Source organism: Perognathus longimembris, chromosome 1, assembly GCF_023159225.1.
Source record: "Perognathus longimembris pacificus isolate PPM17 chromosome 1, ASM2315922v1, whole genome shotgun sequence".
Taxonomy (NCBI): domain Eukaryota; kingdom Metazoa; phylum Chordata; class Mammalia; order Rodentia; family Heteromyidae; genus Perognathus; species Perognathus longimembris.
In genome coordinates, this window is record NC_063161.1 from 130,861,894 (window position 1) to 130,981,934 (window position 120,041).

The following is a 120,041-nucleotide window of genomic DNA, read 5'->3' on the forward strand; positions in this document are numbered from 1 at the left end:
CATTTCTGTCCAGACTGTGCTAGCACTGTAAATCTCTCAATTTCAGCTTTCCATGTAGTTATGACAGCAGGTACATGGTAATACATCCAGCTGTTGTTGAGAAGGGTTCTTACATATATCCCTGGGCTGGCCTTGAACTGTGACTCTTTCAATCTTAGTGCCTCACATTAGCTAAGATTACAGGTGTGAGCCTCAAAGCCACCAAGTTCTTATACTTTTTTTTTTTTTTTTTTTTTTTGGCCAGTCCTGGGCCTTGGACTCAGGGCCTGAGCACTGTCCCTGGCTTCTTCCCGCTCAAGGCTAGCACTCCGTCACTTGAGCCACAGCGCCGCTTCTGGCCGTTTTCTGTATATGTGGTGCTGGGGAATCGAACCTAGGGCCTCGTGTATCCGAGGCAGGCACTCTTGCCACTAGGCTATATCCCCAGCCCCAAGTTCTTATACTTTTGAAATGAGTATCTGCATTTGGATTTGCAAAATTACTTGTAGAAATAAGTTAGAGACCGGGGTGATGCTACCCTTTGTGGACTTTTGCTCACTTTTATTAGGTTACTGCGAATCCTGAGAAGCTAGGACTATCTCAATCTAGTTTTGGGGCTTGAGAAGGTGTGAAGCTGAGCAAAACACTTGCAAAGGACTCTTTCTTTCTGATTTGTTCTTCTTCCTGTGGAGCTGCTCTTGGGGTGTCCCATCCCAATGGGAGGAAATTAAGGTAGGTGCCCTGCACACTGGGCCTCCCGTTGCCCCCCTCCCCAATTCCATGAGGCTGTTAATGTTTTCTCAGTGGCTTCCCTCAGAAGCTTCCAGTGTCCCAGGTACAAGACAGGTTCTGGTGCTTTAAATGACTTCTTTAGTCCCTTGTTTTTCCAGAAGAGTCACAACACCTGTGATTCCCCTTTTTTGTAATCTCTTCAGTGCTTTACATGGATGTTTTTTGTCCATTGTGGGGCTTGAACTCAGAGCTTGGGTACTATTCCTAAACTCTTTCGCTCAATGCTAGCACTCTACCACTTAGAGGCACAAGCACCACCTCGGGGTTTTTGAGTGGTTAATTGGAGATTAGAGTCTTCATGGGGACTTTTCTCCCCAGGCTGGTTTCAAACTGTGGTCCTCAGATCTCAGCCTCCTGAATAGCTAGGATTACAGGTATGAGCCACTGACGCCTGGCTGGATTTGTTTTCTATTGTTGTGTTTTGCCAATCCCGAGGCTTGAGCTCTGGGTCTGGGATCTGTCTCTGAGCTTTTGTGCTCAAGGCTAGCATTCTGCCACTTAAACCACAGTTCCACTTCTATCTGGTCTAGTGTGTGTGTGTGCGTGTGTGTGCGTGTGTGTGTGTGTGTGTTTAATCAGAGTTGAATCTCAGGGACATTCTTGTGGAGGCTGGCTTCAAATCTCAATCCTCAGATCTCAGCCTTCTGAGTAGCTAGGATTACAGTCATGAGCCACCAGTGCCTGACAGATTTTTAAAGTATATTTAGCCTCATTTTTCTAGTTGTTACCTCCAGGAGGCTTAGCCCAAATTCACTGGTTAGTTCTTACTGGAAGTTAAATATTGATCTCTACTTATTGCTCCTAGAAACCCAAAGAGATATACAAATAGTCACGATTCTTTTCCAGTGACTCAGCAGTCAAGGATTTTTTGCCTGGCCGCACTCTAGTAGTATTATAAGAATGTTGATGCTGACTCTTTGAGTTCCTGTAAGTTTCTGATCCATTGCACCATAGAGAGACCCAAGGAGACCTCCCCGGTGACGGGGGTTCATTCTCCTGGGCCTCTCAGCCCACCCGAAGCTGGAGAAAACGTTCTTCGTGCTCATCCTGTCCATGTACCTGGTGATCCTGTTGGGCAACAGGGTCCTCATCCTGGTCACCATCTTTGACTCCCACCTGCACACACCCATGTACTTCTTCCTGGGGAACCTCTCCTTCCTGGACATCTGCTACACCACCTCCTCTGTCCCCCCCCCCCCATTCTTGACAGCTTCCTAACCCCCAGGAAAACCATCTCCTTCTCAGCCTGTGCCATCCAGATGTTTCTCTCCTTTGCCATGGGAGCCACGGAGTGTGTGCTGTTGAGCATGATGGTGTTTGATCGCCATATGGCCATCTGCAACCCCCTGCGGTACCCCGTGGTCATGCGCAAGGCTGTCTATGTGCCCATGGCTGTCAGCTCCTGGGCAGCTGGGAGTGCTGCCTCCATGGTTCAGACATCCCTTGCAATGAGGCTGCATTTCTGTGGGGACAATGTCATCAACCACTTTGCCTGTGAGATCCTGGCTGTCCTAAAGCTGTCCTGTGCTGACATCTCCATCAATGTCATCAGCATGGGGGTGGCCAATGTGATCTTCTTGGGGGTCCCGATTCTGTTCATCTTTGTCTCCTACATCTTCATCCTCACCACCATCCTGAGGATCCCCTCGGCAGAGGGGAGGAAGAAGGCCTTCTCCACCTGCTCTGCCCACCTCACTGTGGTGGTCATCTTCTATGGGACCATTCTGTTCATGTATGGGAAGCCAAAGTCGAAGGACCCACTGGGAGTGGACAAGCAGGACCTTGCAGACAAGCTCATCTCCCTCTTCTATGAGGGTAGTGATGCCCAGGTTGAACCCCATCATTTATAGCTTGAGGAACAAGGATGTGAAGGCCGCTGTGAGAAGCCTAGTAGCTCAAAAACACTTAGCTGATTATCATTGAATTCAAGACTGCCAGATTTCATGACCTCCAAACTCCTTGTGTTTATGGGAAAATAGTGAACCAAAATAGAGAATAGACTTGTTCAAGGTCCATGTTGTGGATATTTGGACTAGGAATGAAAGCTAAACTATTTTTCTCCAGCTCTATCATAAGCAATGAGAACATTTGTCTGAGAAACTATAGAGAAAGAACATTTAGCTCTCTAGAGATTTTGGCTATGAGATTGTGGCTAAGTCCTTTGCCATCCCAAGCTAACAAATGCCTATGGAGTCGTTGACATATGCAGAATTAAGAGACAAGTACAGCCAGGCACTGGTGGCTCACGCCTGTAATCTCAGCTACTCAAGAGGCTGAGATCTCTGTATTGTGGTTTGAAGCCAACCCTGGGCATTAGAGTCAAGGAGACTCTAATTAATTTCCAAAAAAGCCTGAAGTGGAGCTGTGGCTCAAGTGGCAGAGCACTAGACTTGAGCAGAAAAGCTCAGTGGCAGTGCTCAGGTCCTGAATTTAAACCCCAGGACTGCCATGAGGAGAGAGAGAGAGAGAGAGAGAGAGAGACAGACCGATTGACAGAGACAGAGAGAAGAGAGACAAGTACAGAAGTTGGATTTAATGGCACTGGGTTCTTGGTGTGCAAGTATTGTTTATACTCTAGGCTTTATACTATATGCTATCTCTTAGAGGCCTACACTTGGTTAGGAAATATGGGAAATATCCACTCTGTCACAGTATGGGGGCCAATAACACCATGACAGGAATACTTCTTGAGTTTTAGCACCAGGAACAGAGGGATGTTACTTTGTATCATGGGACTTGGCTGTGAGGGAACATGGAGAATTATTTGCCAGCTTCTCTCCCCACCCCAGCTTCTGTCACACAGTGGCACAGGCCTACATGTTTAGGAGACAGCAGCAATTCATATTTCCGCCCCATGTGACCCACACCACTAAAAACTCCCAGTGTTTCGATGGCTAATTTGAGGGTATAAAGAAATCAATAGATACTTTAGGGGAAGAAAATGGGCTAAAGGAATCCCCAGTTCCACATCTGTCGGTGGTCATTATTCAGACCTGCTCCCCTCTGGCTCCTGTGTGGTTTTAGGGCTGTGGGTCTATAGGTTTGGACGCTTGGCATGATCAGCAGTGGAGAGCATTGATAGCACTGGAGATTAGATGCTTTCACGGGAGGGAGAACTTCGGTAGCCAAAAAGGGACAACCCCCTGGGCACTGGGGACACACACCTGTAATTCTCATTACTTAGGAGGCTGAGATCTGAGGATCGTGGTTTGAAGCCAGCCTGGGCAGAAAAGTTTTTGAGATTGTTATCTCCAATTAACCACCAAAAATCTAGAAGTGTGGCTGTGGCTCAAGGGGTAGAGCACTAGCATTGAGCAAAAACAAAAAACAACAAAGAACCTCAGAGACAGTACCCAGGCCCTGAATTCAAGCCCCAGAACTGGCACAAAAGAAAAAAAAAGGAGAACACCCAAATCCATTTAGAAACACTCAAAAACCATTTAGATTTATTCAAAAGCTGGGTGATCAGGCCCAGCTCCTTGCCTCTGAGATTCCCTGTACTCTCCACTCTTCTGTGAGTCAGCTCTGTTCTCAGGCTGACCTTTCATGGTCAGCTGCTACAAGCCATGGGCTGAAGTTTCCCAATTCACTAATGGTTTAGAAACCTTTGGTTCCAATAAGGAGAGAATAAATATCCTGAGATTTGCTCTGATTGAACTGCTACAAACCACAAACCAAGCACGTGGCAGTGACATCAGGCGATGAAGATTAATAAAAGGTCATCAAATAGATGAAAAGGAGAAGCTCTTCTCTGAAACTGAACACTGGGACTGTTTCACCTAAGCCTTATGGCTGGTGTTGGTGAGAGAGCAATGGATGCTGAAAGAGCAACCAACAAATGGCTACCATCTGAAGGATAGGGTAGTAGCTTTGGGAAATTCCTAGGAAGTCAGAATTGGTTAAGATTAAAGAGTCCCCTCAGGGGCTGGGAATACGGCCTAGTGGCAAGAGAGCTTGCCTTGTATACATGAAGCCCTGGCTTCGATTCCCCAGCACCACATATATAGAAAATGGCCAGAAGTGGCACTGTGGCTCAAGTGGCAGAGTGCTAGCCTTGAGCGAAAGGAAGCCAAGGACAGTGCTCAGGCCCTGAGTTCAAGGCCCAGGACTGGCAAAAAAAAAAAAAAAAAGAGAGTCCCCTCAGCCTGGTCAGATAGGAGCTTGATGTCATCACACTTAATTCGATTAAAGAAATAAATGGATCTTTCTTTCTTTTTCACTGGTCCTTGGGGCTTGAACTTGAGGCCTGGGTGCTGGTTCTGAGCCTCTTTGTGCTCCAGGCCAGTGCTCTACCACTTGAGCCACAGCACCACTTCCAGCTTTTTCTGAGTAGTTTATTGGAGATATGAGTTTCATGGACTTTCCTGCCTAGGCTGGCTTTGAACCATGGTCCTTAGATGTCAGCCTCTGGAGTAGTTAGGATTACAGGCATGAACCACTAGTGCCTGGCTTAAATGGGTATTTCTTGTGCAAGTATGTTTCTATCTTGAAATACAAGCCTGCTCCTAGTGTGTCATATCACATTTAAACTCTGAAGCTGTCAATGGTCTCTTCGTGATGTGTTTTGTGGAAAATCATACCCCTCTTTGGTTTTGAAATCTTATTATACATTCATCTTTTACTTTTGATTTCTCTTTGCCCCATTTTCTCACCAACCCATGTTTTATTTGGGGGGCTTCAGATGTGTTTTTGGCTATTACCGGAAACCTTTTGTGGGATAAAGTTAGGCATAAATTGGAAGAAGCAAAGAAAGCCATAAATAAGCAAAGAAACAAATGAAAGAAAGGCAAAATATGGGGAGGGGAAGTGCAGTGGGCCAGAAGTTGGAGCTGGTTCTCTGTGCCTCCATGGTCCCTCTCCCCTCCTGTAAGTAGTTTCAGAATAGTAAAACTGAGGTCCTTCCAGCACTGACCTTCCACAGAAATGATTCTAAACCCAGTCCTGTGCCTAGTGCTATGGTTTGGGAATTATTTGTGTCTGTTACCCAAGGGTAATGTGGAGATGTGATGAAACGTAGAAAAGGTAGGGCCTAGTGGGAGTTAATTATGTCCTAGAAGAGTATCACCTCTGGAAGAGATTAATGTAGTTCTCCTGGGGACCCTAGTTAGAATTAGCAGTTATAAAAAGAACAAGCCTGAGGCAGGCACAGGTGGTCCACATCTGTAATCCTAGCTATTCAGGAGGCTGAGATCTGAGCATCACAGTTCCAAACAAGCCCAGGTAGAAAAGCCTGTGAAATTCTTATCTCCAATTAACCAGCAAAAAAAAAAAAACCAAACCAGAAATGGAAGTGTGGCTCACCTGGTACACTGTCAGCCTTGAGTGAAAAAGCTAAGTGAGAATGCAAGGTCATGAGTTCAAGCCCCAGTACCTGCTCAAAAACAAATAAGAGAGAAAAGAAAAGCCGTTCTGGACCCCGAGTCTCTTCAGCTAGAGAACACTACGCAATCTCTTTCATTACCTGAATATAAACTCTGGGTACAGATCTTGGGTCCTGTGTTAGGGATACCCCCCCCCCAACACCCCGCACAAAAAAGGTGTGTCTATTCTATGCTGTCTAACAAGTGAGCTTTCAAGAACCTGCAAACGTCCACATTCTGGATGATGGCAGATATTCCTTTCACATAGAATTTCTCATAAAATATAAAGGATGAAGATTTTTGTGTGGACTTTTTAGGAGAAGAGAGAAAAAGTAAGTTTGGTTTTGGCACAAAAATAGTATGAGGAGATCGGTTAGAACTCCCTTCTCTGGAAATCTTTAAGAATTTTGTTCTTAGCGTTCATTGACCTAGCCACAATCCTGACCCCTTACCACTGAAAGGTGGGTGGGACCACGGCTTAAGAACAGGAGCATGGTTTCGACACAAAATGAGAGCAAAAGGAAACAGGAAGGCCTATGGCTCTTTGTTAGTGTCCCTGTGTGTCTTTGGTGCTATCTGTCTCTGCTTTTAATCTTTGTGTTGAAGGCTCAGCTGGTAGATGTGCTGTGTTACAAGAAAATTCTTACTAATGGTTTTTATATTTTGTTTTGTCTCTTTGCTGGTCCTGAGGCTTGAACTCAGGGCCTGGGCAATGTCACTGAGATTTTTTTTGCTCAAGGTTAGTGCTTCTTCCACTTGAGCCCCAGCTCTACTTCTGGCTTCTTGGTGCTTAATTGGTAATAAGAGTCTCTCACGTACTTTCCTGCCCCAGCTGGCTCTACCCTTAGATCTTAGCCTACTGAGTAGCTAGGATCACAGGCCTGAGCCAGTGCCTGGCCCCTAATCTTTCCTCTTTGTTTTACTGAGGTACAATTGACAGATAGAAATAGTATACATTTAAGGTATAAAAGGTAATTTTTTATCCATTTACATGGTGAAAATGTTACCTGTTGAACGGCAACTCCTTTGTACACTTTACTTAAAGATAATTTTTATGAAGATAGAAATTATTATTATGTAGGAACTCTTGGCTGCCTCTGCCTCACTCTATCAACATTTTAAAATTTTCTTGTAGTTTGGACATTCATTTTCAGGTTCAAATACCCTCAATTCTACCAAGAACTCTTCTGTTGATTCTGTGTGGTTTCCTTAATCAATCCAAATGTACTCTTACTTAGAAAAAAATTGGAAAAAATTTTACTTCATCTTGCTCAAGTGGACCTTTGTTCTCATAGCCAAAAGAGCAAAACTAAACAGATGGGGAAAAAGATCCTTGAAGAGCCAGAAATTCTCAGTGGCGCTGACCATAGATCCAGGATTCCCAAGGGCACTTTGGGACCAGAGCTGGTCCTGTTTGCTCTCCATTAAGGCTGCTGTTTCATCCCCTTAGGGGTTAAATCCAGGACTCAGAGAACTGTGGGAACCATTAACAATCCAAATTGAATTAGCAAACTGCTGCTTCTAGCATTTTCAGAGGAAACAAGAGAACCATTCAAGGATCAAGTAGGATAGGAAGCTGCTGGGATCAGCATGCACTAGACTGGCTGACCTACCCTGCCCTGCCCCTGTAAAGGTGCTCACAGTCCAGGCCTGGCAGCCAGACACCAGCTCTCCAATTCTGGCTCCAACATACTTGCCATTACTGAGCACTGGGCTGAATCATTCCCTTTCTGGGCCTCAATTTCTTTGTAAAATGAGAGCATAAAGGCATCCCGTTTACTAGACAGTGCATGTGAAAATAGCTGGAGAATGCCCACATAGGAAGAATTTATATTCATGCATCACAATGGAACCTCTTCGATTGGGACGGGGGTTCTATGGGCTCTCCCCCTTATTCAATGACTCCAGCGTTTGTGAGCAACTACCTCAAGCTTCTAATACTAGTTATAGGATGATTATGAATCATCTTGGTGGCTGATGGTGGGTTGCGCTAGCGTATCTGTTGGCTGCTGCAAACCTGCCATCTGGTGGGCATTTCTGAAGCTGCCAGCTGGAAAATCGACCAGCTCTTCAAAACAGTGTTTGTAGAGCTTTAGGGATCTTGTTAGAAATAAAAGGCAGACTTCGTTTTAGAGGGTCTGAAGTAGGGTCTCAGCTTCTGTATCTCTGACAAGTACCCAGTTGATGCCTATGCTATTCTTCATGCCACAGACAGCTGAGGGGGTTGGCATTTCTGGGACAAATAGATATTCCTAAGACAAGGAAGAAATGAGTCATGGTCCTTACTTTATATCTGACACAAAACTTCACCTGAAAAGAATCGTTGACCTAATGAATGCTTAAGGCAGAGCTATAAAAAAAATCCAGAAGAAAATGTGAGAAAATCTTTGTGATCCCCACAGAGGCATTTTTTCTTTTTTAAATTAGCATGCATTAATTATAACATTCCATAGATACATATAACGTACCCCAGTCAAACTCACCTCCTCTGTCACTCTCCCTTATTTCCTCGACCCCTTCTAAAACAATTTTATCGTGTGTGTTTTATTTTCAACCATATTCATCCTCTCCGCTCACAGGTCCTGCTCCTGGTAGTATCTCCACCCACTGAATAGAGCCAAACCAACCAATTTCTTAAGATAAAAAAGGAACCCTAAGATAAATGATGTTAATTTGGACTTCATCAACATTTAAATCTTTGTCATCCAGGCACCAATGGCTAATGCCTGTAATCCTAGATATTCAGGAGGCTGAGAACTAACGGTCACAGTTTGAAGCCAGCTGGGACAGAAAATTGTGAGACATCTCAAATTAACCAGCTAAAAATCTATAAGTGGAGCTGTGGCTCAAGTGGTAGAGCACTAGCCTTGAACACAAAAGCTTAGAGACAGTGCCTAGGCATTGAGTTCAAGCCCCAGGACTGGGTCTGTCAGGGTCTTTAGCCTCTCTCGCTCTCCTGACCTGCAGGACAGACAGGGAAACATGCCCTGACCCGGTGAGCCCTCCTTTACCGGAGGACAAACAGACTGCCTGGGAGCTTAAGTCAGTGCAAAGGCTTGTTTATTGAGGTAGATCCTTCTATTAAATAAGGCACAGGAGCCAATCAGGTCAAAGATCGGCAGGAAGGGGAGGGATGTATATGCACCTATCTAGGGACTGTGAGGAGGCCTGAGCTGTCCGTCAAGGGTGGAGGGCCGAGGGACCAATCCTAAGAGGTGGCCTTATTTTATGTCACAGCCCACAGGACCACCTCCGGGTTCACCATCAGGCGCCATCTTGGCCACACGTGGTCCCAAGGCTGGGAGGCGGGGCCAGCTAGAACCTCCTTTGGGGCATAATAGCCACACATGACCCTGAGGCTGGGAAACAGGTGGGCCAGCTAGGGCTGCCTCTGAGGCAAGGCATCCGGGCATACCCTACATGGTCCAAGAAGGAAAAACCCTTTGACCTTCATAAGAAAATGAGTGGGCAAGCAGCAATACTTATAATGTATTTATCTGATGAAGGATTTTCATCTATAATATACAATGAGCTCTTGTAATGCAGTAAGAAGAAAACTGCTCAAATGAGGAAGAGATTCAACAGATATTTCACAAAAGATTTATGGGTGACCAATAATCATACAAAAATGGTCATCAGTTGTTATGGTATATCAAATAAGGACTTCAATGACCTTCTACTATGTACCCATTAGAATGTCTAAAATGCAAAAGTCTAGGAATACTGAGGTCTGAGGAGAGTGTAGCAACAATTGTCCAACAATGTTCATGGGAATGCAAAATGACAAAAACCCTTTGGGAAATAGATACTAGTTTCGTACAAAGTTAACATTGTGCATTCTTATGACTCAGTCATTCCAATCCTTACTTGTTATGTTTCTTAGATTCTATCTATTTTATCTGTTCAGCACCTATTAACTGCAGAACCAAACCAACAGTTCTTTACATCTATTGAGATCCAAAGCCTGTACTCAGGGCTACGTCTTATCTAATTCTCACACATCATGTCAAGATTTCCCCTGCACAAAATCACCCAGGGCCAAGCTATAGAGACCACTCCCACGGCCCAAAGCCCACCAACATTCACCCCCGGCTTTCTAAATGCATCCTATGCTACCATACCCAATTCAGTTTTGATTGCTTGTTTTTATGGTCCTGTGGTGGAGCACAGAGCCTTGCATGTTCTAGTCAGGCACTCTAATACTGAGCTGTATCTCCAGCCTATATACCTTAAGGTCCATTAGACTAAGTCCTAAAATAGGTATACTATTGCTCTGTATTTGACAAGTTGATTTAAAAATTAAAAACAAAATAAGCAACTTCTTTCTTCAGTTTTACTTTCTTATCTGAGTTGTTATACATAATCTTTTTATTGAACGAAACTGTGAATTGTCTTTAAAAACTACCTTTTATCCTGTCCCCAATCTAATCCTCATCTCAAATAGTTCTAAAATACAGTCAAGTATAAATGAATGTAATGATATAGTCATGTGTAAAATAAGAGGGATAAAAATACCAGAGGAAAAATATCATTTTTTGTGTGAAACACGAACCTGTTATTTCTAAAACTTATTCAGAGAACTAATATGAATTCAGAATAGTTAGGAGATGGAAGTAACTTCTCCCAATTAACTGTATTGTAACATAAATAAAAAAAAAACTTTTTTTTTTTTTTTTTGCTAGTCCTAGGCCTTGAACTCTGGGTCTGGGCAGTGTCCCTGAGCCCCTTTGAGCTCAAGACTAGCACTCTATCACTTGAGCCACAGCACCATTTCTGGGTCTTTTGGAGTAATTTATTGGAGATTAGGACTTTTCCGTCTGGGCTGGCTTTGAACTGCAATCCTAAATCTCAGTCTCCTGAGTAGCTAGGATTACAGGAGGGAGCCACCAGTGCCTAGCAAAGACTTTTATGGGACTATAAAGGAAGACCAGGATTTGAGGAGTAGAAATTCAGTAACAATAAGCCTAAATGCTAAGATGGAAATTCTCAAACTGTAACAAACAAGAGAACTTCTTAACTATAAATTCCTGGGTTCAACCCATCAAAGACTCATTCTCCACTGTCTTAAATAGAGCTGATAGGAAATCTAGCTGGATAAACCCAGTTACTGGGTTATTCATTCATTCATTTATTTATTCATTCACTCATTTTTCACTGTGCTGAGAATGGAACCCAGGGCTTTCCTCATGTTAAGCAAGCACTCTACCAATCATATATAGATATATATATAGATATAGATATAGATATAGATATAGATATATAGAGATATATAGAGATAGATAGATAGATAGACAGATAGATAGATAGATATCTTCAGCTCTTGTTATTTGGTATTTCAAGTCCTCCCCTATAAACAAATAGACTATTGAGTTACATACATTGTTAGTAAAGAATAGTTGAATGATACAGAAAGTTTCTATGCTAGTGCTATTATTCTTCCTACCAGATTTGAATTTATTTACAAAAGTTACAATTGCTGAAACAGTGGTATTTAAAAGTTGTGTTAAATTAGTATTATCAGTGATGTCAGAAAGTTAATTCAAACTATAATAATTTAATACATATATGGTTGGTCAAATTAATAGTACAAATAAACAGTAGAACAACACATTCAATTGGATGGTTTGCCTTTGAACCACACATTATACCATACGCTGCTATAAACTTCAAATAGATTAAAGCTTCACATAAAACACCATCATGATTACAAAAAGCTTAGAAAGAACAGAGTGACATATTTATACCAGCTGTGGAAGACAATGTGATTCACTAGTTTGGAAGACAAAATTGGAATTAAAATAGATGTGTTCAAGCATGTATTGTACAAAAGCCTTGAACAATTTAGATAACAAAAAGCAAACTTCCCCCAAAAGGAGATCTGTCAGGTTCTAATAATATTTGATTTTATTCACAAATAACTAGATCCATATGATTACACATACTGTCACACACATACACATATACTTTAAGTAGTTTTAATATATATTGAGACAATGAACACATTTAAATTTGTCACCATCGCCTAGGCAGATGTGCTGTCAAATTGACTTTTGTAGGAACCTAGTAATAAATCTTTTTCTGTCATCTCTTGGTGTTTTTTTTCTTTCATCTTAGTTACGTCTTTATTAGAAAATCCAAGTTATGCACATCACGCATGCACAGGTATGCAAGACATTGCATGTGTGCATGTTCTCAACTAAGTTCTCCAGTGACACAATCATCTGCTTTGAGCAGAGTCTCACTGTGGTATCAGAGCCAATTGCAGAATAACAAGGGAGCGTGTAATTGCCCATAGAGAAATAAAGTCATATTACAAACAGTATCAGTATGAATCATAAGTTTGGGTTTCTGATTTTGCACTGATGATTTTTTTTAAAGTTGAGCACTTATCAAATCTGCTAAGTGAATCAGGACTATTTTTTGCTGGCTGTTAATATTTTGCTGTTTTTAATTAATAGCATTTGTTTTAGGGTAATAAAATTGCAAATATGACAGCAGAATTGAGCAAAATGTGCATGCAGAGCTTCCCTATATGTCTCTTATCTATAAGCTTTCCCACTTCAGCATCTGACACCAGAATAGCACATTCATTCCAACTGATAGATTACATTGACACATCATTAAACCTAGTCTACAGTTCAATCTTGATATTGTATGTTCTGTGGGCATTGTAGCTACTTTAAAACTATGTCTCTGGGGGCTGGGGATATAGCCTAGTGGCAAGAGTGCCTGCCTCAGATACACGAGGCCCTAGGTTCGATTCCCCAGCACCACATATACAGAAAATGGCCAGAAGCGGCGCTGTGGCTCAAGTGGCAGAGTGCTAGCCTTGAGCGGGAAGAAGCTAGGGCCAGTGCTCAGGCCCTGAGTCCAAGGCCCAGGACTGGCAAAAAAAAAAAACAAAAAACAAAAAACAAAAAAAAACTATGTCTCTGAATAGCCTAGACTGGGGCTTACCAAGTAAACCTCACTTCTTCTCTAATAGGTAAAACTTTCCTAAGAGTTACTAACAAGAAAATTTCACTTGAAAAATAAGAAAATGTTCAATGTTCAAATGATGTTCAAATGTTCAAAGAAATTTAAATGGCAAATAAACATAAAATGTTAAGTATCCTGTTACTAAGACAATGAAGTGCTGAGTGTGTTAACACTGTGTAATAAAAATTACACACATTTAAAAGTATAAATTTATCCCATTATGGTTGGGCATCAAAAGCAAGGATTATTTTTCTGGGTTGTGAGAATATAAATTGTAACATTTTAAGGGGGGAAATGTATCTTATAATTTTATGTATATGGAGACTGAGATCTGAGGATTGGCAGTTCAAAGCCTGCCAGGACACAAAAGTTCATGAGACTCTTATCTCCAATTAATTACCAAAAAGCCAGAATTGCAGCTATGGCTCAAGTGGTAGAGCATTAGCCTTAAGTGAAAATAGCTGAGTTCAAAGCTTAGTACTGGCACCACCACCACTACCCCCAACAACAACAAGAAGAACTTTCACTACAGTAGGCCGAAACAAAACTGGAAGCTGAAGTTGTATGATTGCACTTATTACTCATAATTCCAAATGCTGAGTTTTTGAGTTCTTTAAAATCATACTCATTGTTTTTGAATCAAGAAATTGTTAAAAAAAAAAAAAAAGAAATTGTTATACATTTGAACTTACTGCTTGGATTTATTGTTAATTTGAATTTATTGTTGTAAACTTGAACTTATGGCAGTAAAGCACAGATTTATTTATTTATTTATTGTTAGTCATGGGGCTTGAACTCAGGGCCTGGGTACTTTTACTCAAGACCAGTGCTCTACCACTTTGAGCCACAGCTCCATTTCTGGTTCTCTGGTGGTTTATTGAAGAGTCTCACAGACTTTCCTACCTGGGCTGGTTTTGAACTGCCATCCTCAGATCTCAGTCCCCTGAATAGCTAGAATTGCAGGAGTGAGCCACCAGTGCATGGCCAGATTTTTGTTTTATATAGCAAATCTCTATAAATGATGTGTGTGTGTGTGTGTGTGTGTGTTGTGCTAAGCATTGAATATAGGGCTTTGTGTATGCTAGGCAAGCACTTTACATTGACCCATATCCCCAGCCCTAAAAATAAATTTTAAGTTTAATATTAATGATTAATATAATGAAATAAATAGATCAGAGAATAGAGAACAGTTTTATATGAACAAGTTTATGTCTTTGCAGGGCTTACTGGAGGCTGGTAGATATTATAAAATCACTTCCAGTTAAGAGAATCTCAGAGTGAAGGTTGCACACTAAGTTTCCTAGCACATTGGTGTTGAATGCCTTTCTCCCCTGAGAGCTCACTATTAGGAGCAGCGAGGATGTCAGGGATGCCAATTCTGCTCCAAGGCATACAGACTCTTTGTTCTCCAAGTTATTCACAATTATTTATTGTGAATGGCACACGACATACAACTGAGAAAGAGTTCTTTGAGCCGTTGCTTCCAAGCAACAGCTTCTAGATGATATGCTCAAGTCTTTAATGGATAATAAATTGACTCTGCATATCCTCTTGCTACTAGCTGATTAAAATGTACTCTAAGTTCAATGAGCTTAGTTCAGTTGTGACTGCTATCAAATACCCTCCCTAGTTTTGAAAGGAATGTGTAGGGTCAAAGTCAGCAATGGGGCCTGAGGAAGAAGGCAGGACATCTGCTTCTCTGTTGTCATCATAAGTTCCTGATGACACCTGTACTGCCATCTGGTATCCAGCTGTACAGGCTATGCACACAACAGCTACAAGCTCCATGTTCTGATCTTGGGCCTCTTCAGCTTCTCAGCTCCCTTTTTTCCCTTGTGGGACATAGAAAACATTTAGCTACTCTTCTGTGGGAAGCCATTTTTTATTTTCCAGCCACATCATGTTGAGTGCAGAGGAATTTTGTAAGACGTGTTACTTCCCTGAACTTCATGTGGGAAGAGCCCCCTTGACTCATTCTCAAGCCTTTTGTAGGGGTTCTGTGTCCCACTCCACTGCATCCTTCACAAGCAATCCCTTCTCCCTTTTTGTTTCCCTCTCTGCATCAGAGTGACTCATATTGCTTGGGATTGATGAGGGTGAGAGAGAATATACGTGAATGATCACAGTATTTATTCTTCCATGTCTGTTGTTCATACATATTTTATGTCCTCAGCTTTTCAGGCCTGATTCGGATATTTTAAAACATATTTCTCTGGACACTACTGTGCCTAGAATTTCAAATATCTACATTTAGAAAATTTCCCTTTTTGCCTACTTTTTAACTCCAATGATCATCCTGAAGAAATGAATGGTCTTGAGCCTGTGGTCCTCTTGCTTCAGCATTTTGAGTGCTGGAATTACAGGTTTGAATCATGATTCCTGACCTAGAAAATAGCTTCTCAAAAGGTAAAATATGAAGGAAAGAAACAGTACATTGAGGGACATTAAACTCCAATCTTAAGATGGATAATGAAGGGAGACCAATTGAGTTAGGAGCTAAAAAAGAAGAGGGAGAACTCTGCAACTAGCTGGGAGAAATGGATTTGAAGCAGAAGGCACTACAAATGCAAGTGTTCTTGCAGAATACATGGAGGAATTAAGCAATGGCACAGAGCAGGATTGTCTGGAATAGATGAACAAATAAGAGACAAAGATGATGAGAAACAAGGCAAAAGAAGTAAGAGGAGGCAAGAATACAGAACCTTGAGAACCATTGTGACAAATCTGACTTTTTCTCTGAATGAGATGGGAAGTGTTTGGAGAGTTCTGAAGAGAAAAAAAAAACAACATAAGCAGAACACTACAGTTGCTTTATGGTAGAGTATAAAAGGGGAAAGAAAGGAGATCAGTCTGGAAGGTATTGCAATATTCCAAGAAAGATATAATGGTGGTTGGGTTACGGAGGTAGCTATGGAGATGGCTGAAAGTGGCCTCCATTATTTCTAGTGAAATTTCTATTTCCTCTTTTTTATTATTTGCTATACATAACCAGTCATTAATCTCTGGCTAATTTGAAGAATTTCTCTTTAGTTTCCAGCAGGTTGACTATGGGTGATGTTACTTTTTTTTTTAATGAAAGACTATTATACTAGCCTTGTAGAACAGAAATATAACACAAACACACATGAAATTCTTAGTTTTTTTAAAAAAGCTACATTTAAAAAATTAAGAGGAATAATGATAGATACACAATTGTCAAAGCCCATCAAGTAGGAAATCCTTGTGTGAAATAGGGGCTTTGGCGGATGATTGTCAATGTGGGATCTGGGTTTCTAGCAGATGTACCCACTACTGTGCAGGATGTAGATTAGCAGGGGACTATGTGCATGAAGGCTATGGGATATAGATCTCCACCCAATCTTACTGGGAACCTAGATTTTTGCCTAGACTGTAGTCTATTTTTTTAAGGGAAAAGAGTGAGGCACTAGGATTGATCAGCTACACACACACACACACACACACACACACACACACACACACACACACAGAGCAAGCGTGAGAGCAAAAGAGGAAAATGAAACCGGTGAATTGGTTGTTTTTTGTTTTGTTTTGTTTTTTCAGTCATGGGGCTTGAACTCAGGGCCTGGGTGCTGTCTCTGAGTTCTTTTGCTCAAGGATGGCACTCTACCACGTTGATCCACAGCACCACTTGCAGTTTTCTGGGGGCAAACTGGAGTCTCACAGACTTTCCTCCCTGGGCTGGCTTTGAACTGTAACCCTCAGATCTCAAACTTCTGAGTAGCTAGGATTATAGTCATGAGCCACTGGCACCTGGCTTGGGAACTGATTTTTTTAATATAATTTTATTATTATTAAGGTGTTGTACAAAGGGGTTACTATTTCCTAAGTCAGGTAATGAGTAATTTCTTTTAGGTGAGTTGATTTTAATATATTTAACATTATTGCTCTCATACTTGGTTTTTACTGCACTTCTGTTTAGATTGGTTTGGTTCAGCCACATTTAAGTACCCAGGAGCCACACATAGTTGCTGATTAACATATTGGATAATCTAGACTGACCATTGCTCCCTCCCTCACTTCTTTCCCCCTCATCCTTTTCCTCTCTCTCTCTCTCTGGGTCTCCTTTCTTTTTTCTCTTTCTTGAGGAGTAGGGAGCAGGGAGGGAAATGAGACCAGCCACTCAGTCCCCCAGCCCAAGGCGGACTCTCCATCTCTCCATCTCTCGACACATTATGTGCACTGTCAAATACGTCAAAACTGTGTAGCCATTTTAAATACAGTATATCCTTTAATTTTCTCAAATAGGCAAAGAATAACTGAGACTGAAATTAAATGTCTGCCCCAAATCACGGGGCCCAGTGGGAGGTGGTGTGCAGCGTGAATCCAATGTCAAACCCTTGCGCTTTCCATGGACTCTGGCACTGCTCCCTGTCCTAAGGAAAAGCAGCAGCTTCTAGTGATCTCAATAGACGGAAACTGGAAATAAAGCACTAGCTTCATCACCGAACAGCAAAGTAGTTCAAAAATGGATGTGCTATTTGTTCATAAGGGAGGGCGGGGAGGCACACCCAAAACAATGAGTTAGTGGACCCTCTAGAACATTCCCCACAGTAGCATTAACATCTGGGAAGGCTTGAGAGACCCACGTTTAAACTTACTTCTCTCTCTTTTTCTTTCTTTCTTTCTTTTTTTTTTTGTCGGTTGTGGGGCTGGAACTCGGGGCCTGGGCACTGTCCCTGAGCTCTTTTGCTCAAGGCTAGCAGCAGTCCACTACTTTGAGCCACAGCGCCCCTTCTGGTTTTGTGATGATTAATTGGTGATAAGAGTCTCATGGACTTTTCTGCCCGGACTGGCCTGGGCTTTGAACCACGATCCTCAGATCTCAGCCTCCTGAGTAGCTAGGGATTACAGGCATGAGCCACTAGCAGCCCGCTAAACTGACTCACCAACCCTGACCTCCTCAGTCTGACCTTGAGGGCCCTCCGTGCCTAGTCACACAAGCACCCACCTGGCCTCAGGCTCTCCTCCCCTGGGAGAACGAAGAATTAATTAATAGTACAAAAGGCCCTCCAGGGTTACCTGTGACCCTGTGGCTCTGGCCTCCGTCTCAGATGATGCCAAGAGCAGAGCCCTTCAGCTTTTGCGCGAGGCCGGGCGCCTCGCCTCTCACGGTTAAAGGGTATTGAGAGCCTCCCCGGGAGAGCGATGGGGAGCACCCCCGGGGCTTAGCCTTGACTTAGTCCTTGGCCCTCCGAGAATTTGGGAATAGGATCTTGGCAGTTCAGTCCCCATCTGGGCCCCAGTGGCCCCAAGGGCAAACCCCCGGAGAACGGCGGAGGCGTTCCTAGGGCGCCTGGGACCACCCCACCCCGCCTCAGCGAAGCTGACGCCGACCCACAGCTGGCCCATAACAAAGAGCTGGGGTCTCGGGCGCGAGGCCGCCCCCAGGAGGTTTTGGAAACTTCGTGCGGCCGAGGGCGGGGCTGAGAGCTCCCTGCAGCCAATCATCAGAGTCTCCTGGCGGCAGGGGCGGGGCCTGGCGCCAGCGGCTGTGGCGGCCCGGCTGGGTCCGAGCATCCCGCTGCTTCGGACCCGCCCGGCCCGGACATGGCGGCTGTCCGGGCTTCCCCGAAAAGCATGCTGCTGTTGCTGCTGCTGCTGCTGCTGCTACTGGCCGTGACGGAGGTCGCCGAGGTGGCCGGGGGCCTGGCCCCGGGCAGTGCGGGTGAGTAACCGCTGGAGCAGCGACGTGGGCAGTCCGGAGTGGCCGCCTCCGCGCTCCAAGATGGCGCGGGGCAGGGGGGCGGCTGGGCGCGCGACCCCAGACCCGACCCTGGTCTCCAGTGACCCGCGGTCCGGAGCTCTCGGCCGTCAAAAGTGGGGTGCGGGGCGCGGGGCGCGGGGCGTGAGGCCTCTCTCCTCACACGCTCCCCTCTTCGCCCCGAAGAACTTCTGAACCGCGCGGACCCGTGACCCAGGTTCGAGGCCTTGCTCTGTCATCTTCCAGACAAGGGGCCGCTGCTCGGCCCCGAACCCCTGATCCGGCCCTGGTTCCTCTCAGAAAGCGATGGCATGTCCGCGCTTCTGGGTCGTCGCGAGGGTCGGGCGGGATCAGGATGTGCAGCCGGTTACCTTCGCCCCAGCTGTGTACTGCTACTAGAGTGGAGTTCACTTTGCTGGTGGCCAGTGGGCTGGTGGCCCAGGCAGTGATCGGTGCTAGGTGCGCTGTATGCTGAGCCACCTCTGGGCTCTGACTTCATTAAAAGTGATTAAGAATCGTATACCTGTGTGAGTGGGGTTAGGGAACACGGGGGGAGGACGATGGAAAGGGTGACATGGACCAAGATGCATTGTACTTAAGAACTGATTCCTTCGATTGAAACTCGTTTGCACAACTGTTTAAAGATTTTTTTTTTTTTAAAATCAGTAAATCGGGGCTGGGAATGTGGCTTAGTGGTAGTGTGCTTGCCTAGCAGGCATGAAGCCCTGGGTTCGATTCCTTAGCTAGCATATAAACAAAAGGCTAGGAGTGGTGCTGTGGCTCAAGTGGCAGAATGTTAGCCTTGAGCAAAAGGAAGCCAGAGACAGTGCTCAGGCCCTGAGTTCAAGCCCCAGGACTGGCAAGAAAAAAAAAATCTTTTATGAGAGACTGACAGGCTTGATTTGTTGTATTCTTGTGCCAAAGCAATGAAAACCAGGCGTGGATAGGAAACTGTGCCCAGCTTGCTTGTGTCTTACAGTTGCTGGGTTTTTTGGACTAACCCCAACTTCTGCCCTACAGGAGATTTTAGGATTGAGGGTGGGATAGGATCAGAGTTCCTAGTAGCTCCTACTTTTAGGTGGATACATGTAGAGAGGAAATGCTGGGTCAGGATGCACCCTGTGGGGAGAAAGATGATAACCACTTAGGAGGGGAGGAAGGTTGACAGGTACCTCCCGACTTTATTAGCCGTTAAAAGATGGCTGGGATTTGTACTGCCAAGGTGGAGGAGGAGAGCATTGCTTCCCAGGACCAGAGGTGGGGGGGGGGGGCGGGAAGGAGGAAATACTAGAAAAGGCAAAGTCAGTCCAGGAGATGCGTGCGTGTGTGTACACATGCTTGTGCACATGCTAGTACTGGGGCTTAAATTTCAGGTTCATGGTGGGGTCCCTGAGCTTTATTCCTCAAGGCTAGTGCTCTGCCACTTGAGCCACAATTTCACTTCTGGCTTTTTGGTGGCTAATTAGAGTTAGGAGTCTCATGGACTTTACTGCCTGAGCTTTCTTTGAACTTTGATCTTCAGATCTCAGCCTCTGGAGTAGTTAAGATTACAGGTGTGAGTCACTGGCACCCAGCTCCAACAAGGTTATAAGATAACATACAGTGTTAAAAACCAAGACTTAATAAACAGGAAGGCATTTAAAGTAGGGAAAGAATCGTATCAGGAACCCAAAATTATATAATTATGTAATCAGATTCTAAATTTAGCAATTAGTTCAGAAACCAAAGGAGGGGAAAAAATTGTTTTCATGGCTAACTCATTCTAGGCCCTGCGTTTCTCACAAAGTTAAAAGAGATTGAACTAAATAAAGCTCTTACAAAGATATAGCCCATAGAATACTGTTATCATGATTGTTGCACAAGTGAATTTTGTGCTTGATCATTAAGTCCATCTTTTCTCGATGTTTAACACACAGGCCTCTTTCTTTTCTTTCTTTCTTTCTTTCTTTCTTTCTTTCTTTCTTTCTTTCTTTCTTTCTTTCTTTCTTTCTTTCTTTTTTTCTTTCTCCTGTTCTAGGGCATGAATTTAGGGCCTGGGTGCTGTCCTAGAGCTAGTTTTGCTCAAGGCTAGCACTCTACCACTTCAATCACTGCTCACTTCCAGCTTCTGGGTGGTTAATTGGAAATAACAATCTCATAGACTTTTCTGCCCTAGCTGACTTTAAAAGGCAATCCTCAGATCTCAGTCTCCTAAGTAGCTAGGATTATAGGCATGGGCCACCAGCACCTAGCTATCCTCAATCTTTTATGCTTTAAAATTCACACTTATTATATTGTATGTCTTGGATGTTATTGTGAGAATTGAGCTAGCACATGTGCAGTATTTAGTATGATACACACTACAATGTTAGCTATTAAAGATGCTAGCAGATCTTCATATTCACAAAACACTTTAGATTAACACTAAAAGTTCCAAGGGTTTCTGTGACAAAGACACTTGTTTGCTGAGGGAACAGGGAATGACTGCTGTGGGTTTTCTTTTTAGAGTGATGAAAATGGCCTAAAATTAATAATGGTGATGGGTTGCTTTTCCAAGTATACAGAAAACAATTGAATTATACTTTAAAAGAATGAATTTCATTGTATGTCAATGATAGCTCAAGAAAATTGTTATTGAAACCAAAAACCATGTTTGATCATTAAACTCATCTTTTTTCCATAATGTCTAAAGTTCACTTTATCCAGACACTGGTGACTCATGCCTATAATCTTAGCTACTCAGGAGGCTGAGAACTGAGGATTCGAGTTCAAAGCCAGCCCCAGTAGAAAAGTCCATGAAAGGGCTGGGGATATGGCCTAGTGGCAAGAGTGCCTGCCTCATATACATGAGGCCCTGGGTTCGATTCCCCAGCACCACATATACAGAAAATGGCCAGAAGTGGCGGTGTGGCTCAAGTGGCAGAGTGCTAGCCTTGAGCAAAAAAGAAGCCAGGGACAGTGCTCAGCCCCAGGACTGGCCAAAAAAAAAAAAAAAAAAAAGAAAAGTCCATGAAACTCTTATCTCCATTAACCACCAAAAAGCTGGAAGTGAAGCTGTGTGGCACAGTTTAGAGTGCTAGCCTTAAGCAAAATTCAAGCCCTGAACTCAAAACCCAGGACCAACACAGAAAAAAAATTTTAAAAGAAAGAAAATGTTGGGCTAGTTAATTTCCAACAGTCCTTCCTGCTCTAGAAAAAGTCCATGACCTCATATAGTTTGTATTGTTTGATTTAAAAAAAAATTCATGGCTTGATCTTAAAGTGAGTCTCAGTTCTAGAAAGCATATTGCCTAGTTCCTTACATAAAAGATAGTGAGTAATATAATAGACAAAGGCTTCCACTGTGGACTTGTAGAAAGTGTAGAAAATGTTCTTCAGTCCTAAACAGAAATTGAGAACACAATTATTAAATTGTATTTCATGAAGGCCTGGCTTGTATTACTGTTCAGTCTTCTTTCTCATCTCATTATCCTCATCCAAGATTGGGTACCTCTGTCTTCTCTAGTATAAAGCTTTCCAGGTCACTGACTCCCTTTGCTATATCTGCCCTGCTTATTCACTTACTTGGAGATAAGTGAGTGATGTGACTTGCTCAATGATGATTTCTTTGCAGGATATGTTAAGGCCTAGTGTTGCAGTCTTAGGGTCTCTGTCTCCTGGCACCTAGTATTAGCTCTGTTTCTATTTAAGATGTTTTGTAATAGTACAAAAGAAAGAAAGATGTAACATCAAGGGCTAAGTTTCAACAAGTTGACATTTAAGAAGTTATGTAATAGCCTACGATCCTGAAAAAGAATGTAATGAATTTTAAATTAGAAAAAGAAAGTGCCTATCTGGAGGAAAGTAATAAAAAGCAGATTCTCTTCCCATTGAAGTCTCAGCCCACACTGTAGAAGAAACAAGGACTATTGATAGACCAGAGAGGGCAGTTTTTTTTTTTTTTTCTGGTATACTGCTAGAAGTTCCTATCTTGTGTCCATAGATTTAAGCAATTTTTTGTTAATCAAACTTTACAACTCCTAGAAGAAAGTGAGAACTCAAACACATGGCTTTTATGTATTACAAATATTGCTTTTAAAAGAGCAAAATGGATATTAAAAGGTTTGTTTATTCAAAAAGCATTGTGATTCCTTTATGTCAGATCCTGTTTCCATTAAGAGCTGCTGCTATACAAGAGCTTACCTCTAGAGAAGCAGAGATATTAAGTGCTGTGGAGAAATAAAATGACTTAGTGGTGTGATAAGTATGCTGTGGAAATGCCAAACTAGATGGTAGCAGAATTATGCGAGTAATGGGGGAATGGTTTGTTATATAGAATTGGCAAGAAGGGTCTTTTTGACAAGGTAAAGTTTAGAGTGAAGCTCTAAAGGCTGAGAAGTTGCTATCCTTAACAAGACAAGGGCAGGGGTTAGGAAAAGCATGCAGCTCAAAAGGGCTGTTTGGTTGGAATAGCCAAGAGAATAAGCTAGGGCTAGGGAGTGCTGTGCTTTGCAAGAAGCCACGAGAGGATTATGGACCTTATCCTGAGTACAGACAGAAACCAAGAGGGTTTTAAATAAAAGATAGAGCTGGGAAGTGATGGCTCATGCCTGTAATCCTAGCTACTCAGGAGGCTGAGATCTAAGGATCTCAGTTTGAAGCCAGTCCAGGCAGGAAGGTGTGTGAGAGTCTTATTTCCAATTAACCACCAAAAAGCTGGAAGTGGAGCTGTGGCTCAAGTGATAGAGTGCTAGCCTTGAGCACAAAAGCTCAGAGACAGTGCCTATGTCCAGAGTTCAAGACCCAGTACTGGCAAAAAATTAAAACAATAATAAATAAGAGATATGATTTGATACATATTTTAGCTCATTGTGTGTGTGTGTGTGTGTGTGTGTGTGTCTATGCATGCATGTGCATGTGCATGTCAGTCCTAAGACTTGAACTCAGGACCTGGGCGCTGTCAATGAGCTTTGGTGCTCAAGGCTTACACTCTACCATTTGAGCCACAGCTCCACTTCCAGCTTTTTGGTTGTTAATTGGAAATAAGAGTGTCACAGACTTTCCTGCCCAGACTGGCTTTGAATCATGATCCTCATCCTAAGTAGCTAGGATTACAAGCAGGATCCACCAACACCTGGCTACTAATTTTTGTTGTAAAAATAGCAACATTTGAGACCCTTCTGAAAAAATATTAAAAACAAGAAAGGTATCAGTGGCTCATATCTGTAATCCTCGCTACTTGGGAGGCTGAAAATAGAAGAAGAAGAGGGGAGATGAAAAGAGAGGAGAAAGGTATAGATTTTAGGTAATCAGGAAGGGAATATCAAACATTTCAGGTAGAAAACTGTGTTCCGGGTAATCTACATTCTTCTTCTTTTTTTTTTTTTTTTTTTGGCCAGTCCTGGGCCTTGGACTCAGGGCCTGAGCACTGTCCCTGGCTTCTTCCCGCTCAAGGCTAGCACTCTGCACTTGAGCCACAGCGCCGCTTCTAGCCGTTTTCTGTATATGTGGTGCTGGGGAATCGAACCTAGGGCCTCGTGTATCGGAGGCAGGCACGCTTGCCACTAGGCTATATCCCCAGCCCCTACATTCTTCTTCTTAAAAGTAATTGTGGGGGCTGGGAATATGGCCTAGTGGTAAAGTGCTTGCCTCATATGCATGAGGCCCTGGGTTCGATTCCCCAGCACCACATATGTAGAAAAAAGCCAGAATTGGTGCTGTGGCTCAAGAGGTAGAGTGCTAGCCTTGAGCAAAAAGAAGCCAGGGACAGTGCTCAGGCCCTGAGTCCATGGCCCCAGGACTGGCAACAAAAACAAAACAAATAAACAAAAGTAATTGTGGGCTGTGAGTGGCAAAGTGCTTGTCTAGAAAGTTCAGTATTCTGAGTTTGATCCTCAGTGCCAAAAAAGAAAAGACAAAAAAGTAGTTTTTTTTAAAAAAACAACAACCAACCCAACAAACAAAAAACAAAACCTTTTTTTTAAAAGAGAGAGAAAGAAGGAACAGATGATACTAAACAAAAGGAAAGAAATATAAATATCACCTGATCTGGAAGAAATAGTTGTATTGTTAAAGTTCATAGAGTTAATAAGCTTTGTAGCAGGAACCATGCCTTAAGTTCAAACCACAGAACTGACAAAAACAAAACAGGGGCTGGGGATATGGCCTAGTGGCAAGAATGCTGGCCTCATATACATGAAGCCCTGGGTTCGATTCCCCAGCACCACATATACAGAAAATGGCCAGAAGTGGCGCTGTGGCTCAAGTGGCAGAGTGCTAGCCTTGAGCAAGAAGAAGCCAGGGACAGTGCTCAGGCCCTGAGTCCAAGGCCCAGGACTGGCCAAAAAAAAAAAAGACAAAAACAAAACAAAAAGGAATTTGAAGCCAGCCTAGACTATATGAAGACTGTGTCAGTAAACAAACAAATGAAATTGAAGTTTAGTGAAGGCTAGAATGCCAGACTTGGAAATTTTGGAGGTGGGCTAGCAGGAAGCTATGGTAGGCTCTTGATTATAATAGATCTGCTTGAAAAATTAACTTGGTAGTTGGATTGGTAGTACTACCAATTAGTATTACAACTGCAACAGTGCAGTTTGAGACCAGCAATGGAGGTTATCTGTAACTTGGAAATTACTCTGAAAACAATATGTGTCTATTTAAAAGTGTATATAAGAGCCAGGCGCTGAGGCTAACACTTGTAATCATAGCTACTCAGGAGGCTGAAATCTGAAGATTGTGGTTCGAAGCCAGCCCAGACAGGAAAGTCCATGGCACTCTTATCTCCAATTAAATACCAAAAAAGTCAGAAGTGGCACAGTGGCTAAAGTGGTAGAGTGCTAGCCCAAATCTTGAGTTCCAGCCCAGAACCAGCCTGGAAGGGGGACAGGGGAGCGGGGGTGGGGGGGGGGAAGGTATATAAAAGTAGGCTGGGTGTCTATGGCTCATATCTATAATCCTAGCTCCTTAAGAAGCCGAGACCTGGAAGATTTTGTTTCAGAGCCAGCCCAGACAGAAAAATTTCTATGTTCAGTTACTCAGCAAAAGGCTGGGTAGGAGGCATGGCTCAAGTGGTAGGGCATCATCTATGAATAAGAAAGCTAAATGAAATCAGCAACTGAGGTCAAGCTCCACCAGTACTGGCACCAAAAAAGTAAGAATACACATAAACAGACATGCAGATAAATGAAGCAAGACGAAAAAATGTTAACAGTTTTTATTTTTGAGGTAGGGTCTCACTATTTAGTCCACACTGTTATTTGTAATTACCCTGCCTCGAGCTCCCAAATTGATAATAAAATATCATCAGTATTAAATATGTGGTGGGTATAAAGGTAACCATTTTACTGTTTGGCTACTCCTTGGCTGATAATATATTTCATATAAATATATACACACATATGCTTTGTAAGAGACAAGTGTGACAGTTGCATGAATATATACATTAAGTTACAGTTGTCATCTAAACATTTCTTCTTTTTAATAAAGTTTTAAAAATTTTTTGTGTACTAGGACTAGGACTTGAACTCAGGGCCTCTCACTTTCATTTGGCTTTTTTACTTACAGCTGGCATACCACTTCTTGAACCATACCTCCAGTCCAGCCTTTTGCTAGTTAATTGGAGATAAAAAAAAAAATCTATTGGATTTGTCTGCCCTAACTAGCTTCAAACTGCAGTCCTCGGGTCACAGCCTCCTGAGTACCTAGGATTATAGGCTTGAGCCACTGGCACCTGGCTTAAATATTTTTCCAGTGATTATCATTGTCCAAGTTGTATTGAAAAATAACAATTTAATCAAAAATCATATTTCATATAAATAGTGAAACACATGACTTGATTTTAATATTTTTATTTAGGTTTACCTTCTTCCAGTATCAGCTCATATTTCCTTTTAGTGGTGTGGGATGAATATAGATTTGTTTATTTATACACATTTTCTGTTCTAATAATTCTTTAAGAAACATTAATTAGAGGGGCTGGGGATATGGCAGAGTGGCAAGAGTGCTTGCCTTGTATACATGAAGCCCTGGGTTCAATTCCCCAGTACCATATATACAGAAAACGGCCAGAAGTGGCACTGTGGTTCAAGTGGCAGAGTGCTAGCCTTGAGCAAAAAGAAGCCAGAGACAGTGCTCAGGCCCTGAGTCCAAGCCCCAGGACTGTCAAAAAAAGAAAAAAAAGAAACATTAATTAGAAAGAATCTTTATTTTCTCAAGAAAGAAAACAAAGAATGGCTTTGTACTAACCAAGTTGAATCTTAGCTCTTCAGAGGATTCTCTGGTAAAATTTCTTTAACTTCAAAAATTCTATAATTTGGGGGCTGGGAATATGGCCCAGTGGCAAGAGAGCTCGCCTCGTATACATGAAGCCCTGGGTTCGATTCTCCAGCACCACATATCTAGAAAACGGCCAGAAGAGGCGCTGTGGCTCAAGTGTCAGAGTGCTAGCCTTGAACAAAAAGGAAGCCAGGGACAGTGCTCAGGCCCTGAGTCCACACCCAAGGACTGGCCAAAAAAAAATTCTATAGTTTTGTGGGTGTGGGGAGAGGGCCTAGGTGCTCTCCTGGAGCTTTTTTTGCTCAAGACTAACATTCTACTATTTGAGCCATAGCTCCACTTCCAGCTTTTTGGTGATTAATTTGAGATGGGTGTCATGGACTTTCCTGCCCAGGCTGGCTTTGAACTGCAATTTTCAGATCTCAGCCTCCTGAGTAGCTAGGATCACAGGCCTGAGCCACTGTCCCCTGGTAGGTATTTCTTATTTTTACGATAGGGTACATATTTGTTTTTTTAAAATGTTAATTGGGCTTAGAAGTTGCATTTTTCTGCATGTGGCTGGAGTATGTGCTTCCTGTATACTTGCCCATCGTTAGCATATTCGTGGCCTAAACCTGCTGCCAACCTTAATGTTTCAATTGGATAATTTTGCTTGCATATTTCTAGATTTCACCAATTCCTACTTAAAACCAACACACATGTCCATTAGTTGCCATTTTTTTTTATTTATAATCACAGGCTCTTGGAATAAGACTTCAAGATATGACATCTCTGTCTTTAATGAGGATAAAACTTTTCATTTTTATCATGTCATTATCAACTTTTGTTTTGAACTATTTTACTTTTATTCAATCCCATTTTATAAGAATAAGCAGAATTTTAAACTTTTTCTTGAAAAACAAATTAAAATCAAATTATAAAAACAAAACATTTCTAGCATTCTAGCCTTGTTAAAAACATTAAACAGTAGAGTTTGGGCTGGGGATATGGCCTAGTGGCAAGAGGGCTTGTCTCACGTACATGAAGACCTGGGTTCAATTCCCCAGCACCACATATACAGGAAATGGCCAGAAGTGGCGCTGTGGCTCAAGTGGCAGAGTGTTATCCTTGAGCAAAAAAATGCCTGGGACAGTGCTCAGGCCCTGAGTCCAAGGCCCAGGACTGGCAAAAAAAAAAAAAAAGAAAGTAAACAGTAGAGTTTTTTTTTTCTCTTCTGTGATAGTTGAATGACCCAGTTAATCCATTTTAATTGCTCTAGAAAGATAAAGACTTTTAATTGCATTTGAGTTTCTCCTTCATCCTTAATGAAGGCACATGAATTGATGTCTATTTGTAGACTTGCTTCTTCAAAAATAGGCTGTGTTTAATATTGTAACAAGTTTTTGTTTTAAAGGCAGAATGTGGGGGGCTGGGAATATGGCCTAGTGGTTCAAGAGTGCTTGCCTTGTATACATGAAGCCCTGGGTTCAATTCCCCAGCACCACATATACAGAAAACTGCCAGAAGTGGCGCTGTGGCTCAAGTGGTAGGGTGCTAGCCTTGAGCAAAAACAAGCCAGGGACAGTGCTCAGGCCCTGAGTCCAAGCCCCAGGACTGGCAAAAAAAATTGATATTGGTAAAGGCAAAATGTGTACTAATGCAGTAAAAGGTCAAGTGTGGAGTTTGATCAAATACATTGTATGCATTTATGGCCATACCAAAATGAAAACCCCTTGTGCAACTAATTGGTGATGATTTTTAAAAAAATTGTGTAGAGAAGGTAGTAGAAGAATCAATGTAGAAAATGTAATGGAGCAGAGAGGCTCCCCATCTTGTTTATGGGGGTTGGCAGTCCTCACAAAGGAAGAAGTGTACTATTACAGTGATAGGGAAAGGACTTATTACCATCTTTCGTGTGTGTGTGTGTGTGTGTGTGTGTGTAAGGCTTTTGGAAACACTAGAAGGAAACATTTGAGAATGTCAACAGAAGTTGTGGCAGGACAGGGGGAGTTAACAGGTCAGTATTCTTTTGCTCCTTATTTCCCAATTTTGTGGGGATTTTTTTAAGCAAAAAAAGAATTATTTTAATTTCTTTTTCTTTTTTGCCAGTCCTGAGTCTTGAACTCTGAGTCTGGGTTGTGTCCATGAGCTCCTTTTTCTACTCAAGGCTAGCACTCTACCACTTGAACCATAATACTACTTCTGGCTTTTTCTGTGATTTAATTGGAAATAAGAGTCTCACAGACTTTCCTGCCTGGGTTGGCTTTGAACTGCAGTCCTTAGATCTCAGCTTCCTGAGTATCTAGGATTACAGGCATGAGCTACTGGTGCCTGGCTTATTAAAAATTTTAACTTTGAAAGTTACTTGTAGGAATTTGGCCTTCACCATTAAATAGGAAAAAGAGGCCTTTATAATAAAACTGCTGGCTGTTATCAGAGTTTTAAGTATAACACATCATGTGTTTCTGTTTTAGATAGACCTTTGCTCCAACAAACTGTTTTTCAAAAGTCCCTAGGCCCAAATCAGACTCCTGTCTGCTTGATTGTTTACTTTTTGCTTAGCCTGTGTTTATTGAGACCATATGTTACTGTGAGCTATCTTTGCTGAAAATCAGCTGGATTTTCTGCTCTGATATGACCTCTGTTAGGGGATAGTAGAAAGTGCCAACTTCCAGAGCACTTCAAAAGAGCCCATCAGTGTCACACAAGGGAGCCTCTTTTATTATTATTATTTATTATTTTTTTATTTTTATTTTTTGCTTCCCTGCAGTTCTCATGAGGCTGGGGACAGGTTTAGTTGTAGGAAATGGTAGAGTGGCATATGGCTTGCAGGGAAGGTAGGGTTGCTGAGAGAATTTCGCATGAGTGCCTGGCTCCTCCCTTAAATTAGAGCTTCTTAAGAATAATGCAATGATGTGTGTGTGTGTATGTGTGTGTATACATGCAATATATATGTGTGCTATATGTGTGTATACATTAAGATATGTTTTATACTCCCCCCCCATGCTGGGGTTTGTTGAACTCTGCCATGAAGCATGCTCAGCTTGCTTGTTCCACTGGATCTCTACTGCTTGAGCCATAGACTCAGCACAAGTCACTTTTTTTTTTTTAATGTAGGGAAATTTATAAACATTCTTTAAAATTTTGTAAGTTAAATATGTAGACCTTTAGAAAACCTTTCCCCATAAAATGAATGTTAAAAATCAGCCCTATAGGGGCTGGGGATATGGCCTAGTGGCGAGAGAGCTTGCCTCGTATACATGAGGCCCTGGGTTCGATTCTCCAGCACCATATATACAGAAAAAGGCCAGAAGTGGTGCTGTGGCTCTAGTGTCAGAGTGCTAGCCTTGAACAAAAAGGAAGCCAGGGACAGTGCTCAGGCCGAGTCCAAGGCCCAGGACTGGCGCAAAAAAAAAAAAAAAAATCAGCCCTATAGCTCTTTCCCTTGCTCTCTTACTCTCTCTTGCTCTCTTTCTGCCTTTCTCTCCTTCCTTTTCTCTTCTTCGTTCCTCTCTGTCTCCCCGCACCTCCATCTTGTGTGGGCTGGCAGTTTGCTCTTCCCTCACCCCCCAATAAACTCTTCTCTGCCTGAACTACATGACAGGAGGGAAAAAAAATCAGCCCCATAAGTCTTATGAGACCAGACAAATATGTCAGTAATACATAGACCTTGAAATTGTTTCATAAAGAACCAATTGACAGTTTCAAACTCAAAGCCTTATTTGTTTTTTTGTTTTGTTTTGTTTTGTTTTTGGCCCGGGCACTGTCCCTGAGCTCTTTTGCTTAAGGCTAACACTCTACCACTTTGAGCCACAGCACCACTTCCACTCAAAGCCTTATTTGTAAGATTTAAAGAGTATTTCTTTTATTCATTTGTTATTTCTTCCCAATATCAACCTGAGTTTAGATTTTACTTGGATGGAGGACTATGTCACATATATTGGTAAATGCACATGCATGTTTACATATAATATAATGTAATATACATACTTATCTCCACATATTTTATGCCAATCCTGGGGCTTGAACTCAGGGCCTGAGCACTGTCCTTGGCTTCTATTTTTTTTTTTTTTTTAGTTACCATCAGTTTATTATAAAAGGGAGATACGGAAATTATTTACATGATGAAAGATCTCAGAACTTCCATGGAATGTGCAGCTTCACATGATGCCATTTCAGTGATGTACTTCCCAAGAATGTCACCATCCCTAAAAAAGAAATAATCCTTGTCATCTAGAACTACTTTGGTGCCTCCATATTCTGGAAGAAGAGCTTTATCACCCACTTTCACACTAACTGGCTGAATCTCTCCACCCTTCCTTTAGAGCCTAATCCCACAGCCACTTGCAATTGCAATCCCACAGTGGCTTGCAATACTTTTCCTTGAGACTTTTCTGGAAGCATAATGCCTCCTTTGGTTACTGTTTCAGCTGTACTCCTTTTGACCAACACTCGGTCAAACAGAAGGAGAAACTTCCTAAATGCTTGTCTAGCCATGACTCTCGCGGTCGCTACTTGGACTCTGCTCCCACACCTTGGCTTCTATTTGCTCAAGGCTAGCACTCCACCACTTGTATCACAGCACCACTTCTGGCTTTTTCTATGTATGTGGTGCTGAGGAATCAAACCCAGGGCTTCATGTGTGTGAGGCAAGCACTCTACCACTAGGCCATATTCCCAGCCCTAATTTTTTTTTTTTTTTTTTTTTTTTGGCCAGTCCTGGGCCTTGGACTCAGGGCCTGAGCACTGTCCCTGGCTTCCTTTTTGCTCGAGGCTAGCACTCTGCCACTTGAGCCACAGTGCCACTTCTGGCCATTTTCTGTATATGTGGTGCTGGGGAATTGAACCCAGGGCCTCATGTATACGAGGCAAGCTCTCTCACCACTAGGCCACATCCCCAGCCCCTCCCAGCCCTAATTTTATATTTTATTAGTGTATATTAATTGGACAATAGAGTTTCCGCATGCTATTTTGTGTATGTATATACACATTGGTCAGACTAAGCTTCTTTATTACTTTGCCTTGTACTCATCCCTTTTCCCCTTTATTTTCATCTTGCACGTGTTGGTATTAGAGCTTGAATTCAGGACCTGCATTCTTACTTGGGTTTTTCACTAAAGGCTGACACTACCACCTGGGCCACATCTCCATTCTGGCTTTTTGCTGGTTAATTGGAGATAAAGAGTTTCACAAATTTGTCTGCCAGGGCTGGCTTTGAACCATGATTCTCAGATCTCAGCTTCCCAAGTAGCTAGGATTACAAGCATAAGCCCCTGGTGCCTGGGTTTGACTTGGATCTTTAGACTTTTTCTTTGATTTTTGACTTTTTTGGAACTTCCACTCAAATTCAGTGTTCCCTAAACAAAATTCAGTATTTCTTAGTCATGTGATTTTGTATTGTAGGTATGATAATAGACTGTAATTTATAAGGCAGCTGTCAGGATTGAACAAGGTAGTGCTAAAACAAGTTTGATGTAAAATTCTGGCTCATTGAAAGCACATAGTAACTAATGTTATTACATTATAGTTTTCCCTATTAGACTGCAAGCTCCTGTAGGGCAAGGACTATATCCTCAAACTTAATACTGCCTTTGGGTGTAATAGATGCTCATTGAAGGTTAAGTTACAATGAATAATAGTAGGTGGGTGTGGTGGTTCATGTCTGTAAACCTAGCACTCAGGAAGTGGAGACATGCTTTGAGGATCATGAGTTCAAGACCAGCCTGGGCTACATAGCACAACCTTGTCATCAAAAAAGATAAACAGTTGGTATAATCCTCCAATAGTTAATCATATTGTTTATTTCACAGAGAAATAACATGTTTATTTTTTCTCCTTAGGTGCATTATGTTGTAGTCATTCAAAGGACAACCAAATGTGTCGTGATGTATGTGAACAGGTGAGTTTGACAATAATTGTAGGAGTTATGTAACTGTTTATTAAGTTTGACTGTTGTGGAAAAATCTGTTGGAGAACATCTTAACCATGAGATCACAGTTCACATTAGCACAGATAGGACAGATTGTCATGTGTCTGCTGACAGGAAGCATTGAGAAAGAACACAGTGTCTTACAAAGGATTCCTGACAAAAATGTGTGACCTGAATCATGAGGAAACAATCAGGCAACCAGCCTGAGGGGTATTCCTTAGAACAACAGCCTGTACTCTTCAAAAATATCCACTATTATAAAAACAAAATAGAGACATGACAGCTAAATGCAATGCATGATCCTGAATTGGATCCTGGAATGAAAAATGAAATTGCCCTAAAAGACATTATTGCAATAAATTGATGAAATATGAATAGAGAGTGGATTTTGCCAATCCGTATTTTGGTCCTGAATTTGGTCATTATATTGAGGTTAGGTATGACAGTGTCATTTTTCTAAAGAAATACATGCTAGGATTTGGGAACAAATGATCATAATGTCTATAACAAATTATAAAATAATTGATCAAAATGATAATAATAATTTATGTATTATAAAGAGAGTTAAAAGAAATTTTGAAATGTTAGTAATATGTGAATTGCGTTAAATAAATGCCATATGGATATTCATTGTGCTACTATAATGACTTTTTTAGAGGTTTGAATTTTCCTGATTGAAACTTAAAAGCAAATTCTAGTGAATCAATGCTTAGTCATAAAATTCTACTTTTCTTTCATCATCTTATGTTACTAACGTTTAACATGTGAGAAAAATTGTTATAGCTATCTTTCTTTTAAGTTTTCTAGTTGTAGACTGTATATTTGTCCCTTTTTTTACACCAAACTCTTTAGGGAGATGTCATTTGCATTTTATAGATAAGGAAATATAGAAAAGTTAAATAACTTACCAAGTCCCCAAGCTAGCAGTTTGAAAAATGGGAACTGAGATCTGAATGTGATTGCACAGTGCATGCTATTAGCCACTAGGATATAACTGCCTCATTTAGGGTCAAATAATTGCTCATTTACTCAAAGCATATAATTTATTATTGTGGTTCCATGCATTTTTCATTGTTTTTACCTCTTTCAGGTGTTTAGAGGTTTTTGCTTCTTTTGTTTTTGCCTTTTGTTTTATTGGTTTTTTTTTTTTGTTTTTGGCCAGTCCTGGGGGCTTGGACTCAGGGTCTGAGCACTGTCCCTGGCTTCTTTTTGCACAAAGCTAGCACTCGGCCACTTGAGCCACTGGGCCACTTCTGGCCATTTTCTATATATGTGGTGCTGGGGAATCGAACCCAGGGCTTCAGGTATATGAGGCAAGCACTCTTGCCACTAGGCCACATTCCCAGCCCCCTGTTTTATTGTTTTTGAGAAGAGATAGAGTTGAAGGATGAGGGCATAAGCTTAGAAACACACTTCTTCCTATCCCACTACCAGTGATACATATTTCTTTCTTTTTCATTCCTTTTTTGTCTTGAATTGTTACCTTTCTTTTACTCTTCCATTTTTCCTTTTATAATAGAATATTATTACTATATTCAAAGGTAGAAAAGTAGAATCTTCATATTCAGCTTCAACATTAGCATGACTATTTTGTTTCATTTATAACTCCTGTACTCTTTCCATAACCCCCATTTTTTGTTTGTTTGGCAAGTCTTCCCCATAAGTGGTATTGTATCTAGTTGTCTTTTTTGTGATATTATGTTAACTGTGATTGTTGATAATTACTTAAATGTACTAATTCACTGGCAAGTTACAGAAAGTAATATTCTAGCTCATTTTACTTCTTAATTATAGTTAGTAGTTTGGGAGGGGAAATGGCTACTAAAAAAACTAACCAGAGCTAAATCCTTTTTCATTATCCTTAGCATTCATGGATTTTACAGTCTCAACTATCTGCAGGTAACCATGAAGATCTGTCTGATATATGATTTATAATTTACTGGTACACCAGATTGTAATAACATTAACTAAAAATTCTGGTATGACAGTGAGCTGTTTAGCCTGGTAAGAGAATTTGGTCAGCTTCTCAGCTTCTGTATTAAAAGATGTCTTTGAAGTCTGGCACCAGTGGCCCATGCCTATAATCTTAGCTATATATAAGACACTGAGATCTAAGGATTGCAGTTCAAAGCCAGACTTGGCAGACAAATCCAAGAGACTCTTATCTACAATTAACCAGCATATAACAGAAAGTGAAGGTGTGGCTCAAGTGGGTAGAGTGCTAGCCATGGATGAAAAAGAATGAAAGGCCCTGAGTTCAAATCCTAGTACTGGTGCATGTCACATGCACACACACAAACACAGATATGCATGCACCAAAAACTGTCTTAGTCTCTATTTCACAGAATTGTATGGTAGACATGTGTGCCATAAAGCTATTCACAAATTTCATTTTCATCACTTTTACTGGTATGACATGGGTTATTTTTAAATTGTCGTTATTTTTTTAATAATGTATAGAAAAATTTAGAATAAATTTACTTTTTTTCCCTTCCTTTTCTGATACCTTCTTTCTAAATCTCCATCTCTCTCTAATCCCACCCTCAACAAGCTAGTAACCTAGTTTTCTCTACCTTTAGTTGATAGCAAAGGGTCTAGACTTTCTGATTTTAGACTTTCTGATTTTCCATACTCCACAATCTTTTAAATAATGTTGCTTCAGCTTAATTTTGATCACTTCAGAAATCTTTTACTTAAAAAATAGTTTCAGAGAACTGATAAGTCTAGAAAATAAATTTTAACCCTTTCTATTTTCATGTAGAAAAAAATGCCACAAAACTTTGTTTTTCTCAAATAGATTTTTTCCTCAAAAAGTGAATCCCGCCTAAAGCATCTGCTACAGCGAGCCCCAGATTATTGTCCAGAAACAATGGTGAGTCTTACTAACTTCAGAGGATTTTATCTAAATGAAACAAGCTAATGAGTTATTTGGGGATCTAGAAAAACTTTAAATGAGATTGAAATTTCTGGGTAGAGTACAAGGTTAGGTTTCATTAGTTCTTTTTAATCATATAAATTACAAGGTAGAATATTTGTCATTTTTTATTATCCTATTTTAAGATGTAGGTCTGAAATCAATCTCAAATATAAATTTCACTTCCAATTTCACTATAGTATTTTATCTGTAATTTAGAATTTTCTTTGTATTTTCACTAATTTTATGAAAACTATAGTAACTAGCTCTTATACTTATTTAGATTTTGAATAATTGAATTTGGGATAAGGGAAAATATATGACATATTATTCCTATTTTTCCATTTTCTGACATACTATACCTAGTATACTGCTTATGTGTCTGAATCAAGTAACTGTCCATTATCTGCAGTGTTTGAGTTGTCCTCAGTGTTTGCAATGCTCCAAAGTCAAGCCAAGAAAGCCTGAGCTTGAATGAAAGAACCATTTAGATGTGGTACCTTCTAGATGAATAACACACAAATTAAAAGGGGAAAAATCAATAGTCAGACAGTTCAGACGGACATATTTTCCTTAAGTCGCTCAACAGACATTTGTCTCTGTGTTTGGAAACATGATTTGTAGGTTGGAAAATAGGAAGTAGTCATTTTGTATCTCAGAATTTTTTCTCTTCTGAATGAGAATTTAGCCCTAGAACACTGACTATATATGGACTAAGCTATGATCAAATTAATGGTACATAATTTCTGTAGATATTGCCATATATAGGAACTAGTTATTTACATAAAAGCTTTTTGGTGATTACAATTTCAGGTTGAAATTTGGAGTTGTATGAATTCATCTTTGCCAGGTAAGCAATAGAAGTATAACATTTAACATTTTATTTTAAGAAATTTTGATGAATGTAAAATCTGCATCCCATAATCTAATGTTTACTGAAGTTTTTATCTTCTTTTCAGCACCTAAATTTTCAAATGTCTGATTTATTCTTGTCTATTCAGTCCTCAACACTGTACTCTTGTCTTCCATGATTCTAAACCCAGTTTTTGAAGTATCATTAGAAGCTCTGATTCCTAGATCTTATGTCTTTTTCTCAGTATTTCTTCTCTGATTTATCTCTAACATTTTATTTCTTGGGGTGTGTGTGGGGGGGTCAGTACCAGGGTTCGAACTCAGGGATACCTGCTCTCTCAGGCTGCTTGCCAACTGGTGTTCTACCACTTGAATCATAGCTCTAGTCCTGCTTTTTTGCTGGTTACTTTGGAGGTGGAATCTTTTGGACTTTTCTGCCCAAGGTGGCTTTAAACCATAATCCTCTGGATCTTCCTGAGCACCTGGGAGTATAGGTGTGAGTGGAGCCTTGTGCAACACTTGATCTTGTTGATCATCTTAGGACTTCATCTTGGTCTTACCATCTTGTTCTCTCTTACCTTTCTCCTCCTATCATAAGGACTGTGCTTATTCCTTCTCTCTCCACACTCATCTTGGTAACAGTCCTTGTCAGAAGTGTTAACTAATCAGCTTTGGGTCTGAAGTGAATGCTCAAATCTAATTATTTTTTTAATAACTAATAGACACCCCTATCTGAATTTTTGCATCCAAGTGACTCCTGAAGTTCAAAACCAAAGTCAAATTCATAATTGCTCCTTTTGTAAAGAACACTAGACTTAAAATCTGCAAATTATCTTCAGTTCCTTCCCTTTCTAGTTCCATTGACTATCCTGTTGCACAATATTGGATCTGCTTTTTTCCAAGTCCATATCTTTGTTATTATATCATTGGGATAGAATACTGTAATCACCTTATAATTGTTTCAACACATTATACCCATCGTCCCCACACCTTTCAAAAAGATGGCCTCAGTGGATATCTTTTTTCATAAAAATAAAGGCCAAACTCCCTAGCCTAGTATGTACCATCTTCTAGAATTGAAGCTCATTTTCTAGTCCTGGTTAAAGCTAATGCCATGAACAAATGAGTATACAGTACACTCATGTACATGCACACTCACACCACTGTTCCTACCAAACTGTAATCTTTGTGATAAGTCATATTTATCTATTTCATAACTATTTCATAGACCATCTAATAGAGTACCCTGTATATAGTGGGGTCCCAATAAATGAAAAAGCTTGTTGAATAATTTATTTTCTCTGGCTACTGTCTACTGCATTGGGTATAAGAGAGTTTATGACTTATATGGATCCTATTTATAATTCTGGTGACCAGTAAAAGATTCTGAACAGCAAATATTTAAAAGAGTATGTTAAGCAATGGGGCTAGATCAGAATTCATTGCCCTTTCAACGCCTAAACACAAATAAAAAAGATATTAATCAACTTCAAAAATAATTTATATTTTGAAAGTTCTGTTTATGTGTAAACTGTTTATCTGCTTTTGTTCATTTTGCTTTGTTTTAGTAGAATACTTCTATTTGTTGTATTACTACTAGTTTCATTTGGACAACAATTTTACTTTTTACCTTGAATCTGACATTTTAACATAAATAATAACATGACTTAATGCAAGTTTGCAGATCTATGTTATTACATGGAAGTAGCATAATACTTTTTAAAAAGAGGATTTAGAGTGTCCTACATGCATAAATATTTTCTCTTTCCATAATAATCTCTTGAATCTCCTAATTTTATAGTAGGGGTCACTCATTGAAATTTATTATTTCAAAGGTATCTAAAACAAATTAAAAGTCTTAATAATTTTATTATCTTTTTATTTCATGATGATTTGGTTGGGTTGGCTGCATTAATTGTCCCAAATAGCATTAGTATTTTGTCCCCTGATTAATGTGCCCATCAAAAACCTAGCTTGGCTTACAGAAGTAGTTTATACATGTTGGCCAAGTATCAGTTTCAAGCAGAATCATGAGTTTTATGTTCTTCTGTGTATTTATTATATTGGACATGAAATACTTCTTGTTTGTTTGCTTGTTAAGTTAAATTAGAACCTGAGTGTCTGATTAAATCTAAAAATTAAAAAGAGTCTTCTCCTCTGCTTTCCTTGACCTATGTATGTCCAATGGTAGAGATGTGACCTATACAAAACAAGACTACCTGAAAGAGAGTTTATGTTAAGTAGGGAAAACACACATACAAAAGACCTGATAATTATACCATGGGTGAGATAAGAGACCACTGGCATTGGGAGTAAGGAAGGACAGTATTTAATTTTGAGACCCTGCTGTTTGAGCTAGTTTGCTATGGACACCTGCTTTGACTTTTAGTGACATCCATGAAACAGTTTGGTGTACTATTTGTTTTTGTCCCTACTTAATGACCATTGTGAACATTTTGTTTTTAAGGTGTATTTAAGAAGTCTGATGGCTGGGTTGGCTTGGGCTGCTGTGAACTGGCTATTGCTTTGGAGTGTCGACAGGCATGCAAGCAGGTAACACCTAGCAATCAGACTTTTAAGCATTGTGGAGTGGTTTGGACTTAGCCGTGCATGTGTTTTGGTCTTTCACTCCTTCATAGCTTTGGAGAGATAACACAGAAAAGAATACTCCTTTTCTACTTGCTGCTTTTTCAGTTTTGGCAGCTTCATGTACGACCCTATACTTTGTCTTATTCTTTCTTACTTCTCCTCTCCAACACACAAAGAAAATACCTTTTTTTGGAATCAGGGCCTTAGTATAACTTTGTTTAGCGTCCTGCAATGCTGAGTGACTCCACAGGGCCATGTAAATTTAAGATATGCTTTGGATGACCACAGTTTAACCAGTTGACTTATTTTGTTTTCATCTTCCTTCCCTCTTGCATTATGGCCTTAACTCTAAGCCTGTCTTTTCTTCCATCTCTTTTCTACGTCCTAAGGAGAGTGTGAGTCTTACAGTAAATAACCGAGTCTGTCTCTGATCCAGTTCATATTAAGCCCCAGAGTTCTCTACTGGTTACTTCCGTAATGGCTCCTCAGAATAGGGAAACTGGATTCCTGCCTTATCTACCCCATGTAGTGGATATAGACTTAATTGAGAAACTAATTGTTTAAGTGGACCAGAACCATCATCTGGGAAGCCTTCTCTTATATTCTGGGGACTGGTCTTTGGAGTTATGAGATACGGTACTACCTTCACTTTTCCATACAACACCATACTGATAGCCTGGGCAATACTCTCTGGGCAGAATATGGCCTAGCTGTGTGCCATTCTCTTCCAGACATTGAGGTAAAACTCAGGTGTACAGTATTTGAACTGAATTGGGTCTGAAGGCACCTAAAACAGTTGTTGGCACATTCTGTTTCTTGCCCTCCCTATCTTTATCAACTGTCTTGTGCTAAGTTGCTTGACCCTAGGTGACAGAATAGGAGGAAATAAACATGGGACCAGAGTCCATGGTTCTGGAACTATGTGTCTTAAGTGGAGACTGATGTCATGTGGATAAACAACAGATTTATTTTGGCTTGTTTGAACTATGTACTTAACTATGATAAATAACTTGCTATTTCTTTGATCCCCAGTCACTATCTATAGAGGAGAATAATATTTTCATCATAAACTTGAGAGAGTTATTTAAAAGTAAATTTTGTAATTGCCTGCCATGATATCTTTTCCTTTTTTAGTTGCCCTCTCTGTTAATGTATGATACTTTCCGGGAAATTGGCTGGATAGGTTAAGTATAAATCTTCAAATATGAAGGGTTAAAGAAAAAGCAAAATATGAGTGCCCTGGCAGAGCTTCACAAGAAAATTTGCTGTGGCAGAGCTTCACAAGAACATTCACCAGAGTGGAATTCAGTTTTTAAAAAAAGTCCTCTGATTTACATTTCCTTCAAAGTCATCTAGTTTCCAAAATAACAAAAGAACCATGTTATTATGTGAGATTAAAACCATAAAAGTTAGAATGAAGCTCTAGCATATTGAATAGGTCCCAGGATGATGTTTGTTTTAGAGACATTGAATGAAATTTGTTTTAGGAACTTTAAAATATTTGAGTCTAAGGTTTTCTTTGATGAAATAAAGAATATTATACCAGCAATTAACATGTACTGATTTATGTTCTCTTTTGTCCTATGCTAGATAGCATGTGTAACAAATTAATGAAGATTTTGTTGGCTTTTAGGCATCTTCAAAGAATGATATTTCTAAAATTTGCAGAAAAGAATATGAGGTAAGCATTTTATGTAGCAAATTTGGATGGACTTAGATGTTATCAGAATTAAAGTCACTTAAATTTGTGTGTGTGTGTGTGTGTGTGTGTGTGTGTGTGTGTGTGTGTGTGTGTGTGTGTACACCAGTACTGGGACTTGAAGACCTAGGCACTGTCCCTTAGGCTAGTGCTCTACCACTTGAAACAGTTCTTCATTCAGCTTTTTGGTGGATAATTGGAGATAAGAGTCCCACAGATTTTCCTGCCCATGCTGACTTTAAACTGTGATCCTCAGATCTCAGTCTCATGAGTAACTAGGATTATAGGTGTAAGCTACCAGCACCCAGCTAAAATCACCTCAATATTAAATGAATTCATTTTTGTATAAGTTGCCTTTTAACCCTGCAGAAAATTTAGCATTAACAAAAATTTCATTTATTTTGTTTGGATATGTTTTGGCTTTAATTAATTTTAGTTGAAATGAACTGTTAATTTTAAAGAAATATCTGGATTTTATATACAAAGGGCTTGCCATATTTTTGTGACAGAGCAACTGATTGTACTAAAAGAGGTAAAGTAGGTTGTTTGTTGTTTTGTTTTTTAAAGATTCCCATAACCTTTTTTTTGTCCCTGTCTCAGGACCCATTTAGGCATCCATTTTAATCATCTAGTTCTATCATAAAGAAATGTAAACAAATAGGGCTTGGATATGATTGTGTGGGCCTAAACCAAAGTATGAGATTCTATTAGAAAAGCTAATTATGAGCAAAAGGACTGAAGGCATGGCTGAAGTGGTAGAGCTCTAGGGGGAGAGGACCTGAATTATGCCAAAGAACTGATGGAAGGAAAGAAGGAAGAGAGGGAGGGAGGGAAAGGGAAGGAAAGGGAGAACAGATAATAAAATAATGTAGCTGTTGTAGCATCCGACTTTACTAAGATCTTGCATTTGGGAAAAAAAACCACGGGGCAATGGTGGTTCATGCCTGTAATCGTAGCTACTCAGGAGTCTGAGATGTGAGGACTGCAGTTTGAAGCCAGCCCAGGCAGAAAAGTCCTTGTGAGGCTCTTACCTCCAAGTAACAACTTAAAAACTAGAAGTGGTGCTATGGTTCAAAGTGCTAGTCTTGAGCAGAAAAGCTCAGGGATAGTGGCCAAGGCCCTGAGTTCAAGCCCCACAGCCCACAAAAAAAATACCCAAGTTACAGAGGTTTCATTAACTCTGAAACTCTTATCTCTGAATGATGATATTTCAGGCATTGTAGTGTATAAATGAGAACAATATTAGAGTGAGAGTAGAGGAGGTGGTTTTTCACAGTAAAAATATGTGCAGCTAGGCACTGGTGGCTCACGCCTGTACTCCTACCTACTCAGGAGACTGAGATCTGAGGATCACGGTTTGAAACCAGACCATGCATCATCTCCAATAAACTACTGAGAAAAAACCGAAAGTGGCACTGTAGCTCAAGTGGTAGAATGCTAGCCTTGAACAAAAAAGAATCTCAGACATAGTGCCCAGGCCCTGAATTCAAGCCGTAGGACTGGTACACACACAAAAAGAAAATGGGTGCATAAGATTGTCCTTGATAGGAAAAGTTCCTTTTGTGAGCTAATTTGTTCATTTTCTGGAACCCCATTATTACATTTGATGATTTTATTGTTTTTCACAGTGTAAGGCCATTAGGAGACTTAAATGTTCATTCCACATTCATCAGTTTTATATTTAAACATTGAGATTCCTATTGCTTTTAATAGTCTGTGTTCTCTTAGAAAAGAACTCCAGAGTTACTTAGATGCTTTTAGATTACAGTTTCTAATCTTTTTTGTTTCTCAAAGCATATAATCATATCTCTTGATTAACATTTTTTAAACTGTAGAGTTATTTATTTTTTGTTCCTTTGTATAATTTGCTAAATTGTGTTCTTCTGAAGTTAAATTTCCAAATTAACTGCAGCTGTCCTCTGTTCTTATTAAAAACCTTGCTACCAAAAAACACCACCACCACCAAAAAAAAAACCCCAACTCAAGGGGAGAAAAAAAAAAAAAAACACCCTGTAGAGTCTTTCTTTTTCTTTTCTGTTTCTTGTCTTCTACCTTTTAAGTGACCAATTTCAGTTTCTCTTGAGAAGAGTGACTAACTGATAAATTCCTTATTTTCTTCCACATGATGTCCGACACTGTCTGTCTCTGTAGTCTGTCCTCGGTTATTTCAGTGTGCTTCCTTCTCTTGTCTGGATTCTACATTGCCCTAAGAAGGCTGCCAATATGTGTTGATGAAGGACGGGACAGGAAGGTAAGAGAGTTAAACACTGTCCTATGATAGAGATAAAAACAGTTTCTGTCCCCAGTCTATCTAGTCATTTTCTAAAAGTGTACATAATAAGTTTTTTTTAATTTTTATGTTAAAAACTGACCCTACAAATTATCAAGGTAATTCAAGACTCAGTTTGATTTTCTTATACATTATTTAGAAATAGAGGTAACAAGAATTTATGAAGAAAATGGTCCTTCATTATAAACCCCAAACAAGTTACCATTGAAGTCTAGTTTTAAAATAATGCCTTTTTTCTATGAAGTGAATTGAGTAAATTTGGTGCAACATAGTCTCTTTTAACTTGTTGATTATTTATTAGTGTGAAAATAACTTATAAACTGAACTTTTAGTTTCTTTTCCTTAACCCTGGAGTGCTCTCTGGCTGAACTTAGATGTTTAGGCCATTCCTTTAGGCATACAATTTTAGGGGTAGCATTTACCCTGAATGATAGTTTTGTGTGGCCTGATTAGAGATTCAGAAAATAGGGTAATTACGTTTGGGAAACTGCTACAGAGTTCCTTTTTGAGGGAATTTCCTAAGATATTTACTTAAATGAATGAACTTAAAAATTATAACTCATTTCAATTCTGCTTTGTTCTAACCAACTAAGGATAAACCAGTGAAGTGTAAATCATTGTTACATTAGATTTTGTAGAGGGATTTCTTTTTTTTTTTTTTTTGCCAGTCCTGGGCCTTGGACTCAGGGCCTGAGCACTTGTCCCTGGCTTCTTCCCACTCAAGGCTAGCACTCTGCCACTTGAGCCACAGCGCCGCTTCTGGTGCTGGGGAATCGAACCTAGGGCCTCGTGTATCCGAGGCAGGCACTCTTGCCACTAGGCTATATCCCCAGCCCGAGGGATTTCTTTTCCTTATGCACATTGATACTATTTAAACATGGAGAGACAGTTTTATGTATTAGAAAAAAAATACAATTTTTGGAGTCAGACTTTGGTTAGATTTCTAGTTAAGCTGTGTATAGCTGAACTTCAAGTAATGAGCTATATCTTATTGAATTTAAATTAATTAAAATAAATACTGCAGTACACAAGGGCTCAGGGAAATTAGCGCAAGCAGTTCAGAGTTATCAGGAACATTTTTTTTAAAAAGCCATATCTGAAAGGTATAATTTGGTTAATAAGACTGTGAATCAAGGGCATGTTAATAAAAAATGGTTTATTTAGGGGACAAAGAGAAGACAGGCCTGTTTTGAACTGAGTATCTGTGCTTGCGTAGGCAAGTGGGATCAGATCCTAAAGAGTTGAAATTTTGGAATTCAACCCATTATTAAATGGGTTGAACTATTCATGATGAAAATTCTGTGTATTTTAGGAAAAAGAAGTAAGTCTCAGCCCTAGGATGATAGTAATACAGTCGAGCATTTAAAAATAAGTCAGAGATTTGAAGGCAGAATATGTTATGATGGATATAGGAAATGACATTTAAGAAGCTAGAATAGCAATTCCTTTAATTCTTTTAAATCTTTGGAGCCTGTATCCTGGCATTGGTTTACTATTTTCCTGGGCATGGAGATGATATAGTTTTTCTCTTTCTGGTAATAGGGCAAACCTGGTACCTAGATTAGTCTTCCTGGTGAAAACAATTTAAAACACTAGCTTAATTTTTAGAAACTATAGAATTCCCAGAGCTCCATGACAGAATATTTTAGTTGTATTAGCAACTATTTTACTTAAAATTCAATTGCTTTGTAAAAAGGTCTTCATTGAAACACCTCCTACTGACTTTCCTTCACAATCTCTCATCTTCCTGAATGAAATAATATCAAATTTCTGAAGAAAGCCAAGAAATAAAAGGCAAAAAGAACATCAAGGAAAGTCAGGGTAAAAGAAGGAAGAAACAAGAAAGACCATAAAATGTCCAATGTCTGACATTAAAGCATGAAATGGATTTATGAATTACAAACTAAAAGATATCACATCACTTCACAGTTTTAACCAGGCATCTGAATGTTCATTCTCTAACCTCACATCATCTTAATGATATTCATTCTGTCATGGAGCTCTGGTTCTGTGAAAATGCTAAGATAAAATTAAGACTTTGGGGCTGGGGATTTAGCTCAGCAGAAGAGCGCCTGCCTGGCAAGTGCAAGAGGCCCCGAGTTCGATCCTCAGATCTGGGGGAAAAAAATCTATAAACTCTATAAAAATTAAGACTTTGAGGACATTGAAGAGGCTTATAAAACCAGAAAACTGAAGACAGTCAACCTTGTGAGCTCAAGTCACAGCTATGTCAGCACCACCTGTGAACACGGAATCCTAAGTGCATAGGACAGATACAGATTTTAGATATTCATATGGTTCAAAATTTTAAATGGTTATAATTAAGCCAGGGGCCTGTGGCTCACACCTGTAATCCTAGCTACTTAGGAGGCTGAGATCAGAAGATTGAGATTCAAAGCTACGCAGGAAGTCTGTAAGACTCTTACCTCTAACAAACTACGAAAAAGCCAAACATGGAGATGCGGCTTACATGGTAGAACACTAGCTGTAAGCAAAAGGAGCTCAGGGACAGCACCTGGGCTCTGAGTTCAAGCCCCAGGACCAGCACAAAATGAAAAAGAAAAACAAAATGGTTCTAACCAAAAACTTATTTCCCATTTCTTATATCACAGATACCAAGTTCCTAAAGTTATCAGAGATATTTGTGCACATAAAAGTATAGTCCTTTTCCATGTGCTTGTACCACATATGGTAGCCTATACACTTTGTTCTGCCTCTGGCGCCAATATGTGACATACATTATATACTCACAAGGTCAATACAGTGTAGCCTCAGGAAGTATCACAATAAAATGTTCTGTTTCAAGATTTCTTTGTTTGCTTTTTTGTTTATTTTTGTTAACTTTAATTCTAGACTTAACTGCCAGAAACATCAAAGAAGAACAAAAACTAGTCTAATTTAATGATAAGAGAGTAGGGATGATAGGACCCTGGTAAGATTCACTGGGCGCATAAAGTTCCTAAGCTTCAATGTGATTAGATCTAGACTGCCATGATTTTAAAATAGAAAACTGTCTTGTGTGGCAAGGGACAACTGTGCTGCCCTTCACTCTGTCAGCTTTTGACTGTTTTAACCAAAAGAATTACATGCGTTGGGAGTATAGCTCAGAGGCCCTTGATAGTACCAAAGTAAATAAATAAATAAAATCATGTATCACTTTGCCCAGCATAGCCTTAAGGACCTAACTATAAAGTGTACTTTAGTTAATGCTAAAGAAATACCAAGAATTATTGAAGTAAATTAGAAGTCTGTAAATGGAGTCTTTCTAAATAGTAAAATGCTATATAGATATACTGTACCAGAGTAGATTTGAGCCGTTACCTGCAGCTGATGAGCTCCAAAAAGAGCGAAACCTGTTAGGTCCTGCAGTACTGGCTTAAGATAGTGTAACACTTTGATTATATCCTTCCTGTATATTGTTTTGTTTTGTTATAGTTGTATTATAGATTGAGGATGGGAGTGACTTCTATTTAGTTTCCTTGCTGCTAGTGTATTTCCTTTCCAGTTCATTCTTTAAAGTTACTTGAATGAGAACATCCCCAAAGGGAAATCTAATCAGATAAGATTAGTTTGTTATCTGGTCTGATCTTAAATGGTCTTTTTTTTTCCACTGGGCAATGTCATCTTCTCTTATAGTTTTGTTCCTTGGTTTGTTTTTGTGATACTGGGATCACTATTCAACTATATCCTGAGCCAAACTTATATGCTTGAATTACCTCTACTTAATGACAATTCCAGAATTTTCTCTGCTGAGCTACTGAAACCACTGTTGGATAGGCCTACTTTTGATGTTCCACTAGAACAAAAACCAATTTGCCAAAATTGATTTGTTTCAAATCAACCAAATTGATTATTGCTTTCCCTATTCTACTTTCTCTTATCTTTGCCCTACCACTGTAAAACACCTGTACTCACACACATGCACACACTCACATTCTGAAACAGAAACCTGACATTTTTCTTATACTTCTTGCTGGATTGGATAGTACAGACCTCCTAGATAACCAGTAGCCTAACAGGTATTGTTTATTTGTTAAATCATTTCTCACCAATTATTAGCTATCAAATTCTAGAGGTGTGCCTTCTATATATCTTTCAGTCAGCCTCCTTTCCAGATCCTTAGTTATTGCCTTAGCTTGGACCTTTATTCCACTTTACTAGCTCTCAAACCTAAGAAATTTCTAATTTCCTAATTAATTTCTCCTTTTATCTACTATCTCCCCTTTTTCTAGAGTGATTTCTTTACTAATCAGATGTGTCACTCTTCCTTGAATCTTTCGTGGCTCCCTTGTAGAATATAGTTCATATTTCCTAGCCTGGTATATCAAGCTTTTCTCAGTCTAGCCCCTGGCTTTTCCCTTCTTTATACTTTAGGGGCATGGTGCTTGTCATTTCCCAGATTCACTATGTTCTTTTATTTGTTGTGTGACCTGTTTGTCCTATCTGGATTTCCTTCTTCCTTAATCCATTGTAATTTATCCCCCATCCAAGGGTATATTCAAATCGGTTTCTATCAGCTGTGAAGAACTGGTTGTTAAATATCCAGTATTGCAAGACAGTTTATAATTTGAAACCAGCTGTGGGTAGGGCTATTTATAACATGAATATCAAGAAATAATACAAATCAAGACTTTTCTCCTTCCCTGATACACGATTTCTCCTACAATCCTATCTAATAGTAACTTTTGCTTCAAATTCTTAGACACTTTTCCTCTTTTCCTTCAACATGCATAAAATTGATGGCTACTTTTTACATGCTTTTTACATGGCATCAGTCACCCTATAGTGTAAATGTGTTTACATATTTCTTTTTAGTACTGAGCTCTTGAGTTCCTAGAGCCAAACCCATATGATTGTCTCTTTCTGTTTTCATTTATTTAACACTCATCACACTGATACATTTGATATGTGTCAGGAACTGTTCTCAGGGTACAAAGATGAAAGGATTTGGCCACTGTCTACAGGAAGCTCATAAGTCTCGTCCATAGTCTAGACCATTACAAATTCAGTGAGATAAGTACATTGCTAGAAGTCTGTAAAGACACTTTGGGATATAAAGGAGAAAACTACCCAGGTAAGACTTAAGGGGTGAGCAAAAAGTTGTTGCCTGTAAGTAGTGTAATAGTTCTATAGATCAGAAAAAAATTAGACAGTCTAGCCATGTTTCCCAGGTTAAGCTTGAATTTGTAGGTTCAAGTGATTCTCCCACCTGCCTACTACCTTTCTGGATAGCTGAGATTACAGGTGCATATCACTGTATCCAGCTTAAATACAGTTTTTATCTACTACTTCTTTTTACTTTTTTATCTAGTTCTTTTTTTTCCACTCTGACCACTTGAATTATTTAGTTTTATGTAGAAATCCTGTATAACTTTTTATAACTGAGTAGAAAAAAATTTAGTATTATATCTGATGTCACAGTAATGTTATATAGTAAAACATCCCAAAACTATATGGCCTAAAGCAGTAATAATTTATTATTTCTCATGAATCTAAGGCCTACCTAGGCAGCTCTCATCTGGGTCTCTGAGGTTATGGTAGATCATCACTTGAGTACTACTGTAGTTTTGATCTGTTCTCAAATAATATGAATAGTGTGAGCTATTAGAGCTGATTAGAAAGAGGACAATTAGAATTGCATTCATCCAGTCAAAAGAGTATAGTGAATTGGTAGTGACCTATCTAGATCATTTTATAAGTATTCCTGAGGCCACTGAACTCCAGGGGAGAGCAACATATGTTCGGTAGTTGAAAAGTTAAAACAAAACTGTATTGAGGACTGGGAATATGGCCTGGTGGTAGAGTGCTTGCCTCACATACATGAAGCCCTGGGCTCAATTCCTCACCACCACATACATAGAAAAGGCCAGATGTGGCACTGTGGCTCAAGTGGTAGAGTGCTAGCCTTGAGCAAAAAGAAGCCAGGGACAGTGCTTAGGCCCTGAGTTCAAGCCCCACGACTGGCAAAAAAAAAAAAAAAAAAAAAAAGTATTGAAACAAGAGTTGTTTTCTTCATTGTTGTTTTCATTTTGTTTATCTGTCTTGGGCAGGGTAAGAAGGCATGCAGAAATGGAGGAACAAAGGGTGAACAAATGCAGCAGTGGTACTCACTAGACACTATGTTGAAAATGAACTATACAACTTGTGGGTGGGAATGGGAGGGAAAATCTGGGCAAGAACCAGAGAAGGGGTGACATGGGCCAACAAAAAATGTACTCATTACCTGAATTATATAACTGTAACTCCTCTGTACATAACCTTTATAGTAGCAATAAAAAAAATTAAAACAGGGCTGGGAATGTGGCCTAGTGGTAGAATGCTCGCTTCGTATACATGAAGCCCTGGGTTCAATTCCTCAGCACCACATATACAGAAAACGGCCAGAAGTGGTGCTGTGGCTCAAGTGGCAGAGTGCTAGCCTTGAGCAAAAAGGAAGCCAGGGACAGTGCTCAGGCCCTGAGTTCAAGCCCCAGGACTGGCAAAAAACAAAACAAACAAAAAAACTTAAAACAAAACAAGGGTGCATGAGTGAAGAGAATATAAACAAGGCCATTAGTGAAGAACACTAAGAACTTACTTGTCACTAGTCTTATATTTCCTGACAAGCTCTAGCAGAAATAAATACATTAGCCCTTATCGATGAGGCCTTAGGGTTTTGTCGTTGCTGTTTTACTTTGTTTATTTTCTTTCTTTAAATGAATGAACTAAGTTCATCTCATTCTTGTAATGGAACATTATTTAGTGGAGAAAAGAAAGTATAGTGATTCTACTATGTGGATGTTATCTTTGAAGCTAAGTTTTAATGTTATAAAGCTAGTCCTTTAACAAGTTCAAGTCACTTAGCAGGGATATGATTTAGCTATACTGTAGTTAAAAGCTAAAATCAACTCAATAAGAGTGCATTGGACTTCCATTTATTTTTATTTATACTCATATAATGATAATAGTTTATTTTCTTCCAATTATAAATAACATTAATCATAGCTGGCAAGCCCTGACTGCGAATGACTTTGAGCAAAGAGTTTTTCATTTATCAGATTTTCCTTCTTATTTTTCTTCTTACAGTGACTTGAACACAGAATGGTGGTTTCTGAATTGTAATCTAAGACTCTCTCTAGAAATATGAATTCTATTATCAGCTCTGCTTTTGATGTCTTCTATGTTCTATGGCAAGTTTTCTCTTGCTGAGGAAATAGTTTCTCTTAAACTCTGGTCTCAAAAAGGCTGCATAGAACAATCTTTACAGGCATGTGTAACATTTAGATTTGTGTGCCCCAGGGGCTGGGAGCATGGCTCCAGCGTTAAAGTGCCTGCCTGGATTTCTGTACCACATCCCTAGATTCTAATTCCAGAGAGTAAGGCCTGGGAAGCTCAAGTGATTCCATTGTATAGCCACGTTTGACAACTACTAAAATGGTTTTATGAAAAGTTTACTTCCGGGCTGGGAATATGGCCTAGTGGTAGAGTGCTTGCCTTATATACATAAAGCCCTGGGTTCAATTCCTCAGTACTACATATATAGAAAAAGCCATAAGTGGCGCTGTGGCTTAAGTGGTAGAGTGCTAGCCTTGAGCAAAAAAGAAGCCAGGGACAGTGCTCAGGCCCTGAGTCCAAGCCCCAGGACTGGTTAAAAAAAAAAAAAAAAAAGAAGAGGAAGGGAAAAAAAAGAAAAGTTTACTTCCCTAAATGTTCTTTCTTGGATTATCTTCTAGAAAGTGTTTTATAAAATAATTGATATTAGTACATTGTAACCCTTCCTATACTACACACAGACATACACACACATTAATATAAATAAATCTGTTTTACAACATGTCAGCTTCCAAGTTAATATTAGGGATCATCTTGACCACCAATATGTGTTAGAAGATCGTAACTTCCATGTTTTCAGCCTTGGACTAAGAGAAGAATTAAATAATTTGATAACTCGATTTGCATAGAGACCTAAAATTAAATACAATTAGACATTCTTGATGGTTGTTAATTTCCATTTGTTTTTCTTTGATTTACAGAATGCTCTTTTCAGTTGCATTAGCAGAAATGAAAGTAAGTATAACATCAATGATTTACAAGCATGCAAGAGCAAAAGACAGTTTACTGAACATGAGTTTACTGAACATGATTGTGTATTTCAGGACCTTCACTGACCCTGACCTCTATACATTAAATACTAGCAGCTCTCCCAAAATCACCATGACAACCAGAAATGTTTCCACATTCTTTGCTGTTCCTGTTAAGGTCTACTGGACTCTAGACTATAAGTCATTGAACACTAACTTTCTTATACCAGTGAGCACTTGAATGTCCCCATAACTATACCTACAGTGGCACAGTATTTGTCTTCCATGACATCTTGTTATTTCTCAAATTCAGAAAGAAAAACATCATTATGCTGATAACTTCATGTTAACAAAAAGCTGTTTCCATGTCAGTGTCATCTTTTCTCCCATACAGTGGGCTCGGTATGTTGCAGTTATGCAGGCCATCACACAAACTGCCGTGAATACTGTCAAGCCATTTTCCGAACAGACTCTTCTCCTGGTCCATCTCAAATCAAAGCTGTGGAAAACTATTGTGCCTCTATTAGTCCACAATTAATACATTGTGTGAACAATTATACCCAGTCTTATCCGATGAGGAATCCAACAGATAGTAAGTAAAAGGCAGATATTCTTCTCTTTTCGATCCTTGGTAAGAGTTTATAAAAAGGAAGTGATACAGTCTTGTAGATACCTGTGATGTGGGTCACTAGGGAAACATCTGACTTCCTTTGGCATTTAGATTTGGTACATTGGACATTATTGTCACAGCTAAAAGATACCAAGAAAGATGAAACTGTAGAGAGGATGAAGAAAGAAGAATTATCTAGTCTGAGAATAAAGTTCTTTGGTATGGATAATTTGAAGGGAAGTTGGATAATGACCTTTGGAATCTCAAATTATCATACCTTTTGACCTAGCAATTCCACTTTTCATAAATTGTCCAGCAGGATAATTCAAAATTTCCACAAAATTTTGAAAATACTTTGTATATGCACATATTTGTATAATGGAAAAAAATTAGAAATATCTCAAACATCCATCAATAGGATATTGATTAAATTATGATAAGCCAGGCACTGGTAGCTCATATCTATAGTCTTATTTACTCAAGAAACTAAGACCTGGAGAATCACTCCAGGCAGAAAAATCAGATTCCATTTCCATTTAACCAGCACAAAGCCAGGCTGGAGGCTCAAGTGGTAGAGCACCAGAAGCCAGACAAGAATGTGAGGCCCTGGTTCAAGTCCTGGTACTAGCAGAAACACAAAAATAAACTGTGATACATCTATATAATAATACTTTGCAATCAACAAAAGAAGAAAGGAATACATTTTTATAGCAGGCTGGGGGCACACAGTTCATGTAGTAGAGTTTTTGCCTAGCATGTGCAAAATCCTGGTTTAGACTTCAGTACTGAAAAAAAATCTAAAATAAACCAAATGGAAAAAAGCAAATTACAGAATTAAAGGTATAATGGGATATATTTTAATTGTATACCTAATTTTCCATGTTATATATTTCTATAATGCTTTGATACTTACCAGTGGGCAGCTATTACTTTACAAGGCAAGCACTCTTGCCACTAGGCCATATTCCCAGCCAAGCTATTACTTTAATAATAAAAATTTAATAAAAATTAGAAGAAAGGGCTGGGAATATGGCCTAGTGGTAAAATGCTTGCCTTATGTACATGAAGCCCTGGGTTTGATTCCTTAGCACTACATCTATAGAAAAAGGCCAGAAATGGTGCTCTGGCTCAAGTGGCAAGAGTGCTGGCCTTGAGCAAAAAGAAGCTAGGGACAGAGTTCAAGCCCCAGGACTGGCAAAAAAAAATAAAAATTAAAAAAAGGAAAAGAAAAGAAAAAGTCTGTTTTTTAAAATAATATTCTGCAATCTATTTTCTTCATGTAGAGGTAATCAAATTTTTACAGAACTGACTAATTAACTGCCAAGAGACAATGTTTTTATTTTTACCAGCATATTGAAGGACTTGCTTTTATAAACTCAAAAGCGAATGTGCCTTGTTTGGCCACAATTAAAATCTGTTTTCCGAGGCTTTTGACATTCTGTGATGTGGCTATGTGGTGAAAATCAAAGGATGAAACACTTGCCACAGTAACCTTTATTTGTCTAAAGGCAGATCCGTTTTTCCTGACATTTAGACTACACAGAGGTACTGCTGGAGCTAAGAAGATAACAACTAAAAGAAAAAGCGAATCATTTTTTTAAAGGCCAAAAGAAGTCTTAAGAGAAAAACAACTATCTCAAATGTCTGTCCTAACACAAAGGAATCTGAAAAAGGCCACTGCAGAGTAGATTTTTTTTTTTTCAAAAGTCAAAGACACCTGAGAGAACTCAGAGGCCCTTCTGGCTAGTTAAAACTGTTCTTTCATTTCTGATTCTTTGTAGAAAATTAAAAGCAGATGATTGGGAGTATAATTCAGTAGGAATACATGCACTTATTTGCATGTTTGGTGCTCTGGGTTCAATTCCCAAAACTGAAAAGAAATGAAAATTAAGGCAGAAGTAAACTGGTATCTTGCAAGTTTGCTATTGCACTGTTTAAATTAACTTACACAGATGTATGAAAGTTTTGTGCTATCTTGGATGTGATGAAATACATTGTCTATTTGTATTGCCATAAATATTAGTCATTTCTCTCATGTCAAGAATATAGTCACAGCCGAGGATCCCTGGTGGCTCATAACTCTAATCCTAGCTACTCAGGAGGTTGAAATCTGAGGATCATGGTTTGAAGCCAGACCAGGCAGGAAAATCTGTAGGACTGTTCATCCCTAATTAACCACCCAAATACTGGAAGTGGAGCTGTGGCCAAAAGTGGTAGAGCACTAGCCTTGAACAAAAAAAGCTCAAGGAGAGCTCCCAGGCCCTGGTTCAAGCCCCATCTTCTCTAAGAACATAGATGATTTGCATAAGGTGTAAGATGACTTTTCCGTTTTGTAAAGTGGTGCTAAACATCCCATGATTGGGGACAGTGGTGGACTCTGGTAATGGATAACTATTCCACTTTTTGCTACACTTTATAGAGTAATAGAGAGAGAATTGAACAGGCCTTGTATACAGCACATACAGACATAGAGTAGTGATGTTTTCCACTCTGCTGCCAAGTTCTTCTCTTCTGAGCACGACATGAAATTCAGCCAGCTAATTAGACCACTTACATTCTGAACGTGTAGGTTTATATTGCTGTGACAGAGCTGAAGACCACGCTTGCCAAAATGCCTGCAAGAGGATTTTGATGTCTAAGAAAACAGAAATGGAGATCGTGGATGGTCTCATCGAGGGTTGTAAGACCCAGCCCTTGCCTCAAGATCCTCTTTGGCAATGTTTTCTTGAAAGCTCGCAGTCTGTTCACCCTGGAGTCACTGTACACCCTCCTCCCTCAACGGGCCTGGATGGAGCTAAATTGCATTGTTGTTCTAAAGCAAACACCTCAACGTGTAGGTCAGTATCTCATTTTTTATAATTTAGCAGATGTTTTGATCTGACTTCTAAGGAATATTCTCTTGATTGCATTATGGAACTTGGAACTCGTCTCACCTTTTGTTATATTAGTGAATAATCTGAATTGACACTTATTTTGAGAGTTGGAGAACAGGGTGTTGGCATTCACGTTAGTGAGTTTCTGTTGCTGTGACAAAATACCTGACATAATTTAAAGGAGGAACGATTCATCTGGTTTCTCTCTTCTGTGTTTATGTATGTGCTTTTGTTTCAGGGAACTGTGCACTAAACTGTACAGCATGAGCTGGGGCAATACACAGAGTTGGCAAGAGTTTGACCGTTTTTGTGAATATAATCCGGTGGAAGTGTCCATGTTGACCTGCCTAGCAGATGTCCGGGAACCTTGCCAGTTGGGTTGTAGAAATCTTACTTACTGTACTAATTTTAACAACAGGTAAGAACAAATTATTTTTCATGGACTGGATGTATTTTATCATTGCCTGGGGTAGTTGTTTTGATTTCTTTTCATTGTTGTTGTTGGTAACTGCTAAGGAGGCTTACTACTTGCTAGGCAGGTACTCTACCACTTGAGCTACACTTCCAGCATATCCTCAAATCTCCACTAGGGGTCCATGATATCAAATTACTTTAATAACAATACTGAGATCTGATTTGCCTTTCAGAGTTTTCCATAGGCTGTGAGACATATGAAGTAGTGAAGACCGAATTCAGAAGCAGATAGGAAAATTTAGCAGTCCTCTACTAAGGACTAATAAATAGTGTTTATATCAACATGCAATGGATTTATTGCAATTTTCTTTGTCTTTTGAGAGGGTTTCTCACTATAGACCACACAGGCTTCTAACTCAATCACTTTGCCTCAGCCTCCCGAATGCTGGGATTACAGATATGTACAACCACACTCAGCTTGTTTATTATAATTTTAAATAAATAACTACTTTTAAATTTCTTATTTTGATGTGTAATATGATCAGTATTGATAGTGATTATACACACACACACACACACAAAAGTTCTCTGAGAGCCCAGTAATTTGGGGCTGTATAAGCCATGTGTTCATTATATTCAAGGCTTTGTGACTGGAGTTCCCCTGCTGCCCGCTAGTGCTCCAAAAAAGACTCCGAATTCCAAATTTGGCTTCTCTATTCTTGTGACTGGATCTACCATACACCATCTGTGTGTGTGTGTGTGTGTGTGTGTATGTGTGTGCGCGTGCGTGCTGATACTAGGGCATGAACTGAGCCTAGTCACTGTCACTTAGCTTTTTTGCCTTTTCTGTTCAAGGTCAAAGTCTACCATTTGCGCCACAGTTCCACTTCCTGCTTTTTGCTGGTCAATTGGAGATATGAATCTCATGGACTTTCTGGGTCCCTTTCTGGGCCCTAAAACTTGGAGAGCAAGGTCTTCTGTGGAACTAGGTTGAGGAGATTCAGCTGCTAAAGGCCACTTAGCCCCCCAGATTTCTTCCCCTTCCAGTTTAGACTGAGACCAATGCTTGCCTTTTTGCATTGGAAGGATCCCTAGGGGAAAGATCCCCTACATGACCTAGAAACTCAAATTTTTATTTATCACTTGGCTGGTAAACTTTGGGCAATTTTTACTTCACCCCTGTCCTTCTTGGCTTCTATGGGAATAATATATTTACTCATTAGCATTCATTAAAAATTCACTCCAGTGTGATTGATTAAAAAAGAAAAAGACATAAGCAGGATACTGGTAGCTCACACTTCTAAGCCTAGCTACTCAGGAGGCTGAGATCTGAGCAAAACAATTGGGGCAGAAAAGTCCCGGTGAGACTCTTATCTCCAATAAACTTTAAAAAAAAAAAAAGCCAGAAGTGGCACTGCGGCTCAAGTGGTAGAGTGCTAGCCTTGAGCACAAAGAAGCTCTGGACTGTGCCCAGGCCCCAAGGTCAAGCCCCAGACATTTTGAAGTTTTAACTTGCCTTACAAAAATAGGCATTAAAAAGAAAAGGGGCCATCAGTATCTTAATGCTAGTGTTGATACTGAGTCCTCAAATTCTCAGAGCTGGTATCCTTTGGTGGTTTTGTGTGCTTTTTTCTTTAAGAAGTTCAGATATTCCTGTTGTATTCGTGTATTCTGTTTCTCTCTAGAAAATAATTGCTGATTATTTTTTTATTTTTCCTTTAGGCCAACCGAACTTTTCAGGAGTTGTAATGCTCAGTCGGATCAAGGAGCAATGAATGACATGAAGCTGTGGGAGAAAGGAAGTATAAAGATGCCATTCATCAACATACCTGTTCTTGATATTAAAAAATGCCATCCTGAAATGTGGAAAGCAATAGCTTGCTCACTACAGATTAAACCTTGTCATAGTAAATCTCGGGGAAGTATTATTTGCAAGTAAGCTTCATTATCATGATTCTAGCTTTCTACCCTTGATCTCTACCTAGAGATCTACCTCTCTTACAGAATTTTTTTCTTCAGCCACTTCCTTTTGCTGTCACTCCTCCATGTATCAAATGCTTTCCCATTTTATCCCTCTCTGCTTAAATTACCGTTCCTCCCATCCTCACTGCCTGTCTGCACTCTTCTCAAATACCAGACATTCCTATGGAATCTTAGCAGGCTTCTCCAGCTGATAGTAATTTATCCTTACTATGAATTCCTAGAGGCCCTTTAAAGTATACTTCCTTAAGGAATCTAATTCAAGAAATATTTATAAATACCTTTAATGCACAATTCTATTTTTATATCTTAGTTTGTGTACTTGTCTTATCTTCTATCAGAGTTTGCTCTACTTAAAGAACCTATTCTTTTTTGTGGCATCTTTCTTTTGTCCTCTTCAGGTATTGACATAATCTTGACATACATAGGTACCTCATAAATGTTTGAGGAGTGAAAGAAGAGTGATATAGTCATTGTGGCCTATTCTTAGTAGACATTTTTTCATGGTTTACTTAGGAAACCTAGGATAAAGACAGAAAGCATGTGGTGGGTGAAACCAAATCATTAACTATAGTGGTCTACAGCAGCTGTTCTTGGAGCATCTCTTTGTTCCTAAAGCTTTTCCAAGTTCATTTTTAGCCCCTAAGCTGTTGGTATGTGATTTCAGTACTTCTGGTACTTAATAGATCATTTTATTTCAACCTTAGAAAGGTTCTTTATTTGTTTGCTGACTTCACTTGAGGATGACCTGAACAAGTAGACGAGGAGATGTAACTAATGGAGGATAGACAAGAGGTAGCAGTAGGAAATATGTGGATTCTCAGCACAGAAAACTTGCAAAAGGGAGTCAAGTCCTTCTTCAGGACTCAGACAGTTTTAAAGTAAGGGAATTTCCAGTTATGATAGCTTAAAAAAGATTTTTAAAAAGTGAAAGGGGGAGGCTGGGAATGTGGCTTAATGGTAGAGTGCTTGCCTAGCATGCATGAAGCCCTGGGTTTGATTCCTTAGTACCACATAAACAGAAAAGGCCAGAAGTGATGCTGTGGCTCAACTGACAGCGTGCTAGCCTTGAGCAAAAGAAGCTCAGGGACAGTGCCCAGGCCCTGAGTTCAGGCCCCAGGACTGGCAAAATAAAAAGTAATAATAATAAATAAGAAAGTGAAAGGGAGGGAAAAGAAGCAAACAAAGCATAAGGTCTTGAAAGTGAAGGCATATAGTTTTTCAAGAGGCCTAATTTTGCAAGCTAGCCTCATTTAATTTTCTTTCAAAGATGGTGAAAAGCCACATTGATGGGTATAAATTTGAGAGACTGGAGGCATGGCTTAAGTGTAGAAGACTTGCTTCACATCTACAAGGCCCTAGGTCAATTCTCAACTAACCTCTTCACACACAAAGTGTAAAATTTGAGCAAAAGATTTGATCTCAGATAATAAACAGGGATGCCTTGAGTGTACTATGCAGCTAGAATGTTATTGTTTCTCCTCTTTCCTTATTCTTTTACTTTTAACCAATTGTGAAACATTGTTAATTAATGAAAACTCAAAGCTTCAGGAACAAAAGTAATTTTGACCAGACAACATGCGAAGGTTCCTTGAAACCTAAATTTGGGTGCATTTTACTTTTCAAGATCAGATTGTGTAGAGATTCTCAAAAAATGTGGAGACCAAAACAGATTCCCAGAAGACCACACAGCTGAAAGTATTTGTGAGCTTCTGTCACCTACAGATGACCTAGAGAACTGCATACCTTTGGATACATACCTCAGTAAGTACTGTAAGAGTTTGCCTTTAGAGGTCAAATTCTTTTCTCATGACCCTAATTCTTGCTATCTTGCATGATCATTTGTCTATTGAGAAGGAGTTGTTCCATGAAGCCTTCTCAGTCTCACAAGTTTATCATATCTGCTTGGCCCTTTTTTTTTTTTTTTTTTTTTTTTTTTTTTTTTTTTTGCCCATGTAAATCTTACCATCTAAGACTTTGTAAGCAGAAGTGGCAGTAATCCAGGCATGGATAGCTCACACATGTAATCCTAGCTACTTGGGAGCTAGGATTACTTGGGAGCTACATAGATTATTGGAACTGTAGTTCAAGGCTACTCTACACAGAAAAGTTCTAGACTCCTCAACAGAGAGCTAGATTCAGGGGTGAGAACCTGTTATCCTACCTACCTGGAAGCCTAACATGGGTGAATCTCAATCAGGCAAACACCCCAGGAGGAAGAGAGACCCTACCTCAAAAAATTACTGGCAGAAAAAAAGAACTAGCTGTGTAGTTTAGCAGTTAAAGAACCTGCCTAAGCAAACTTGAGGACTGGAATTCAAATCTCAATACTGAAAGGAAAATAAAAATGATGTTATATTATTGTGAGAAAATGTGAACTGATCATTCAGGAATTCTAAGCGGTGAATCAGATCTCATTCTCAAGTTTCTTTACTGTCTCTTTACCATCTTATGATCAGAAAGTGAAATTTCCCTCAGACTTTTTGGTTATGAGAAGATATTCTGATATACCTGAATGTACCTGAGGCGGGCCTGGCTTAGACTCACTCAATACAAAGTGAAGAATGATGCTTAGATTAGCAGAGGGAAACAGAATTTATCTCCCTGCTTTAGCTTCTGTTTGCCAAGTGCTGCCCAGAGCTACGGAAGTGTGTTGGTATGTCATTGAGGGATTCTAGAGCTGAGCATCTTGGCAGCAGTGTGGCCTTGTGGGGGAGGCTGGGATAACAAGTGCAACTCTGCGCTCTCAGGAGTCGGGCGATGCGAAGTGTTCAGGCTGCCACCAGAGGGAGCAGGAGCCATGAGCTGGCAGGAAAGGCCGACTGAAGTCAGTGCCTACTTGATTTTTTAACCTGTGTCAGATAGGATTAAAATTGTAAATAACAGAACCACACATATAAGTAAAAGAAAGCCCAGAAACAAATTCTGTAGTCCAGAGCACCATCCTAGGTGTCCAGACTTCTTCTGGCCTCCTTAGCACCTGACTTCACTCACTTAAGTTACTCTAATGTACTTTTACCACACAGGACTGTTGGGTTATAGCCACCATATTCTAGTTCTGGGTGGTACCCCTAGTTGCACAGAAAAACTGGGGGGAAATTATCATTTTAAAATTACGGACCTATTGCTACCATAAGTAGAATAGGAGGTTTATTAATAAACAGGGAGAAAAGAGTATATTCTGAATTTGTAGCTGATAGTAGATGCCACATTCTCTAAACACGAACAAACTATGGCTCTTAAATAAATAATAATATATAAATAATATTAGCTTAGGCCTCTATAACTGAGCAGATTACTTCTTTGGGCCTCAGATTCCCCATGTACAGAATGATTAAGCTGGAACTTAATCCAAGAGCTCTTAATGTAGTCACAGCCCTAGACTCTAATACAGCAGTCACATATATAGAGGGGATTACTTCATTAGGAGGAACATTTTTGAAAAGTTTTTACTTAAATCATACTTTGAGACTTTTCCTTGGTCATAATTGTAGAACTTAAATGTAATGTTACAGGGTGTATATTGTCATAATAGATTATCATTTATGGTAAAGCATCCAGATTATTCCTCTTAGACATAAGCACCTATTTGATCAACCTATTGGAAATTGAGTTACCTGAGTTTACCTTATTTGCATATACACACAAGTATGTAGGTATAGTTTTGTCCTTTCTTTACCATATAAACAGATTTTACCAGATATAAATCTGGTAAAGACTTGTCTGTTAAAGACTTGTCTCTCTGGGATATATATGTGAAAAAAAAAATGTATATATTGAACTCAAGGCTTTACATTTGCAAGGCAGGCACTCTTAACTGCTGAGCCATACCTCCACCTCCAGCCTTGTTTTGTTTATCACTGTATCTTAACCTAGAATTTTCTCTATCATATTGTAGGCACTGAACAAATAAAAGAATGAATAAATGTCTCCTTTTTTTTTTGCCAGTCCTGGGCCTTGGACTCAGGGCCTGAGCACTGTCCCTGGCTTCTTCCCGCTCAAGGCTAGCATTCTGCCACTTGAGCCACAGCGCCGCTTCTGGCCGTTTTCTTTATATGTGGTGCTGGGGAATCGAACCTAGGGCCTCGTGTATCTGAGGCAGGCACTCTTGCCACTAGGCTATATCCCCAGCCCTAAATGTCTCCTTTTGCTAAATTCACAAATGATGATCTGTTTTAATAACTTATGAAGATCAGGCCTTTCTGCACATGTATTCCAGCCATTATTAATTCAAATAACTTACAGACTTCTGTTACTCTTTCAAGTAATATACAAGTAACTATTTTGATGCTGTTTTTCTAGGGCCAAGTTCTTTGGGTACTATTGTAGAGGAAGTGACTCACCCCTGTAACCCAAATCCTTGCCCAGCCAATGAGCTTTGTGAAGTTAACCGCAAAGGGTGTCCATCTGGAGATCCCTGCCTTCCATACTCTTGTGTTCAAGGTAAGAGGTAGGTCTGTATGGCTGTGGGACAAGGAAGAGAGAGGCTGCTGGTGTTTCTTTTGGGATAATCTTTAGAGGAGGGTTACAAGGGTCTCTATTATCTTTTCCTGTGATATTTAAGATTTTCCCAGAAAACATTTATGATGTATATAAGCAAAGAAAAAGATGTAATTTTCAGTTAATGTTTAGGTCATAAACTAACAGTATCAGTCCAAAACTTGATTATCATAAATTATAATGTTCATGACTACAAGAGAAATTTGAGCCAACCTTTTGAGCTTTCTTTGCATGTCATAGTATTTGACAAATCTTCAATACGCTGTTCATGGTTCTTATTTTCTAGATTTTCTGTAGTATGTGGAGAAACCTCATACCCTCAGCCTCCCAAGTGCTGGGATTAGTGGGGTATATTTTTATGCTGAGCCAAAACTACATATTATATAGTATTTTTGTACCAAACTGTAGCCAACTTTATTTTTTTTCAAATTTTTATTATCAAACTGATGTACAGAGAGGTTACAGTTTCATACGTTAGGCAATGGATACATTTCTTGTACTGTTTGTTACCTTGTCCCTCATACCCCCCCTCCCTCCTCCCCCTTTCCCTCCCCCCCACCCCCGGAGCTGTTCAGTTCACTTACACCAAACAGTTTTGCAAGTATTGCTTTTGTAGTTGTTTGCCTTTTTTTACCCTGTGTCTCTCAAATTTGGTATTCCCTTTCAATTTACTACTTCAAATACCAGTATACACGATTTCCAATATACTCAGATAACATTACAGAGATAGTGTAGGTACAACCACAGGAAGGTGATACAAGAACATCATCAATAATAGAAGCTACAGATACACATGGGACGTTGAAAGTAGTTACAACTGTGATATAACAATTGTTTCCATAACATGGAGTTCATTTCACTTATCATCATCTTATGTGTTCATAAGGGTATAGCTATTGGGCCTTGTGATGCTCTGCTATGACTTGCCTAAACCTGTACTAATTATTCCCAATAAGGGAGACCATAGAGTCCATGTTTCTTTGGGTCTGTGTAGCCAACTTTAGAGTATCAGTCCTTAATTACCACTGCCCCCTAGAACACAGACTTTTCATTTGAGAGGATATGATTATTTTTTAATTTTTTGTGCTTGTCCTGTGGCTTGAACTCTGGGCCTGGGAGCTGTCTCTGAGCTTTTGTGCTCAAGGCCAGTGCTCTACCACTTGAGCCACAACTCCAGTTCCAGCTTTTTGATGGCTAATTAGAGAAAAGAGTCTCACAGAATTTCCTACCCAGGCTAGTTTTGAACCATAATCCTCAGATTTTAGCCTTCTAAGTAGCTAGGACTACAGGTTTGAGCCACCAACACCTGGCAAATCAGTTTCTTAATTCAGGGAAATTTCTATTATATAATCTTTAATAGTTCTACAGTGCCTATAAGACTTTATTCAGTAGATTCTATCTAATATTGTAAAGCATTGCTGTACCAATACCAGTAATAAGTTACTTTTGTTCAGGTTGCAAACTGGGAGAGGCATCTGATTTCATCGTTCGTCAAGGGACATTAATCCAGGTGCCGTCATCTGCAGGGGAAGTTGGTTGTTATAAAATCTGTTCCTGTGGACAAAGTGGACTCTTAGAAAACTGTATGGAGATGCACTGTATAGACCTCCAGAAGTCTTGTATTGTTGGAGGAAAGAGAAAAAGTGAGCCTTGAACTGTATTTATGCTTTGTTTTCATTATAAGATTGGTTGTCTTCACTTTATAGAACAAACATTGATGGGTTCTCACCAGCATGTTCCAAACTTGTAAGAATATGACAGGGTACAAATACAAAATATGAATATCCCTTTTATATATTCCAAAATCATCTTTTAAAAAATTTCTGTTTTGGCCTGGGAATATGGCCTAGTGGCAAGAGTGCTTGCCTCGTATACACGAAGCCCTAAGTTTGATTCCTCAGCACCACATATATAGAAAAGGCCAGAAGTGTCGCTGTGGCTCAAGTGGTAGAGTGCTAGCCTTGAGCAAAAGAAGCCAGGGACAGTGCTCAGGCCCTGAGTTCAAGCCCCAGGACTGACAAAAAAATAAAAAAATAAATTTCTGTTTTGAGCCAAGTGTTGGTGGCTTGTGCCTGTAATCCTAGATACTCAGGAGAATGAGATCTGAAGATCACTGTTCAAAGCCAGCCCAGGCAGAAAAGACCAAGACACTCTTATCTCCAATTAACCACCAGAAAACAAGAAGTAGCTCAAGTGATAGAGCAGTAGCCTTGAGCAAAAGAGCTCAGGGAGAGCACCCAGGCCCCGAGTTCAAGCCCCATGATCAACAACAACAACAAAAATTACATTTTAAAACTTTTTGAAAAGTCTTTCTTTAACTCCCATTTCTTTTTTTTTTTTTTTTTTTTTTTTTTGGCCAGTCCTGGGGCTTGGACTCAGGGCCTGAGCACTGTCCCTGGCTTCTTTTTGCTCAAGGCTAGCACTCTACCACTTGAGCCACAGCGCCACTTCTGGCCGTTTTCTGTATATGTGGTGCTGGGGAATCAAACCCAGGGCCTCATGTATACAAGGCAAGCACTCTTGCCACTAGGCCATATCCCCAGCCCCCAACTCCCATTTCTTATATAGGGAGCAGGAAATATTTTTCTCTTGTCTTCATTTCTCCCTACTCTAACTCTGTTTACTAAAATAAATTCCTTACTAAAACTTTAAAATTTTTTATTTTGTTCTATTTCTTAATGTATAATATAGTTCAGTGCTCTCGTTCTCTTTCAGGTCATGGAACATCATTTAGTATTGACTGCAATATCTGTTCTTGTTTTGCGGGCAATCTGGTATGTTCTACTCGCCTCTGCCTCAATGAGCACAGCTCAGATGATGACCGTCGCATCTTCACAGGTGACTGAGAACATCAGAGCCTCTTCACAGGGGACCATCCTTCCTTTGTTCTCATTTTTCATTTGAGACAACCTCTCTTGTCTTGCTTTAAGTGCAAACATGTACTGTAAAATCAGTATAGAATCTGAAGACAAGATACTTATCTGAAGACAAGCTCCTAGTTTCATCCTGTATTACATGTAGACATTAATTTAAATGGTTCCTTGGCGCCTTTCGAACACCAATATTCTGGGATTCCATGAGTCAAAACGAATAGGGTCAACGAGTGGGATGATTTCAGTTAAATGGAACTTTTCTGTCTAGTGAAGTACCCGCACTTACCCCTACTATGGTAGTCTAAATGTTCATGTATTTTCTAAGTGTTTTTTGCCTTTCTCTGACCTTAGTGATTCACTTAGATTTCCACAGATAGTATCATCCCTCATCCCATACTGTTTTCTTGATTTTGCTATGTTTCATGCTGTGGTATTATGCTCACATCAGCACCCAGAGATACATGGCTGATTTCCACAGATAGTATCATCCCTCATCCCATACTGTTGTCTTGATTTTGCCATGTTTTATGCTGTGGTATTATGCTCACATCAGCACCCAGAGATACAGGGCTTGGTGACATGGACATATTCTCCTATGAAGCTACATTTACCAATAGCAATAGTGCCGTCTGCCAGTGTCTATTGATGCTTCTTTTCTCCCAGATCTCAAGTTCTGGGTAAAGACATACGGGTCTTTACCCCATGTTCCCATTTCAGTAGCAATTGGATTCTTGATTCTTCTTTCCTAGGAATTAGTATTACAGGCCAAGAAAATGGGGCTGGGGATGGGGAGAAAAGAATAAGGTTTTACCCATCTTGTATCTCCAGTCTTTTGGAAATAAAAAGGAGACCAAAAGTAAGAAATGAACAGCAGACTGATAAGGAAGTATGAGGGGAACCAGTCCCACCTCATCGAGTGTGTCCTAGCCTCCACTGCTTTAGTACAGTCATCGTCATCCTCCCTCATTAAACACCTAAGCATTTTTAGAGGAGGAACTGTGCATTTCCTAAGACCCTTTTTGCCAGAGTTTGGGACCCTTATCATCCAGAGTAAAATTATGCCAATAACTATTAAGCTAGCAGATGCTAAGGGAATTCTACTGGCCCCAAACTATAACACATTTCTTGTGATTAAGTTTTCAAGTCCACACATGATTCAAAAGGAGATAGTCATAAAATGTTTGTTTCAAAATAATACTTTTCCTCTTTACCTTCCTGTTCTTCCCACCCCTGAGGAGATGAGAGGGGAAGGAACCTATCGGAGGAGCCTATGATAACCCTTGCTTTGTCTTGCTTTTGGTATTATTCTTTAACATTCAAGAAATCCCCTAAGCCAGAGTTCAAACATCTAAATCTCAGATTTCACATGCCAGATAAGGAGAAGCAAGGTTTCTTTTTCCACATATAATATTCTTTATAAGGGTCTGCTCCTGGGGTCATAGCCTATAGTCCCCTTATTCACTGGCAAAGGAAATGACAAAGGAAAGCTGTCTTGCAGTCAAATGACTTTTTTCAAAGCTGTGCTGCCTTTGGAAAAGCAAAGATGGCAAGGTAGTTGTATTTTTTGACTTAATTTACAATTCTGTATGAACATGGGACTGCCACATGATTGTTAAGGACAAGTGGAAGAAGGGAAGGCTACGTGTGTACATATTTTAGGCTTTCTGAAACCAGAGTTTTAGACCTCAGGCCCAAACCCGAGGAATTCTACATGTCAGGTCTGAGATGTGGTGAGGAGCAGAGAAAGGAGGTTTATTATGTGGCAGCCATGAGAAGACAGCACTTCAGCCCATCCTCAGACATCTTCTGGGCATAGACATGAGCTATAGGTTTTATAGAGAAAGAATTGGGGGAAAGGGAGAGGAATACATAACTATTAAACAGTCCTGGTCAAAGTATGGCCTGGTTGACTTACTATTTCATTCCTTGGAGGGGATTCTGGAGAAGTTGCTATTACTGTCATGACTGGTCAGAATAGTCATCATTGTTGCAAGGTGTTTTGTCCTGAGGAGGCCCAGCTGTTGCTTAAGAGTCATTTCAGTTCTTTGCCATAAAGCCATAAAGATGTTATCAGTCAGTCCTGTCCTGTTCTTCCTGAATTGCAAAGTAACTATAGAGAACGGCTTAGAGCAAAAGCACATATGTTAAGCTTTTTTTCCTGCTTTTTTAAAATTTAGAGACCCAGATAAGTACTCAGTGGGGAATTTTTTGTTTTGGAAGGGGTGTGTGTGTGTGTGTGTGTGTGTGTGTGTGTGTGTGTGTGTGTGTGTGTGTTGGTCCTGGAGTTTGGACTCCGGGCCTGGGCTCTGTCCCTGAGATTCTTCTTCTCAAGGCTAGCACTCTGTCACTTGAGCCACAGCTCCACTTTCAGCTTTTTCTGAGTAGTTTATTGGAGATAAGAGTCTCACATACCTGCACTGGTGGCTCATGCCAGTAATCCTAGGGACTCAGAAGGCTGAGATCTGAGGATTATGGTTCAGACCCAGTCCAGACAGAAAAGTCTGTGAGACTCTTATCTTCAATTAACCACCAGAAAACCAGAAGTAACACTTTGGTTCAAAGTGGTAAAGTGCTGGCCTTGAACAAAAACAGCTCAGAAACAGTGCCAAGACCACAAGTCCAAGCATCATGACTGACACCAACCAACCAACAAACAACAACAAGGAGCCTCACAGATTTTCCTGCCAGGGCTTCTTTCAGACTTCGATCCTCACATCTCAGCCTCCTGAGTACCTAGGATTACAGCTGTGAGCTACAAGCAAGTAGCTTAAAGTGGGTTTTTGTTGTTGCTGTTGCTGTTGTTGTTGTTATTTGATGGTACCCGGGCTTGGGCTCAGGGCCTTGTGCTTGCTCAACTTCCTTAGTTGTTCACTTGGCTGATGCTCTCCTACTTGCACCACACCTCTAGTGCAGCTCTTTGCTAGTTATTTTGGAGATGGAGTCTTATGGACTTTGCCGTCTTTGAGCCACAGTCCTCCAGGTCTCAGCCTCCTGAGTAGCTATGATAATAGGTATGAACCACTGATGCCCAGCTAGAAAATGAAGCTTTCCAGCATGTCTTCCATTTCCTCTCTTTAGGTCTGCCCTGTAACTGCGCAGATCAGTTTGTCCCTGTGTGTGGGCAGAATGGACGCACTTATCCTAGTGCCTGCATTGCACGCTGTGTGGGTCTCCAAGACCATCAATTTGAGTTTGGATCATGCATCTCCAAGGATCCTTGTACTCCTAATCTCTGCCCAAAAAACCAAAGGTAAGTCAAAAGCTACTTTCTTTTTTCTCAACCCCAAACCTGCACTTGCAAAACATCTACCATGGGGGCTGGGAATATGACCTAGTGGTAAAGTGCTCGTCTCATGTCTCATATACATGAAGCCCTGGGTTTGATTCCTCAGCACCACATATATAGAAAAAAGCCGGAAGTAGAGCTGTGGCTCAAGAGGTAGAGTACCAGCCTTGAGCAAAAAGAAGCCAGGGACAGTGCTCAGGCCCTGAGTTCAAGCCCCAGGAGTGGCATCAAAAACAAAACAAAACAAAAAATCTACCATGCATGTACCAGATGGATACAAAGGTGAATTGAAATGCAGTCTCTGGCCCAGTATGGTAACATACACATAAAATCTCAGCATTAAGGAGGCTGAGGCAGAAGCTGATCTTGATTTCAAGGCCAGCCTGGGCTACATTGCGTGACACTACCCCTACCCCCAAAAAAGTGGCTTCTGTCCTGAAGAGTATGAAATCCAAAAGGAAAGAGAGCCAAGTAAAGCTGCTAGGCAACAGGATTGGCAGCCCAGACATGGGCAATTAGTGAAGCCTAGGGAGGAAGGGGTGAGGAAAGGCTCGGAGGATGAGCAGGAGGCACAGCATGGTTGCAGGGAGAAATGTATGGGTGAAGGCAGACAGCTACAGGAGTACAGTCATGATTGTTGGAAATGAAGATTTAAGATGGTTTCTGCTGGAAACCCCAACAGTTCTGTGAAACTGAAATGGACTGAAATAATGTAAGGAAGATTAGCAGAGAAGACAAGATCTTATTATTAGCTACTTATGCCTGGTAGTAAAGGGAAATTTTCTTCTACTTATGTATAAGCCTACATTTTAGTGACTGGACATGAGAAGTGTCGGGAAATGCAATTTCAGTATTTTTTGGGTCTCCTCTCTGCATTCTCTTTACTGAGCCAGAGGATAGCTGACTTGGCATTGAAGGACTTCTATATATGGTATCCACTAGGGAAATTGTTTAACCAAATGACAAAAATTGGTCACTCATCTGCCAAAGTTTGTACAACGAAAACTAAGGATCTGGGGTATGGCTTAAGAGGTAGACGCACCTACCCAGGAGCCTAAGGCTCTGAGTTCAAATCCACCAAAAAAGGAAAACAGAAAACTAAAGTGAAAAGATGATGACATGCATAAGAAATAGGTAAAAGGATAACATGTATTGAGGCTTATTTGGTTGTTTATTTGCTTATTTTTCTCTGTTGGTTAAACTTCCTGAATAAGGTTATCTTGCTTTTATAATAAAACACTGAAAAGAAGTCTTACAGCAGAAAAGCCTTTATAGGTATAATGCAGTAGCAGCATAAATAATTTTATCCATGAAAATTATGGGAAAGAATATCATAAAGATTTGCTGCCCTTATAAGCACCCTAAAAATCAATATAAAAAATGACAATCTAATGTGGAAAAAAGCAAAAACTGATAGCCTAATAGAAAGATGAGCCAAGGACATAAACACAGAAACAGAAATATAAATGATTCTTAAACACTTGCAAAAATGCTTTTATTTATTAGGGTTAAGTGATGGAGTCACTTAACCAGCTACTGTATACAAATCCCAAAGTATCAGTGCTGTCACCTAGTAGATCTAATACAGTCTCTTCGGCACCAGCCTCCTTCTCTGTATCCTCCACATTTGGAGGCTGCTCTTGAAGATCCTTTATGGGCCAAGTCTAAAGGCCGTAGTCATCTATTACTGCCACTCAACATTCTGTTATTTATAATTCAATCAATTGACTACAACCAGCTGCTAAATATAATCTATGAAACATAATCTAGATGTATCCCCAGAAGAAAATTATATGAATTTGATATCTGGCCAGTCTGCCCCAGTGTTTAGCTTTGCTCAGTTTGAGAGAAATGTAAATTAAATTCCAATCATGTGATTACATATGGCACTGTCATGCACGAGGGTCTGGGGAAGGATTAGTGTATCCTCTCTGGAGGGCAATTGACTGCATCCAGTTTTAAATCACATGCCCTTTTTTTAAAAAGTCAGCATGTGTAAGTGCTCATACTTCTGTAAAATATCTCTGAAAGAATAAATATATATTAAGGAATTAGTAAGGGAACTGAGTGGCTAAGATACAAGAGTAGGAGGGAGACCTTTTCACTATATATGATTTAATATCTTTTTATTTCTGTTCAAACAATAATTGCTTTAAAAAGAAAAGGTTGTAAGACTAGAAGTGTAGCTCAAGTGATAAAGTGCTTGTCTAGCAAGCACTAGGCCTAGAGTTCAAACCCCAGTACCACCAAAAAAGAAAGAAAAAATTGTATTTATTCATCAAGTACCTGTTGATATGCAGGCATTTGTTTTCCTTTTGCCAGTACCAAGGGGTAGTGTTCCACTTGAGCCATGCCTCCAACCTGGCTTTTTGCTGGTTAAATAGGAAGGTAGTCTTGTGGACTTTCCTGCTTAGGCTGGTTTTGAGCCACAGACCTCCAGGTCTCAGCCTCCTGAGTAGTCCATAGTCATCTTTTTTAAACATTAGGATATAACAAGTAAGTCAGATTGTCTCTGCCCTGATCATTTCACTTTTATTTGTTCCCTGGATTCTCAGCCTTTTCCTATGATCCTCTTGTTCCTATATACACAAATTGATCTAGGTTTTCCTCCTCAAGTGCTAAATTTCTCTTAATATTCTTTCCTGGTAATGGTAATAAGGTTACATATATTCTTTTCCATTTTTCTCCCTCCTGCACCTCAAATTTCCATAAAACTATAACAAATACATTCCAGTTTCAGATCACCTGAGCAGAGGCAGCCATCTTAGTGGCATCAGTGCAGGAGGCTGATACCTGAAACATTCCCTTAAAGATTAAAATAGTAGCTACTATATTGTTGTTCTTTCTAATAGTGAGTACTAAACATTTTCATGGGTCTCCTTTTTTTCCTTTTTTTTTTGGCCAGTCCTGGGCCTTGGACTCAGGGCCTGAGCACTGTCCCTGGCCTCTTCCCGCTCAAGGCCAGCACTCTGCCACCTGAGCCACAGCGCCCCTTCTGGCCATTTTCCATATATGTGGTGCTGGGGAATCGAACCAAGAGCTTCATGTGTAGGAGGCAAGCACTCTTGCCACTAGGCTGTATTCCCAGCCCCTTTTTTTCCATTTTTTGAAGACTTGATAATTATGAATGTAGCTTTACAAGTATGGACATCATCAGAGATGGGGACAGTTCACTCAGATTCAAATTTTAGTAGAAGGAAATAAATAAAACATCATCACTGGCCTTCAATAAAAAACTTCTACCCCATCCAAGCTCCCTCTCTATCCCTCTCCAATAACTACCCCCTACCACTCTCCAGAGACTACTGCTCCACTGCTGCTATCCTAGGTCTCCTTATACAAAGTTATGTACACTCTGCATAAAAATGATTAAATAAAAGCACAGGATTGGGGCTGGGAATATGGCCTAGTGGCAAGAGTGCTTGCCTCCTATACATGAAGCCCTAGGTTCAATTCCTCAGCACCACATATATATAGAAAAGGCCAGAAGTGGTGCTGTGGCTCAGGTTGGCAGAGTGCTAGCCTTGAGCAAAAAGAAGCCAGGGACAGTGCTCAGGCCCTGAATTCAAGCCCCAATTCTGGCAAAAAAAAAAAAAAAAGATTCTGAGTTCAAACCTCCATTTACAAAACAAGAAAGAAGAAGAGGGGGGAGGAGGAGGGAGAGGGAGGGAGGGAGGGAGGGAGGGAGGGAGGGAGGGAAGAGAAAAAAATCTAGAGAAGAGAGCTGTTATCTTAACCCCTGTGGGGAAATAAGGAGAATGAAACAAGGTCCAGACATTACTAGAAGAACCCACTTTGGTGGCATTCTTGTAAGTAGTTCAAAATAAGCTAGCATCAACTTCTTAGTCTGGTAGGTACAGAAACCTGAAAAAAAATTAGGACATAAAGTGAAATCTCTTTTTTTTCCTGCTTTTTGATGGTCCTGGGATTGAACTTGGAACCTCATGCTTTCGAGGCAGGTTCTCTACCATTTGAGCCACACCTTTCTAGCCCCTTTTTGCCTTTGATTAGTTTTCCTCCTGGTGTTTCCCCATGTCTCGGGGGAGGACAGTCACATTGGTTGAGATGGAGTCTCTTGGACCTTTTTTTGCCCAGACTGGCCTCAGACTAAGATCCAAGATCCTTTGATCTCCACCTCACTCAAGTAGCTAGGATTGTAGGCTTGATCCACAGTACCCAGCAAAACTTTTTCTTAAGATATACTTTTGTTAGCCAAGTAAAATTAAGCACAAGAAAATGTTTCATTTGTTATTGACTACAGGGCCCATCCACCTGGCTTCCTATCACAGCACTTCTACCTATGCTTGCATCCTTGGCTCTTGGTTTCTGTCTCCCTTCTCCTTTCCCCAGTACTGCATTCTGGATCCTCACCTCAGTGTTTATGGCTGCTCAGTCTGGTCCACTCTGTACCCTCCTTACCCACCCAGCTCCAGTTAGAATTCCTCTCCCAGTGAGTCCCCCAGGCTCTCACCCAGTGATTCATTCCCTTGGGCAGTTTGTGTGGCATTGTCTACCTCATAGCCTGTTCTGCATGCTTCACTCTCCCCCTCAACACAAGCTATTGTATCTCTTTCTCCTCAGCCTCCTGGGCCTCATTCTTGGTTCTGCCAGCCCCACCATAATCCCCCTCCCCCTTCTGTCCTGTGTCCTGCACCTACATCTGGCTCATGTGCTGCATTCATCTTTTTCAGATGTGTACCCAAACCCCAAGTCTGCCTGACAACTTTTGATAAGTTTGGATGTAGCCAGTATGAGTGTGTGCCAAGACAGCTTGCCTGTGACCAGGCCCGTGAGCCTGTGTGTGATACAGACCACATGGAGCACAACAATCTCTGCACTTTATACCAAAGAGGAAAAAGTCTCTCCTACAAAGGCCCATGCCAGGTATGTTGTTTGGCTGACAAACAGAGTGCACTGGGCAGAAAATTCATTTATGATCCTTTACAGGCAAGGAGAATCAAGCCCTCCCCTGAAAAAAAACACTGACTCTTCTCATTCTGAAAGGCGGTCTGGCTGGCATGTGCCTCTTCACAGCTAGTGTAGAACCAAGTGGAGACAGTGACTTCTTACTGCCACTTGTAGGGACAGAACTTTGGTTTCATTCCGTTTGTACTTCCCAGGGAGTTCTGTTTGTCATCCCCACTAGGAAACAAATCAGAAGAAAAGAGAGTTTCCTCATTCTTCCTACCTCTCTCCTACCACTCACAGTGATTGAAAATTTCTCTAGGACTTCTGTACTTTATCATTAGCCTGTATCTCAATCTTGCAGGGTTGTGGAATCTACGTCCACTTTAAATGACTAATTGTATAAATAGTCCCTTTGGGACTTCCCACATAAACCACTTATTCTCTCCTGGGGAATACCATTCTCTGGGCCCAGAATCCCTTACCCACAACCCCCTAACAGCTTCCATGATTGCTTCTCATTCTCTGGTCTTGGTTAGAAAAGTCCCTTCAGCTTGTTTACCTCAGCTTGTTTTCTCTCAACATTTAGATTCCATCTGCATTGGTATCTTCCTCTCTGATTTCCCAGTCTTCTCTTCCTCCTCTTTCCTTCATCCTGCTTATGCTTTTTCCTGAGCTACCCAGGAATAGGCCCAGAGTCTGTCTGCTCCATTGCTCTCTTCCCTCTTTCCTCTCCTTCTCCTGTACCCAGTGAAATGGTAAGGCCTCCACATTTGGAGAAAGATTGATCCTGTTTTCTTCAAACAGACCTTCTTGGATTTTAAGAGCTGTCTGGGTAGAGGAGTGATGAGAGGATATCTTTATCTCATTCCTGTTTATATGAAATGACCCAGGTCAGAGAGACTGAGCAGTCATCTTTTCATTCTTGAGGCAGCTGTGTTGCTCTCTGCTTTACACTGTGTTATTTTTTTTTTCCTTTTTATTTGGGGGGTGGGGGTGAGGAGGAAATAGAAGCCAGGTACCAGTGGCTCATGCCTGTAATCCTGGCTACTCAGGAGGCTGAGAATGGAGTTTCACAGTTTGAAGCCATCCTGGGCAGGAAAACCCATGAGACTCTTATCTCCAATTAAACACACACACACACACACACACACACTCATACACACACACATACACACACGCCTTAAGTGGAACTGTGGTTCCCTCTGTCCCCTCCCGATCAGGACTGGTGCACCATGGCAGTTCCCTGGCTAACTGTGATTTGTTTGCCCTCAGCCCTTCTGCAGAGCCACAGAGCCTGTCTGTGCCCACAATGGTGAGACCTATAGTAGTGTGTGCGCTGCCTACTCTGATCGCGTGGCAGTTGATTACGATGGGCCCTGCCAGGCTGTTGGGGTCCTCTCCGAATACAGTTCTGTCACCGAGTGTGCTGCTGTGAAGTGTCCTCCACTTTTGGCGACAGGGTGCAAACCCATCATCCCACCTGGTAGGCTGGAGGTATTTGGGGTAGGCAAGGGTGGGATTGGAAGGATGTACTTACTCACTTCCAGAAAGTCACGGAGAAGACAATTGACTAGTTTATTTAAATTTCTCAAGAGATTCACACACTCATTAGACATAATATTCTGGATTAGCCTTGAAAAGTTATGGCCTGGTGACTTTGAAACAGTAGGGCAATCTTTTTTCAGAAATCTTGTACCAATATGTAAAATGATGAAGTTGTTACTGGGCACTGGTGGCTCATGCCTATAATCCTAGCTATTCAGTAGGCTGAGATCCAAGGCTCACAGTTTGAAATCAGATTAGGCAGGATAGTCAGGCTCTTAGCTCCAATTAACCCTACAAAGCTGGAAATGGAGATGTGGCTCAAGTGGTAGAGTGCTACCCTTGAGCAAAAACAAGGTCAGAGACAGAATCTAGTCCCTGAACTCAAGCCCCACGGCCAGCGCGCGCACACACACACACACACACAGAGATAAAGTAGTACTTATTTTCTAAAATTGTTATTAGATTAAACATATAATATTTACTTAGAAAGGTAACGAACACTTAGTTCATAGTAGATGTATAATCAAAGAAGTTTTGAACACCGATATTGGATGTTGAGATTTGTTTAGTTGCATAGCATCAGAAACAGTAAGTTTTTTTTTAAAGCAGTTTGCCTACAGGCTTATACTCTTCAGAGTTGGCAGGAGAAACTGTATTGCAAAACTGTACAGCACAGGTTTATCTGTAGTCTTCCAACTTCATTCTTCCATGCATTCACTCATCAAATATTCACTGGGCTTCCACTGTGTGCCAGACACTCTTGTAAGCACTGGGGACTTAGCAGTTAACAATATGGAGCTCTTCCTCCTGTTTCAAGGGAGGTAACACAAGTTACCATGCATATCCTTACTGTCAGACGCACCAAATGCAATGCAGTAGAACAAGGGGGATAGTGAAGGCCCACTATGGAGGACTGGCTAATGATTGGTTACTGAGCTCTGCCATGTTAAATGTGGTATAACATTCAGTTCAATCATGCCATGTCTTGCTCTGGTTTTTAAGCAGTTTTTTTTTTTGGCCAGTCCTGGGCCTTGGATTCAGGGCCTGAGCACTGTCCCTGGCTTCTTCCCGCTCAAGGCTAGCACTCTGCCACTTGAGCCACAGCGCCGCTTCTGGCCATTTTCTGTATATGTGGTGCTGGGGAATCGAACCTAGGGCCTCGTGTATCCGAGGCAGGCACTCTTGCCACTAGGCTATATCCCCAGCCCCTTAAGCAGTTTTAAGATAATTTTTAAATTAAATTGGAAGCAAATGCTCGTGAACCTCCAAAACATAAGCTCCTTGTTTGCAGACAAAAACAAAAACAAACAAAAAAACCCAAGGCCCAATGAGAACATTTGGCCAGGATCACAGAGTGAGATGGAGGCAGGGCAGGGTTAGGCCCTGTGTCTTTTTTCAGTGCTAGTGCGTGTGCTCTGTGACACCGCAGCCTCCTCTCCCTGATCAGGAGGGAGGCAGGGGTGAAGAAAGAACTTTGGCAAACTCACAGATTACAAGGCCATGCACTGGTCAGCCAATGTATCTAAAGAGAGAATCAGCAGGAAGGACAGAATGGAGCCCACAGTGAAGGACTTGTCACTTCACCAAACTTCTGAATTCCTGTTACTTCTGAATCCATACAAAATGGTTTCTGTTACAGGTGCTTGTTGTCCATTATGTGCTGGGATGTTAAGAGTGCTATTTGACAAAGAAAAACTGGACACTATTGCTAAGGTATATTGCTTTATACGTCAAGTACTGTTGAAACCTTACTTAAAGCTAAACCTAGAATCCTGGAAAGCCAAATGAACTATCCCCATGTATAGATGAAGAAACAAGTCTTAAGTAAACTGACTTGTCCACAACCATACAGCTCATAGCCAGTAGAAAGAGGGTTTGCATCCTAGTGGAGTCCCAACCTATGCTTCTTCCTGCCACATCCCAGCTGTGCACATCAGTCAGCCTGAGCTTTTCTTAGAAAGCTAGGGGGATGGTCAGCAGCTGCAGGTGGAGCAGGTGGCTGAGGTTGGTAGATACCCAGATGGTTTCAAAATAGTTGGTATCATACCAGCCCCAATTCTTGCCAGGGGACCCCCATCCCTGGGTGGTTTTACCCTTTCCCTTCTCTACACCATCACTTTTGCATCTCTATTTGGTGAAGGTAGGGTTCCCAGAATGTACAGCCAACACTTGCCACTGCCTACACAATTCTCTCCATCTTTATTAAAATACCTGAATGTTTTATAGGAAGACTAAGTCCTCATGACCTGTAGCTATGAACAATCACTATTGAAAAGGCTCTTCTGAACTTGGGGGTGGGGATAGGAGGGAAAAACTGAGAGAGAGCAAGGAAAACAGTGACATTGTCCAAAGAGAAATGTACTCTTGACCTAACTTATATAACTGTAACCCCTTAGTACACTACCTTTATAATAACAATTAAAATTTTTAATAAATAAATAAAAAGAACTTCTGGCCAGGCACCAGTGGCTCACGCCTCTAATCCTAACTACTCAGGAGGCTGAGATCTGAGGATTGTGGTTCAAAGCCAGGAATGTCCATGAAACTCTTTTCTCCAATTAACTACCAAAAAGCCAGAAATGGAGGTGTGGCTCAAAGAGGTAAAGCACTAGGCTTAAGCACCAAAGCTCAAGGACAGTGCTCAGGCCCTAATTTCAAGCCCCAAGCCCAGCACATAAAAACAAACAAAAACCCAGTAGGCATTGGTCCAACAGAGTTGTGTTGGGGCCTGGCACTGAGGGTTCTTTATTCAGAGTCTCCTCTACTGGCCACTGAAGCAACGGCAGTAATGGCAGGTTAGGCAGTAATCGGGACCTCTTCTTATCTTCAGGTAATAGAAATGTTTTCTCTTTCTAGGTAACAAATAAAAAGCCAATAACAGTTCTGGAAATCCTTCAGAAAATCCGCATGCACGTTTCAGTCCCACAATGTGATGTGTTTGGATACTTCAGCATTGAATCAGAAATAGTGGTTCTGATCATTCCTGTGGATCAGTATCCAAAACCTCTGCAGGTGCGGTTCAGCACATGGTGTGCACCATCCTATTACTATCAAGTTGGGTGGGTGTGAAAAGATAGTACAAACCAGAAGCAGGGAAGGATCAGGAGATAAGGACGTGAGGGCACATGGAGTTTGGAACCAAGAAGGGAGAAAGGCAAGGGAGTTTCTGAAGGACCAAGTACTTTTCTAGACAGCTGAGGCCTGGCATCCATTTGATAGGAATGCAGTGGAGCCAGGGGAAGGGAGAAAATAAGGCACTGGGACTCAGAGGGTACAGAGATGGAGTGTCTTTGAGAACACACCAGTGGCAATCCACTTGTTATACAGATGAGGCTACTGAGCACCAGGGAGGCAGAGCTGGCATAGGTCCTGCAGTGACAAAGCCTCCGGCCTCCTTGTGCTGTAGAGGAAGCTAGTTTTGTGAGTAATTTTTTTCCTTTTCTAATTTAGAAGCATGTGAAACCCAAGTTTCAGCATTACAGTAGTGAGAGCTGAATAAACAGGATGTTTACTTTGAGAACTGCCTCATTAGAAGCCTGTTTGAAGTTAAATTGCTCTATCCTCCTGTTTAAAGAAGCAGTGGAAACAACTCCATTGGCTCTCTAACCATGTAAAGCTGAAATCCAGAGTGCATTGGCAGTGAACAGCGAGAAAAGCTGATTGATTAGGGACAGTGGCCTTGTCTATCATTTCTGGTTTCCTTTAATGCCCTTATATGTATGTTAGTAAATTGAAACTATAATGAAATGTTACTTTAGCTAAGAAAAGAAAGGGCAGATAGAATGCAAGGTCCCTTGAAGGCTACACTACTGTAGGCATATATGTGGCATTTGCCCAGCCTGACCTTTTCACATGTTCCTCCTCTCTCTCTCTCTCTCTCTCTCTCTCTCTCTCTCTCTCTCTCTCTCTCTCTCTCTCTCTCTCTCTCTCTCTCTCTCTCCCAGATTGAGGCTTGTAATAAGGAAGCAGAGAAGATTGAATCCCTTATCAACTCTGACAGCCCCACTCTGACGTCCCACGTCCCTCTGTCTGCTCTCATCATCTCCCAAGTGCAGGTCTCCAGCAGTCTGCCGTCAGCCGCCATGGAGGCCAGGCCTCCTTGGAACTCCCTACTCCTCCTGCTCAGCCTGGGCCTTGCCTTGCGCATGCTCTGGACTAGTCACTGACTCCCCACGAAAGGTGCAAAGTCTTCCTAGACATTACTCTTCTACCTTGTGACAGACATTCAAGACTGCTGGTTGGTGGTATAACAGCGGCCAAGTCAAAGCACATGTCACCTCTTGTCACCACAAAGTATTTTTTTTAATCTGCCAATATATGTCAAGTTTTTGTCTTAGCTTTGCAAATGATAAGTATGTTCTTCCAAATACTAATGCAAGAGGATGCCTCTTTCTGGTGGATCACAGCCTCGTGATTTACATTGTGCTCAGTAGATGGGGTTCCCACCCTAAAAAACTTTATTATTCTTGATAAGAGCAAGAGGCATGGCTTAAGTAAGAGCAAGCACAAGGCCCTGAATTCAAATTCAGCACTAGAAAAAACGTCACTGATAAATGAGATGATCTCTCTTTAGAAAGAGAACTCACTCTGTCATTGGGTTCATATCAGACAAACTTTTAAGTCAGAGTTCTTGTCAGTATTAAGAATGCCCTAGTATTTGAGTTTATATACAGATAATCCCCACTATCTACCAAGAAGCAGGAGAAGGGGTCCAAAGAAGAACCACTGATATTAGAGAGTGCAAAATCAAGGAGAAGTGTCCTTGAAAATATCACATCAATCATCAGGTCCACTCAACTTACAGGGGGGGAAAAATCATTGATTTTTGTTGTTATTTTGGGGTTTCTTTGTTATGTAGTCCAGACTGGCCTTGAACATTTCATTCTCCTGCTTCAGCCTCCCAAGTGCTGCAATTACAGGCATTTACCACTATGCCTAACTCAATTTACAGAAATTTCATTCAAGACCCCATCTATAGTGTTAAATAAAACAGAGCCCACCAAATGACCCTCTAAGAATTATATAGTATAAGGGACAGTCTCATCTGTCACTGCTTTGTGCCTGTGACTTTTGTGAAAGTGAGAAGTCACATTGCATCAAAACATCATGCAATTTTTATAACAACCAGACATGTACTCTTTGGTATTCATCAAGTTAAATTTAGAGTTTTAAACATCAATCTTTAAACCAATTGCTGCTACTTTTATAATTGCCAAAAAAGTGAAATAATTAGTAGTGCATGTAAATAATACATGATTTTCTATTTTATTATGAAGAAGGTGAATAGCCATATTTGTAATATGACAATCATATGTGTTAACCCAGTACCTTGTGTTCATGGAGACACGTTTGCTTTTCGTGATGTGCACAGTGTAGATAAATGTTCTGTCTGACTTTTTTATATAGAATTATAAAGAATTGTGGTTTATCTATTTAAAGATATCAAACTGAGTATTAAAATATTTGCATGTTGTCTAAACAATTGAATGTGTTCCACAGTTTGAAATAAGCTATACAATGTAGTATTTCTTGTTTGTATGCACCTGACCTTAGATTTTATGTGAAGTCTTTTTTTCAGTATTATATGTACCCTCTGAAATATATAGGGATATGCTTACTATACCAAAATGTTGAAAAGTGGGCACTTAAAGCTTTCAGAATATCTCTGTGCTGATGTAGCATGTTTGTTGCAATTGCTCATTTCTGTGTAAATGTCTTCAATGCAATATACTAGAAAGCTTTTCTATTTTAATAAAAATAATCTTATGTGGTCATGTGTACTTCCAAGCAATATGGACACTAGAAATGAAACCATCGGTAACCCTTGGGTGAGCTGGGTCTTTAACTCTGGAATAAGAAGCCATGGAGTGCTAAAGGGGGAATGCTAGACAAGGAGGAAGACAAGGGAAAGAGAATGATGGAGGATGAATATTGTCGAATTACATGTATCCAGGTATAAAGATGGCATAAAAAATCTTATAAACTTTAAAACATTTCAAAAGCTGTTAAATAGGCCATGTGCCAGTGACTCACATCTATAATCCTAGCTACTCAGGAGGCTGAGATCTGAGGATTGTGGTTTGAAGCCAGCCCGAGCAAAAAAGTCAGTGAGACTCTTATCTCCAATAAACTACTCAGAAAAATCTGGAAATGGTACTGTGGTTCAAGTGGTAGAACTCTAGCCTTGAGCACAAAGAAGCTCAGGGACAGCACCGAGCCTGAGTTCAAGCACCAGGACTGGCAAAAACCTTGTTAAACAGTAAAAGAGGGGAGACAGGAAAAGAACAACAGAGGGGATTAGTTTGATCAAAATGTAATATATGCATTATATCAGAATACATACATGTTCAAAATACTATGGTGAAACCCCTTGGTACAAGGAATATACACTAAAATGAATGACAGTCAAGTAAAATAAGGTCTGGTGGGAGTGGCTATCAGTTAAAGGTGAGAGGATGAGTCTGGGTAAATATTAAAATAGTACTTTTTATGCATGTATGAAAATAGATCAGCAAAAACAGTTGAAATTGTTCTAATACCTGAGGAGAGGAGCTAAGAGAGACTGGTAGACTGGTAAGCTTGATGAGGTACATTGTATTCATGTATGGAAATGTCACATTGAACCCTCCCCCCACCTTGCAAACTAATGTACGTAATAATGTAAAAAAAAGTGAGAGAAAATAGACAGCAAATGGTCATCCCAAGGACCCTGGAAGAGCAGGGCAGATGGAGCAGACCACACCCGGCCAGACACGTGGCAGACCAGACACGACCAGAGAAAAACAGTGGCAGTCGTTGCAGAGAGTGCAGCTTCGTGGTTTCCAAGCCCCAGGACAGACTAGGCAGGTCTACCTTGAACTCTCCATGGCATGTCCTGAGGCAGCGGCATCTGGAATATGAGCATTTGAGCATTAGTCAGCTTAGGTGAATTCCCCAAAACCTTAATGAGGTTTTTATCCACACCATTTTCACTCTTAAGACTCATCCCAAAGTCCTCACAAGGAGGAAAGAGAAAACAGGGCACCACAACCTAGCTCTTCTCTACTTAGAAGTGACATTGTCCTTTGTAATACAAAGAAATAAGTTTATTGGAGCCACTGGCTCATGTCTATACTAGCTACTTGGGAGGCAGTCAGGAGGTTTGTAGTTAGCTGGGCATGGTGGTATACCTGTCCTCACCACTATAGCAGGGAGCATAAAATAGAAGGATCATAGTCTAGAATGTCCCAGACCAAAGGCCAGATTCTGTCTGGAAAATGTCTAGAGTGCAGGCACTGGTGGATCATACCTGTAATCAATCCTAGATACTAAAGAGGCTGAGATCTGAGGATCAAGGCTAGAAGCCAGCCCAGACAGGAAGGTCTATGTGACTGGAAGATGAAGATAGAAAGAAACTAAATGAGCCTATGGCTATGTAATAATCTATTTCACAGAAAAGAAGGTTATCAGAGATAGAGTGCTTTTCATAGTAATAGAAGAGTTATTTTATTGATGCTAGGTAGTACCTTCAATAAATTCTAGTGGTGGGGCTGGGAAAATGGCCTAGTGGTAAAGTGCTCGTCTTGTATACATGAAGCCCTGGGTTCGATTCCTCAGCTCCACATATATAAAAAAGCCAGAAGTGGCGCTGTGGCTCAAGTCACTGAGTGCTAGCCTTGAGCAAAAGGAAGCCAGGGACAGTGCTGAGGCCCTGAGTCCAAGGTCCAGGACTGGAAAAAAAAAAACACAAAACCTTTTAGGGGCTGGGGATATGGCCTAGTGGCAAGAGAGCTTGCCTCGTATACATGAGGCCCTGGGTTCGATTCCCCAGCACCACATATACAGAAAACGGCCAGAAGTGGAGCTGTGGCTCAAGTGGCAGAGTGCTAGCCTTGAGCAAAAGGAAGCCAGGGACAGTGTTCAGGCCCTGAGCCCAAGGCCCAGGACTGGCCAAAAAAAAAAAAAATTCTAGTGGTAGAGCACTTGCCTAGTATACCCAAATCCCTAGGTTCCATTCCCAGAACTGGGGACGGGGGGCGGGGGGGAAGGCTGGGGGCATAGCTTGGCAGTAAACCATTTGCCTAACATGCATAGTGCCCTGGGTTTTAAAAAAAAAAAATCAGTTGTTGCTGGGGAATGTGTGGAGCTGGGGAGTGTGGTTCAATTCCTCAGTACCGTATAAGCAGAAAAAGCCTGGAGTGATGCTGTGGCTCAAGTGGTAGAGTGCTAGCCTTGATCAAAAGCAGCTCGGGGACAGTGCTCAGGCCTGGAGTTCAAGCCCCAGGAATGGCAAAAAAAAAAGTCAATTTATCAAGATGATATGAGTCATAAATGTTTATGCTTTGAATAAAAGGTTCAAAGTACATGAGGCAAGCTGATATAGAACCTAAAGAAGAAATGGACAAATTTAATCTAATGTAGCTAAAAATCTTAACTTCCCTGTCTCAACATTTGATAGATAGAACAAGCAGGCAAAAAATCAGCAAGAATATAAAAGACACGAACACTGCCATTCAATTTTAATTGGCATTTAGGGGACATTTGACAAAATAACAGCATACACAGTCTTGCCAAGTGCACAGGGAATATTCACCAAGACGGACCACATTGTGGGCCATAAAACAACCGTCAGCACATGGGAAAGAGCAAAAATCACACAGGATATTTTTAGTCCATAATATAAGAGGCAACTTAAAAGATGCTTTTTCTGGATCCTGTGAATTAATGAAAAGCCTCCCAACTTTCTACTTGTAGCCTTTGATCTGAGCTATTCTCTGAAGTCCCTTTGCAGTCACCTTGTTTTGCAGAAAGAAAAGATCCAAAGACAACTATCTTGTGTGGTTAGCAAACTGCCCCTCAATCAATGTCTTCTACTTATTTATCTTTAAAGAAAACAGCCCAGTGCGGCACCAGTGTTTTTGCACCTGTAATCCTAGCTACTCAGGAGGCTGAGATCTGGGGATTGTGGTTTGGTGCTGTGGCTGAAGTGGTAGAGTGCTAACCTTGAGCACAAAGAGACCCAGGGACAGGACCCAGACCCTGAGTTCAAGCTCCAGGGCCGGCCAAACAAAGCAAACAAAATTAAACAGCCCCCAAACTTAGGAGACCACCTTGTTTCTGTTCGTTTCAGTAACAAAGTATAACTTCTCTAGAGCTTCTCCAAGGACAAAAACAGCTAATAATGGTCAACCAGGCCCCACCTGAGACTTGGAACTGCCTTAATCATGCATACCTTTATTGCTCTCTACCCCCCCTCCCCAACTCTCCCTATTTAACCTGAAGGTAATGTCTGTACCTCAAAAGATAGCTGAAAAGGTACTGAACTGCCATGCCAGGCCCCTCATCATGTTTCTATTTGGTGGGGCCGGGGGGATGAGTGGCTGGACCTAACTTGGGTCTGGACTGTGGGCCTAGGGTCTAGAGACCCGTTCAACAACACGATTACCATGGGAATCCATGACAGATATCAAGAAAATGAAGTGCCAGACTTTGAAGTCAGGTCCCACTTTACCACGTGAACCCCACTTTACCACGTGAACCTGAGATAAGGAGGCCCTGTGAGCAGACCCAGGACAAGCCCATTAGGGCCCAGTCGGTCTAGAACTCTAACCACTGGGAATGCTTAACTCTGACCACCCCTAGAATGCCTCGAACCCTGAGCCAATCAGACTTGTACCTGTGTCCTAATCTTGCTTGCTTGAACACCTGATTGTTGTAACTTTGTTTTTTGCCTTTATAAGCCCTGTGTAGTTGTAGCTCGGGGCTTCCTCCTAACCTCCGCTGTGTTGATGGGTAGGACAAGGCCCGAGTTGCAGCTCGCTTGAATAAAGCCTGAGTCTCGGTGGCCTTCTTGGTGGTTGTCTCCCAACTTGGCACTACAAAAAGTCCTGGGGCTGGGAATGTGGCCTAGTGGTAGAGTGCTTGCCTAGCATGCATGAAGTCCTGGGTTCAATTCTCAGTACCACATATAGAGAAAAAGCCAGAAGTAGCACTGTGGTTCAAGTGGTAGAGTGCTAGCCTTGAGCAAAAAGAAGCCAGGGACAGTGCCCAGGCCCTGAGTTCAAGCCCTAGCACTGGCCAAAAAAAAAAAAAAAAAAAGGAGAAAGGAAGGAAGGAAGGAAGGAAGGAAGGAAGGAAGGAAGGAAGGTTGGGTTAGGTTTTTTAAAGTAGGTAGATGGCAAAGGAGGACGCCACGCGGTATTCAGGCAGGAGAGAAAGTTTATTACCGAACTGCTATAGCCTGTGGCCGAGGTGATCCATGGCCGGAGGGAAGGGAGAGAAGAGGAGAAGGGAGAGAGGGGAAAGAAGGGAGAGAGAGACCCCCCCCAACCCAGCCCTGCCTCATATCTAGGGCAGGGGCAAGGGGTGTGGCCAGGTGGATTAGGAGGTGACCTCAGGGAAAGGGGAGGTAACTGCCTCCAGGTCTGCAGGTTACCCAGGTAACTGGGTGGAGACTTAATGAGGTGGGGGCATCTACATGGAGCCCTCAGGGAGAAGACCTAACAGGAAGGAAGGAAGGAAGGGAGGAAAGAAGGGAGGGAGGGAGGGAGGGAGGGAGGGAGGTCCCAAATGTTTGGAAACTAATATTTAAAAGTAACTCATAAATCAAAGCGCAAATCACGAGGGATCTACCACCAGGTAGGAGGGAATGTGGAAGAATCCAGTTTGACCAGCGCCTGTGATAAAACTGGAAAGTGAGAGTAGATAGGCGTGGGGCAGGTGCTAGGGTCCGAGGCAGCCCTAGGCGCTCCCTGGGGCAGTTCAAGCTGGAAGGTGGGCGAAGGTCCAGGGAAAGGTGTCCTGTGGGGCCCCCTATCACGGAGAAGGGACCTGATTGCTGGGTGGACCCCAAGTGGCGCAGACCACTACCGTCCCTGATTGCGGTCTGCGCCTGGCCAGGGTCGCAGTGGAGCTGGCGGGAGCCACGTGGAAGGTGCGCGTCCGGGGCCTCGCACCTGGAGAGCCCAGGGGTGGAGGCGGAATTCCGGCGCACGAGGAATTCTCCAGGCCGCCGGCGGGTGGCCCGGGAGCTCGGCCTGCAGCTGTCTTTGCCTTATAAGGCCGGGGGCCGGGCGGGGCCGGGGGCGGGGCCGACCCCGCCCGCCCCCTCCAGGCCCATCCTTGTGGCTGGGGCGGTGACCGGGCGCAGCGCGGCTGCAGCTGGAGCCTAGGAGCGCGCGGAGCCGGCCATGGGCAAGTCAGGTGAGCCGCGGGGCGCTGGGCCGGGGCTCAGGGTTGGCCCCGGACCTCCTAACTCCGGGATCCCAGTCGTCACTCTGTCCCGCCGCGGGCCTGGGCCCCCGGAGCGAGGCGACTCTGTCTGGCTGCGATGCGGGACCCCCGGATGGATGCCTGATGGAGAAGGGCCGGCGGCTGAGCGTTCTGATGCGGAGCGCGAGTCGGTTCGTGAGCAGCCGGGAAGCGCCCGGGTGGCCAGTGCGGACACCGGGAGAGAAAGAACGAGGGGGGCGGGGGGCAGGGGAGACCGAGGCAGGGTCCTCCTGGCTGCGAGCCAGAGATTGCGTCAGGGAGGGATTCCCAGCACTGGTGGGATTAGCGCTCTGCGTCTGGCCCAGGCGTGGCTTTTGCTTTGTTTCTGGAGGACAAAGTTAGAGTTGGGGGAAAAAAAAAAAACGACACCAAACTTACAGGATCTCCCGCTCCAACATGCTGGCCGCGTTCAAACCTCCTGAGGACACTGTGCATAGTTTCCTTCTTCCCTCCTCTCCTGGGCCCCCTCGGTGCCAGGCCAGGCTCGGTCTGATCTGATCCTCCTTTACCTCGGACCTGTTGCTGACATCTCTGTGGCTGTGGCTGTCAAGGTGACGTGTTTCTGCAATGCAGATCTCTCCACACCTCTCAGCCTGCCTAACTCCTAAGCTCTTGTTAGGCCCTCTGGATGCTAGGCACCTGGCCTTCCATCCTGGCTGACAAGCACTCTGGCCCCTTCCCTCCAGTGCCTGGCACTCACCACACCCACCACCCTGCCGAACAACCCTCTCCACTTTTGTTTGTGTGCTTTTGGTGCCACTCCTGAGGCTTGAACTCAGAATCTGGACACTGTCCCTGAGCTTATTTTGTTCAAGGCTCTACCCCTTGAGCCACAACTCAGCTTCTGGCTTTTTTGTTGTTGTTGTTGCCTAATTGGAAATAAGAGACTCACAGACTTTATTTATTGCCCAGACTGGCTTTGAAACGCCATCCTTGGATCTCACCCTTCTGAACAGCTGGGATTACAGGCATGAGAAGTTGTGCTGGGATTCTCTCCCTACTTGCCCCCACACACACACACACTTCTAAGCTCAAATCTTAGGCCCAAGTTAAGCCCATTCCTGATTCTCATGCAGAAGGACAAAGGGACAGCCAGCTCTGTGCATCCTTTCTTGCAGCCCTTCCCTTGTGGGCCTGGACCAAGTAGTGCTCAGCCATATATTTGCTTCCCCCAGACTCCTCACTCGCGGCTGTCTGTGGTGGCTGTGTTCATGTCAGCATTGCTCCTGCCTCATAGGAGGCTCTAACAGAGGCTCAAAAGTCTGCTTCACTGGACTTGTCAGCTTCACATGAGGAAGGCTTGGTCCCTCTGGATCTGTCTGTCCTGCAAGACCTGGATTCATGAGTTACCAGAGTTGAGAGTAAGTGGCTTTCTCTGGCATTGGTCCTCACCTGCCTTACCTTGGGTTCTACTGATAGGTGTGCCTGGCTTTTTAGCTTGTTAACCACTTGCTATGTGATGGATGCAAGGTGCTTTCCACTGTCATGCCTGATTCTCCATCTGAACAATGGTCCCTATGATCCTAGGCTCTTTATTCAAGAAAGCTTGTCCTGTAGTTAAAAGAATAGGATGATTGGTGGTGATGGGTAAACTATGGCAGATATAAGAGAGAACTTTGAGATTGTACTTGAGAAATCAACTCTTTTCTCTATAAATTTAGAAGAAAGTCTTGAAAGCTCCATGTTTTCTTTTCTTTTGGCACTACTGAGATTTGAACTCAGGGTTCTGAGCTTTTGCTAGGCAGATACTCTAGCCACTCTGCCAGCCTTTTTGTGTTTGTTACTTATGATATACAGTCTCACTTTATGCCTGATCAGGCCTGGACTGTGATACCACTATTTGTGCTTTCCCAAGTCATTGGGATGACATATATATATATATATATATATATATATATATATATATATACACACACACACACACACACACACACACACACACACACCACCACCACCATGCTCTGCCACTGGTAGAGATGGAGTGTCATGGATTTCCCCCCTATTGGCCTCGAACCATTATTCCTAATTTCCATATCTCAAGAAGGTAGAATTGCAGTCTTACACTACTCCTCCCAGCTTCTAAACATGGGAATGTTCATCACTTATTACTGACTTCTTCCCTTATACAGTTTTCCAGAATATTCAACTCTGCCTGTTCTTCTACCTTTTACCCTTTTCTCCCCATCGTAAATTATCTCTGTGTCAAGCTGTGGACTGAGCTCTGTCTCTAGGAGTGTTCACTTCTAATGTGAAATGAATTTTTAAGAAGCTGTTTGGGAGGTAGACCATAATCCTGCAGTAAGAGGTGAGAAGAGATTGTGCATACAGTCATACAGATGGTGGAGCTTGCGAAGGGGACGGAGATGTCTCCTGTCTGAGGGACCATCAAAGACTTTTTGGAGGAAGTGATTGATCCCAGAAGGTCTTGGGAAATTGGGCTTTATCTTATGGGATCTGGGGTGCCATCCAACATGGCAGCACCAGAACTGTGCCAGGGGAAAAAAAAACTGACAAGGTGAGGATGGAGATGGGGGGTGGGAGACTCTCACAGTTACAGACAAGAAAAGACACAGGCTTCTTGGAGAGGAAGAAGGGAGTAGCTTTGCCTGCTGGTGGCTTCTAGCAGGCATGGTGACAACTTGCTGTGGATGAGAGCAGAGCGAAGGGTCAGACGCAGAGTGTGGGTACAAGATGGCAGAGGTGCTGATGGGACTGAAAGGGTAGGGCAGGCTAGTTTCAGAGGATGACTTCCCACGCAGAAGAGAAGAGGGGACTGATGCCAGAAAGCAGGTTGGAGATGATTGATTTAAAAACCCTTTCTCTTCCCCCACAGCCCAAGAATCTTCTAGAAACACATTCTAGGCTAACTCCCTCATAACAACATGCATTTTCTTTGGTTCTCTTCACAAGACTGAACTTCTAAGGGTCACAGCCAGCTCTTCTAAGGGTCTCTAAGAGACAAGAGTGACTTGTCTGTGTGACCTGGACTTAGGAGCTTTCACAGCACAAGCCCAACCTTGAAGTTTTAGGCCACCAGCCAGGACTGCTTCCCATGCAGGAGGTCGCTCACAGACGCGTGTCCACACAGGGACTCTATGTGCCTCCAAAAATGCCAGCAGAAAGAACCATTTCCTGCCTCTTGGGGCCTGATTCCTCCTTGCTATGCAAGAGTAGAACTTTTTGCTCCAGAGCTGTGTGAGGCAGCGGACATCGCTGTGAGATTATCATGCTACAGATGCAGTTTGCAGCTCAAAGCCCAGAAGTGGCTCTGCCCCATGCTGGAAGACCCCAGGTCCTGTTCCCAGCAGGTCCTGGTCACAGTGCCTTGGGCTCAGTGGAAGACTCATGTTCCTCATTATAATGATTATCAATCATTAAGCTCTGGTATTTTATATCACAAACTTTTGTCACAAGTCTTATTATGTACAGGCCCAATACCATGCCCAAGCTCACACTTTTAACCAGTAAGTGAACAAACTGGGATTTGAACCCAGCACTGATTGCCCAGCTCTGTTTTCTTCTCTACTGCACTAACCATGTCCCCTGACCTTTGGCCTCTGGCCAATGAGGTCCTCCATACACCCTTCATTTTTTTTTTTTGCCAGTCCTGGCTCTTGGACTCAGGGCCTGAGCACTGTCCCTGGCTTCTTTTTGCTCAAGGCTAGCACTCTGCCACTTGAGCCACAGCGCCTCTTCTGGCTTTTCCTATATATGTGGTGCTGAGGAATCGAACCCAAGGCTCCATGTATACGAGGCAAGCACTCTTGCCACTAGGCCATATTCCCAGCCCCCATACACCCTTCTAATTGTCTCTAAGAGTCTTCCTGTTTCTGGAGATGTCTAGCATAGAGATGTCAGAGCAGGCCTCCAGGGACTATAGTAACTAGCCAGGAATTTTCTACTGACTGAGCCCCCTGGGGCCTCTGAGAAAAGAGGTGTGGGCCAGGTCTACCCTAGCCATTTGCTTCCATCTGTTCAAGGAAAAGAGTTTCTTTGCATTGACGGTATTTTGAAAGCTGCAGCTGCTATCCTTGGCACGCAGATGGGGACCCTGGGGCCCAGGAGCGGGGCCTGAGCTCTGGGCAGGCCCAAGTGGAGCCAGCAGAGCTGGAGTAGCCTGAGCTGGCTCTGCTCTGCCCCAAGTCCTTCAGTTATCCAAGGAGAGAGAGGAGTCTGGAGAAAGGCATTTGAGCCACCTCCATTGTCTATTCTTACCACTAGGAAAAGAGGAGCTGTATGTATAGTGCAAGTGTGCAAGACTGGGGGCAGAAGTCGGGGTGAAAGTATAGATTAGGTCCGGCTCTTATGAGACTCACTGGATGACCTGAGGCCATTCACAAACTGCCCCAGACATTGATTTCCTCTTTTGTAGCAAGGAAAGGAATTCTGCTCCAGGATCTTCACTGTGCCCATGCAAGAAGCTCATTCATCTGTTCTTCCACTCATTCATTCCTTCAGTAAACTTCCCAGCTTGGAGGTACTGAAAACTGCCTTCAAAATCCTGTTTTGTTATCAAACAGCCTTCACTGTGTTGCCCAGGGTGGCCTTGAATTCCTGGTCTTGGTCCATCCTGCCTTAGATTCCTAAGCAGTTGTGATTACCAATAAGCACTGTTGTACCTGGCTTAAAAAATAATTTAAATATGACTTGCCTCCTCAGTCCCATTAAAGAAGGCCTTTGGCTAGAGGCTAGATTACAGGCCTGAGCTACCAGTGCATGCCTTCTTTTCTACTATTCTTGTTAGTATTGGGAGTGGAACCCAGGGCCTTGCCATATGCTAGGCAAGTGCTCTATCATTGAGTTACCTTATAAGCTAATTAAACCAGCTTTGCCCCAAAGGCAGGACCTGGCTGCTTTCTAGCAGCTAGTCAAAGGGAACTGCCTGTCCTGACTACTGACTGCCACGACCCCTTTGACAGAACCTCCAGGGAGGATGGAGACACGAGACCTGGAAGCCTCAGAAGAGGAGGAGGATGCTGAGGGAGGAGTCTGTCTCCACCAAAAGCAGGGAGTAGAGGGGCACAGGTCTCCCCAGAAACCTGGTGAATACAGGCCCTTCTAGGGCCAAGAGCAGTGTGACTTAGGATGCCTGTGTCCTGCACCCCTGCCTTTCTGGCACCCCCAAGGAGCCCCTGCTCAGTTCATAGCACAATCCCTGACTGGTAAGGCCCCCTCAGGCAGGTCCAGCTCTGAGGTCTTTGGCACAGAGAAGACACTTTGAAATCCTAATTCTTCCTTTCTCTTCTCTCCCTTTGGGGAATCTTCGAGAAGGCAGCTGTCAACCTGGCAGCTCTTTCCTCTTGCTCTCCTCATCTGTCCCCGCAGAGCCTGGTCATCTCCTAGGTGACCCCTCTGTCATTCTTTGTCTGATGACTCTTGGGCTGCAGGGGTAAGGGGGCTCTTCCACTAGTGGGAAAATCTGAGAACTGACTGCCCTTCACATGCCTCAGTTTCCTACTCATAGAAATTGGTATGATAATGGAAGCTCCATAGAATATGGATTAGAAGTTAATGGGGGGCTGGGAATGTGGCTTAGTGGTAGAGTGCTTATCTAGCATACATGAAGCCCTGGGTTCCATTCCTCAGTACCACATACACCGAAAATGCTGGACATGGCACTATGGCACAAGTGGTAGAGTGCTAGCTTTGAGCAAAAGAAGTTCAGGGACAGTGCCCAGGACCTGAGTTCAAGTCCTGGTATTGGCCAAAAGAAAAAAGAAGTTGTTAATGAGGTGGTTGGCCAGCAAGCAGGAGAAAGCACCAACAGGGGCAGTGCACTTGGAGTACTCTGGCAGGCACTTGGAGTCATGTGACCTTTCTGAGCCTCTCTTTGCCCTGCCCTTCCTCCATCCTGTGGTGGTCAGGACCCCCTCTGAAGTCGCAAGACTAGATGGTTTTTCTTTGACCTTCCCCCTTATGTTTATCTGTGTTCTAGAGTTTTTCCACCAAAGTAGGGTGTGCCTCTTGCGGGGTATGCTTGACAGTGATAACTTGTGTTTCTGGGTTGAGACTGTCTGCTGTGTTGGGAGGGGATTCTGGAACTCCCAGAGAAGTAGGGGCCCCTTGCTCCCAGCCATCAAGGTGAGAGAGGGTACCCCTGCTCCGGCATGCTAAGACTTCTTGTGCCTTGGTCCGGGGGATCTGGCTGGGCCTGGGACAGCTGACATCTGCCTCTACGCTCTGAGTCTGCCTGAACACAAACTTTCACTTTAGCTCCTTCTGACATCTCTCATAGTGGAAATGCAGTGACCTAGTTTTGAGCTGCTAGTTATGTCTGTCCCTTCTAGCCAAGGAAGTTGCAGGGCCGACAGCACCATGGCTACAGGACAAATTGACCCATGATTCACATAGTCCTTAATACTACATTACCATGCCAAACCTCAAAAGTATACATGAAAGATATATCTTAACAGGTTGTAAATGTAGTCAGTGGTGTTAGGTGTATCCACAGTGAGGTGAAACAGCTCTAGGACTTTTCCATGGTGTAAAGTCATAACTGTACTCACTAAGCCACCTCTCTTTGGCTTCCTGTCCCTTGAAGACCTGAAGTTTCTGTCTTTCATATCAACAAGGGTGGAGCCCATCTCTAGTCAACTGGACCTGGGGACTTTAGACCCCCTGCCCTACACCTAGTCATCTTTACCTCTGCCTCCTCTCAGTTCTCACCTCCCAGATCTGGGGTTCAACAACCACCACCCCCGTCACCCCTGCGTCACATTCTAGAACACCAAGGGTTGGGCACTTTACTTTGTCAGAACATCCTTGAATACCTCCACTTTCCTTGTGCTGCAGCCAGCCCCCAACTCTTAAGGGGTGGAGAGGGGGGCATGCCCTAGTCTCCTTCCTCTTGGGCTCTCTCTAGTGACCACTGGGCATTTCCTCAAAGACCCTGGAGATGGAGTCTGGTCATGAGATTGAAGAGGACCCATTTGGGGTAAAAAGACCCAAGAATAGAAAAGCCCTGGTGAATATGACCTGGGTCACAGGAAGGATGATGGTGCTTCCTTCTTGGCCCTGTTGACACCCTTCCTGTCACCACCCACAGCCAGTGCTCAAATGACAAGTTCCTGGTCAGAAAAGACCAGCCAAATGTGGCCCTCACTCACAATCCTACCCCTCCTCCCTCCCCCCAGCCACAGGAGAAACTCCTGGATTCCTAAAGTGGTGGCCCAGTGCCTTCATCATCTTAGCCTGGCGAGCTCCTCTCCTCTAACATTTTTGGAGCTTCAAATCAGGAGTTGCCTGACTTCTGAACCCCTAGATCTTATTAGGCCATTCTTCAAGTCCTCTTACTCGTTTACTGGCATGGTGGCTCTTACCACCCTGTTAATGTTTGCTTACAAGGCTGTCTCCCTTCTGTGAGGTTTGGGGCAAACCGTGGCTGATTTTCTCTGGACCCCTAGCACTCAAGAGGCGTTCAGAGAATGGGGGTGGGGGGGGTGAGGTGGGTGGACTGGTACTACTGCTTAAGAAATACTACATCAGTGAATGGATGGTGTTGGAGGTATATAGGTGGTTAATGTAGGTAGATGGAGGATAAAGGGATGCTTGATAAATGATAATTGAATAGAAGGACTGATGAATGAATGCATTGGGCAGGTGATGAGTAGATGAGAGGCTGAATGAATACGGTTTCATTTCCAATTCAAGTGGATATGCCCTCTGTCCCTTATTCAGTTTGCCTGCCCTCACACGTTTACCCCACTAGCCCCAGCCCCCATTGACCTCACCTTTTCTGAGTTCATAATGCAGTTGGGCACTGGTTAACCTCTTTCCTGGCTGCAGCCACAGCTGGTCATCCCCACCCCGAATCACCACACTTTCCTGCACTCTCCTTTCACCGCTTCCCCACTGCTGCCACCTTCTTCCCTTTCTCCTCCCCCTTCCCCTTCCTCTTCCCCTTCCTCTTCCCCTTCCTGGGTCCTCTTTTCTTTACCTGTCCCTCTATTATAAACCTGCATGAGCACCATCCACCCCAGCCAGGCTGCTTCTCTGGCCTCCCAGTCCTTCCCAGACCCCAGAGGTCCAGCCCAATGTATCTAGTCTCCTTCCGATATTTTCTTCCAGTTGCTGATTGGTCCAATCCCCCAACATCTGCTCTCCACTTCCGGTCCATGCCCCACTCAGCAGCCCGCAGAGTCTTTCAGAAACACAGACCTAATCAACTCGTTCCCCTGCCCCCATTCAGTGGCTTGCCATTGCCTTCAATAAAGACTCAAATCCCCAAGAAAGTCCAGAAGGTTCCGCATAAACCAAGGGCTCTCAAGGTGCAGGACACTATCCAGAATGAAGGCTGGAAGAACCACGGTATGGAACAGGGCCATTTGGCAAGGGTTCTGAGGCCAGGAAGGGGACAGAAGTGTGTTGTGTGGCCAGAAGTCTGAGCTAGGCATTGCTCTGACTTTGTGGGAGTCTTTTCTCATGCACTGAGCTATTCTCTGTGTTGTCTTCTTTTAGCTTCCAAAGAGTTTAATAATGAAGTCCTGAAAGCCCACAATGAGTACAGGCGGCGGCATGGAGTCCCCCCATTGAAGCTCTGCAAGAAGCTCAACCGAGAGGCTCAGCAGTGAGTTTTCCAGGGGTTCGGGCCCTTCTCAAGGCTGCCACCATAGTCAGGAGGGACCCTAGGTAGTTGAGAGAACATGTGTTGGGGGAGGAGGGGTCCAGATACAGCCAGGCTTGAATACTACTATGCCATTTGCCCAAGGAGGTCTCTTTGTTCCTCTGTGCCTCAGTGCCTTCCTCTGTAAAATGGGGCTGTCGGGGGGCCCAGAAGCCATGTAAGTATGATGCTCCCCTATTTCCTCGAGAGCCTTGGCAAAGGAAGACTCCTCGGACACTGCAGCTCTGAGTTCAGGGGTTCCCTAGGTGGGGCTCACATTGAGAAAACACCATGGATTCCGACAGGTATTCAGAGGCCCTGGCCAGCACAAGGATCCTCAAGCACAGCCCAGAGTCAAGTCGTGGCCAGTGTGGGGAGAACCTCGCATGGGCATCCTACGACCAGACAGGTGGGTATTTCTCTGCTCGCCTTCTCTCTGCCCAAGCTGGACTTAACATGTGACCTCTGTAGACCTTCCCCATTCCAGTGCTCTGTATGGTTTAGCCATGGTGTAGCTGCAAGCCCAGAAAGGGGGGGAAATTGGGTCTGTTCCCAGGGCCATCCCAGTGCTGGGAGCCAGGGACAGAGATGAGCCAGGCTGAGCGGTCCCACTTCGGAAGCTCCCAGGCTGAGGGGTGAGGGTGGAGGAGACCGATGATCTGGACAGTCTCAGCCTGATTCTGAGGCTGCCAGATCATCCCTGGCTACTGAGAAGTTCTTTCTCCACTTCCCCGCACTCCCAAATACTGCAGGGCTGGTATATTAACTTTCATAATCAAGGAAAAGTAGTAGGGCTTTTTCCATTTTGGAAATCAAAAGGAAAACAATTCCTCCATCCAAGCTCTCAAGCAAGATGTGCTTATATCCTAGGCAAACTTTCTCAAGCTGTCTGGCTCCTACACCCCTGAAATTGGCTTTTTAGGAAAAAAAATGTCAGAGAAATGTCTCATTCTCTAACGCTTTCACTAAATCCCAGCTGGAGGATGACTCACTCCCTCTCCAGCCTCACATTCCTGGGAGTTCCCTGGAGGGGGTGAGGGAGGCCTCCCCCAGCACAGCTGGGCCAGGGCCCCCTCCCTACACCAGAGGCCTGGGCCTGCTCTGGAAAAGGCAGCAGCCCCTTCTGAGGCCTTGTCCTCAGCCTGCAGGCTCCTCCTGACCCAGGCTCTGGCCTGTGTGGGCTAGGGAGAAGGGTGTAGAATGGTAAGAGTCTCACTGGGTGTTTGGGAGATGTTCCGTCCTAGTCTTGTATTAATTACTTCAAGTCTCTGGCTCCCGTTTTCCCATCTCACCAGAGAGAGATTGGATTCTGGCTGCACACGCAAATCTTTTGAAGAGCATTTATCCTAGCTACTCAGGAGGCTGAGATCTGAGGATCACAGTTTGAAGCCAGCGGGAGTAGAAAAGTCCCTGAGACTCTTACCTCCAATTAACCACAAAAAGCTGGAAGTGGAGCTGTAACTCAAGCGCTAGATTGCTAGCCTTAAGTACAAAAACTCAGGAACAGTGCCCAGGCCCTGAGTTCAATCAAGCCCTAGGACCAAAAAGAAAAGAAAAAGACCAATGCCAGACTTCTTTTTTTTTTTTTTTTGCCAGTCCTGGGACTTGAACTTAGGGACTAGGCACTGTCCCTGAGCTTCTTCTGCTCAAGGCTAGCACTCTACCACTTGAGTCACGGCACCACTTCAGGCTTTTTCTGTTTATGTGGTACTGAGTAATCAAACCCAGGGCTTCCTGCATGCTAGACAAACCACTAAGCCATATTCCCCAGCCCCAACCTGGGTCTTTTCTCAGAGAAACTAACACAGTGGGTTTGAGGAAGGACCAGGCTTTGAGTTTGTTTTAAACGGTTCTCAAGAGGCTAATAGGTGTTCCATAAACTACTGGCAGCATTGGGGAAGTTGTTGGAAATCTGGACTTATAGGCTCCTCCCCAGACCTACTAAAATCAGAGCTGTGCCTTAACAAGACCCCAGGTGACTAAAGCCCACATTAAAACTTGAGAGTTAGGGCTGAGAATATTGCCTAGTGATAAGAGTGCTTGCCTCACACACATGAAGCCCTGGGTTCAATTCCTCAACACCACATATATAGAAAAAGCCAGAAGTAGCACTGTGGCTTAAGTGGTAGAGTGCTAGCCTTGAGTAAAAAGAAGCCTGGGACAGTGCTCAGGCCCTGAGTTCAAACCCCAGGACTAGCAAAACAACAACAACAACAAAAAAAAAAATAACCCACAAACTTAGGGCTGGGAATATGGCCTACTGGCAAGAGTGCTTGCCTCGTATACATGAAGCCCTGGGTCAATTCCCAAGCACCACATATATAGAAAATGGCCAGAAGTGGTGCTGTGGCTCAAGTGGCAGAGTGCTAACCTTGAGCAAAAAGAAGCCAGGGACAGTGCTCAGGCCCTGAGTCCAAGGCCCAGGACTGGCAAAACAAAAACAAAAACAAAACTTGAGAGTTTTTCCCCCTAGGTCGAGGTCAAGGTTCCACCTTCCTCTGTCCCTGAGCTTGGCAAATGCTCTGAGCATTTTAGGAGGCAAGCACGGCGTGGGATGGGGACAGAGCCTCCCAGAAGTTCAGAGCCTATCAGGTCTTGGAAAGCTGCATGTACTCTTTCTTCAGAGACCCAAGGAGGGGAGGGTTTTCTCCAGGACCACACAGCAAGTCAGTGAATGGCAGGAATAGGCATGCAGGTCCCCTGATCCTGGAACTCTTGATCCTAGGCCAGTATTCTTCCCAACCCCACACATTCTCTCTCTTCAGTCTGGTCAAGCTCATGGATGATAATTCCCTAAGAGTCTGCAGGGCCTCTCACCCATACAGCCAGATGTTTCAACTCCTTGGTGCTTATCAGATGTCCAATTGTGGCATGGGTGGTTTGGAGTTTACGGAGACAATAGAAAGGAAGAGGTAGTCGGTGGACTTTTGTTCCTAAGCTCAGAACTGTTCCTTTTCCATACAGGACAGGAAGTGGCTGATAGATGGTACGGTGAAATCAAGAACTACAACTTCCAGCAGCCTGGCTTTACCTCTGGGACCGGTGAGTGGCAGGCCCACCAGTGATCTGGGCAGATTGAGTGTTTGCTTTCAAGGAAGAACTAACCTTCAGAAAGTTAAACATTTCCTCCTGTACTAACTCTTATGGTAGTTTTCCCAAAGAACCAAAGTCTCCCCAATACCTGCCCAAACTACTCCCCCATCCCACATATAAGCCCCTTCTTCTTAGAACACGTGACTGCTGATCTCACCTCCCTGCCTCAAGTTCTACACATTCCTACAGTGTGTCCTAAGGAAACTAGATTTTAAGAGATTTTCATTCTTTTTTTTTGGTCATGGGGCTTGAACTCCTGTTCCTGAGCTCTTTTGCTAGTTAGCACTCTACCACTTTAAGCCACAACTCTACTTCTGGTTTTCTGGTGGTTAATTGGAGATCAAAGTCTCACCGACTTTCTTGCTCAGGCTGGCTTTGAATCACAGTCCTCAGATCTCAGCCTTCTAAGTAGTTAGGACTACAGGCGTGAGCCACCAGCATCAGGCTGAGATCTCATTATTGAATGGGCTTTTCTGGCATCTTTAAACATTCTAAGGCAGGGGCCAGTGGCTCATTTTTGTAATTCTAGCTACTCAGGAGGCTGAGATCTAAGGATCACGGTTTGAAGCCAACCCAGGCAGGGAAGTCTCTGAGACTCTAATCTCCAATTAACAACCAAAAAAGCTGGAAGTGGAGTTGTGGCTCAAGTGGTAGAGCACTAGCCTCGAGCAAAATAGCTCAGGAGCAGCATTTAAACCCTGAGTTCAAGCCCGAAGACCAGAACAACAGCAAAAGCATGTAGGCTGGGAATGTGGCCTAGTGGTAGAGTGCTTGCCTAGCATGCATGAAGCCCTGGCTGGCTTCAATTCTTCAGCACCACATAAACAGAAAAGGCCGGAAGTGGTGGTGCTGTGACTCAAGTCGTAGAGTGCTAGACTTGAGCAAAACGAAGCCAGAGACAGTGCACAAGCCCTGAGTTCAAGCCCCAGGACTAGCCAAAAAAAAAAAAAAAAAAAGTCTAATTAGTCATCCTGCTTCTGGTGTTTGTCCATCAATCCATCTAAATCTCCAGTAGCCAGACTAACTCCTCTCTGCCCCAGGGCTCTCCTAGTTAAACTTCTGTAGCTCCCTGGAATCCTCAGGAAAAGAATCAGCTGGACTTAACCTTCTCCACCCTACCTCTACCTCTTTCTGCCCCTCTCAATGCCTTGCCACCTCCTTGCATTTCCCTTCACCTTTCTCTCCAGTTACTGGGGCAGCTGAGCTTGAGATGCAGAAATGCTGAATCTGATGGCAAAGCTGGCATTGTTTGTTGGGTGGACTTGGATCTGTTCTTATCTTTCCTGTCCAAGGGAGAGGAGCACAATGGTAGCCTCTAGGAGACCTTCAGAGAGCTAGGGACTCAGAGGCAGGGAAGAGCTTTCTGGAAGGACCCTTGTCCTTCTCTAGGCCTCCTCCAGGGCTGGCAGCCAACTTTTCGCCTATTAGAGCCCAGGTAACTGCTTTGGGCTCTGGGTTCCTTTATTTCTTCACTGGGCCTCATCTGCCTCCTGTCTTTCGTCAGAACTAACACAGACTCCATCTTGGCCCAGAACAGAGTTGGGAAGGGTGTGAGTCTGTGTAGTCGGAGGCAACAGGGAGAAAGCAGTGAAGGGCTGTCTTCCCTCTCACCCACTCCTGTCCACCGCCCCCCCCCCCATGGCTAGAGCCACTTTGGGCCTCCCTGGGTTTCTTCAGAAGTAGGAAGTGACATGTTCTCAGAACTAGTCACAGTTTCCTGTGGTTTACTGCTCACCCTCTGGGGCAGGGGTTTTTGCAATCTTGTGGGCAGAACTCTGGGCCATTTCACCTCCAAGATGGAGAGCAGGAGGCTGCCCAGGGTCTGGTGTGAGGATTAGCATTTCCACAGAACAAGGGAGGAAAAGTGGTGATTAAGGATGTGTAGGCAGAGCCTTGGCTTCTATGAATAAAGATCAGTTTCCAGATACTGGAATCTTCATAGCTTCTGGAATTGCTTTATCCATGGACAAGATTGTTAAGCAATCAGACATGTGTCAAAGCAAGTTCTTGGCACTGTTTGTGTGTGTGCACACTACTTGATGGCTACAAAGTGCCATGCCAGTCTCCACACTATTTGAAAGTAGGGCTTTCAAACAGTAAGGCACTGAGGCCTACAAATGAGCAAGAGGCTCTTATCAGGTCTCTGTCCTTTATCTGACAGTCTCTTCTTCCCATGGCTCCTGTTATGAGGCTGGAATCTCACAAGTCAGAGTGGGGAATAGGCCTCAACTCCCCATGACCACAGACTACTTGTCCCATTTGTCTCCCACCTACACAGAAGCAAACCTTGGACAACCAACCCCATTGCAGATCCAGCAAACAACACCTGGGACAGACAGTCTGAGCCTAAGAAAATAATGGGGCTTTGGGTGGTTATGAGACTTAGGAGACCCTCGAAGATCCTCAGGCCCATTCTGTCTTGGCCTTTCCCAAACTCTAAGTCCCCAGCTTGTTGATAAACCAAAGTCTAGGGTTCCCTACCCTGAGTCCATTGTTGGTGAAAGGGCCTTTAAAGGCCCCTAAAACCTTTCCCCACTCTCCGCCCGGCCTAGGCTATCATCTTGTACTGAAGGACAGAGCCTTGTTATATGCTTGGTGGGAGAAACATTATTTATACTTAGTTCATTATATGCTGTTTAAATGAGATTAGAGTGTTCTGAATGAGTAATATTTTTACACCACTTGAAATGTAAAAGCCAGAAGTCTAAGCTCTGACTTCTAGCACCTTCCTCCTAAGAAGCATTCAAGTGACATGGGTTTCTTGTGTGTCATTCTAGTCACTCTAAGTTTGTGCCTGTGTGTTGTGTGTGTGTAAAATGTGTGCCCTTTTCCCTTTTTCACACTAAAGTCGGAGTATGTGACGTGTCTTGCCCTTGTCAGCAGTTGTTCCATATTAGTCCACAGAGTTTTCTCATTCTTCCTCATTACACATCTCTTACACATTATCCTTTGCCAGAATATGCTGTAATTTATTCCATATGCTTTTCAAAGGCAGGGTCTGAGAAGTGTGGGTCCATAGCAGGAAAAAGGATGTCCCTTTAAGGAAACAATGAAAGAGAGGAAGAGGGAGGGAGAAGAAAGGAGGGAAGCAGGAAGGGAGAGAGAAAGAGAGGAATGAAAAGGGAAGAGAAAAGGAGAGAGATAAATAGGAAGAGGGAGGAGCTGTTGTTAGAGTTAGAAATTCCTGTGTATCTGATGGTTGCTAAGGAACTTGGGTCCTTCCATTAATCTCTAAATTAATTTAATTAACTCAGTGCAGATGGAGACCTCCTCTACAAGAGGAAAGGTTGCTTAGTTTCATGAGAAAAGCTGCTGTTGGGAGTTTTGTGCTGCTAATGTGCACTTTGTGTTGCTTAGCAACCTGAGGATAAACAACATCTCCTTCCTTCCCTGGGAGTCGGAGCAATGGATGTTTAATGGCCAAAGCTTGTGGTTTCTTAGGAGAAAGTTTGTGTAAGGAAGGGCTTGAGCCTCCGGGTAGGAGAAAGCCCAGAGACTACCAGTAAAGCCAGGCAGAGCTGCCACGTGCCTGGATCTGTGGCCAGCATCACAGTGACCAAGGGGGAAGTGACAAGAAGGGTTTCCCCACTAACCGGAGAAGAAAACCCAAGTTTATTGATATAAAATTAAAGATAAATAGTGATGAATCTTCCTTGCTTTTTTTCTTCTTCTCTAGTTGTGGGGCTTGATATCAGGGTTTGCCTTCTATCCCTAAGCTTTTCTCTGATCAAGGCTACATGCACTACCACTTTGAGCCACAGCACCACCTCTAGTTTTCTGGTAGTTAATTGGAGATAAGAGTCTCATGGACTTTCCTGCCTGGACTGGCTTTGAACCGATGTCCTCAGTTCTCAGCCTCCTGAGTAGCTAGGATTATAGGCATGAGTCACTAGTGCGCGGCACATTCTTGCTTTTTCTGAAAATTCTGTAGATTCAACCCAGAGCCTTGCAATTACCATACGGATGTGCTACTACTAAGCCGTAACTCCAGCTCTATTTTCTTTTAATTCTTGCTTCAATTGTGTCATCAATGATATGGATTTATTTTGTTACTATGCAGCCCAGGCTGGCCTTAAACACTTGCAATCCTGCCTGCCTCACTTTCCAGAGTGCTGGGATTAAAGGTATATACTACCTACCACACCTAGCTCTCTGATTATTTTTCACAGAGAATTTTTTTTTCTGGTCATAGGGCTGGATCTTGGGGACAGGGCATTGTCCTTGAGCTTTTATGCTCAATAAATATTGTTTTAGTTCTTACCGTGAACTCAAAAACACAATAGGAGATACCAATATTGTCTCTGCCTTAAAGGGTAGCCAGTCTGCCTATGTCTGTGTTCTCTCTCCTCTCCCTTTTCTTCCTTCTTTAATTCTGAGTGAAACATTTATAACAAGCCAGGTATAGTAACAATTGCCCATATTCCCAGCATTTGAGAAGTTGAGGCAAGAAAATTTCAAGTTTGAGGCAGCCTGGGCCACATAGGGTGACTCTGTCTAAAAAAAAAACTATTAAGAATAACATAAAATTTACCATCTTAACCATCTTTAAATGTGCAATTCATTGGCCATAGGCACATTTGCATTGTTATGAAGTCATCACCCCATCATCTCCACAACCTTTTCACAAACAAACTCTGTAGCCCTTACACAATCTTTCCATCTGTATCTCCTCTCAGCCCTGGCCGCTGGTATTCACTACAGTACTTTCAGCCTTTGTGAATTAACTCGTCTGGTAATGCCTATAAATAGAATCATACAATATTTGTACATTAGGGTTTGGCTCACTTTGTTTAACATAATGTAATAATGTGTTCAAGGTTCATCCATGAAGTTGCATATATTGGAATTCTATTTGTGTGTGTGTGTGTGTGTGTGTGTGTGTGTGTGTATGCATTGGTGCACACACCCATATGCCAGTACAGAGGCTTGAAATCAGGGCCTTGATTTCAAAGCTGGTGCTCTACTACTTGAGCCACACCTCTGCTTCCAGCTTTTTTGCTAGTTAATTGAAGATAAGAATCTCACGCTAGCTTCAAACCTCAGTGCTCAGATCTCAACCTTCTGAGTAGCTAGGATTACAGGCATGAGCACCCAGCTCTGAATTCCTTTTTAAAGCTGAATAGTACTCCATTGTGGTTGTGGCCACATTTGAAGTATCCATTCATTTATCAATGGACAGTGGGCTCTGTATGGCGTTAGTCAAGTTGTGTAAATCCACAAATATGAGTGCATAATTATCTTAATCTTTGCTTTAAATATTTTTGGATATATTACCTAGAAGAAGGAATACTGAATCCATGGGATTTTTAATGTTTGTAATATTATGGGTTGTTTTTTTTCTGATCTTGTTCATGAGTGTTTTTAATTAATTTTATTTTTTGTTTACGTGGTACCAAGGAATCATCAGACCCAGGGCCTTATGCATGTTAGGAAAGCACTCTACACTAAGCCACATTCCCAGACTGATGTTTTTTTTTTCTTCTTTTTTGCCAGTCCTGGGGCTTGAACTCAGGGCCTGGACACTGTCTCTGAGCTTATTTTGCTCAAGACTAGCACATTCTACCACTTGAGCCACAGCGCCACTTCCAGCTTTTTCATTTATGTAGTACTGAGGAATCAAACCTGGGGCTTCATGCATGCTAGGCAAGCACTCTACCACTAGGCCATATTCCCAGCCCCTGTTTAATTTTTTGAGGTACTGATATATTCACAAAAGTTTCAACTTGGGGCTGGAAATATGGCCTAGTGGCAAGAGTGCTTGCCTCATATACATGAATCCCTAGGTTCGATTCCTCAGCACCACATACATAGAAAACTGCCAGAAGTAGTGCTGTGGCTCAAGTGGCAGAGTGCTAGCCTTGAGCAAAAAGAAGCCAGGGACAGTGCTCAGGCCCTGAGTTCAAGACCCAGGACTGGCAAAAAAAAAAGTTTCAACTTCTTATCAACACAATTTATGTATTTATGTATGTATGTATGTATGTATGTATGTATGTATGTATGTATATATGTATATATGATGTATATTTTCTGAGACAAGGTTTTGCTAAATAACTAGGCTTGATCTAGAACTAACTTCATAACTCAGGCTGGTCTCAAACTTATCAACCTCAACCTCTTTGGTGTTAGGCTTACGGTAGAGATCCTTGAATGAAGCTATAAATCATCATGGTCTCAGAACTCAAAACATAGAAGGCCTGCCCTCCCATATGAAGGCACACCTGAGTCTAGGAGGAGGTCTTCCATTGGGCTTTTGACAAAAGCTCATTTTACACTGTTCATGTACCATACTTTGCCTAGGTAATGGGTATACTTTGGTAAAAACAAAAACAAAAAAACACTTGCATGGGGCTGGGAATGTGGCCTAGTGGTAGAGTAAAAGAAAGAAACTCAGGGACAGTACCCAGGCCCTGAGTTCACACCCTGGGACTGGCCAAAAAAAAAAAAAAATGTCATTGCAGATGGTCATAATGATAGTAAAGGGAAAGGACAGAAGCAGAAGGCAGGCAGTAAATAAAAGGGTTATTGCAAAAGACTTCTGTGAACAAGTGACATTTAGCCTAACACGTAAGAGACAAGAAGCTGCTGATCATCAAGACAGCATTCTGCAGAGGCCAGTGTGCACAAGGCTCCCCAGTGGGAAATAACTCCATGTGTTTGAGGAATAGGAAGGAAACCACTGGGCCAAAGTACCCATACTCATTCCAGTTACAATTGGAAAGAAGCAAAAGATTTTCCCCCCTGTAGAGAAGTAAACAAATGTGGTTTATGTCTTAATGATTATTGGCTACAAAAGTTTAAAAAAAATGAATTGGAGAGAGTCAAGGTGGATGCCAAGAACCATTCAAGCAGATATTGAAATGATCTGAGGGAAAAGCTTGCATTTGAAAACCAAGGTCTGGGGAGGAGATAGATTTGAGATATATTTGGGGGTTACGTTTTTGAGGATTGAGTGATGGCTTGTCATGTGGTTGTCGGGGAAAGGGAAGATTGAGGCCCACTCCTGGAAGGGTGCGCAATGAGCTGCTATCGAAGCAGATGGAAGAGTCAGGAGACAAATAAGTCTGTGTTGGAACCAAACAAGAGTTGGATTTGGGTAGATTACATCTGTCAATCAGCCAATTGGAAATGTGCAGTAGAATGTGCAGTGGAAATGTCCTTATTTCTGGAATGCAGAGCAAAGATTTTAGCTAGAGAAATTATTCTGGGAGCCAGGGAAAGATGCATTTTCTGAAAATATAAAGAGAAAAGCAAAGTGATTGAGCCTTGAAAAATGTAAGCTCTCCAGCACTTACAAGGGAGGGAAGGGGACGGGGAGACAGTAAGACTGGAGAAGTGACAAGTTATCATGATATCAGGGAACTCAAGCATGGAGAATGCTTTGAAAAGAAGGAACAGCAACTAAAGGGACCATTGGAAAGTAACACAGTGACCCATGCTCAGAGTGCAGTTTGAGAACAAGGTTGAGGCAGGTGCCAGGGAGTCTGGCATCACAATTGCTGGATCCCCTGAACTTCGTCATGATCTCTAACAGACCACTGGAAATGTTGAGGGGGCTGAGGTCTATGTGCAGGATTGAAAGGCTTTCTATAGGAATCCAGAAGTGGCGGGGGGGGTGAGGGCTGGGAACATGTCCTAGTGGTAAGAGTGCTTGACTCGTACACATGAAGCCCTGGGTTCGATTCCCCAGCACTGCATATATAGAAAATGGCCAGAAGTGGCGCTGTGGCTCAAGTGGCAGTGTGCAAAAAGAAACCTTGAGCAAAAAGAAGCCAGGGACAGTGCTCAGGCTGGAGTCCAAGGCCCAGGACTGGCAAAACAAAACAAAAAAGCAAAAAAATAAACACAAAACAACACACATACACACACACACAAACCCAAAAAACACAGAAGTGGGGGTGAGAGGACAGTGGTTCACAGCTGGCATGAGATTCAAATAAGTAAACAAATAAAGATGCTTAGAGGCATGGACATGGTGGCTTAACCAGCTCAAAACCCTCACTTAAAACCCTAATACTACCCCCCCCAAAAAAAAAGAAAGAAAAAGAAATCTAGAAGTTGATATGTTTTGTCTTTCCTTCCTGATTAGTATCTGCAAAGACCAAGCTACCCAAACCTGGCAAAATGATTCTAGGCTATAAAAATCTGAACATTTTTCTCAGTTGCCCTGCTGACTGGCCTGGTGTCTATTTTTCCTCTATTTGTTTTCTGCAGGACACTTCACTGCCATGGTGTGGAAGAACACAAAGAAGATGGGCGTGGGGAAGGCATCTGCGAGCGATGGGTCCTCCTTCGTGGTGGCCAGATACTTCCCAGCAGGAAACATTGTCAACCAGGGCTTCTTTGAAGACAACGTCCTGCCTCCAAAGAAGTAATTTGTCCAATGGAATGGGAAAGTGGGAGATACAGGAACACAGCTACAAAGTGCTAGGTCAACAAACAACCCAGCTACAAGTGTGTCCCTGTGGATGTATGTGCTTGTGTGTGTGATGCGCAGATCTGCCATGCACATGCTTGGACATACTGCTCTGGATGAGCTCATTCATATTAAAGGAATGAACATCAGAAGCATTTACCCAAATCATTACCCACACCACAATTGTATTTTGAGAGTTGGAGTGGGGAGGAGAACCAATTTTTTTTCTTTTTGCTGTTTTTAGAAGCAAATTTCTTTTGTGCCTTTTTTTCTAATATCCATCCTTGGACTTTTTCTATGCCACATATTTGTAATGCTAAGAAGTGAAGACCACTCTACTCTACTTTTGGTAGATATCTCAGAGTATTAAACCCTCATTTAAATGTGCTATAAAGCAGCCTGTATTGACAGCCTAGAGCAGCCAGAGTTGCTTCACAGAGTGGTGAGATTTCTCAGTTGGAAGACATGAGGTCATCCAGCATGCCTCCTGGGATTTGCTAATGGGATTGCCAACGAACAAATGGAGCAAAAGCTTTACTTAAACTTCGACGTTTTTGACCCCTGCTCTCGGGGAGTTGGACTAGGTCTGGAATGCACACATTCCCCGGCTCCCTGCCCCCAGGTGGCCCAGGGCCTTGTTCTTGAATTCTTGGAGAGAGCACTTCACACTGCCTGGGAAGCTGGCCCAGAGGCCTTGGAGGATGAAGTCAGTGGTGCAAGGGTGAGGGTGAGCTCACTCTGCGCCCCTGGAGGGAGCCCTCCAGCCTCTGCCCTGCCCCCATCTCCAAGGCAGTTCTAGCTCCTTTAGGCAGCTGTGTAGGCAGCTGCACTGCTGCTCGCTCCTGGAATGTGTGACTAGCCTGAATGATCCAGGGTGGTACCCCAGACGGGCTTAGAAATGCTCATTTGTTCCGTGTTTTGCCTTAAACTATACTAAGTCCCTCCTGAATAGCAGTTTTACAATGTCTCTCTGGGATAGACCAACCCAGATGCCCAGCTGAGTGTCCCTGAACCATAGCTTCTCCATCTGCCAAGTTAGCAGGGGCCCAGTCATGGAAACAGCTTCCTGAAAGTCTGAGTTGAACTGTGAACACAGTCTTATGCTGTAACCTTCATTTCATCCAGGGATATTGACTAATAAGACAATAAAATCTTCTTCTTTTGTGTAGTATCTTCTTCCAGTGTGATTCGTGCTGATTCGAAGTTAGTGGCTGAGGTAATTTATTTCCTTGAGTATCACAACCCCAGGGATCTTTCCAGCCCCTCTGTAAACTGTGCTGCTTAAGTGGTCATGTTTTGTGCTACGTGACTTGCCAGCACACAGATTGGACTAGAGCGAAGACCTGATCTAAGAGCAGGCAATTCATAGACTTGCCATGAACTGGGAATTTAAGCAAAGGTACTTGGAGATAATTTACCAGTGAAACTGAGAAAAAAAAAATGAAGATGTCATAAGCCATAGCCAGCCAAAGTTATATGCAAGGAAGTTATGGGTGGGAAAGACAGAGAGATACTGTTGTCAGAGCTTCAGCAAGAAATATTTGAAAGAGAACTTTCCTGAACTTTCCAGTTAGGAGCCCTTTCTGTGAATTTTTAAAACAAACCCTTCATTTTTTCCAGGGCTTCATAACTGGTGAGTCAACTGATGATCCCCAAAGATTTGGGGCCCCAACCCTAAGAAGTCTCCATTAATAGAAAATGTAGAGCTGGACAGGCAGCTGATGGTAGGATGAAGAGAATGGGAGAGGGTCCCTTTATGGACATACCAGGCAAGCTGCCAATTGAACTTCCTAGTGGTTTCTAGGGATACCAACACACACACACACACACACACACACACACACACACACACACAGAGCCAGGTGGTGGTTGTGGGAGCTGGCACGCCACAGCCTCTGGGAGCTAGAGTCTGTTTCTACAGTTGGTAGGATTAAAGAAAAAGCTGCTTTCCAGGACTGAAAAAAAGCCAGACAGGGAAAACAGTTGAACACTCCCACTTCACACTTTGATAGACTTCCTTTTTTTGTCCTTGAAACAAGATCTCAGCATGAAATTTTTTATTCTCCTGCCTCCGCCTCCAGCATGCTGGGGTTTCAAGCTTGCACACTGCCACACCACGCTTTTTACGTGTGTGTGTGTGTGTGTGTGTGTAATGGGATCTCACTACATTACCTAGGCTGACCTTAAACTTCTGGCTTCAAAAGGTCCTCCTACCTCACCTTCCCCAGTAGCTGAGACTATAGGTTTACAGCTCTTTAGTGGGTTCTTTGAAGATGGCAAGTGTCACAATCCAACAAGAGTCTAGAGCAGAAATAAGCTAGATTAGCCACCCTCATTCACAGTCAGGGTGAGGAAGGAGACACAACCCTTACTTGTGTCTTGAGGCTTCCCTTGCAAGGCCTCAAGTTTGTGTGCCTAGAGGAGAGCTGACATGGGACATTAGGTCTGTCAGATTCTCTCAGGTTTCTATGATAGCCCCCCAGGACCAGTTTCTGTCTGAAGGCATCTGTAAAAAAGATCCTTCCTGCACTGGTACTTTGGGACCTACTGGCCCCTGCTCCTGGATAGATGCACAGGAAATGAGACCTACCAATCTGGATGCCAGCAGGAGCCAGAGATGTCAGCATTAGCACCAAGAGGACAAAGATACACAGAATTGGCCGCATCCACCAAATGGCTGCTGCTTCTCAGGAGATGAGAGCTAGAGAAGCCTTTAGAGCACTGTGCAGGGAGCCTTCCTCCAGAAATTCTGAGCCACACATCATACCCTAGAATTTCCCCTGAAATTCTAAGCCATGTGTCATACCCCAGAAGACTCAGACTTTGTTCACTCAGATTCCTGTCCAGGAATCAAAGTGAACAAAGTATTAAGGAATAATAGTTTTAGAAGTAATTTTCAAGCTAAGGAGTAAAGCTTGCTCTAGGATGAAGGGTGGAGGGAGAGAGTCAAGCAAGAATGAGAACCTGACTTAAGCCAGGGAGGAAAGATCTGGAGACTCTGCCAATATGAAACGTCAGAGTCTCTTTGAAAGGGGCACTCAGGACCACCTGAGAGTCTGGAGTGGGGCTTGGGTCCCCGAACTGAGATCAAGGGCCTGAACCTGGCCAGACAACGGCCTACGCCAGGTCTTCTAGGCACCACCTTGCAGGTGCAAGGGCCTGGGTGTGTCTTCCCTGGAAGTTTCCCATAGGTTGGCCAGGTTGGGGAGCAGAGGCTCTAGCCATAGATGCACCCTGGGAACTTCAGAGCCTTGCACCTGCCAAGAAGCAGGAGTGCACCATGGGAGGCCAGCTGGCAGGAGGATCTGTGGATATCCCTGGCCCCATGGGACCCAGGAGCAGTCAGGAACTTTCTGCCCTGACTGGGAGACTGCACTTGGTGGGAACAGGTATGAGCTGGCCAGGCTGTGGGGCCTCAGTGCAGGGAAGACTGGGGTCTCCCATTTCTCTGGGAAAGGGATCCAGGTGGTGCCCAGCTGGAAGGTCCTGCCCTCTAGGGCTGGAGATGGGTCTGTAGCCCCACCCAGAGGGACTCAGGAATCCATCACCTCCTCCTCGCTGCTCCCTGCCACCACCTCAGTGCCTGGCAAAGTGTAGTATGAGGGGGGAAAAAAAGCAAAAATTCAGTTGGCATTTATTGAACTTTTGCTAATCAGTGAAACTCCATGAATGCCGCTCTCTAGTTCTCATTTGAACTCTTTCTGTAGCATGTTACTCATCACATGGACGAGAAAGGGGACTGAAGTTTAGACTGTGAAACACTTCACCAAGTCCTGACCTTTGCCCCTTCAACATTTGACAAATGGATTTGCAGCAATGTGGAGGGAATGCTCCGATCTTCTGTGGAAGAGAACTGAGCTGGCTCTACAGGCCCTTCTATCCTCCAGGCTGCCTGGTTCCTGCATCTGGCACCAAAGAGTTCCCCCCTTCTCCCTCTGCTTGGAGCAGAATGATGTCCTTGACCACAAAGACAACTCTTTGATGCCAGGATCCTTGACAGAGAAAAAGACTGAGGCCTGAGAAGTACTGTGGAAAGCTGAGTGGTTAGGGAACTTCTTGGCAGGGTGCAGAGTACGAAGTTAGAGACAGCCTGGGGTTCAAGGACCTGCTCTGTTTCCTACTGGCTCTGTGACCTTAAGTAAATTCTTTATTTTTTTAGGATCCCAGTTTCCCTCCAGCAAAGTGGGAGGATTCTTCTAGGTGATCTGATAACCTCTTCCCTCTCCCCACCTTCCTCATTTCCCCTGCACACATGGTTTCCCACCATCCCATCAAAATCATCCTTAACATTCTAGAAGCCTTGAAATGAGGGTTGAAAGTCCAGTGTTGGCACTCCAGCCCACAGCAGAGCTTCCTCCAGAGTTCTGGTCTTGGGTTCCAGAGTGTCTGGCTCAGGCACATGGGAGCCATCAGAGGAGAGAATGGCTCTGTGCCTCTAAGAAAGACCTCCTGGGTGGCATTGTGATGAACTTATGATGTCACTCTATGACTTCATCCCCTCTCCCCCCCCCACCCCCCACTCCTCTCTGGCCAACTACCCTGCAAACAACCATCAATCTGAATCCCAAAGGCCTAAAAAAAAGTCTATTCTCCAGTACCTGCTTCTGATCTTCTGCCTCCCTCTGCCAGCAAGAAGCGCCATGAAATTGGAGTTCACTGAGAAAAACTACAACAGCTTTGTGCTGCAGAACTTAAACAAACAGAGGAAACGGAAAGAGTACTGGGACATGGCCCTGACGGTGGAACATCATGTCTTCTTCGCCCATCGCAATGTACTGGCTGCTGTCTCTCCGCTGGTCAAGAGCCTCATCTCCAGCAACGACATGAAGACCACCGACGAGTTATTCATCACCATCGACCCCAACTACCTGAGTCCGAGCACCGTGGACCAGCTCCTGGACTACTTCTACAGCGGCAAGGTGGTGATCTCAGAGCAGAATGTGGAAGAGCTGCTCCGGGGTGCCCAGTACTTCAACACACCGCGTCTGCGCATTCATTGCAACGATTTCCTCATTAAGTCAATCCGTCGGGCCAACTGCTTGCGCTACCTCTTCCTGGCCGAGTTATTCGAGCTCAAAGAGGTCTCGGATTTGGCCTACGCCGGCATCCGCGACAACTTCCACTACTGGGCCAGTCCCGAGGGCTCCATGCACTTCATGCGCTGCCCGCCCGTCATCTTCGGCCGCCTGCTCCGCGACGAGAACCTCCACGTGCTCAACGAGGACCAGGCTCTCAGCGCACTCATCAATTGGGTGTACTTCCGCAAGGAGGAGCGGGAAAAGTACGTGAAGAAGTTCTTCAATTACATCAACCTCAACGCCGTCTCCAACAAGACGCTGATGTTCGCCAGCAACAAGCTGATGGGCATCGAGAACAGCTCGGCCCACGCCACCCTGATCGAGAGCGTCCTGATGGACCGCAAGCAGGAGCGGCCGTGCAGCCTGCTGAGCTACCAGCGCAAAGGGGCCCTCCTCGACTCCGTGGTCATCCTCGGGGGCCAGAAGGCCCATGGGAAGTTCAACGATGGAGTGTTTGCCTATATTATCCAGGAAAACCTGTGGCTGAAGCTGTCCGAGATGCCCTACAGGGCGGCGGCTCTCAGTGCCACAGCTGCTGGGCGCTACATCTACATCTCCGGCGGCACGACTGAGCAGATCTCAGGGCTGAAGACGGCCTGGCGGTACGACATCGATGACAACTCCTGGACCAAGCTGCCCGACCTGCCCATCGGGCTTGTCTTCCACACCATGGTGACCTGTGGCGGGACCGTGTACTCAGTGGGTGGAAGCATCGCCCCAAGGCGATACGTCTCCAATATCTATCGCTATGATGAACGCAAGGAGGCCTGGTGCCTGGCGGGGAAGATGAGCATCCCCATGGACGGCACGGCGGTGATCACCAAGGGAGAGCGGAACCTGTACATCGTCACCGGACGCTGCTTGGTGAAGGGCTACATCTCCCGAGTTGGGGTCGTAGATTGTTTTGACACCAACACTGGGGATGTGGTCCAGTGCATCACCTTCCCCATTGAGTTCAATCACCGGCCCCTGCTCTCTTTCCACCAGGACAACATCCTGTGTGTGCACAGCCACCGGCAGAGTGTAGAAATCAACCTGCAGAAGATAAAGGCCAACAAGACCACCACCTCAGTGCCGCTTTTGCCCAACAGTTGTCCCTTGGATGTGTCCCATGCTATCTGCTCCGTGGGAGACAACAAGGTGTTTGTATGTGGAGGTGTCACCACAGCCAGCGATGTCCAGACGAAGGATTATACCATCAACCCAAATGCCTACTTACTGGACCAAAAGACAAATGAGTGGAAAACCTTGGCCTCCCCACCAGAGGCGCTGGACTGTCCCGCCTGCTGTCTAGCCAAGCTACCTTGCAAGATTCTTCAAAGGATTTGAACAACTTTTTAAGTGGGAGAATAAGTAAATGCATTATTATTCACAGTTTAATAAGAGAGAGAAAGAGAGGAAGGTGGGCTTTTGGTTCCTTCTTAGTGTTCCAGCCTCTGTGTGGTCCTGGGCTGGGGCTTCTCCCCGGTGACACTGAGCTGCTTATGTCAACAGAGGCTGGAATGGAAGTCCCTGCTGGGGGTGGGGTCTGAGGCATGACCTGTGCACTGAGTCCCAGTGGGGAGAATTCAGAGTTACTGTGTCACTAGCGCTAAACTGAGACTGGAAAAAGAACCTCCTCACTGGGGGAGGAATTGAAATGTACCTCCCAGACACTGGCCCCAATTCTATACCTCTGTAGTGTCACCTCTCAGGCATCTGCTGGACTGTCAGGAAAATCTTTGCTCAGAGTTATGATGCCTCAGCTATCCCCCTCCCCCAACACCCATTTCCCTAGAGAGTTTCAGGAGAGCAGGGGCAGGATCCATGCAAGGCTTGGGGGAGGAGCCTCAAGGGCCGGGAAGGAAGAAGGTAGTATGGGCAAAGCTCAGGGAGGGAGGCAGAAGGAATTCAGTATTAATAGGCAGTTGTATTTGTATTGCTATGGCAGTTTGTGTCTCCTTTGTGGGGAAGTTGGGGGTTACTTAATATGGCTTCTAGTAAGCAGGGTTCATTGAGAACTCTTCCAGAGGAACTGGAACTAGAAGAGAAGCAGAGAGAGAGAGAGAGAGAGAGAGAGAGAGAGAGAGAGAGAGAGAGAGAGAGAGAGAGAGAGAGAGTGCTAGAGAGCTGTCTATAGCATAGAGAAGGTTGGGGAGAATGACAAAGCAGACAGATGGTGTAATAGGGATATAGCCCCTGGGACCAGGTGTCCTTCCTTGAATACAGTCCATTCCTTACTGGGCGATTCTGGGAAAGATATTTAACATCTGTGTGCTTAGTTTCCTTCTCCATAAAAGAGAATGAGTGCTTCCTTCATAGTGTATATGTGAAGTTTAAATGAGTTCATGCATGCAAGATGTCTAGGGCTGCCCCTGGCATGTGCTACAGAAACAATTTTTTCAAAAGACAAAAAGAGGAGGTAAGGCAAAGGTCTAGATTCTTAGGCTCTTGAATTGAATGCTATAAAATACTCTTTGAGACACCCTATTTCAAGACCTTTGTGAGCTTTCTGTAATTTTAACCTGTCTACATTTCTATCATTTGTGTATTCACAAATAATTCTCAACACTTTAGATGCTAATTCCTTGGAAATTATAATCTCCAGTCATCCATCTATTCCTCTATTCATTCATTCACAAATTTACTCACCAATTCATTCATTAAATCATATGCAGGTAAAACCACACACACTTATCATTCAATGGGACCTCTCTGTGCCAGTTTCCTGTTCCAGGTGTCGGAACCCCAGCATGACATGCAGAGTCCACAGGTCAAGGATGAGAGTACCTAACCTAGTACTGGGAAGCAGGAATGCAATGTAATCCATGTGTGCAATTTAAGTAGCCATGTTCAAAAAGGAAGAAAAAGCCAGTGAAATTAATTGTAATATATATTTCACTTAACCCAGCATATATAAAATTCTTTCACATAAATATGTAGTTGCTGGGTATAATGATGCATACCTATATAATCTCAGATAGAGGAGGGTCATGAATTCCAGACCAGCTTGGGCTACATGGAAAGACCCTGTCTTGAAAAAAAAAACCATAAATATGCAGTCAATGTAAAATTTTATTCAATAAAACATTCAGCATTATTTTTTTTCTATTGCCTTTGGAATCCAGTGTATATTTTACACTATAGTATGGTTCAATTCATCCTAACTACACATACACATACATACACACACACACACCTATAGTCATGAGATTAGAGGCTACTATAATAGACCATGTTGTGTATTTGAGACATTTTCAGTTCAAATCTGTTCACTCTCCCTTCTTCCCACTCCATCTGTCTGTCTCCTCTCTCTTGAGACATCTCTCGAAGTCTGTACTTCTCTAAATCTGGGGAGCCCCTTCTTTGGTTCACCTCACTGCCAGCTCCCAGATGCAAGAATGGGGTCTTATATATCCCTACATTAAACTCCACTGATGCACCCCAGGTTTAGCTAACTGCTGAATTATCTCTTGCTAACTCCCTATACTACTGCTCAAGCCTGATTCTTAATTCTCTTTGCTTGCAGGGATCCCCCCTCCCCACTGCCACTCTTCTCCTCTCCCCATTCTCAGCCACTTACCTCTCATTCTGCCACTAGATGTCCAGGAAAAACAGAAGTCATGTGGCCATATAAAATCACTTTTAGAATATTGTTCTTGCCCTTCCTAGCTTATTTCTCAGTCTTTAGCAACTATTGATTTACTTTCTGTTGTCATGGATTTATTTTGGTCATTTATATGAATGAAACCATACATTTTACTTAGAATCATGTATGTTGTATTTTGCTTATACATCCAATAGCTGACAAACATTCGAGTTATTTCTCCTAGTTGGCTATTGCAATTAATGCTTCTACACTAACACGCACGTTTTGTGTGAGTGTATGTCTTCATTTCTCTTGAATGTATACATAAGAATGGAACTTCTGGATTTATCATAATTCTGTGTTAATTATTTGAGGAACTGCCAGACATGCTTTACAAAGCAACTGTATCATTTCATACACCACTTCATAATGTATGTATGAGAATGCCAGTCTCTCCAGAACCTAGCAAGTATGCCTTTTCTGTTCTGAATATAGCCATCCAGAGATGTAAAGTTGCACCTCATGTGCGTGTGTGTGTGCGTGTGTGTGTGTGTGTGTGTGTGTGTTACTGGTGTTTGAACTCAGAACCACATCCTGGCTAGACTGGTGTTCTACCACTGAACTGCATCTCTAACTTTGATTTTGGCTGATTAGTTTTAGGATAGAGTCCGAACCAACCTCTTTTTCTATCTGCCTATTTTATTTATTAAATTTTTTTGGTCCATAGTGGGGCTTGAACTCTGAGCCTGGGAGCTGTCCCTGAGCTCTTCAGCTCAAGGCTAGTGCCCTACCACTTGGAGCCTCAGCACCACTTCTAGTTTTCTGGTGGTTAAGTAGAGATGAGTCTCACAGCCTTTCCTGCCCGGGCTGGCTTTGAACTGAGAGCCTCAAATCTCAGCCTCATGAGTAGCTAGGATTGTAGGTGTAAGCCACCAGCACCCAGCAGTATTTTTTTTTCCAGTTCCGGGGCTTGAACTCAGTGCCTGGGCTCTGTCCCTGAGCCTGTCTGTGTTCAAGGCTAGCGCTCTACCACTTGAGCCACTGTGCTACTTCTGGCTTTTTCTGCTTATGTGGTTCTGAGGAATCAAACCCAGGGCTTCATGCATGCTAGGCAAGCACTCTTCCACGAGGCCTTATTCCCAGCTCAATATGCCTATATTACCATTCCCATAATTTCTGGGATGACAGGTACAGTGGAGTTTCATAATTTTTTTTCTTCCCAGGATAACCTAACACTGTGATCCACCACATCTCAAGTAGCTGGATGACAGGACTGTGTCATTGGTTGAAATGAGGTTTCCTAAATGCTTTTGCAGGCTGGGAATATGGCCTAGTGGCAAGAATGCTTGCCTCATATACATGAAGCCCTGGGTTCGATTCCCCAGCACCACATATATGGAAAACAGCCAGAAGTGGCGTTGTAGCTCAAGTGGCAGAGTGCTAGCCTTGAACAAAAAGAAGCCAGGGACAGTGCTCAGGTCCTGAGTCCAAGCCTAGGACTGGCAAAATAAATAAATAAATGCTTTTGCACTGGCTGGCCTCAAATGGCAATCTTCCAGATCCTAGTATCCCAAGTAGCTAGGATTATAGGCATGAGCCTATAATTATAGGCATGAGCATCTGATTCATTGCAGTTTTGATTTGCATTTCCCTAGTAGCTAATGATAAAAAAAGAGTCTTTTTTGAGTTATTTGTTGACAGTTGTTAATAACATTGTCCTTTCTATGTACAATTGCTATCAGAGAAAGACATGTTCTCCAGAAAGAGCTGGGGGTTTTATTTCATTTTGCTGCTGCTGTTTTAAGCAGGATTTAGCTGTGTAGCCCAGGCTGACCTCAAACTGGTGACTCCCTGCTTCTGTCTCCCAACTGCTCAGGAAGAGTTTTGCAAGGGTGAAACAAAGACAGCAGGGAGGGCCATATTGCATCAGACCACAGAATCATGGCAAGTCTCCATGCCGTCCCTAGCCATTGACCTCTCTTAGAATATTATAGATTCGTTGAGAGCAGAAAATATCTGCTCCCATGTGAGTTCTCTTTACATTTTCATCTTTCTCAGTCCTGAGAAAGTTCTGAGTTCTTATTCTATCATATTTAGATGTTCATTTTTCTTTTTCCTTTTTTTTTTTTTTTTAATTTTGTGTTGGTCCTGGGACTTGAACTCAGGGTTTAGAAACAGTTCCTGATTCTTTTTATTTTTTTTTTTGGCCAGTCCTAGGCCATGAACTCAGGGCCTGAGCACTGTCCCTGGCTTCTTTTTGCTCAAAGCTAGCACTCTGCCACTTGAGCCACAGAGCCACTTCTGGCCATTTTCTGTATATGTGGTGCTGAGGAATCGAACCCAGGGCCTCATGTATACGAGGCAAGCACTCTTGCCACTAGGCCATATTCCCAGCCCTTCCTGATTCTTTTTGCTCACAGCTATTTCTCTATTGCTGGAGCCACAGCTATAATTCTTTGGCTTTTTTGGTGATTAATTGGAGATAAAAGTCTCAGGAACTTTTCTGCCTGGGCTGGCTCTGAACTGTGATCCTCAGATCTCTTCTCAGATCTCAGCCTTCTGAGTAGCTAGGATCACAGGCATGAGCCACCGGCACCTGGCAGAAGCTCATTTCTCATTATTTAAAAGATGGCATACAAAATTCCACATTTATTTCATTTATTTACATCTTTGAACAAAAGAACAAATATGTGTGTAAATGAGAATACTACTCAGACTTTCAAGAAGTATTTTAAACCTGTGTGTGTATGTGTGTGTGTGTATCTAGTGTTGGTGATCAAACTCATGGCCTTGTACATGCTCAGCAAGTGATCTACAAGTCCTAAACATATTTGGGAGATTATAATACACACATAGAAAAGTGAATGATAGAGCTAAGTACTGGTGGCTCACACCTGCAATCCTAAATACTCATGAGGCTGAAATCTGAGGATTGTGGTTTGAAACCAGCTCTGGCAGGAGTGAGGCTCCTATTTCCAGTTAACCACCAGAACTGGAAGTGGACCTGTGGCTCAAAGTGATAGAGCGCTAGCCTTGAGCAGGAAAAGCTCAGGGAGAGTGCCTAGACCAAGAGTTCAAACCCTATGACCAACAAAACAAAATATGAAAATTGTTCCTGTTCTCATATCTGCCAGTGCTTGGTATTATCAGACTTTTAACTTATATCCAATCTTATATAAAGCAATCTCAATGTTTTTCATTTGCATTTTCCTGATTGCTAAATAAACTATGCTCCTTTCTTGTTGATTGATCATCTGGATCTTGTAAAATCTTTGCTTTCTTCTATTTCATTTGTCTAGTTTTCTCTTATTGATTTGTAAGAATTTTTATTGACTATTAGTAGTAGTAACTAGTAATAGTATTGGGGATTGAACTTGGCCTTACCCTTGCTACACAAGCAAGGGTAACTCCAATCCTATCTATGTCTCCAAAACTCCAGTCCATAACTGCAGTCTGTAAATCCATAACTCTAGACCTATTTATTGTTTTGTGAAGACAGGGTCTTGTTGTTTTGGGGCTTTTTTTTTTTTTTTTTGGCCAGTCCTGGTGCTTGAACTCAGGGCCTGAACACTGTCCCTGGCTTCTTTTTGCTCAAGGCTAGAACTCTGCCACATGAGCCACAGCGCCACTTCTGGCTTTTTTCTATATATATGGTACTGAGGAATCGAACCCAGGGCTTCATGTATAGGAGAAGAGCATTCTTCCACTAGGCCATATTCCCGGCCCGAGGGTCTTGTCATGTAACTGGCCTAAAACTTTTAATCTTCTCATCCTCCTGAGTACTAAGATTATAGGCATGTGTCACAAGACCCAGATATTGTGTGTGTGTGTGTGTGTGTGTGTGTGTGTGTGTGTGTGTGGCACTGGGGCTTAACTAAGGACTTTGCACATGCTAGGCCAATCACTCAACCACTTTCACCATGCCCCTAGCCCAGGAATTCTTACTATAGTCTAAATATATCCTTTCTCTTACATTGTGGATATCTTTCCCCTCTATGACTTGCCTTTCACTCTTAGTGGTATATCTTAATTTTAATATGATTTATGAATCTTTTTGTTATTATTCTTCTATGTTTTAAAAACAATCATACTATCCTAAGGTCCTGGAGTATTCCGCTATAATCAGAAAAACATTGTTGCTTTGCCTTTCATATTTAGGTTCATAATCTTTGTGATAATGATCTTTTTGCTGTTTGTTTACCATATTATTGAATTGTCTCAGTGCTTACTTTTCGGTAGTTCTACCTTTCTTGTGCCTTACTTGTCCACACATCGATGGATTGTTTAAAGTCTCTCTTAGGCCATCCATCTAACCTTAGACCAATTTGACAGGCCCCCATGCCATAACTTTATCATATCACATAGAGTTTAGACTTAGGTTGTCTATATCTATTGAGATTGTGTTGAATTTATCAATTTACAGAAAACTGATGTTTAATGTATCATGATAGATAATGAATGTTATCAAATACATCTGCATCTACTGAAATGAGCGTGTCCTTTCTTCCATCTGGTAGTAGCACATTACTTATAATATTTTATAAATTTGAAATCATTCATTTCTAGGATAAATCTGTCATGCCAATATTATATGTTGATACATATGATAGTATATTAATATAAATACTGGATTAAGTAGTCATATAAATTCTTTTTTCTATTACTAAATTCTACATGCTGTGAATTCACTCCTGCTTTCATCTTACTTGTAAAATAAAAAGTTAAAATTAAAATTTTGGTGTACAGTTCTATGATTTGTAACATAGTTTATATACAAAGCATATTGTTTAGATCTAGATCTATAGATAGATATAGGTAAAACCACTACAACCATAAGATACAGAACATGCTCATAGAACATGCTCTAGAAACTGACCTTGTACCATCTTTGTGTAGACACAGCTTCCACCCATCTCAGTCAGTGGCCTGTTCATTATTGGTATGTAGAAAAACTACTGATTTCCAAAAGCTTTTTGTTATCTTACATCAGTGTGGTACACTGGGAATTTCATTGACACCCTCCCATACATATTTACAATGTATTCCAATCAATCTATTCCCCTTGACACTCTCCTTGTCCTCAAAGCTACTGAATTTTTGAATATTGACTTTGTATTCTGCTCTATAGGTAAAGGGTTATCATCTAGATTAGGAATAATTTTATTTATTCCTTTCCTATTTGAATCTTTTTTATTCCTTTCTTCTGACTCATTGGGCTGGCTTCAGTTCTACTACCAGTGAGGAGAGTGGATACTCTTGTCTTCTTCCTGACTTTAGGAAAAATGATTTCAGTTTTTCCCCATTTAATCTGATGTTGCCAATAGATTTTTCATATATAGCCTTTATTACAGTCAGGTACATTCCTCCTACTCTCAGTTTCTTTAGAAATGTTGTTATTAATAGACACTTGCCAGGCGCCGGTGGCTCACACCTGTAATCCTAGTTTCTCAGGAAGCTGAGATCTGAGGATCATGGTTCAAAACCAGCTTGGGCAGAAAAGTCCATGAGACTCTTATCTCCAACTAACCACCAGAAAACCAGAAGTCGGACTGTGGTTCAAGTGGTAGAGCACTAGCCTTGAACTGAAGTGGTCAGGACAGTGCCCAGGCCCAGAGTTCAAGCCCCATGACCACCACCACCAACAACAAAAGATACTAAGTCTTGTCAAAGGTG

At 42.5% G+C, this 120,041-nt stretch overlaps 4 protein-coding genes and 1 pseudogene across 6 annotated transcripts; 4 read left to right on the forward strand and 1 right to left on the reverse strand.

Moving 5' to 3' along the window:
- Positions 1–1,764: 1,764 nt before the first annotated feature.
- Positions 1,765–2,694, forward strand: LOC125352868 (olfactory receptor 13C7-like; the record flags this gene model as incomplete). The annotated part of the gene is given in 3 exon segments (XM_048348266.1): positions 1,765–1,959; positions 1,962–2,588; positions 2,590–2,694. Coding segments are annotated over 3 exon segments (927 nt in total), but the record flags the coding sequence as incomplete, so codon positions are not given.
- Positions 2,695–18,579: 15,885 nt separating this feature from the next.
- On the forward strand, positions 18,580–79,170 carry Reck (reversion inducing cysteine rich protein with kazal motifs). Of its 2 annotated transcripts, none has more exons than XM_048332989.1 (21): positions 18,580–18,795; positions 32,883–32,941; positions 35,769–35,843; positions 36,699–36,735; positions 39,205–39,290; positions 40,960–41,007; positions 51,328–51,361; positions 51,770–51,967; positions 54,555–54,822; positions 55,097–55,276; positions 56,995–57,207; positions 58,880–59,016; positions 61,555–61,695; positions 63,207–63,395; positions 64,468–64,590; positions 67,704–67,875; positions 72,603–72,795; positions 74,092–74,302; positions 76,004–76,077; positions 77,221–77,376; positions 78,309–79,170. In XM_048332989.1, the coding sequence occupies exons 1-21, from the start codon at positions 18,678–18,680 to the stop codon at positions 78,528–78,530; spliced, it is 2,934 nt and encodes a 977-aa protein (XP_048188946.1). In that variant the 5' UTR covers positions 18,580–18,677; the 3' UTR covers positions 78,531–79,170. The 2 variants fall into 2 exon arrangements, with proteins under 2 accessions (XP_048188946.1, XP_048189024.1); XM_048333067.1 differs by lacking the exon at positions 18,580–18,795 and adding an exon at positions 27,059–27,067.
- Positions 31,111–31,570, reverse strand: LOC125341118 (annotated as a pseudogene).
- A 6,296-nt stretch (positions 79,171–85,466) lies between the features above and the next one.
- Glipr2 (GLI pathogenesis related 2) lies at positions 85,467–106,890 on the forward strand. 2 transcript variants are annotated; one of them, XM_048333294.1, is made up of 5 exons: positions 85,467–85,545; positions 94,072–94,180; positions 94,522–94,625; positions 97,181–97,258; positions 105,521–106,890. In XM_048333294.1, the coding sequence occupies exons 1-5, from the start codon at positions 85,533–85,535 to the stop codon at positions 105,679–105,681; spliced, it is 465 nt and encodes a 154-aa protein (XP_048189251.1). In that variant the 5' UTR covers positions 85,467–85,532; the 3' UTR covers positions 105,682–106,890. The 2 variants fall into 2 exon arrangements, with proteins under 2 accessions (XP_048189251.1, XP_048189288.1); XM_048333331.1 differs by lacking the exons at positions 94,522–94,625; positions 97,181–97,258.
- Positions 106,891–110,271: 3,381 nt separating this feature from the next.
- On the forward strand, positions 110,272–112,221 carry Ccin (calicin). Its single transcript, XM_048352385.1, has one exon. The coding sequence runs from the start codon at positions 110,363–110,365 to the stop codon at positions 112,127–112,129; it is 1,767 nt and encodes a 588-aa protein (XP_048208342.1). The 5' UTR covers positions 110,272–110,362; the 3' UTR covers positions 112,130–112,221.
- The last annotated feature ends 7,820 nt before the right edge of the window (positions 112,222–120,041 follow it).

What these genes read in the sequence shown, in the direction of transcription:
- Reck (XM_048332989.1), top strand. Translation starts at nt 18,678, where the DNA reads ATGGCGGCTGTCCGGGCTTCCCCGAAAAGCATGCTGCTGTTGCTGCTG. An exon ending in GTCGTGATGTATGTGAACAG is followed by an intron (nt 32,942 to 35,768) that starts GTGAGTTTGACA and finishes TTTCTCAAATAG; the next exon opens with ATTTTTTCCTCAAAAAGTGA. An exon ending in AACTGGACACTATTGCTAAG is followed by an intron (nt 76,078 to 77,220) that starts GTATATTGCTTT and finishes TTCTCTTTCTAG; the next exon opens with GTAACAAATAAAAAGCCAAT.
- Glipr2 (XM_048333294.1), top strand. An exon ending in GGCATCCTACGACCAGACAG is followed by an intron (nt 94,626 to 97,180) that starts GTGGGTATTTCT and finishes TTTTCCATACAG; the next exon opens with GACAGGAAGTGGCTGATAGA. An exon ending in TGGCTTTACCTCTGGGACCG is followed by an intron (nt 97,259 to 105,520) that starts GTGAGTGGCAGG and finishes TGTTTTCTGCAG; the next exon opens with GACACTTCACTGCCATGGTG.
- Ccin (XM_048352385.1), top strand. Translation starts at nt 110,363, where the DNA reads ATGAAATTGGAGTTCACTGAGAAAAACTACAACAGCTTTGTGCTGCAG.